The following is a 110,195-nucleotide window of genomic DNA, read 5'->3' as shown; positions in this document are numbered from 1 at the left end:
CTGTACAAATACATTACGCGTAGCGCGTGCAATACAATAGCACCGCCGTTGTTTGGTAACAAAATTCCGCGCCCTCTTCCATTATCTTTCTGTGCATGTGAATAATCCTCGCGCACAACATAGCAGACGATCGATAATATTTCAGCCAATCAGCGCGTTATATGAAAGATTTTCTTTGCGCGACTGTACGATTGTCTGCGAGGGGGTGTTCTTGCATGTTGTAAATCAACAAACTAAACCATCCATTAAACTGTAGTCTTGTACGGGTTAATGAACAGGACCATTTTCCTGGTAATGAGACACATCTTAGGAATGGCTAGTATCAGCACAAAAGTAAGGCCCCCCTCGCGTGGGTGGACTGGTGGACTGGACTGGGGCCAGAGTGAATCAGTCAACCCACGGACTTATATGGTAAACCAATCATAATTTGCCGTCTTGCCCTTTACTCCAAGACCCAAGTGGACCATTAATTTAGTGAACAATTCCTAATAGGGCAATAGACCCGGCCGATAAATATGATTGATTATAAGAAATGTAAACCCCGTAGAATCTGGGAATCAGATAGAGAACATCATTCACAGCCAACCGAATTGCGATTAAACCAAATCAGCTCAAGTACATGTATACAAATTTACCCCTTTCTGTCTTTCTATATAAGCCTTGTCCATACTCCTGCCGAGCGGGTTATAGTATGACCAACGAGATATGAATAAATCGAACCCACAATTCACCCACCGTCCCCAAACATTATATGGAATAACCCTTCAACCACTGTTGGTTTGTTAAAAAAAAAAAGATGGGCATTATTAAACTGCAGGACCTCGGAATATTCACGTGACTAGGAAATGGCGCGAAAGTATAGGGCCACCTGTCATTTGGGTCCAATGTCCAAAAGTCAAAGGCGACGGAAACCGTTGGAATGTATTGTGTTTGATTTGTGGTGTTTGTAAAAAAAGGGGTGTAGAGGTTTTTTTTTTTTTTTTTACTTTTATCTCAGGAAAATAAGGAACTCGTAATTATGGACTTAGGAATTTTCAGTGCTGGTGGGGGAGCATGTTTTTGTACAAGGGCGGATCCGGAGGCGGGGGCAACGGGGCCACCCCCCCCCCAAAAAAAAAAAGAACCAATTTTTTCTTTGAGTGACGCCGCAATAAAGGCAGGCACTGCGTACCTCAAAACAAATCTTTTCCTCAAAACAAATTGGTTAAAATGGTTAGAAATTGCCTCAGATCGCACCACAGAGCATCTAGAATGCAAACAAATTTCGGGGCCCTTAAGCGGGCCCGAACCCCACGCCGTAATTTGTTGGACCCACTTTAGGGGGGACACAATTTCTCCCCCACCCAAAAAATATTGTGTTCTGGATCCGCCCTTGGTTTTTCAAGGGGTACCAAGGGCGGACCAAACAACATTTCCAAAAATCTGTAGGCCACCGCAAGTGCTGCAGTTTCATAAAAAAAAAAGCCATCAAGATTACTCTTCGTTTTAATCCCCCCACAAATTTACTTTTGTGAAAGACACTTTCAAACCCCAAGACAACGACTACCGGAAATAAACTGTTTAATTAAAGTGGTAATTGGCAACTGCGATCAAGTTAAAAGTCAAACCATGGTCAAACAAAGGCACACATAATGGAACACTAATTACAAACTACATGTAATTTAATAACCTTGCTATGTTTACATTTAAGCCTTCATTATAGCAACAACTTTCTACAGTTGTGAAATGCATTCTAACCTAGTCCATCTAAATCTAAAATGATCAGCTTGTATAATTTTAACATCTACAGATAAACGTATTGTACGAGTATACAGGGGTGTGTTAAAATCACAAACATGGGGGGGGGGGGGAGTCTGAACAGATAGGTATGCAACGGAAGCGGAGGGCATTATGTTATCAGAATAAACCACATTTAGTTAATCTTAGTCGGTCAGCGTCTGTCATGACCTATTATAGCTGCCGGGTTATGTTGACTAGTAAAAATAATGATTTAAATTATAGATTCATAAAATAGACCTCAACCCATGGCAGACGATGACGTCTGATAGTGGAAAACAGACAAAATACGATTCGATTGTTCAAACAAAATGAGAGTCCCAACAGAAGATGCCAGATTTGAGAAAAGAAAATAAGCGTGCTCTCAACAAATTTCCCCCTTTTTTTTCTTTAAATATGAAACCCAAGGTTACAAACGTTTACAATTTCGCAAGTATAATGAACGAGATTGAATAAACTATAGCTATCTGTATATTTCTACACCTTTTTCATTTTAACCTTAGCCACAAGTCGAACAGGGTGGAAAGCCAATTTCATAAGCTTGGCTTACCAGTCATTATGATGTTTGTAAGCAACATTTTTTTAAGTATAAAATATATTTTGGGGGGTTTGGGTTTCGTGTTTTTTTACTCACCCTGCATGAACAAGATTTAATAAACTTATAGCTAGCTGAATATTTCTACAGCTTTTCATTTAAACCTTAGCCACAAGTCGTATTTGTTTTGATAGATACTAAACAAATTAATTATTTAAAGGGCAAAACTGAATAATACATGTACATGTATATTCAAACTCTATGTACACCTGTATTATACTCATGTGATTATACATGTATTGACAAAGGAAGTGAAATTGAACTTTTGTACATTGTTTCGCTTGTTAAAAACACTGACCTCATAATTAGCACGTTTGTGACTAGCGGTAAGAACCCTCTCCCGTTAAAAGAATACAATTTTTAAAATCTGACCACGGATAGTATAGAATCCTGCACTTCATGTTTCCAAAAGCATGTTATAAAACTTATATTATGTACAAAATGTATGTGAAGGAGATCTGAAATTGAAACAACGTACATTTACTGCGTTTTAGTGGTTTAACAAAGGAGAGAGGCAGTGATTTGTGGTAAGATATCACTTCATTGAAAGAAATGCATGACCAATTGAAAATCTGACCATGGATATTTAAAATCTACACTCTTCTTTCTAAAAACATGTCAAACCCTCACAACTATAGAGTATGCCAGCGGACAGCATTTAAAGCATTTTGAAAAGTATTTTTGCTTGACCCATGGTCTTTCCCTATAATGAATCTCCAACCTTGCAAGCATGTAGACCTCAGACATAATTAATGAGGGCACACTTTGTTCACATGTGCGCTTGCCTATGGGAGATTGGTTGATCATCTCGGCCCCGCCAGCTGGAGCGCTTCCATAATAGGAAAGTCCAATTATAAACTGACAAATCGTGATGTCATTGGCCATGTTCAGACACCGTGTTAGCTAAAACGGTAAAAGTTAAAAAGGTCGCTCACCACGGGAGGCCCGTCGTAAAAAAAAACTACCGAGCGTCCAGACATCGTTTTAAGTATAGCAAGTTCAACTAGAAGCAGTTTATCTCAGTTTCTAAGGTCACGTAGAACTTCCGCCTCCGTAAAAACCGCGCGCTAAAAAGAGCCTTCACTCTTCCATTTTTACATTCCGCTACACGTGGTCTAAGCCTCTCACCGTCGTGATGTGTGATGCCATGCCGTGTTTGACATCGCAGCCTCGGCCGGTCATGTAGCGTGGCACACGGTAAACATGACGACAGTCACTAGTCCACCGCGTCGATTTCCCGATTTTTTTGGAAGTCATCGTACATCGGCCTTATGCCTACACCATTTGTGATTACATTTTGGGGGCTAGTTTCTGTGCCTTTCGTGGTGAAAAATGAAAAGAAAAATATGTCTTAATTAGGTATACTGCGGAGTTATCAAGATTATTGTTCATTTGGGATATCGGTGGGAACCATATGGGGCCATATTAAATTACTAGAGCGTTGACTCGGTGATGCCGGGCACATCCATCATCATTTAATATAGCTATGGTGTGGACGTATCTTTGCGTTTCGGATCCTTAACGCTGTCGCGTCTTGTCTTACGGCCTTCCTTTGAGAAGGAAAATGAAAATAAGTGTCTACTTTCTGATACCGTAAACTTGTCAACGCTCCACGAAACACGCTTGAGGTTCACCTCTATCTTCCTCCCTAATGCAGACAATGCAGGCCTTGGATCGACTGGATGAGGTTGGCTGGTAAGCTCCAGCCCTTGATTGTCATCGGGAGATACACCTGATTGGAAATTTTCATTTCCAGGTTTTCCATCTGAAGACGGAGCTGACTGCTGGCGAACGAGTGACAAATAGCGTGCGACCTCTGTACCAATGAGGTCCTCGTTTATGTCCCTCTGATCTTCGTCAGGCGGCGAAACAGGAGCGTCCATGTTGACAAGTGGGGCTGCTGGGCTGTAATGATCATTACGAAAAGCGGTTACATCTTGCACGAAATTCGGATCGTTCATAACCAATTCCACTGCTTCAGGAGTCATCCTCTGCTCCAGCTTCTGCCTAAAGTCATTGGCATAATTATAAGTAGGTGGGAAAGCTGAGGTGTTAGTTTCCACGCCAGTGTCATCACCACAGGAAGAGACGTTGTACGTCCCGATTGACGGCGTATTTACTTGGGATAGCTGGACGTGACTGAGATCTTCAAAGTTTGACCAGGTTACAGGCTGAGCATTCATCTCACCTGTCTCTGTTACGTTTGACCAGGTAGCAGGTACAACACTCGTTTGGTCAGGTGAATGGTTAATATTTGAGTAGGTAACAGGTTCACCAGATATATTGAAATGTGCCTCGTTCAGGTTTAGAGGGGTGACAAGAACGTTCCTTTGGTTTGATGCTTCGTTTAAATTCTGTGCTAGATAAGGCTGTTGTTGATATGGCTCAGGCCATGAACACTCATCACCGTCTATATCATGCATCTCCATTTTATCCGCACCGGGCACAATGTTCTCTATGGCCTCGGAGTCAGGGTCTGCGACTAATTCTGCGGGTGATGCCTTCCCGACTTTGTAAGAATTGCCAGTGAATGCCAGATCGCAGGTTGAATCATTCAAGGAGCTGTTAGTACCGTCTGGGATGAAGTCACTGTCTTTGTTAAAGCGACGGATTTTAGTAGGCTCCAAATTAAATGAACCTTCTCCATCTTTAACAGCCCGCTTTCGGATTGGTTTGTTATATTGCTCTGCTCGTAAAACCACTCTGGTGTCTTTTGCAAAGCTTGTACTTTTAGGCGGGGATGCCTGAGAAGCATTGGGTAGTGATTGGTGAGGCTCTGATGTTATCCCGAAACCTAGCATCGCGTTGTTCGTCCTTTCAATTTGCAACGATCGCAGCTTCTCTTCCCTCTGGCGTGTTTCTTCTCTCAACTGCTCTAGAGTGGATTCTCTCCCAATCGGGAGGCATCTTGCAGACTCATTTCTTGAAGTGCCTGGTTGTTCTAACTCCAAATGACTCGTTCCGGTCGTTGATGCTGCTACTGAGCTGCTGTCATCGATTCCATCGGAAGTTTCAGCGATGCAGTTTTTTGAGGACGAGTTGAACCTCTCAATGGAGGAAGACTGTTTACGAGTTTCACCGACTGATGAGGTTGGTGGGGGTCTTGGCTGCACGGCAGTTTTGGAACTGGCACCCAGTGAGGTGGAGTGTCTCTCCCGTTTGTCTGATCTTCTCCGTCGGTGTTTGCTCTTCTCCCGACCCGTGTCCTGTCTCGATGTCCCTGTTGATCTGACAGGTGGCACGGTGCCGGCGTTTGGCGATGGACTGGTTGTCAGTTCTCTGAGTGTCAGAGAAACAACTGCATACGGCAGGCAGTGTCTTGGCGGCTTACGTAAACGTGACTGCTCGTCAAACTCAAACAGGTAGATCTGAAACATGATGAAGATTGATACGATTGGTTGCTTTCAATCTTCGGATCCAAAATTGCTGAATTCACAAAACCCAATGTCCCGTCAACCCCTGGATCGTCTGAAATGCTCCGGTGTCTTTGAGCCATCTAACCCATTGCGACCGCATGCAGCTATAAGGCAGTGCATGCTGGGCAGTACTTACCAAATCTGGAAGATTTTGCCTGAATCATAAAGTTAAGGAAATGACGAAACTCATCAAAATGAGCAAAACAGGTTTTCTTCAGGTCCCTTCAAAACCTCAACTGAGCCCAAACTCACCGACAAAATGCAGCTCAGTCCTCGTTAATGAAGAACGGTTCGTGTTAGTTTTAATAACCTGTGTTTTGACTTAACGCAATGAAGCCGCCATTAGAGCTAAGGTCAGCGGTTATATGGCCACTTTAGGATGAGTCTAACAAAAAAGACCGAGAATTATGTACCTGTGATTTACTCAGCTGCTTGCTGGTTGGTTCACGAGAGTCTGGCATGCCGGCAGAAATGAAATGATCCACTTCTCTCGATGGTTCCGAAAATGGAATTTCCCGTGAAGATCTTGCAGGGACTACCCTGCCATGACCTTTCGCGACCTGTCAAAAGAAAATTCAAGAATTAAAATACATTGAAATTGATATTTTTTTTAGGAATACCCTAAATAAGTCTCAGCTCAGAGAAAATGAGCAGATCCCTAGCACATGTCAAGGTTGGTCAGTCTGTCTTGTCATAGGTATCTAATAATTCAAGACATCCAAAGTGATGCACCTTGTAGACGATGATACACGGCTGCTTGAAGTTCTTCTCTTCTGCCCACTGAAGAAGAACAGCTGGATAAAGGCAAGCGTTGATTCCTTGGCCCACTCTACCAAGTGGACAATCCAACTTCTGGTATCTGATGTCTCCATCGCAGATACGGTTGGCCTCGTACTGCCACTCCGTAAGTCCGAATGCGAAACACTCAGATTGCTTATTTGATCGCTCCCGTTCAAGTTGGAGTTTCTTGTCTTTGAACCTCCGCTGAGCACTGTCATCATTGACCTGTGTGACTGCGTGGAGCTTCCACCTCCTTTCCCAGTCCAGATGCCTGTACGGCAAGGGGTCAGCAAGGTGCTTGAGGACATCCTTGGCAAAGGTTGAATCCTTGTCCACTTCAACTCTGCACTCTGCAAAATGACAAAGAAACCCGCAAATCTTTATAAAGCGAGGTGTGTCGTGCAAGAACTGGGGCTCATCTCCTTCTGAGCCATTGTATATCCTTAGATTATAACTTGCGCCCAAAAGCGAAATAAAATTAAGCACTTTCAGGATCAGATACGTAGGCTGCAAAGTGCCGAAATGCAACTGGAGCCACTTGTCGTGTCCAAAAGGGTAGATATTGTGAACGCACTATTTGGACGGGAGCGACAGCGGGGGATAAAGACACCGGGGATAAAGACACCGAGCTTTGTCAAACGGGACGTCAAAACGTACGCAAGTGAAAGCGGATCGGTCATGCCACAGCACTGCAACAATCACAGCTTGCGGCGGGCCGGCATCCAACGTTGATCGTCAGGGATCTACACTTCACGCGCGACTTGCACGCGACCGATATCTGACTGTATAATCGTTCCTACGGATACGATCTCGCAGCGTCATGCCTTTCGCGATCGAGATGTCGAGCCGAATGGAGCACAACGAAACACACGGCAGCATTGACGCTAACGTAACTTCCAATTAGACTAACGTTGGGCTCCAATCACAGCCACGATTATACGCAGTCGAATTTTTGAAAGACAAACTTGCCGAGACCACTGGGAGGGACATTCACGCACTTCCGACGGCCCTTTGACGGTCATGCGAAGACGTCTTTTTATGCACACAGAAAAAAATGCCGTTCGTATAATGTCGCGCAATACGCGCGCAGTTCCCACCACTGCAGCTAGCTTCAGCCTTTTCGCAGGATAACCGTTCCGCCAAATTGAGTGAGAGATAAGGAAGTGTGATGTCACGTAATTCCGTCTTTTGATGAAAGGTAATATATTATGAAAAATCACCTTTTTCAGTGTGCCTCGTTCGACTGCCTGATCTGCTGCTGCTGGTCTCCATCTCTCTTACGTCCAACAATCTGTGGATAAAGGGTTCCAAAATAAACTGTTTTGGCACCTAAAGGTAGTGTATGAACACACCGGGGCTGGCCCGCTGCTGATCCAGAAGCTTTTTTGTAAGGGGAGGGGCGCATGTGCGGATCCAGCTTTCAGGAAGAAAACGGGGGGGTATCTACAGGTGGGGTGGGTTAAAAGTGAGGGCAGTGGGGATGTCCTTGAAAGCACGCCGAAGGCGTAATGAAGGCGCCTTGCTGGGGGAGGGGGTGTCCTGAGGCCTGCACTGGGAACATGTTTAAATCCAGAATGACAATTCTCCTGCACTCTTGAGAGAGTCAAAGTTAGGAACTGTTGCATTCAAAATGTTTTTATTTTTGGCATGCATGTTACAAGTTTCTTAATATTGGTCAGTGGCTGAAGGGGGGGGGGGGGAGAGAAGAGAAGAGAAAAGGGAAGTAGAGCTTAGATCTGATATTTGATTTGAAAAAGCAGTCGTTTTTACTCCTGCCCGTCTTTTGGGAAAGGAAGGGTAGGGGGTTCGTACGTGGCCCCTCAGAACCAGAGTCAAAGGGAAGCTGTTCAATTTGGCAAAAAAGAGAAACAATCTAGAAGATGGGTCTGTAAATGTAACTGTGCTAAAAAGTTAATTGCCGACGACTCATCCATTGTACGTGGTTGAACTACTAAAGACATCAAGGTATTGTCAGTTACCAGCCTGAAAGAGATGAAGCTCAACCAAACGTATTCATAAACAGTACATGCACGCAGCTAACATCTGTGACATGTAGACATAATCATCTAGGCAGTAGTTGTATCCGTCAGGCCCAACCCTTGCTGCAGGGATTTCTAATCGTGTTCCCTTTGGCGTGTAACGAGTCTAGCGGCCCTTTAAAACTTGGATTGTTTTTAGCAAGAACAGAATATGGAGGAGCCTGCATCAAACCAGTTCATCAACTGTATTCCAACAAACAAATGTGAATAACAACAGCTGAAATCACAAAGGTTGTTTATATCCTGTTGGCTCCTTTCTTAGATGTCAACAGAGTAAAACGGAGCATCGCAGGGGAAGCTTAAAGATAGATAGATATAATAAGCAAATTTCTTTCATCCTCATAATGACCCTCCAGCTCCAAGTGTCATTGTATACGATGCGTATATACACATCCCCTGTCAACAGGGGATGCCTCCAGAGTTGCTGGGGTTTGAAGCTTTTTGTCGTGCATTGTCCGATGACTTATCCTCTCAAGCTCGTCTTAGCTCCTCTGCCAGTACCCGAAAAAAATCTTCAGTGGATTCAACGAAAGCTGCCCTAACGTTGGTCCATTCAGCCTTGCAACGCGCGTCGTCCCTTGTGGTTGCCAATGGCGTAGCCAGGCATTTTTCAGTGTGGGGGGGGGGGGGGCTGGAACATTTCATGGGGGGGGGGGGCGTCATGTAGATCAATGATATTTTTTTTAGAAACACGACGTGCTTGTGGTTGCACCATAACGTTAAACGTCGGGCCTTCTGGTTGCACCGCACGTCGCGCCGTCGCATGCACTGCACCTCGTGCCGACGGGTTGCACCTCACGTCTGTGGTTGCATCCCACGTCGTTTTTGCCGATTCCCCTTTCGACCGGGGATCGATTGACCCATGTACAACTGCTGTTCACATGAAACCCTTCTCCGACACTCGGTCCTCGTGGATCTCACTTGAACATGTACTACTACATGTACCACCAAGATCTGCGCCCACGGCGGCTCAACGAGGGCTAGCGGCCGGCGCTTCGACGTGCACCGCGGTGGCGGCCCTCGTACTCGTCAGGGCCCCGCTACTCGTCGGGCCCTCGTACTCGTTGGGGCCCTGCTACTCGTCAGGGCGTACCACCTGGTGGTCCGCGCTCTCTGCCCCGACTGCTGGGTATGGGCGGCACGCTCCGCGCCATCCATTTCAGGGCTAGTTGATTCGGCAGGTGTGTTGTACTCCTTGGCGGATTCCGACTCAAGGCCACCATCCCGCTGTCTGTATCAACCAACGCCTTTTATGGGCTCTGATGAGCGTCGGCCACAATGCGGCACTGTAACACTGGGCCCCCGTGCATTCCGGGCCGGCCCAGCATCAAGCCGGCGGGTCGGCAGTCCCACACAAATGTAAAGCTTAAGAGTAGGTTGTGGCAAGGCTCGTATATAGTGGGTGCCCATGACGGCGGGCCGAGGCTGGTTTGGCGGACCGGGTTGAAATACGGACCAAGAATTCAGTCATCGGGTCCACGAGTCGGAGACCGCAGTGCGAGTTCCCGAGGCGCAGAGTGAAAGACGGCTTCGATCCGGCCGAAGTGGCCTTCCCATGCCACAAGCAACCCCCCCCCCCTCCGCAGGCGTGGCGGATGAAGATCAGGAACGCTACGACCCGAAAAATGGTGAACTTTGCCCGAGTAGGACGAAGCCAGACGAAACTTGGGTTGCACCGCACGCCGTGCCGACGGGTTGCATGCACCGAAAGTCGTGTCTACGTTAACACCGCGGGTCATGACGTGTTGCAACGAACGCCGTGTCGTGTTGCACAGGACGTGGTGTCGTATTGCACCGGCATCGTGCCGTGTTGCATGCACTGCACGTCGTGTCGTGTTGCACCGGACGTCCTATCGTTTATAGCACCGCATGCGTGTCTAGCTTGGCCCAATTTCACGGCGCTGCTAAGCACACGATTTTCTGCTAACAGAGTCTCCGTCTATTTCATGGATACCGCAAGCATAAGCACAGCAAAACGCATGCTTAGCTCAGAGGAATTTTTTTCTTAACTTAGTGACGTAACAATAGAAATCTCCATGCACGCGCGACCGTTAGCACACACACGCCGCGAAATAGTGCTTAATTTTTCTGCTATGCTAAACACAACTTTTCTGCTAACTGTTAAGCAGCGCCGTGAAATTTGGCCCTGTTGCACCGCACAGCGTCTTCTCGTGTTGTTTAACACGCCGTTTCTTGTTGAATGTACCGCTGCATGATGGTTGTTGGCGTCGCATAATTTCCCCGTTTAGTTTCAGTACGTCGTAATGGAGTCGTGTACTACACTGGTACACCGCAAGATTTGTAACGCAGTGCACCAGTCGTACAGTCATGCACGCATGCCGTGAAATTGTACCGAGTATCGAGTTTATTATCATTCGGGTTTTAACCGTAACCCGTAACAGGATTTCACTTTTTTGTGTTTTTGTGCCATATATATTTGTTTAATTGCATTTTTTTATGACATCTGTAAATGGTGGCTCTGCACTGTTGGATATCAAATTAATAAATGATAATAAAATGTCAGTTGATGAAATGGAATTACTTGTTAAGTTTGCCTAAATTTTTCTTAAGTGGCCTAGGCGCACACAGATTTTCATTAAAATATTATATCAGGTGCACTATTTGTTCAGGTCCAGTTTCAAAATTAATGAAACCATCTATTTCTTGATCGATGAAATTGGTGCAAAATTAATGGAAGCGCCGAATTGTGGGGCTGTAAATCATGTGATGTATGTGTTCGGAGATGCAAATTGCATACAAGGATTACGTTAATTTTTGGGCTGAGGACCTGTAGTTAAAGATAAACGAAATGTGAAATAGACACAGCTCTAAAAAAAAAGCAAAACATCTTGCGGTATGAACATACGGGCAAACTTATACGACTCGTTTAGTAAGTCAGTGATTAAAGGGTATCGATCCTCATTAAGACATTTCAAATTTGGTCCAAATTAACATGAAATAAAAGTTACATACCAGTCCTCGTCTCCGGATGAAACGGTTATGTCCAAAGAACCGACCCAAAATGAGCAATGAAACAGTTCAGAATCTGTGAAACAGTTCTCACTACGGTGACTAGTGACTCGATATCCTGACTCGCAAAAACAATCGAAGTGAATTGTACTTTCGCCGCAAGTGTTTTCCGTCGTCTCGGTCCAAGGGCAAGTTGAAGGAGTTTGATTCGCTTTAGTCCGAGGCTGTGTCCTGTCTCTATGGCTTATAATATACACGTAGTTCTACATATGCATGTACATGTACTGTACATGTACATTCTCTGCCTATAGTAGCAACAACTTGAACACCGCGGTGATGCGGTGCGTTAGGTGCGTGCGGTGCGTGCTCCCCACCGGCAAGACGGCTTCAACTCTCGAGGTGCTGTAGGTGTACTCCGTTCTAGTAACTGGGGAAGTGCGGCCCGCGCGTCTGTTTTTATACACCGGGTCACAGCTCCGATATGCGCGCTGCCCGGAGACCATCAACCAACCATCGACGCTCATTGCAAAAGTAGACGAAAAAAATCGCGCCAAAGAATGTCGCTTTTTATAATCACCCCTGTAAGTGTAAAGTCTTCAGAAAAAAAGCCTTTCGGTTGTACAGAACCTTCAACTTTTTACAACTTGAAAATGTATCAAGAAGAAAACTCCACAACTTTAAGGTGTTGCGACATTGCAGGGAAACCCAGAGCACGCAATACCGGCCTTGATCGGAAAACCATAGAGCTAGGACCTATGGGTAAACAAACTTTGGTGCCCCCCGGGTTCAAATTTGCGGAGACATAACATAGGCTTAATAGTTATTTTACTTTGGGGCAAAAATTTAAAGAGCAGTCAGCCGAGAAAATTGAAGCCGAAGAATGTCGGTGTTTATGACCCTAAGCCCTGCCCTCGACTCCCGAATTACCGCACGTAATTACTTTTGCACATGTAGAAGTTTTCAGGGGGGAAAGAGGTTTTTGGTTGGAATAAAACATATACAAGTTGAAAATGTATCAGAAAAAACCCCAATAGAATTTATTAAACAGCAAGGAGATATTATGGAACACGCATTGCGACATCGGGGGAAAACCCAAAGTACGCAACAACCCTCGACGACCCCGGGCCGAGGGCCCACATTCAATCAAACAAACTTTGATGAATTGTGCAGAGTGATATACTGCAGCCACATAATAGGGCATACAAACCAGCCAGTCTAGACTTTTTTAAATACCCCAAACAATGGCATTTAGTGGGATTCAACCTCATGCACGCGATTATGTTAAAGGATTCTCTTTTTTATTTCCGAAAAAACCCTTCGTGTACATGTGCATATAATTATGTCAAATTCCAACAAACATCTGTCATGAAATACATTTATTTACAAACTTGGTTATCGGTGGGGTTTATTGGTTTGCATGAACTTTTGATTATTATAAGCCATATTCGTTAATATTTGTACAAAGTCAATTCAACACTAAATTAGTACAAAAAGCTATTATCAAGTACATTTACTATTCAATATTGAAAGGTACGACTGTGAGAAACTTATCACGTGAATGGATCGTCATTTTAAGAAATGGATTTTTAATTCGGCAACAAATTTATGACAATTTCCAAGGCCTAGTAACTGCAATAATGTCATAAAGTGCTGATGGTTTAGGTACAGTTTGTGTTGAATTAAGTTGATTTGGAGGATTATGCTTGAAACGTGGTTGGCTGCTCGCCCATTACATTAATCAGTCAGTCAGGTTTTTAGCGTCATAAAAATACTCTGCCTCATGAGTTAAATATTAATTACTTCAATAAAGGCCCGTCTTTTCTTCAAAAGTTAAGTTTTAATTCATTGTTCTTGTGTGCTCAAGATATTTCGACTCTCCACAAGAAAAGTCAACCCAGACAAATATAAAATAAACCTTGCGCATAATGTCAAGATAGCATTCCCACTAACAAATATTCTGAACATTTACACATCTGTTTTTATTAAACTTAGAGAAATCTGGAGCTCAGCAACCTTAAAGAAATAAATCTAACTTGACAAGAAAAAAAAACACCAACCATCAACAATAAAATATCAACTCCCATTTTTACAAAAGGTAAGACTTAAATGCAAACAAAGGTATTTAACTGTCTTGAAGTGTTTCCCTAAATTGCAGTGGGGTAAAACTAAACGTTTAGTTGCTTAGCTTTTGAACAAAATTCATGGAAGAACTTTAAATACATAAAAACTCCATCGAAAAGTACCTCCTCCCTTATCTACAAAACCCCTCCCCCGATTCATGCCCCCTGACTCTATATACAGAATAAAAGTAACGTGAACTACACATTGGTATTTGCTTAAGGCCTAAACAGCTCTATCTTTGCCATCTGGTAGATGGTGTCACAGAAGGCGATGTAGTTCATGTCATCCTTCCCGCCCACCTTCACGTCAAATTTCTTGTACAGCACTTGGAATTCCGTCTCGTTGACTAGTGAGCCCAGCTCTAGCTCGCTCAGGACGCGACGGAACTGAGATTGGGACACGGTGCCGTTGTGCACGCGGTCGTAGTCCTCAAACAGCGTGTACATCTGCATGTTGGACTTCCTAACCTGAGGATTTTAAGAATTCAAAGTAAAAATAAAATAAAGTGATCAGATGAACCACAGAGAGAAACTGACTGAGTTCACTTTTCACGAACATAAGGTTGAATAAAGTACAAACCTGGCTGGAACTAGCCAAAGTGTTTGGTTTATCAGAATTTTGTATTAAGAGGAACATCAGTCCCATTCATTGTGCAAATAAATGCACAGTCGGAACCAATTAGGCTATACGTTTGCTAGAACCACAATTTGTATTAACAGTACTTAACGAGAGTCAACTGTAAGTAGGGAGGGATATGAACCTCTTAGAGGAGGACTCTGCTAACGACAGAGGTCTTAAATCTCCTGAAACTTAAGTTGGAGACAAATCCTAAATTACTTTTTTAAAACAAGAACCAGTCAGTACCTGCTCGGCAAGTCTAGCCAGTGTCCTCTGCAGGATGATCTCAGAGTCTTTGTCTAAGATGTTCTGGTCGACCTCCACCGGGGGCTTGAACTGGATCGGCTTGACCTGGGGGGCTTTCTCAAGGTGCTTCAGGGTGAAGATACTCTCAATTTCATCACAGAACGGAACGTATTCCACGTAGGCTGGGTCACGTGGGTACTCATAACTATAGAAAAGAATTCAATGGCATTTGCATTTCTGTTATTGTTGGATGTCGTCCAGATGATTTGGGTTAAGTAAAACACTTATGACTTTCGATAAAATGGAGTGTTAAAGTGATGTCAAATTTAAATAAGGTTTTACCCTTCGGTTATGTAATATCAGCACAATTTACTCAGAGCGTTTATAGAGCTTGTCAGAAAAAAAAATCAAGATGAAGTGAAAGAAGGGGCTTTGCACTCACACTTGTTGAAGGATGTCGACTTCCGAGGCCTGCAACTCCAGATGAGCCAGGTCCAGGGCTCGGCGGAATGTCGTCTTGAGCGTGCGGCCAGTCCGGAGTTTGTCGTAATCACGGATGAATTCCAACACTCTGATCCTCTCTCGACTGACCTGGGGGTCAAATTAATGAAACAAAACGACTATTTGATTATTCATTTTTGGTGGGGAAATTACGGTTTCCTCAAAAGGGAAAACTGCTACTTATGTTTATAGCGTATTTCTGAGCCAAAAATGATCCTTTAAATATGTAAATTCCCAGACATTTTTTTTTCACGGAAAGGAAAAAGAATGAAAAGTTGTGTGCAATTTATAAAACAACATCTTAAAAACAGCATCAAAAAATCTCAAAAGCCAGACTCAGTTTGCTCAATTTGAAACCAGACAGAAAATCAAAGAGGGAGAGAGTTGTGTGTACCTTAATTTTGATTTTCTTCATGATCTCCTCAAAGTCTGAGAGCGGATTCTTCTCCAGAGAGACATGTTTAGAGTTGACCAGCCTCAGATCCTCCAGACGCTGGGTGTACTTCATCTCCTGCTTGTCGCGGGGCTGTAGGTCCTCAAGGAAACGGAGGTAGTTGAAGCCCATTGCGTTGGCGTACTTGAGCTCCAGGAGTTCCATCTCGGTCTCGGAGGCATTGAGACCCAGGAAGGTCAGGCACTGGCGGAACTGCTGCTTGGTGACCACGCCCATGTTGTGCAGATCGTAGTCCTGAAAACCAGAGAAGTAACAAAATTGATAAATGGAAGTAATCAGAAATGTGTTTGTGCCCTTGGGCAAGACACTTAACTACAATTGTCTCTCTCCACCAAGGAGTATGTACCTGTGAGGGTAGAGGACCGAATGTGCGCTGATATCAGCTGCCGCGTTGCCTCGTGGCCTGATGAACGGGGCAATAATTCTAAAGCCCTTTGAGATGCTATTTTAGCATTACAATTTAATATTGGGTTATGATCTTCTTCCAACATATTATGTAAACACTGTATGCTCAGTGTTGTCCAGAGTGATCGTGAGAAAAAAATTTACAAACTACTCAGCTGGAACTTGAACCATTATTGACATCACCTCGACGGAATAATTCCATCTTGTAAGAAATCCATGTACCTATCAATACAAGAATGCCACAAAATAGCATCCCGAAATTAAATTTATACAGTCGCCTCGTATAGAAAAAATCTTCACTGATGAGGACAATTTTATCCCTCTTTGATACAAATGAACAGACACTTTCTTAATTCATCATTATGTCATCTGCAGTAAGGACGCTCTGCGCCAGGGGTCTTACAACTTGCCACGGCAAAGAAAGAAGATTAAAGTGTTCATCAAGATTTCCCCCTTACCTGGAAGCACGGCTTGGAGTGAATGCGACGCTGATTGCTGCGTTGTCGCATGCGGTCCATAGCCTGATCAACGATAGCGGCTTGCTCCGGAGTGGACTGGGACCAGTCCATGGTGCCTTGCTTCTCTACCAGGAAGGACTCTAAAGGAGGGACTTGGCTGGTGGGGGTCTTCTCCAAATCAGGCTCCACTTGGGTAAAAACTATAGTGAGACATATTGATAAGAAAGTCAATTAGACACTCATGGACACTTTGCACCAGAAAGTTAAAACCGAGGCCAAACTGGCCAGCTACAACTAATTGAATAGGGTCTTTACACATAAGATGAACGACTTGCTTGTATATGCGGCCTCCGGCGCAAACTGGTTAAGCAATCCCACAAGATAAAAAAACGATTACTTACCCTAGCTCATCTTAGACATTTAAGCTACAAACTTTTTTTGTATTAAAGGAAAAGAAATTTCTGCTTACCACTTTCAATATCTTTTTCAAACTTCTTCCACTGGACGTGGAGTGGTTTCTGTGGATGAGTGTAGAGATCACACAGTGCCTTGGACTCCTCCCTGGTAAGGTTCTGTTGGCCCATGGCAGTTAGGCCCATGGTGAATTGACTACGAGGGATGGAGTGCTCACGGAGTGGGTCAAAGTCTTGAAAATACTCGCAGACCTGTCACGAAAAAAGGGAAATAATAATTACTGTAAATCATATAAGTTTTTTATGCAGCGTCATTTAATTGTTTTTAAAACTTGACATTCCTGGCTGAGGACCCCCTCGGTCACCACATGTGTAGCTCAGTTGTTAGAGCACAGGTGTGGCAGTACAGAGGTCTGAGGTTCAATTCCTGGCTAAGTCAATACTAATACATTTGTAACACCAATGCATGTGTGATTAATTTGACAACTGCTTCCGTGACTGCATGGATAGTTCAGTCAGTAGAACACCGGTGCAGCAATTGAGAGGTGTGAGGTCCAATCCCAGCCCAGTCCAGTCTTCGCTAACACAATTGCAATAGGGAATTCAGTGAGATAAGGAGGATGTTCTTACCCTGATTCTGTTGACTACAACATCGTGTCTGATTCTCTTCAACAGATCGGTGATGTTGACGTTACTGGTATCGATGGGTTTCTGGTCGTATGGTGTCCTGGGTCGTTCTTTCTGCGGTGGCTGATCAGAATCCATGGTAAAACCGACGTAGTCTGAGGACAAATTGGAAAATTCCCTTTCACATTCACGGGCTATTTTAGTTTTGGTTCAGGATTTCAATAACTGTACAATGAAAATAAATTGTTTCAGTGCTGTAAACGTAATGTTTTAAGATAGCTTGTAAACTTACTCCTTAATTAAACAGATACACGTGACTGATGTGGGAATCGAACCTGGGACCACGGGGATGTTGTTCATTTACCTTTATCGATGGCTTGGACGAGGGCTGGGTAGTTGATGTCTCCCCTTGGCTCCTCAAACTTACGGCAGAGGAGTTTGAAATCCTCTGATTCCACATTGATGCTGAGGAAGTGCAGGATGCGGCGGAACTGTGACGGAGTGATGTTACGTGTGTAGGCTTTGCTCTGAAAATATCAAAAAAGGTAATTGAAAAGGAAACAGTCAACTCTCCGACAATTCTGAAATCTCACAGTTCTGTTGTTATGTTGTAAGTACTTGGCTGGATCTTGTGATGAGAATTACTCCAATTGGAAAGTTAAAATTGGGAGTCTGGTTTGTTTTCTTAATCATGCATAATTTTGGGATTTCTTTTTTGGGGGGAGTGGGGGAAGTTCAGTTATTTATTTGTGAGGAAATTATTTAGAATTTTTTTTTGAAGTTTGTTTTAAGCAAATGCGTCAATTGGGTGTGAGAGTTGCTGAGTGAGGCAGCTAGACAAAGAGCTCTGGATATAAGAGGGGTCGAGGGTTAGGCCCCCAAACCCCTTTCTCTATCCTGCATACACATGATGGAAATTTACTTTCATCCTTGGTTGAACTGTCTTATAAAGTCAAACTCACCCGATCATAATCCTTGAAGTGAGGGAAGCACATGAGCCTGCGTCTCTGGACGGTGGAGGCCAACTCGCTGAGTATCTCAGCCACTCGAGCCTCTTCCTGCTGGGTGAGGGGGTTGAGTGAGCGTGACAGGTGGCCCTGAGGGGGGCGATAGACGCGAGTCTCTGGCTTCTTGTCAAGGTGGGGCTCGTTAAATGCTGTGGACGAAAGAAAAGGCCAGAATAGAGAAATAGGCAAGATCATAGGATTACCTGATTGTAACACACTTGGGTAAAACTGGAAACACATATTTTATTTTGGTTTTACCATTTTCCATGAGGTGGCAGAATTCCTTGTAGCGCACCCGGCCGTCGGGCTGCTTGTAGTAGTCGGCCAGGCGCTGCACCTCCCCCTGGTAAGCCCCGCCTCTTTCCCGACGCACAGCATCAGGCCGCAGTGGAACTGGTTCTCCGTGATAATCCCGCTGCGCAACTTGTCGTGGTCGCAGAAGAACTCGGTGGTACGGATGCCGTGTTTGTGGACGGCGATCTGAATGCGCTTGAAGATCTCTCTCAGTTCGTCGTCGGCTTTTTCCTAAAATTTCAATTAAAAAAATATAGACTTGATGTTGATGGTAACACAGTCAAACACCCTTCACTCTTTTGTATTTGCTGGCATTTCCCCACTCCTAATAGTGCCCTCTTATTGTTTCTGAAAAAAGACGCCAGAAACTAAGTCACCAATCAGAGACGCCAAGGTGAAGGTCATGAAATTGATGTCTGAATGAGCATTTTTATCACAAACGAATGTCTATTCCATAAACTTTATCTTTCTTCCGTCCCAATCAAATTGTGCACAATCATTTCAGAGTAATCTGTAAAACTGCAAGTGACACATTCCCCTTTTTGATAGATCAACAAAATCAGCTTACCCTTCTAGGGATATTGTAGTTGTTCTCAGGCAACGGATCAAACAGGTTCTCCTCCAGTCTTTCCTTGGCGGCCTCCACGTCGTTGTGGAAGTTGAGATAATTGCAGAGGTTGGAGGAGGTTGGGTCCAGGTAACGCCGCCGAAGGAGGTCCACTTCACCATCGTCAAGGCCGGGAGGTCTGGGGAAACTCCTGGCAAACTGAGGAATAAACCCATCCAAAAAATAATATTAAGCTAAAAATTTCATGTTGAGAGGGTGAAATATGACACAAAAACAGCTCAGACTAAAATTAACTTTGCAAAATCAATTATGAAATGCTACATGCAATTAGAATAGTGCACAAAATATGTACGAACAAATGTAAGTTTGTAAATTTCTGACATTTATACCCTCTGAATATTTATGTAGCTCTGTAAAACAATATTTTTTTTCAAAAATGCTCCACAATTATTACCCCTATTACGTTATTAAGGCCCTGACTATTAGTTTAATGCAGACTTTAAGATCAATGCAACCTGGGCCCACTTTCATAGCGTTGCTAAGCAGACGATTTTCTGCTAACACAGTCTCTGTTTATTTAAGCCAACAAAAGGCACGCTCCCTGCCAAGGAAACATTTGCTGAACTTAGTGACGTAACGATAGAAATCTCTATGCGCACGTGACCGTTAGCACATCTACACCATGAAACAGTGCTTAAAATTGGCACAATTTTCTGCTATAGTAAGCACAACTTTTCTGCTTACTGTTAAGCAGCGCAATGAAATTGGCCCCGTTCTCCACCAGGTAGCCATCTACTCTCAGACCAGAAGAAAGCAATTGTGGTAAAGTGTCTTGCCTAAGAACACCAACACCATGATCCACTGTTAAAAAAAACCCCACAATTTGTTTTCCTACCTGGCTGTCAGTAACAGTACCGATGTGATGTCTGTCAAAGTCGGTATAACTTGAGCTAATGTTGATGCCGTGGTATTTGTAGTAGGGAGCAATTCTTTCAAGGATGGTGTTGGCCTTCTGGATGGAAGCTGGGCTGATTGGACGGACGGAACGAGTCGTTCCCAGACTGGAGTGACCAAAATAAATAAACAAATATCATGTTATTATCTCTAATAATTTATGTAGACTAATTTTCGCGAACACAAGTTGCCTGGAAATACAAACTCAGCTAAAACTTCTATTGATTTTTCCAATAATTATGAACAAATTTATATCCAGAGGTTAAGTGGAGAAAAAATACTTACAATTCTTCTGGTGCGATTGTCTGTGTTTTTGGTTCAATTTTCAGATTGTTGGGCTGGAAAGCTGCGACACAGGAAAATAACAGGAAAAAAGGGTAAAAAAATTGCAGAGATTTCTTAATACAATGTACTTAAAAAAATATTACGATAACCAACTCATAAACTGCAAATGTTCTTCATTGCAAGTCATTATTAATTCTGTCAAAGACTACAATTTGCACTTCAAATGCCCTGTACTTGATGTACTTACTGCATTCGATGACGTCAGCAAATCTCTTGTAGTTCACCATGCCGTCCTTTTCCTTGAACTCCACAATCAACAATTCCTCCTCTGCTTCGGCAAGAATCGTCGAGAAACTCTGATCCAGACATCTCTTAAACTGGGATGCTAATAAGAAGTAAAACAAACAAATTAAACAATTTAGCAGGCAATTTCAACTGCCACACGATAATGGGATACTGCATTCTTTCTTAAAATATTGATATTATACTTTTAGGGAGCACTTTAATAATTCCCAACAAAGTGGACACTCACCTGTCACACATCCACTTCGGAGGTTGTCAAAATCCTTGAAGAACTCGGCAACTCGCACCCTCTTCGAAAGCATAAACTTCCGAATGCGGTCTTCAATCATCGCTACCACTGGCTTGGGCATGGTGGTGGTAGTTGTGAGGGTACGTTAGGGCAGAAACTATGTAAGAGATAGACAGGAAGAACAAATTATCCAAATTGCAATGAACGTACTTTATATTCTCTTCATGGCTAGGTCAAGTAAAGTTGGGCCTGCTGTAACGTTAGGCCTACTTAAAATAAATATGAATGTTGGACAACTCGACCGTTTGCCAAGTCAACTCAGGACAACTCAAATGTTGAGACAACTCGACCAGTGCGACAATTGGACCATTTACCAAGTCGTGAGTTAAGACAAGTCGACTTTTCTTACCATCAATGACACACACAGACGGTCATCATGGTCATGTTGTCACCGGTCGAGTGGTCCCAACGCGACCCGAGGCAAGTTGGCAAACGGTCGGGTTGTCCGATCCCCCCAAAACAATGAATAACATGAAGCCAAAAAAAATGTTTCACTTCTTCTTTTCATCATGCTCATGTCATCATGATTATTATTTAAAACAAAAGCACACAATTATTGAATTAAAACTAACGTAGGCCCACACACAATCACATTAAAAGCGTTAGGCCTAAATTTGTTTTGAAAACTTTCTTTAAAAAATTGGACAGGAAAATGCACACTAAATAAATCACTATTTAATAACAATATAACAATAGTATGAATGACCAACTCAGCTGTTCATTACAAAAGCAAATGTTAAAACGAAGAAAGAAATACTCACTTTTTTCCGTGGGATCAATTCCAAAATAAAGACGAAACGAAAACTTCGGACCTCTTGCAGTTGCATTCAATGACATCTATTTATCCGGCCGGAGAATTGACATGTGCGTATCCAAGCAACAACATTTTTGTGAACAATTGAGGGCGCTATTGCAAAATAACTGTTCTAAAAAAAAATGAGAGCGACCGTAAGAGGGCGCTATTTCAACGAACAAACATCAAAAAATTTGCGCAGACTGTACCACTAGTTGTATTTTGCGATGAACAGATAATAACCAGCTAATGTTTGGAGTTACTAAAAACCAGAGCAGGAAATGAACAACTTAAAGTCTCGTCAGAATTGATCGATTATGACGAGATTGCGAATGATTTTGACTTTTAATAGTTGACATCAATTAATACTTCCAGTGAATACAAAATAGGCCTTATATTAACTAATATCAGCACATTTTTCAGATTAATAGGCCTATTTGTCTTGCAAATTTCCCACTAGCATCGTGATTGCTCTGTTTTGTTCACAGTTTCTTTCCCAAAGCTTTGCTACATAACAGTTGTTTTGTGACAGTGCCACAGAAAGCTGGATACAAAATGATGGATGCCATAATTATATAGGCATTATGACAAACGCATCCAGACACTCATGGATGATAGTCTAGAGTATTTTTCATCCTCCTAATCGTCCTAATGACGCCCGCAACTGGAAATGTAATAGTCCAAGACGTGACCATGGTTAACGGGTTTATTGGGCCGTCCTCCACTGTAACATCCAGGCCCCCCCCCCCGCCCGGAACTAACTTCGCCGCTAAAGGTAAGTGTCAAGTTCAATCAGGCCGGCAAACTTGAAAATGACTTCACCACATTGTAGTTACAGACAGCACACATCAAATCCAATTACTATAGTTATTTATTTAAATAGCACCAAACTGAAAATGTAAAAAAAAAAACCAACGAACAAACCAACACCCCTCTAAAAAAACAGCCCAATTTCCAATATCCCAATACATTGTCTATCACAACTGAGGTATTACTAGAAATAGATTCCCCCCCCCCAAAAAAAAAAGTTTACGAGTGTTCCATATTAAGGTATTGAAATTGAGGTCTTGAAAGTTTTTTTATGCTGTTATGAATTTTCTCATTTTTATCTTGTTAACCTTAATAAAACGTACAATTAAATTCAACCAGTTCCCGGGATTTCAGTAAGAACAAAAAGAACAAATACCTGCAACCACAGAAAAGGTGAGTTTGGTCTAATTAAGCTATGAATATACTGATTATCGGTAAATACAGAAAAATAATACAGAAAAATAATGAAAAATAAAGGTGCAGCATTTCTTCTCGTAAATCAACCCTTAACACCTTTTAGGCCAAAAAAAAAAGTCTCCGGTTTCTGGTATGCGCGCGCGTCGCCGTAGCCATGCGCGTCGGCAAAATGAAAAAGGTTTTTTTTCAATAAAAGATGATGTCTCAAAACCGCCAAACTCACTGGTTTAACTGGAATCCTGCTGCTGCACAATTTTAACGTGTTTTTAGATTGGGTTATGGTCGAGAATAAGCTTTATGTGGCCTCTCTGGACTCCCATATATTTGCACTAAGTTTAGTCGGGCACCATTTGCAGTCATCAGCCGACATTTGAAGCAAAACAATCAGTTAAAAAAAAAAAAAAGCCGCGTCACCGCACCACTTTTTGGGCAAGCTCCATACCAGAAACCGGAGACTTTTTTTTTGGCCTTACCTTAAACTTTTTAATCCGACTATTCTTTACCATTAGCTAGTGAAATTATATGAATACATAGATTCGATCATGCATATATTTTTTTCATGCCTGGAACTAAAGAAAATAATCAAGAAATGGTACTGCTTAATATTGTGCAAGACTTCGTTCCAAACAAGTAATTTATTCAAAGTACATACCAGACACCAGGACTGAAAATGTCAATCACTTGTGTCTTGCGAAAACTAAATCCTTTTGGCAAAAACTTTCCAAACCAAAACTCTGTGTTTGCGATAATGTGCTTTGTTTCGTCTTGGATCGAGCCAAAGTATTGAGCAGTCTTTCATTACAGAGCATGCGCAGTTGCATGGATGCAAATTCCTCACGGTTTTAAACCCAGCACGTTAAACACGGTTCCATTTAGGTTAGGTACCGGACTCGTCCTACACTGTGACGACTTCGTTGATGATACAGCAAGCGAGGCGCGCGCCGGCGTGTCCCGTGGTCAGACTATCGGAGTAACCACCCCTGCCAAGATCGTCTGTATCCTTGTGCAACTGAAAACAAAAAACCGGCGGGAATATTGCACAAAACATCACGAAATCCACAATCGGACGCAAAATGTAACATTTGAAGGCAACCTTATTATTTTGGTCGAATCCTGAGCCCAAATTTCATGCATAATTGGCATGATTATCCCCTTTCATGGAGTGTGATCTTGTTGGACATAACTTTACTTTAGACCATAGCCTATGTCAGAAGCATAGGCCTAACCAACACTTCAGCTATGTTCTCCAAAATTAAGCTTAAAAAAAGATAGAATCATCTTTCATAAAACTTTTAGAAAACTAAGACTTTATCTCTCGAAGTCTAAAAGCCCTAAAGCAACTTCTTTACTTGGTGTCCCCACTGGCGTAAAGGTGCGGAAGGTCATTGCCATAGCAACGCCACGCATGCCTGCTGGGGACCAAGGAGGAAAGGTCACAGAGGCCAACTGGGTGAGTTGACATGTTTACCAGCTAAAATGCGTGAGATGTTTGCTGAATACTCTCAATATCATCTCACTCGACGGTTCTTGGAGTATAAACTTTATTTACCAAAAGCAAAAGTTCAAATTTTCACGCCTCAAGAATCTAAATTGCCACAGAGGTCCAAGACATCATAGGCCTAACCCACCAAATATTACGCATTTCTGACTCTTTCAACGAAATAAACACTTCCAATGCAACTCCCAATCATTACAGGTCTGTTCCAGACTTTCCGTATTTTTTTTCCAAAAGAGGTTCTAATTGGAAATGGAAAACCCCAACTGTCGAACTCACCACTATGGCCCTGCCGATGATGGTATTAGTGCCGAGGAGAGACGCCACGTCATCGGTGAATTCAGTGTAGACCGAACCATCGCTGTTCCGTTCCACATTCCCAAAGTCTCCAACATGCCTGAGTTTTTTTAACCCAAATAAAAGGAAAATACGTAATGAAATAAACGGTAAAGTGTCGAGGAATGGGTACACCTTCGAAAGTACTAGTTTGTGCAACGTTAAGGTCACGTCGTAAGTTTGGACCGTGAAGTCAAGTTGGATTGCTTGCTTCTTTTCATGTGAGCATGACACTTCATAATCCACGGACGACGTCATAAAGCCATCGCAAAATCATCCTATAAATCCTCTCTTAGTTTACAAACATCGAACCCATTTTGTACAGTTGGCCCCTAGTTCCGCAAATTATACATCCTCTGTTGGCAACAAATTTTGCTAACGATGGCACTTTTAATTGCACTACATTGAGGTATATTTTGTTAATTTGTAAGTTATCCACTAGCTGAATAGTATTTTATATGGAGTTTTATTAGTTGCATAATTCTAGAAAGTTATCAAAAAACTTATTTCACGAAACGTGCATTGTATACCTTTCTACGTCTTGGGGCCCACCGTGTTGCTTGCCCGATGGGTTGAAATGCCCACCAGTCGATCCACATCCGTTGGTCAGATCGCCGAACTGATGCACGTGGAAGCCGTGAAGATCGGCGCTGGACACATCCAGACCAGTCAGACTCACAGATACAGACAAACTCCCGCCAGTTTTCTACAGAAATTCAGTCAATTATATTCATGACCCAAGTTATTAGAGCTGATAGCCTGAGCAACAGAAGACTGTGCTTACAATTTTTAATTCGGTTATTCATAGATAGATTTCCTTCTATATAACTTGAATAAATTAACTGGAACAGCTCTGAATCTTGTGATATACATAGTGTACACCCTACTTGAGTTGTAGGGAACTAACAAGCAGAAAACACAAGTCATTATATATAGCCTATGTTAAAACTTTAACGATAACTCCTTTAGATTTCCATCACAATATACATACCAGTTGCTTGAATGTGACAGCGCCTTGTACATTGTTTGCTGCCTTTATGTCGTCAGACAGATCAGGGTTATTCTGCAAATCACATCTAGCTCGGATATAAGGGTCCTTTAGAAACGCAAAATGACGGAGAAAGTTGAATGATGGGAACACCAGAGCACAGCAGAGCGATTTTATCAAGCAGGCAAAAATTGTCATTCGACAAAAATTTCTTGTGACGGTTCTCAGCCAGTGTCATATGCAATTTGGACTCCGATCCTATGAAATCTGGTCTTTTACCCTATTATTAGTTAAACCATCACACTTGACCTGTCCCCCTTAATTATCTCACAAATGAACTGTCTCTTTTAATTAAGTCCTAAATTCACACCTGTGCACCGGTTTCCTGAGCACTGTTTGCTTAATTAACAATAACTATTGCAAATTCTGCCGCTCCATTTTAGTAGTGGAGGGGGACTGTTGAGCACAAGTTGACCTTTTCTAAAGAAATATGTAAAGGTCACATAAATATGTAAATATGTAAATATGTAAATATGTATATATATAAATATGAATTAATGGGGTTATGAAATTCCGGGCACAGTTTGACCTAATGAATGGATGGGATGAATAGGGAATAGGTGTGGGTATAAGGAACCGGGTACAGTTTGACCAATTCTGTGGGAAAGATTGCATAAGGTATGGAAAAATATTACAATTTTAGGAGAATATGTATCTACATGTAATTGCAACTAAGTGGTGCAATGTGAACGAACAGCTGGGTCGGATCTTTAATCCCCCAAGAATAGACGGGAGAGGGCTCGTGCCAAGTCAGCGCATTAGTATTGTTACGAAGTTAATCCGAGGATACAAAAAAGTAATTGGATTTCCGAATGCTCGACAGCAGAAAGCAGTGATAGATGGCAAAAATGAATTTTGCGTTGATCAGACTGAAACGAGTACGATTGTCTATTTGAAGAATTATTTTAAAGTCAGTTTTATTGGGTTTATGGGTATTGTGCACGTTGCGTTTTCCAAGTTATAAACAAACACTCACCGCAGCATACTTGCAGGGTACAGCCTGTGTCGGCCAGGGGGGTATATGATAAATCCACGATCCATAATCCATGCGTCTGTACGGAGACCGGTGGTCGATCACCCCTCGATGATCGTACCGATCATGGAGCAAATAAATAACTCCGTCCGTGCGCCTATATTCCTCTTGTTAATCGATACAATACCAATGGCACTCTTCTACACTGCCACCAGAATCATCCAAGTAAAAATATATGTCTGTGCGCGGTGATCGTAGAAAAGGGAAGGTTTTGGCATTAGCCAGAGCAAGTGCTAGTACACATGCACACTACTGTACACACGCCGTCCGATCAGATAGCGCTCAAGTTTTCTTAATCCGTGACGGCTAAATTATCGATTAGGCTCTATTGCAGAGGCGCGTACAATAAGGAATGGATTCAGTGGTTTAAAGCCATAACAAAACGTGTGGGCGTGTGGTTTTTAAAGGGAACTACGGCCTGGAAAGTGCCCGATTGAGTGTATAGGAATAACACAACCATCATTGTGCATTTTGTAATATTTAGGACTAGAACGACCCCCAAACCAAGCTATAGACTATCCATAGTTAAAAATTCAATCGTAACGTGGTCGTCTTTCTAAGGATGTGTGAGAACCACTTTTTTTTGGGGGGGGAGGTGTTGAGGGGTGGGGGGATTGGCGTTCGACGGGAAAAATGGTGCCCCTTTAACGCTGTCTGGACAGGAATGCACCGAACCCTAGTTTGTACCTCCGTGCCGGATTTGTTTACAAAATCAAGGATGACTGGGTTTTATCTACGACCATTTTACGGGGATTATTTAGAGGGCGTGTCCAAGCACTAATTTTATGACTGAGAGTAGGCTTTTACGACTGATAAGACAACACAAACAAAGAAAAATACAACTGCAAAAAGTATATACGTTATGACATTATTGCTTTATTGACTTTATTATTGCTTTATTAAAACACTCGTGTTTTTATTTGTCTGTCCCAATGTATTTCTTCGCAATTATATCGTCATTGTAATGTGACTAGTCTTTAATCGTCACTGTCTTCCTCGCTGACGTCTTCTTCATCTTGATGGAACAATCCGTCAAATTTCATCTGGTGTTTAGGCATAATTCTGCCGAGAGCCTTTTGTACGCTAATGCCCTTATATATTTTTTCATCGAGATTGTCCACAATATCTTGATGAGTATCGTTATCTTTCAGATGTAGGTAACTTGACAGAAAATCCTTGTACTTGTCAAAAAAGATTTGCTTGACTGCCCAGAGGGTCTTCCTATCGGCCTTTTCCTTGGCCTGATCTTCACCCATACCCTCGTTGATGTACTTTTCATGTTTTTCGCTCCAGATTTCACGAGTCGCTTCTTTGGACTCTTCCAACCAGTCTTGGAATGTAGCATTGTCTTCTAATTCAGAACTAGACTCATCTTCATCGTCATCTTCTACCTCCGAGTCCGTTTCCGAGCCCGATTCATCCACGTCAGGATGATCAGATTGAATAACCTCAATTTCAGAATCATCGTTAACCCCATTCATTTCAGATTCATCTTCATCATGAGCATTTTCGGTATGTCGCCAGAGATTATATCTCCGTCCAAAGCTTTTATCACACTGGTTACTACGGCATAGAGTAGGATGAGCACGGTAAAGAGTAGGATGAGCACGGAAAAGAGTAGGATGAGCAGGGAAAAGAGTAGGAGGAGCAGGGAAAAGAGTAGGATGAGCACGGTAAAGAGTAGGATGAGCAGGGAAAAGAGTAGGATGAGCAGGGAAAAGAGTAGGATGAGCACGGTTAAGAGTAGGATGAGCAGGGAAAAGAGTAGGATGAGCACGGTAAAGAGTAGGATGAGCACGGAAAAGAGTAGGATGAGCAGGGAAAAGAGTAGGATGAGCACAGTAAAGAGTAGGATGAGCACAGTAAAGAGTAGGATGAGCAGGGAAAAGAGTTGGATGAGCACGGAATTAAGAGCGCACAGGCACGCAGAGAGCATGCGCAGGGGGGGGGGGGAATGTGGAAATGAGCTCAAGCAGACAGGTCTCGGCACAATATATATTAAACCAATTCATCCGTTTCTTGTCATTCGTGAATCAGCCTTTAAAACTTCAACATGAATACTTTTTCTGCGGTCAAACCCCATGCTTGTAACCAGTGTGATAAAAGCTTTGGACGGAGATATAATCTCTGGCGACATACCGAAAACGCTCATGATGAAGATGAATCTGAAATGAATGGGGTTAACGATGATTCTGAAATTGAGGTTATTCAATCTGATCATCCTGACGTGGATGAATCGGGCTCGGAAACGGACTCGGAGGTAGAAGATGACGATGAAGATGAGTCTAGTTCTGAATTAGAAGACAATGCTACATTCCAAGACTGGTTGGAAGAGTCCAAAGAAGCGACTCGTGAAATCTGGAGCGAAAAACATGAAAAGTACATCAACGAGGGTATGGGTGAAGATCAGGCCAAGGAAAAGGCCGATAGGAAGACCCTCTGGGCAGTCAAGCAAATCTTTTTTGACAAGTACAAGGATTTTCTGTCAAGTTACCTACATCTGAAAGATAACGATACTCATCAAGATATTGTGGACAATCTCGATGAAAAAATATATAAGGGCATTAGCGTACAAAAGGCTCTCGGCAGAATTATGCCTAAACACCAGATGAAATTTGACGGATTGTTCCATCAAGATGAAGAAGACGTCAGCGAGGAAGACAGTGACGATTAAAGACTAGTCAACATTACAATGACGATATAATTGCGAAGAAATACATTGGGACAGACAAATAAAAACACGAGTGTTTTAATAAAGCAATAATAAAGTCAATAAAGCAATAATGTCATAACGTATATACTTTTTGCAGTTGTATTTTTCTTTGTTTGTGTTGTCTTACTCTCAGTCATAAAATTAGTGCTTGGACACGCCCTCTAAATAATCCCCGTAAAATGGTCGTAGATAAAACCCAGTCATCCTTGATTTTGTAAACAAATCCGGCACGGAGGTACAACTAGGGTTCGGTGCATTCCTGTCCAGACAGCGTTAAAGGGGCACCATTTTTCCCGTCGAACGCCAATCCCCCCACCCCCTCAACACCCCCCCCCAAAAGTGGTTCTCACACATCCTTAGAAAGACGACCACGTTACGATTGAATTTTTAACTATGGATAGGCTATAGCTTGGTTTGGGGGTCGTTCTAGTCCTAAATATTACAAAATGCACAATGATGGTTGTGTTATTCCTATACACTCAATCGGGCACTTTCCAGGCCGTAGTTCCCTTTAAAAACCACATGCCCACACGTTTTGTTATGGCTTTAAACCACTGAATCCATTCCTTATTGTACGCGCCTCTGCAATAGAGCCTAATCGATAATTTAGCCGTCACGGATTAAGAAAACTTGAGCGCTATCTGATCGGACGGCGTGTGTACAGTAGTGTGCTATGTGTACTAGCACTTGCTCTGGCTAATGCCAAAACCTTCCCTTTTCTACGATCACCGCGCACAGACATATATTTTTACTTGGATGGTTCTGGTGGCAGTGTAGAAGAGTGCCATTGGTATTGTATCGATTAACAAGAGGAATATAGGCGCACGGACGGAGTTATTTATTTGCTCCATGATCGGTACGATCATCGAGGGGTGATCATCGACCACCGGTCTCCGTACAGACGCATGGATTATGGATCGTGGATTTATCATATACCCCCCTGGCCGACACAGGCTGTACCCTGCAAGTATGCTGCGGTGAGTGTTTGTTTATAACTTGGAAAACGCAACGTGCACAATACCCATAAACCCAATAAAAATGACTTTAAAATAATTCTTCAAATAGACAATCGTACTCGTTTCAGTCTGATCAACGCAAAATTCATTTTTGCCATCTATCACTGCTTTCTGCTTTCGAGCCTTCGGAAATCCAATTACTTTTTGTATCATCGGATTAACTTCGTAACAATACTAATGCGCTGACTTGGCACGAGCCCTCTCCCGTCTATTCTTGGGGGATTAAAGATCCGACCCAGCTGTTCGTTCACATTGCACCACTTAGTTGCAATTACATGTAGATACATATTCTCCTAAAATTGTAATATTTTTCCATACCTTATGCAATCTTTCCCATAGAATTGGTCAAACTGTACCCGGTTCCTTATACCCACACCTATTCCCTATTCATCCCATCCATTCATTAGGTCAAACTGTGCCCGGAATTTCATAACCCCATTCATTCATATTTATATATTTACATATTTACATATTTACATATTTATGTGACCTTTACATATTTCTTTAGAAAAGGTCAACTTGTGCTCAACAGTCCCCCTCCACTACTCATTTTGCTCAGGGTACAAAGTTGAAGTTATCTGTCAGTAAAATGCTACCGATACATCGATTATCCAAAAGTTTGCAACGGACATTTTAACACGAGGTATCACACAATGATGCATGCATGCATATAGGGCTAGTAATTATTGAAGCCAATTAAAACAAAAAGTTCTAAACTTCCCGAGTGCCACAATATTGTGAAGCATCTTACCTGCAGTGCTCGGTCATGTTGTAAAGCATGCAGGAGATTCAAGTATTCGCGACGAGAGGCACCAGCTGAAATATAAACGGCAAACATTCAGCAAATGGGCGTAAAAATGGGGGCGGGGCTGTGTTGTATTCGAGTCCCTGCAAGTTCCTGAAGTCCATCGCAAGTCAAGTCACTATAGCTATTCAATTTCAAATGAACTGTTACAAAAATATTCCTTTGTCATTGTTCATCCAGTTACTTGTTTATATAGCCCTAATAGTCCTGAATCCTCCAATTTAAATATAATTTTGCACACCCCCTAGGGAGTTTTAATTTATTTCTTATTTTGGTAAGGTAATCCACTGGTCTCCCATGGGGCCCAGCAAGGATGTCAATGTGAAGAAACTACACTTTTAGACGTGGGAGGAAAACCCCAGAAGAATATTCGGAGGAAAACCAGCAGTACCACCAGGCAGGGACTCAAAACCCAATCCACATGGCCCAGGCAGGAATTAAACCCAGGTCACAGCGGTACGTGGAAAGCGAGGAAGGTACCGCTACACCAACCTGACTTGTGACTGGCCTTATGAAAGGCTTGTGAAAGGACTTATGAGTAATGACTTGCGATTGTCGGCAACATCATGCATATCAAACAAACTTCAAAATGAAACAAGTGTATCGAGTGTTAGAAATTAATTGCAGGCACAGGTGTTTAGAAACAATGCACCGTCGGAGTTGCACATGAGGTCTAACAACACAACATATGTTTCCTCGTGGACTCATTTTTCAAACTGTATTATGTTGGCCCCTACGGTGGCCGGGAAAGAATGTAGTATAGGCCCTATCCACATATCCCAATTCTGGTTGTATACAAAGTCTTTGGAGAGTGAGTGCATTTTCAAAGTATTTTCTAACAATATTGGAAATGTTTCTCAGTCCAAGATTCATGTCTTCAACATTTTTGCAATGACTGACCTTTATTGAGATAATATATGATGAAAAAAGTTGCGTCAGGATGCAACATTCTTTCCATTACTCATTCATTGACAACTCAAAAGTACATGATGTATACATGGAGGTGTACTACTACTAGGCCCGCCTACTCCTGTTTTTATTAAATTCAGAAAGCAAACAACACAAACATATGCAAAAGGTGTGGAACTTACCTGCATTCTGTACAAGAGAAACACAGAGGCAGCTTGCCAGCAGTAGCGCCACACCATACACGCCCATCTTCAGCTTATCCGAAGGCCAGGAATATAGGAGAGACGTGCTATCGCATGCACAACTAACAGTATTCTAGTGGAGAACAGCCATGATAGCGGGACAGATGCATATAATAGCTATATCTAGCTACACATAATGGCTTATAAGCTGGAATAACACACGTCAATGCAGAAACACAAACAAGCCTCACCCTGAACTCTGCCCTCGCACTACGTCAAATATGCGGGTGTTTAGAACACCTGCCTGCATTATATAGACTGGTATCTTACGTTCCAATATAATTTGGCGCGGTAAGGTAACCACTAGCATTTAAAACAGATTTTTTGTTTTGTTTTAACTAGCGTCATGCCATTTACATTAAGCCACAAAAGAGGGGGTGGCGTAAGGGGGGGGGGGGGCACTGAAGGAAAATGATATAATTTTTTTTTTAATTCAAGATTTTAAACGGGGGGGGGGGGGGGGGGGCACGGACACCCCTTCCCCCATAGTTACGCCACTGCAAATGGTGAGTGGTTGGCACTTTTTGTTCTACATTTATCAAACGAAATTAAATCAAAATGAAATGTTATTGTTCGATTCCATTCTTTTAGAGAAATGCCGAAATCAGGAGGTAAATTAAGTAGCTGCGCCCGCGATCATTCCAGCGTAAAGTTTGCTCCTTTGATAACCGAGTGCCAGTATCGTGTAAACGCACCGACCCTCTTCTTCAGATCAGCTGTCATATCCTTTCCTTCTGTCATCATGCACCCATCATTTTCTTCCACACTTTTTTCCCCAAAATGTTTCTTCCAACGGAGAATGTATAGCCTTATTTGCAACGGCCATCTTAATAGAGAGCATCTCTTATTTCAGTTCAGTAACAATGCGCAACTCATGCACCCCAGCCAAAGAAAGGCACTGCACTCTAAGATGGCTGCTACGCACAAGGTGTATTAGACGGTTGAAAATACATGGTTCTCCAAGTCACATGGGACTTCCGTTTATAGGGGCGGATCTGGTTGTCAGGAAGAAACGGGGGGGGGGGTGTTGAGTAAGTGTGTGTTGAAGACACTCCCTGCTAGGGGGTCCGGGGCATCCCACCGCCCCCCCCCCCCGAAAAATTGAAATCTACGATATTTTTTCTCCTGCATTCTAAGGCAATTTGAGAATAAATTTAGAGAATAAATTCAGGAACTTCAGCACTCCATTTATTATTTTTAGCCCCATTTGATTAGTTTCATAACATTAGTCACCGGCTGAACGGGGGGGGGGGGGGGGGAACTCCCTCCCGTGGTTATCCCAATTTTGGAAAAGTTTGAATGCTGGAAGTTTACCTTCTATGCCCACTGTATAAGGATTTAAGCATGATGAGACATTGCCTACAAGTATCATCTCGATTGCAACGATAGGAACTCACGTGCCACTTCACAGGCTAAATAATTCCCCCCCCCCCAAAAAAAAGGGCGCGAGCAGCATCACACCATTTTTCCTGCTTCAAAAATGTGCTGTAACTAATCCGGACAACTATCGCACACATGAACAAGTCAGAACGACGCACCAAAGCAAGTCTGTTTTTGCCTCCAACTTTTCTTGTAAAAAGAATTCCATGAAAGATCCACTTTTATATACAATACAAAATATCGGAATTTTATCGAACAAGCACCAGGTTTTGTATTTAACTTTAAAACACCCGGTGGTTCTTTAAAATAAGGCACTTTAAAAACGGCCAAATTTTAAATTTTAAATAAGACTTTTCTTAAAAGAAAATCAAATTTCGTTAAAAGAAGTTATACTTCTTATTGAAAAATTGCAGCTGTTCATGTGACTTTTACGTTAAGTGGCAGTGCACTTTAAAACTAAGATTGTCTTAAGAAAAGTTGTTTTAAAAACGCACTTGCACATTAAGACTTTTATACACTGGATAAAAAGAACACTTTAACAAGTTCACATAAATAAGTTAGATTTAAAAACCTTTGGCAACTTTTAACTGCATAAGGAATGCTCACTTTATTAAACCCTTTAACCATTTTATAATTAAAAAAATTCAACAAATAAGACATCAAAGAAGACTAACATCACATCGTTAAAAGCAACATCTACAATATTGGAGATCACAAAAAATGAGTACACTTTAAAATGAAAAAGGAGAAATCACTTGTGCTTCCTGTACAGCTCCTTGTCATCTTCACGTTGTGCGTCAGTCTCGCGAGATTTCGGGGTGGGTAACTTTGACACACTTCATGTCCATACATGAAGTGAGGACAACTAAAAATGCAACCAACCAATCAGAGAACAAGTTGGGTATGGCCCCGCCCACACAAATCAGCGTATTAAAGGGACTCATCAATGAAACAGAACACAATTTACACACCGAAGGAGAATAACAGTAAACTGGAGGTCGTAACTCACATCTCGTGATTTTAGTTGTCATTTTCTGAATACTACAGCTCTAACAGCTAACCACGTTTTTTTTTATTATCTTCTTGGATCACACTAAGAATATCCATAACACCAATTTACAACATCTCAATGTTTTTCTGTGGTTGTTGCTTTTTGCCCCAATCCTTAATTAACTCTCAATGTTGCAGCAACACACACTGAAACTTTGCTCCAAGTAGCAAAGGAAAAATGTGAAAAGAAATTTCCCATAACGAGTTAGAAATATCTCCCCCCCCCCCAAAAAAAAGGCCTTACTTAGTCTGCAAAATCCGACATTTTCACAGGGCAGAATTTTTGTTGTTGAGCTTTTGAAAAAAAAGGAAAGATTTTCAAGTTCAAAATATATCGCAAACCAATTGTCAGATCGGGACACGTGTACAATCTGAATATGCCCCCCCCCCAAAAAAAAACCCAATTACTGTAGGATAAGCAAGAGGTTTAAATGAATGTCAAACTCTACTTATTTGCAGTGCAATGTGGTGATTTGTGTCTCATCTCATGAAGTGGCTGAAGAAAATACTTTCAAGATTTGTGATAACATACATTTTTTTGTCACGAAAAGGCAAGACGTCTTGTGGAAAACTTTTTTTGGGGTGTAGTTTGCAATGCCACATACTCGACATAACGCAAGTGTCATCTTTGTCCATCCACGTGTATCATATGAAGTCAGTGTGAAATTAAAATGTTCCAAATCGAACACTGGATTCTGTGAAAGCCAGCACAAGGATCCAATGCTTGATACAACTCTTTCTGTATGATTCTGTTTTTTGGGGTTGAACATTTCTCATTTTCATTTCTTAATTGAAATCTTCCATGTACAAACATGCATGTAACCTAACATGTATTATCACACATGCCCGATTGTGAAAGACCAGCATCATGTACAATGTATTTCTCATTTTCCCAGCACTAATTATTTCCAGGGCAGACCAATAAACAAGGTTGAATCCAACAGAACCCAACAAAAGCCGAGCACGGACCCTTCTGAGTCAAACAAAATCAAACAGGTAAGGGCCAAGCCTGTTGAATCGAACAGAATTCAGCAACGGACAGGCGTGGAACAGACTGAATCCAACAAAAACAACAAGTATCCAAGAGTTTACCCAACAGAACCCAACAACAGCAAAGCACAGACTGTGCTTATTTCAACAGGATCCAGAGTGTGCAGCCAGCCAAATCCAACAAAATCAGACAGCCAATTGAATCCTACAGAATCCATCAAATGAATGTGTTTCTTTTGTCAGATCTTGTCAGACTCAGAAGCAAGGTTAGTTCTGTACATCAGCAAAACCTGAACCCCATCAAATCCCGCAGACGCCATCAAATGAAGACGATCCTTCAGTCAGATCTTGTCAGACTCGGGAGCAACGCTAGGCATGTACGTGTACATGGTTTCAAAAGAGAACAAAGGTTAAAGGGTCAGCAACTCGGTACAATTAATTATCACCAAAATCATCGAAGCTACAACCACCTTCCTAGAATTTCAGGCCCCCAGGATTTCCCGTCAAAAATATCGTATCTGAAATAAAAACGGAAAAAATATGGAAGCATTACAAGATAGCTAGTTTGTTCAAATAGTACAAAGTCTACTTATGGTCAATTCAACATTTACACAATGTATCATAAAAGTTTTGCACTAGGTTAGGGTATTTTTGTCCCACTATTAATAAGGGGTACCCAAGAGCAGTGGTCTGCAATATTCCAACAGATAGATGTGTTTTACAGGCATCTTATTTGTTCATGTATTAATCAACATGCATTTAAGCAAGTGTAAAGTCAGACAACCTGGTGGTCTCAAACTTTAAAACTGTAACTAAGTTGATCTCAAAAACACACACTCTTAAACTTACAGAAATAAAGATGTGTGCTGCAAATGCACATCAGGCGTCAGAATTAAAAAAAAGAAGAAGCTTTTCAGACCATGTTTCTGCTTCATTTCTTTTTGCTGAACTTGAAAGCCTACTGATATGAGGCCTTGCTTTGCATGAACAACAGAACTAACACTTGAAACTCGTTTCAGATCAGAAAACCTTTCGTAAAAACTCGCAGACAATATGACCTTACTCCAAACTGGCATTTAGTCATGTGGTGTGTCATTAAACAAAATTAAAATACATAAAAACTGTTTGAACTAAGACACTGACAAATTGGAAAACTACCAATATACGGCTGGATAGCCCAGTTGGTAGAGCAGCAAAACGGTAATCTGGAGGTCACAGGTTCAAACCCCGCTCCAGTTAATTTCTTAGTTCAAATTATATGAAAACAAACCTTTATTTGCTCAACTCGACTTCCTCAGTATGGCTGGTAGGCATTTTGCTGGTTACCGCCCGTCTGTGCCTTGCCGTAGTTGGATGCTTCTAAACACAGATCAAACAACAGTCAAGTACATGTACATTATTTTGGGGTGTTTGAGCAAAAGGTATCGTTCAAAATACACTTTGTTATACCATGGTATTAGATCGGGAATTTTCATTGTCTGTTCACGTAACATTCTTCAGAGGTTAATGATTGACGAACTAATGGTCTCTACAGAGTATGTCACCTCATGTTTATAAAATTCTGCATGTAAAGAGGCATAGATGGGTAAAAAGGCTTGCCCAGGGGCACAACATATTGAAAGCAGCTGCATTCAAACCCCAGCTCTCAGATTTTGAGTCAAAAGTCATTACTGACCAATCACAAGAGATTACTCGCACGTTAATATTCATGAGTCTAATAATACATAATAAACTTCGCCAGACCACGATCCCCCATTACTAACCAATTACATTCAAGAACTGACTCATAAATATTCATGACGTTTAATAATAATATTGCACTGTAAATTCTAAGGATGTGCAATATATGTACTGCACAAACCTTGTCCGTAGTTGGAGCCGTAGTTATACTGCTGCTGCTGTGCACCCCCGTAGCTGCTTGTGTCATATCCCCCCTGGTACCCGGCCTGGTAACCGGCCCCGTTGGCATATTGGCCCGATGCATCCTGGTTCTGGCCGTAGTTCTGGTAATTATAGTTGTATCCCTGGTAGCCCTGCAAGACAAAAAAAAGGGGGGGGGGGAAAAACGATTAATAAATGAAGAATATATTAAATAAAAACACTTCTTGAATTTTTTTTTTCTATAAAAGCATGTGTTTGTTTCCCATTGGTCACAAGTACATGTGTACTGCAAAGCAATTTACTCCTATCTGCAGTTTAAGTTACTAAATTTCAAAACAGAAGGTATTGAATGTTTCACTCTATTCAGCCGATGGTCGTCGGCTCAAATCCTGTCAAAGTCAACTTCTTCATTCAGCCTGATATTTAAACTGATACTTGTTCTCACATTGATTATAATGTATTTCAAAAACAGAATAGATCGACAAAACACTGAAACAGTTTGCATTGCTGACCAAAATATCGTTCTCGTTCACTTCAAATATTTAACCCTAACTCCCTAGGCCTTTTTGCTAGGATGTAGCCTCAATCCTGCAAAATCCTCAAATTGGCCTCATGGAAAAAAAGCATATAGCCTCAATCCTGCAAATTCCTCCATTATTTCTTGAATATGGTCCGTGGAGAGGTGACCACTGCCTGAATCCAGCAAAATCCTCCAGCTATGACTGTCAATAGGCCGAGGCAGAGGCAGTGACATCCTGGAGCAGTGGGGAGGATTTCAAGTATAATCAAGGACTACATTTATGCTAGGCTGAGCATAAACAACACAAGGTCCGGCCCAAGACCTTGACACAGTGCGTCCTCCGAAATCAGCAACGCACTTTTGCCATGTAACCTCCATCCTGCAAATTTCTCCAATTTGCAAATAGGATTTTGGAGGATTTGGGATGGTTAGGGTAAATTGAATAAAGAGCCAAATATCCGAATTCTGAATTAACTGAACTTTGTCAGCCCTAAAAAGGTCAGAGGTGACTCACCGGATACTGTTGTTGGTCGTATTGCTGGTTGTATCCAGATTGGTCGTACCCGCCTTGATAGTAGCCGCTGCCCCCACCTTGCTGGTACCCTCCCTGGTTGTACCCACCCCTCCCACCTTGGTTGTATCCTTCATAGTTGTTGTAAGGGCCGCCCCCTTGGTAGCCCTCTTGCTGTTGACCGTAACCGCCACCTCCAACTAAACGACCAATCAGACAAAAAATGACAGCTTCGTTTATTAAAGGGTGACCTCCTGCAGCTGCATTTTCAAAAGAGTGATCATCAATATGTTTGCAGTTAAGGATATGATATATGTCCCAGGCAAGCAACTGGGAAGTAAGCTAAAACAGAGAGGAAATTCCAATTCCAAGCTTTACACAATTTTATACAGTTTTTTTCCAATTTTTAATGGCATAAGTGGAAAATGAGGAAATCAGCTGATCCGAGGAAAAGGTGCATCACTGATTTCTCTAAATGAAAACTGGAAAGATTTGTTATGTGCACAAATAATTTTTTTTTTATAATGTATGTTGCCCTGAGAGTAATTTTCCACCTGTCTGCTGTACTTGCCAATCCCCCCCCCCTGTCTCATGGAGTATTTTGGAAGGATGACAAAGCCGATCAACTACACTCCAAGTTGAGCACACTAGGTGCCTCTGCAACATGACTGGCTGGCGTGCGGGTGGGGGGGCATAAATTTGCATGATTAGATACATCAGACGTTGGACTGGAGACAGAGAGGGCTCCATTGGACAAGGGATGATACTTAGACAAGGTTTTGGAGGATTCAGGTATCTTGGCTTGGGAAAAGGCCCGGGGTGTTTGAGTTCGGTAGGATCTTTAAGCCGGCCTCCAAGTTGTTAAGAATTGTGTAACTAGTTAGAGTCTTTTTTTCTTACATCCGCCCCTCCGTCCGTTTCCTCTGAACCCTCCTCGCCCTCTGAAGCCACCTTCCCTGAACTTGTCTGTCTGTGGCAGGACGGGCTTCACCTCTACGCGGCATTTCTCTGTACCGTTTTCCAGCTCGTGGTGCTTGACTATGGCGATTGTGTCCACCGTGGTCTCATCCTCAAATTGGATGAAGGCGAAGCCGCGACGCCTCTGGGTTTGGTGGTTGATGATGATCTTTGTTTCAATAATCTATAAGAACGGCATAAGAAAGTCAACTTGGTATGAAAAAAGAAGTGAATGTAAATGTTGTGCATCTTTACTAACAGCTTGGCAACTTTCTGACAAAACGAGACACAAATCAGTGACTTACTTCGCCAAACGCACCGAAGTACGCATTGAGTATTTCCTCTGATATGAAGTTTGGGATGCCGCCCACAAAGAGTTTCTTGGATCTTGGTTGGCCGTGCCTGACTGCTTTCTTGACCTCAATTGCCTTGCCGTCCACTGTGTGTTCCTCTGCCAAAACCTAAATTAGAAAAGTAAATAATATCAGAATCACCATTTCCAGATTATTGAAAAAAAGAAAAGTTTTTTCAACAAGAAAATATGGGTCAAACTCAAAGCACGTGGTCTAGTAAACCAACTTTTGGTTTGTTTTAGTTTCCTTTAAAAAAAAAATATTCGGCACATCACAACCTAATTTCTTTACATGGGGCTTAATATTCCAATATTGTGGAAAAACAAAGGCTGTTACGAAGGTTTAAACAGAGTTCGACCTTGGTGGTAGCGGTCGCCAAACAGCCAAGGCTTGTCAAAACCATTCCCTAATGTAGCCGGCCGGGCGAGTAAATAACTTCGTTTATGACATCCTGGTGCAAAATTCAAAAAAATTCTATTGAGGCCTTGTGAAAAGACCTGTGGACTAAATGACAATCTGTTTCACGAGTCCGGCTGGCTCATGAAAAAAAAGGTTATGGCCGAACCCTGGTTTAAAACTCCTTCTTTTAATTAAAGTACTTCGCCCAGTATTTTGCCCAAGTACTTTTGGAAGCTGTCAAAACCTTACAGCAGGAGGGTTTGATGTGACATAGTTTTTTTTTCAGCTGTGGGGTAGTGAAGGAAAGGAAGGTCTTGGGAGGGCGACCAGTAGGGGATCAATGCACAGGGTTGGCTGTTGGTGGAAGACCCATCGGATTAAACATTTGATAAAAACTCCTACCTTTTTGGCAATTTCCGGACTTCCAAAAAGAACAAAGCCAAACCCTCTGGACCTGACATTTTGCTCATTTGTGTCTCTCAGATTTCCCATTTGTTCTTGTGTGTATTTCACGTTGACGTCCACCACTTCGCCGAACTGAGAGAAGTAAGCATGTAAACTCTCTGCAAGAAATATCAGACGCAATACCAAGTTTCACATACAATACCTCTAATCATATTTTATACACCGAGAGATAACTACATACTTATTTTGGTTTTCCAGCCCCCCCCCCCCCCCAGTGTCCAACCAAAATGTTGGGCGAGTTTAATAGGGTTAACCCTAACCCCCTAGGCCCTTGTTGCTTACAACCATCCTCAATCCTCCAAAATCCTCCAAAATTTTCCAAAATTTTGCAACTCCGCCTAAATTTTTCAAAATTGTCAGACAGTCCTGCCTCAAAATGCATTCATCCTCAATCCTCCAAAATCCTCCTCATCCCAAAACTTTGCACTCGTGTTTAAATGAAGGATAACCAACGCCAAATCCTTCAAAATCATCAGACAGTCCTGCCTCAAAATGCATTCATCCTCAATCCTCCAAAATCCTCTTGTGCTTCAATCACCATTCATCCTCAATCCTCCAAAATCCTCATGTGCTTCAATCACCATTCATCCTCAATCCTCCAGAATCCTCATTTGATTCAATCACCATTCATCCTCAATCCTCTAGAATCCTCCAAAACCGCCAGGAGGATTTTGGAGGAGTGAGGTGGGTTAGGGTTAAGGGATTTAAGTTCACTGATCATGGACAGAAAAGTCCATTCTTTCACATAGTTCTCATTAACTTGAGGGCCTCCATTGAAAGCAAAGCCTTACACTGATCGGAGTTTACCATCATTAAAGATGACGTAAAAAAAAAAGTCTCTTAGTCTTAGTACTCTTACCATTTGTGGTGCAGCTGTTTAGACCCCCAACAAATATTTTCCTGCAAGAACAAAAACAAAAGATGGTAATACTATTTAATTATAGGCTTACACCTCACTCTACTTCAGGTTTTTAGAATTGCCCACAGATACAAGTCCTTCAATGAGCATTGCCAGTCAGGATGCTTAATACAGGCATGCAACTGGGAATTTAGAAAAACGAGGAGACTCCAAACCCCACAAGACTTTGTACAGTATTTTCCAATTTGTAATGACATTCATGAGAAGTAAAAAACGAGGAAATCAGCGGATCCCAGGAAAAGTTGCATGCCTGTTGATACATGCCTCAAGAAAAAATAGGCCTACAAAAAGTAAACTGAACATTAGGTTATTTAATTAGACCACATATACGTCTACGTACGCAAGCATTGAACAACGTTGTCATGGCTGTCAAAAACAATGAATACATTGACATTGTAAATGACTAAATGGGCACGATTGCAGAATTACCCGCCACTGGACTTTGACTTAGACTTTTATTCCGATCATCCCCATTCATTTTACGTTGTATGTACTGATTCAACCCCTTGGGCGATGGTTTTTAAAAAGAGAAAATAGCGCCCTCTGCTAACCGTCCCTGACTCAATCCCACTCCGTATATATCCACGTATCTGTTGAATTTTAGAGGGTGATCTTTGAGTGGCGGGTATTCTGTAATTTTGCTGCAGCCGAACTGCACTGACCAGGCCTGGTTGTGTAAACATGGTAAATCCACTGCTAGTCTGCTAGTTTAGTGTTGCTTGGGTAATTTTTTTGACATTGGACACAATAATATGGGAAGGGAAAACACATTGACATTCTTCACAAGTTCACGTTCTTGCCTTTTTCCTGAATTTAAAAACACTTTTCGTACTTATTCGTGGAAAAAAGTGGTGAAAACTGAAATAGGCCTACTGAAAAATCTCCTTTTTTGATGTAACAATACATGCACAGCATAATAAATTCGCACACATCCTTCCAAGTAATAACCCGACCACATTGTCACACATTTCCCCTAGCATTAATGGTAATGAAACCGAGTTGAGCGTCCCTGCATGCACGCGCCGCCGTTGTACCCGCGTATTGTTGTGCTTGTTGTGCGCCATGTGGCCCATTCGAATGATAAACCCAACCACCTACACTAGACCCACTTGTTCCCCCCAATTCACAAAACTTACGCAGGATCATCTTTGCCCTTCGATGCGAATATGCTTTCCCCTGGTTTAGCAGATGTCGTTGTCTCATTATCTGTGGTTCCTGGAGGCGGAATGGCAGCTTGTCCACCGTTTTGCTCACTGGTTTGTTCTTCAGTCACGGGGTCCGCCATGATGTTCGGAAAATAACTAAGCTTGGTACCCAGCGCCTCGCGTGCATGAAGCCTGTACTATAGAATGGGAAGAACCGGGTACCAATGAGGTACATACAATGCATGCGCCACCACGACGCGACGACTTATTCGATCACGCACTTTGTGTTTTCAAACTTCGGTTTCTTTACCAGCTGAGGCTTTCGTAAATTTGCAGGCTCCTGACTCAGTGTGGGGGACTCAGTCTCAATACAGGTTCATTTTCTGAATCAAGACCATTTTTTCCCCTAGTATGAGTGAAAAGTTTAGAATATTTGCATATTATTAGAAAAAATAAGGCTTCAAAATTATTCTAAAATCAGGGACGAAGCCGAAACGTGAACGAACATTTAGAAAACCGTTACCCAAACATACTATAGTATGGTGGCCTTGAAAGGCCATGCATAATACACATTGATGACAATTTCTTTTTTTAAGGGAAATTTTAGCTGTTCTTGTCGGAAACATATTGTCCGCAAAATATCACGTAATTCCCTGTCGGCAAATAAACAAAGCATGCTTCCTCTTTTTTATTCTTTTTGTGTGTGTGTGTGTTAATGCAACCTACACATAACAGAATAAGTGTCGGTTCTCTCAATGTTTGTCATCCTGGTAGCATCAGCAAATCCGCGTAGTTGAAAATCATTTTACTAAATCACAAAAATAAACCATTTGATGTTGGCCCTTAAACACTGTCCAACAAGTTCATAAATTAAAGATGATGAATTGAAGGATCCCGTTGTATGCCACTACTCGTGGCTTTATCGTCATCAACCGTCAAACGCCGGATGCGGATGACGATGAAAATATACTTGGAGATCAACGATGCGGGGAATGCCAGGCCGTCTCCACGGCAACGAGATGCTGCCACTGACGCGCACGAGGATGCCCTGGTGTTTCCATGATGATGATCACACAGCGATGTCGGTTCGGAGGATCATTGTTGCTGATACCAATGTTATTTCTACTATGCATCCAGCCAGTTGGCACCTGTTGTGTTGGCATGGTAACCATTTTCGTTCAAGAAGGGAAGTCAGCATGTACTGGTGCCCTTGTTTGTTTTTGTGCAAGATAAACAAATAAATTTGGATGACCTCAACATGTCAATAACATTTACATTTAGTTCAGTTCTCTAGATTTTACCTTAAATTTACAAAAATGATGATGAATTTAAAAGACAGACAACAAAGATGAACATATAGCTCACAAAAGAGAGGAACAAACCAACAAACAGACATAAAAATCTGCTGTCTAGGGTTCTTGAAAGTGACCGATTGGCCTTCTTTGAAATACAATGTAAAGAACTGCATGTGTTATTCACTGCATTACACAAAAGAGTCCTTTCTCTATGACCACAGTAAGTAAAGCACCGCAGTGGCGTACGTAGCACGGTCATTTTTATTGGGGGGTGGGGGGGGGGGGGGGGGTGGGGTGGGGGTTAACCTTTTTATGAAAAGGGCACTTGTACATCCGTGCTGAAATGTAGACACGTTTTTTTCCCCCCGTTGGCCTCCACTTTGGAGGGGGGGGGGGGCTGGTACCATCTGTCGATAGGGGCGCTGTTCAAAACCAACGATTATGCACACAAACGGACAATATATGGTGCTTTTAACGGCGATACATGCGCGAAATTAACAAAACAGGCACCCGCAACGGCTGATGGAACCAAAAAGGCCACCACTTACTTTTAAAAAGGGCACTTGTTTCGGAAAAAAGGGCTGCGCTGGTGAAAAAAAGGGCATTGAATAAAAAAGGGCAGTCTGTACAAAATATTGTACAGCTGGCTACACCTATGCACCGAATGCATTGTTAAGTAAATCACATATTAATGTTTTACTATATCACGTTTTATGAGTAGACAGATGCATCGATCCCATGGATGTCGTTTCCAAGGTTACCAGCAGCCGCGGGGAACCAGTACTATATTAATGATTAAAAGGCACCGCTGTGAAATCGCTCAAGCTGTTTTCATCGTGCATGCCTGTGCGCCAGACACATGGGTTAACCATTAACCCACTCCGCACTTTGACCGTTATATTTGCAGTAAACCAACCCACAAGGGGCTTAGAAATATGGATTACAGCCATTTGTGTCATCAAACACGACATGTAAATTTATGACAACTGGAGATAGCGGGGATATACGGTGTTGCGTATCACGAGATGTGCATGGCGATATCGACAGGTCGACCCCAGAATCCGGTTCACTTGGAAACGCTGCGCCCGTGTCTCACTGTTCCTGCCCGATATCACTGTCGTGGTGTTGGCAATACTACACTCACTTGTTTTTTTAGGGCAAAGCTCGACTTCGGGGTAAATTTCCCGACAGGAATATCCCCCGTTGAACATCAGAACAACTCGATCAGGTGAGGATGTTTTTCTTGTCGAATTTAACTACTGTAGGCCTATACTAAAGTCATGTTTATGTCGTGGTGAAACATTTTGACTCAATGTACAGTCAAACACCTACAACGTCCTTGTGACTTTACGAATTATATTGTTATAACAGGTACCTTTCATTAACAGTGTTGAAAAACAAAGGAAACAAAGAAAAACAAAGACTCGGGACCACAATTTTACTTGTTATAAGCAGGACCTTGTATTAACAGTGCTCTTCTCAGGGTTTGACTGTATTATGCTGTTTTGTGTAAGGCTTATGGCAACATATTTGGTATTTTATTGTTTTCATTTAATTTTCTACAAATTATGTTTAAACGATATATTAATGGCTATAATCTATGGAGATTTGGTGGTGGTGTTTGTTTTTTTGCGCGGAATGGCCAAAGCAAGGCTTCACGTACAAAACAATGACTCATTCGCGCCGTTATGTTAAAGTCGATCCTTTCAAAACAGCGGAGGTTTTCGGTCTCTCTTTCAATCGACCGTGCAGAGGCCATGGCCTACACTATGTTAACATGATGGAGATGTCAGCTTGTAACTTATGCGGGATCGCAGGTTCGAGTCCACCCATGTCGATGTAAGATGATCATTGCCTGCACAAACGGCACGTGACGTTTTTAGAATGCCACAAATTGCAGAAATTCAATTGATGTTAATTTTAAGGCATAAAGGATCATTTGCATATCCCAAAAGTAACCCACCGAATTATTGTCAAAAGCTTATTGGATTAAATATATCACGGTACTGGCACTAAACACCTCGTGAAACTATTTCGTCTCGCTTGATGTCATTTATAGAAGAAATCAAGAAATGTATACTCAGTGATTCCAAGGATCAATTGACTGATTTTTGGAAATAAAAAGTGTGCAATTGACGAATGGTGTTTCGTGATCAAAGGTTATGCATGGTTTTTCACTGTTTTCTCCAAATGTGTACTTTCCACTGAGCTGATACTTTAACAGGTCAGGTTCTGAACCGTTGAGTCATCTTTGGATTTTGAGAGGTGTTATTAATGGAAACGAACAAAAATGCACGAAAAGCAAATGATATCCTATAAGTCTTTAATGAAATGAAAGCAAGTGACAGAATACTTTAAAATCACTCTTGTTTGGGAAGGTGGTGAGGCATATCACAGTAAATATTTGTAAGCAATAATTACCATATTTTGTTTTCATTTGTTTCAAAGCCTTTGTAGGAATGCATGACTCTTTATTTACCAACTAACACACGTATCATAATTGTACCAACGAAGATGGAGTTTATACCTTTAAAATAGTTATAGGTGTGAACGACACAAAGTTCAAACTTCCGAGAAACCTAATGCTGATCGGGAAGTGAATCACGGAAGGAACATAGTGAGCGCATGATAATAAATGCCATGCTTTTGTTTATCGGAATAACAAGAATTAAATGACAGATTTAGGTTTGGGGACGGTGTTTGAAATAACCTGTTTATCGACCAGTAATCACTGAAGCCTGTGTTTTATACAAAGATTTCGTGCACTCTCAAGCTTAGATTTGTGAAGAAAAAAATTGTTAAACACAGAAAAAAAATTCAGAATATTTCGACTTAAACCGAGCACATAATTGTCACAATCGTAAATGTGTGCTTCTGAACGCTATGGGAAAACAATTGAAAAGAATGACGCACATGCATTGACCTTTACCACTCCTTTCAAAATTGAAACCAGTATCGTTGTTAATATCAAAACTGAAAAGTATATAGCATAAGCTTGAAAGTGCAGTTCGAAACTTTAACTTCTGTTTACGTTTCTCTCTAGTTATTTTAATTTAAAGGGACTTTAGCTTTCAGAACCATGAATTTATCCACATTAGAAGAGAGAGAGAGAGAATTGTTTTTTTCATTTTATAAAATTTGAAGGTTTGTGAGTTTTCTAGGTTTCTGTCGGAACCTCACAAACTCACAAAAGAGATTTGTTACAACGGTACTGCCATAAACTATATCTTATGAAAAATGTTTATTTCTTGCAATTCACGCCGTATCATTCAATGAGAAGCTAAGAAACAAAAAAATAATTCAATTTTGTTATCATTTTACATAGGCTTTTACAAGTGACTGAGTTGAATAACTGTTAATAGCCGGTGCATGACGTGCACAGCTCTGTCATGTAAAGGGCGTGTATAACCCAAAGTCCATTTTCGTCGTCGAAATTGTTCACGCATTACGAAGTCAAATTGTAGTATTTGCACACACGAATGCCGTGTGCTCTTGAATTTGTGCATAAAGTAGTATATAGGCTTCAGGTTATGGCGTGTTAGCTGTCAGTGGTGTGTCAACAAGATTAAACAAACACTTTATGACAAGGAAAGGGTGTGAGGATAAAAAATAAAGTTTGTTCCTCGTTCGCTCAGAATCACTGATGATTATTATTTAGTTTTGTGAATGAATGGAGAATTACAGGCTAGGCCTAAAGAAACCCGTGGAGAGAATTGAAGAAAATTGAGAATGTTACTTTTATTGGAGGAAAACCACAGATATTCTATAGGGAAGAGAATCAGAGATCGATCAAAAAGACAGGTTTCAAGACATCAAGTGTGGATAAAGTGCTGTACCTCCGATTTCAAACTTCTGTAGCAAAACAGGTCACCACGACGATGGGACGTGCTACTAAGACAGAACCTTTTCCAGGGGAATTAGAGCGCCCACCCCCGTACAACATCAACCAAGAGATGAGGTACCCAGAGATGAGAGACCAAGGCTACTACATGCAGCAGTCGGGTCCTAGCGCTCCCCAGCAACCCCAACAGCCTTATCGCAGACCACAACAGCCACCGGTAGGTATGGGTTTTGTGGATAATTACGCCCTCAACGGTGATAAAAGTGAGTTTGAGGACACTTGAGCCCCAAACTCCGGTGTGTTCCTTGATCCTATATGCGAAAACGCAACACTGTTAATACTACACACACCGTGCCATACTTAAGTGATCCAACTATCAACAAGACTAGGTTGCTAAATACGCATAATACCTCAAATTATAAAGCTTATTCGCTTACTACATGCGTTATAGCAAAAATATTACACAACAATGTATTGAATACTCCATACCATACAGAGCAATAATTGATATCACATAAACTATTTCTCATCAAACAGCCGCAGGCACAGCCACAGTACGAACAAAATCGCCAACCGCAACGGCAGCAGCAGCAGCAACGCCCAAAGCAACAACAACCACCAAAGCAACAACAACCAAAGCAGCAACAACAACCAAAATCACGCCAGCAGCAGCAGAGAGGACAGCAGCAGGCCAAGAAGCAGTCGTTCCGGCGGTTCCGGCGCGCTCCGCCGGGCGTAGAGGTCAGTCCCTGCATCAAGTACACCGTCTTCTTCCTTAACTTGCTCTTCTGGTTGCTGGGCGTGTTCCTGCTTGGGTTCGGCATCTGGGGCGTGGTCTCCAAGGCGCTGGCCAGCGTGGAAGCCATCGCGGAGGTAGGTCTGAGTTTTGCTTTGATCGATTTTTTCTCCCCCCCCTCCCTCCAGATTCGGTTAATAAGAGGTGTATTGTGCGAAGAAGTAAATTGCTGGTTAATAATTATTCGCATCTAAAAGAGTGCCAATGCCTCGTGGTCTGTAGCGCAGGACTCAAGATCTGCTGTAATTTTGCTGATTGGGTTCATGTGCGGCCAATCCGCCCCTAGGTCGTTCGTCAAATTTCGGCATTTGATGCAGCTCCAGTTTTACTATTGTAAGATCCGTCCGGATCGTGTTGTTTTCTGTCACAGCCGGGTGTCGAACCATTACTTCCAAGCCAATGTTTTGGACTCTTCCTACAAATACACTACAAAGTGGTTCCATGGCCAGAGAGGTAGCCAGAGCAAGAAAAGGAGCCGATCCAGTGACGAATCCCAAGTTTGAGAAATGGCCCTACAGGCTAAAGCCACACTCTTTCATGCTCTTGTCCTCTCACAGGTAGCCGGCATCGGTTTTGATCCTATGTACGGCTTCATCATCGTCGGCGCCGTCATCTTCTTGCTGGCGACCAGCGGCTGTATCGGCGCCCTTCGTGAAAACACGTGCATGCTCAAGTTTTTCGCGTACTCGCTGATCCTCATCTTGCTGGCTGAGATTACTATCGGGGTGCTGGCTTACTTCTATCAAGACAAAGTCTTTGGTATTCTGGAAGACTGGATCGATGGCTCCATTAAAAATTACTACGGTGAGTTAATGGTATCAGCACATGTTTTTGTTTCATTTTTGTTAGCTGCGGGATAGCAGCTTAACAAATCTATTTGTTAAATCATTAACACTCTCCGTTAGTTAGTTAGTTAGTAACAAACGTTGACATTGTCTATTGCTCCTATTTTTTGATCGATTTCAACCAAACTTTGTCAAAAGTATCAGTAGCCCAGCCCCAGCATGTCACATGACCAAACTGTGGTCAAAGGTCATCATGGGGTCACTGGGGTCAAAAATCTGATTTAATTTTTACTCAAAACACTACTCCTTCCAGAAATTACATGGCACAATCACGTGACTCATGCATGAACACGAATTCGATGGCCTGCAGCTTCCGAGACATTTCCGATCGAGGTTGTTATTAAATCTGTCATGAAGCCTTACTTTTCACTTCTTTTTTCATTCCACTACAACACACTCACTGAATCATGATCGTAATACGTTTTAAAAGACAGATTAAACAAAAGTATGATCTGCCCTTCCGTGAAGAAATGTTGTTCCTGACATGCATTGTCTGTCAAGGCGGACAAATGATGAATCTTTCAGAACCAACTTTTCTCCCTCATTCATATGGCAATATGCCTACTGGTCGATTTCATTGTTAAAAACTCTTTGGTTTTAGCTCAGTGGATGCAATTTTGGTTTTTACATTTGCCAGAAACTATAATTGAAACACGACTGTAAAACTAATGGAAATACAACTGACCTTTTGGTCTCAAATCTTGTCTGATTGTTTTGCAGATGATCCCGACACGCAGTTTATAATGGACGGACTGCAGGAGTCGCTACAGTGTTGTGGATCGACAGGACCTGACGATTGGGAGAAAAACATGTAAGAATATTTAAGTTTTGAAGACACTGCCCTTTAGTAATGCTCCTTCATTTTGTTTTTGTAAGTAAGTGGCTTATTTGCTAGTGTGTTTTTCTTTGCTTGTTTGCCTGTCTGCTCATTTGTGAGGCCCGTGTGTCATATGTCCTCCGATGTCTGTCCTGTACAGTTATTTGCTTGTGGTCAGAATACCTTAAATGTTTCGAATTGCGTTAACAAAAGGAGTAAAACTCCCCGACTCGTTGATCAAAAGCGATACAGTTCTACTGGGAGATGTCGACTTTTGCCCATTATTCAATGTGTTGCAAAGATGGCGTCTATAGCCTAAGTCACTGAGGCTTATTTGAAGCAATGTAGAAACCTTATTCTCTTCTTAAACTTAATGAATGTAAAAACGTAAGTTTTGAATTTTACTATCACTATATACTTACATGTAAGCGAAGGCCTACTTCGACAACCTTAGATTCACGTCTGTTAGCTTGTGTCCTCCAAAATAACGCCATATTTCGAGGTATGACCATTGATCTCCATATGGAGATCAATGGGTATGACTGACACAATACGAGGGCGCTATTTGGTTTGGGTAAAGTCGCGCCCTCCTGTGTCGGCCATAACTCCAAATAAATGCTAATTAAAGCGCCCTCATTCAATCAAAACATGGCCTATTACTTTATGTTTCAGATACTTTGCCTGCGACTCGCCGGCCCGTTCCAAGTGCAGCGTGCCTTACTCCTGCTGCCAGCCGGATCCTGCCGCGGACGTCGCCAACTACCAGTGCGGCTTCGGTGCTCTAGAGGAACGGAACCCGGGCGATCCGCGACCGGACATCTACTACACCGGCTGCGTGGAAGGAATGAAGAACTGGTTCGTCAATAACGCCATCGTGCTGGGCGTGGCTGGCGGGGTGCTGATTATCCTGGAGTGTCTGTCCATTTGCCTGGCCAAGTCGCTGGTCAACGACATCGAGTGTGTGAAGTCCTACTGGTAGTCCGGAGCGGATAACCAACTTTTGGATTGTTTTCCCACCAAATTCCAGTCACTATGGCGCAAACACTGCAAAAAACTGCTGGGTTGATTCAACTGTTTCTTAGACAAATTCACTGTTCAATGCAAATCAACGAGACATTGTTTCCACGCTTTTAATGTTTGAAAATAAATCCAAAAAATGAAGTTTGCCTACTACAGACGATAAGCACAAAATACAAAAGGTAAATTTTACAGAGTATGCAAATATTGGAAGCATGGAGGCATTGACATTGCAACAGTGTCAAAATTAGCACAAGTTTCTAATTTGTCAAACCGCGCCGTTTGCCGAATTTGTATAATCCATAATTTTTAATGTGACAACCACGGAGTCGTGATGACGCCTGGGGCGCTTTGGGTCCAGGACTAGCATGGTTGGGGCCACTTTGCACAGACATGGATCAACTGCGACAATAGAGGGCACTGTTCAAAAAAAAAACCACCCAAAAACCCAATAGGTTCGCAGTTACTGCATAAAGTCAAGTATTAGCCTATTTGATTTATGGCCGACACAATATGAGGGCGCTATTACTTGGTTTGAGTAAATACAAAAAGAATTTACCCAAATCAAACAGCGCCCTCATATTACGTGAGCCATACCTCGAATAGCCTTAAACGGGACACCGCAGATTTGACCGAAGGACTGTGACCGACTAGCCTATAGGCCTTTCTTTTGTTTGTAAACATTGGCGCCATTTTGTATGGGCTGCCATAAGCGCATAAATAGAAGCCGTGGTTGGCAACATATTTTTCAAAAAAAAAGTCCTCATAACGCCGTCAACACATAGTAAAAAGGCATGTGTAGGAGTTATTTTGTAGCTTTGTTGAAAATGTTGTATTTTCTAGTATCAAATAATATTTTGGTGATCTGTCATGACTCTTTTTCATTTTTGCAGTGTTGGACCTTCCATAGTTTTGCAGGCCGTGGTTGGCAAAAATGCCTACTAAGCGCAGAAAGGTCTATTGTGGCCTACGATTTACAATTGTAATGAGTCCTATTGCGAACACTATCATTATAATGATCTGCTTTTCATAATTATAGGCATATTTCCGTCATAAAAGATAATCAGTTTTGACACAAGTCTGTAACCTCCAAAATACAAGGCATTATGTAAATGTACCAAAATGCCGGCACTACTCCAGGAATTTTATTTTTACAACTTGTCTGACAGAAACATCAATTTCAATAAAATTAATCATGTTATTTCCCGGATAGCAAAATGTACATAAAATAGAAGCAATCACTAAAAATGATTAAGTAATATGGTGCTAAATGATTGTAAGTTATAACTTCTTCTTTTTAAATTATGCCATTATTTTCTGATCAATTTTAATTGCTACCGCAAATTCTTTCGTGATCTTGGAAAGATTTATATGTATAAAGAACATATATTTTTTATTTTAATTTAGCTGCAGGGCAGCAATGAACATCTTATGTTAGTTAACAGATGACTCTCCACAGTAATGTAAACACACGTAAATCCATTATTGTGTAGATTTTGGCAAAAATAATTCCATCTGGTCATATTTACAAATAAATCTTTCGTGAAAATAAATCTTCGTGTACACTGAATTTCAATAATAAATATACATAAATTCTATTTACATACATATTTCAATCTTATGGCGTTTGTTCGGCTATTAAATCTTCCTTTAAAACATGTGCAAAAAATATATGCCTTTCTAAATTGCATAAACACGTAATCTGGAAATGGTTTGCATTTACGCTAATTATTGGGATTGATTTGGTAAAAAATACCATTCGCCTCGCTTTGAAAAAAATGCATTTTGGCCAAAAATGATACGATATTTTATCCAGAAGTTAAAATTATTAATCAGAACAAGATTATAGTATTCACATTAATATTTATCGCTTAAAATAAAATTGCAGAGCTGGTCGCGATTTTTAATGTCGTGTAAGGAGCGATACTTGTCTCTAAGCAACTAAAAAAAAGGATTACACTTCGGATTCTATACCCTGATCATCCAAATCTGTCATGTGAAGTGAATCTTCTTCTTGTTTCTCTGGATCCCAGAGTCCGTCGGTCGATCGTTCGGATCCAGGCCGGGATGGTGTCACTTTGTGTGACGAGTACAATTTACTTAGGGACACCAATCCGATTGCAACAGCCGTCACCAGCCCGATGCTGCCTAGGACACTGGCGATGATGATTGCATCACGGCTGAGAATCGGTTCCTCTGTACCGGTTACTGGTGACGGTAACCTGCTCTGCAGTGTCGATATCGCGCCCGATGTCGATGCCCCGGCTGGTGTTGACATCCCGCTCGGTGCCGATATCATGCTTGGTGTGGATACCCCGTTCGGAGTTGACACCCCGCTAAGTGTCGACATCAAGCTCAGCGTCGATGCCTTGCTCGGTGTCGTTACCCCACTTGGTAAAGATACCATGCTTTGTGTCGACCTAACGCTCGATATCGACATCGAGCTCGGTGTCGATTCTAGAACCGTGGTATCGTATGATTGAGTCGTCCCATTTGTAGATGCCGTGGAATCGATTCCAGTCGGTGTGGTTGTCGGTGGAGCGAGTGTGGTAGGTCCTGGGATGAATCTGCGCACGGCGACCAGCGCGATGTTGGACCGCGGAGATGCCAGACCGGCCTCGTCCCGAACCACCACGGCAAAGGCTAAGGGCGACACGTCGCCGACAACGGGCACGATGACGGTAAATTCCTCAGTCGCTCCGGACGATTGAGGATCGGTTAGGTTTCCGCTGAGAATGTCTGACTGTCGAACGGTGACGGCGTCAGATCCCGTCAGAATCGAGTCCACGTCAACTCCTCTTGTCACTTCGTACGACGCAGCTGCAGACAGACGAGTGAAGTTTGTAATAAGTTACAGGATCGGTAGATGGAAACAGCTTGTTTTTTTTTCAAGGTGTTTGCCAAAAACTGGCTTCGGCGCGCGTCTTCATGCGCGTCTTCTCGGTCACACGCGCATGCTCAATGCTTTTTATTCTATATCTATGGCTCAATGCTGTCAAATGAACGCGCGTGTCAAATTATACAAGTACGCACTGGACCTGAGCCATTTTTGCGGGGGGGGGGGTGGGTTCGTTTAGAAATTAGTATGGGACAAATTAAAAAGCGTGAAGCTTGATTAGTACCCATCTGGTAAAAAAAAAACAAGCCTACCTTCTCCGTTATCGAAGTCGTCCCCAGTGGCGGTCCAGGCAAGAATGACCGTCCTATCTGGAAATGACGAATCGACCACCCGTAAATCCGTCACTTTGGCGGGGGGAAACACGTCCGTGCCGGGCACGTCAAAGACCCTGCTGGAGCCCGCAGAGACTACGCGCTGAAAGATCGGCGCTGGATTTTAAACATAAATAACACAAAAAAAAAACTGATTAAAACCGAAATGAATTTAAAGAATGTAGACTTTGTTAAAATATATTTGAATTTGATGGTTTCATTAAAAATAATTCATATTGAATTGTTTTAGTATCTTTGCATGATATATAGTTAGGCCTAGCGCTACGTAGTTTGTTCACATTATTTTGACGATTTTATGTTTATGACTAAAATGGGACTGCATACCTATAAACTCTGCCCTGTTATGTCGTTCCTCATTACACATCTACCTATCTAAATATAATATGCAAGGAACTTACCTTGTGAATTCAAATTCCTGCCAGCAACTCCAAAAGAGAATGGAAATCCGGCGACTGTTGCATGTCCACTATTCTCGACGCGAACCTCCACGCTGTATAAACCGTCCACAGTATACTTCGTGAAATAGCCGGAGTAAATACCATCGTTGCTGATTATATCAGCCCCTGCAGAATAATCGATGTTGGTACAGAATTAAACAACTTTTCATGTATTTAGACCGAAAGAATAGTGATAAATTAACAGATGTGATTGAAAATTGGGAAATTATTTACTATGGACTCTGAGGAGAAATCGTAGTTTGTCAAACAATCCTCCCATCTCAGAAACGATGCATTGGTGTCTGATGCTGAAAAGCCACATTCGAACCCCGATATACTTTACCTGTTCCGGTATCGACTAATTGAATCTCGACAGGATCCATCTGGCCTGGTATCGACACCGAGGCCATGACAGTAGCATTGACCACCACCTGGCTGTACCCCTGACGCACTTCGGCGAAGATTGCTAACGGCACCTCGGTCTCTGATATGTTCTTAGTGAGCTCGCTGATTGATGACGACACGGAAATGGGCGGCACGTCATCATCTCTGGGGTATGACGTCAGCGAAACCTGGACGCTGGTTGGTAGAGATGGATCGGTGTTTTGAATGTCTATCGTCCACGGACCTTCCTATAGACAAATTAAATCATTAGAAAAAAAATTATAGCATTATCTTTGACCTTCTACGATCAATAATACTAAAGGAACTTTATCGGTTATATCCGATGTGATATGAAATTGCCTTAAGCGAGATATGAACCTAAGACCACCACGGTCTACAAACTGGGCATTTCAGCCCTATCTTCCGACAGTTTCATACATAAAATCGGAAATGTTGTTGTCGGAAAACCTGGATATAGAAGGTTTCTTTAACTGGGCGGATACAACTTAACTTACCTTAGCTTTTCCTGTCACGCTATAAACAACGAATCCGTAAGTAGTATTGATCATGTAGCCTGGGTACGAGGATGTCAATAAAGCTCCATCCGGGTCACTTAGCGTAATATTCGGTGTGTCTGAAAAGACAAAGAAAGTTATAAAATAATATCGTTAAGTTTTTTTTAATGGCACTAACAGGATACCGTACAATGTTTTAACATGTCACAGAGAGGCTACTGGACAAGTCGTATAGTCTCAGCATTATAATAAAAAAAGAGCCGGTGTCATATGAAAATCAGACTCCTATGAAAATCGGTCTCCTATACCCTTTGATTGGTTAAACCCTCTCACATGACCGGTCACTCAACTAATTACCTTCGCTTAGGCACGCGCAATACTGCATGAGTCCGTATTTCACAGAAACCTAAATTCACGCTACACCGGTACAGGCTATGAGTTTGGAAATGTGAATACATCATTGCAACAGTGATAGCAAAAGTAAGAGAACGTCCATTAAAAGAAATCAACACCTTATAAAATGTCTACATTTTTACCTGTTTGTACCCAGGTGATGGTGAACTTTGTTTTCTTTCTGATGGTGGCGTCGATGTAAGTGACAGCGCTTCGCGACTCTCCCACCGGAACAGTGACAGACGCGCTCCAAATCTAAAAATTTGAAAAACCGAACCTCATTGTCAATTATCAAGAATATTCACAAGTGATCACTGTGCAATATAAATAACAAACCTCGATGATTAACCCAAAGTCTCTAATCGGCTAGCATAGCCTCGCTTTGGCAATCCCTAGCAAAGAAAGGAAAGTCATCCTGCGACACTTACTTGGAGCTGTTTGTCGGAGTTGCTGACGTCACTGTTATCCACGGATCTCGTTAACGCTTCGTTCAGTGAGTTTCCTGATCCTGAGTCATTTGGGGCATAATAAAATCGCCCGCCTGAAAAAAAAAAAAAAAAAAAAACTTTGTAGTGCACAATGTCTAGTTCTATGCCATTGGTTCAAAATTTTACCGCATCGGGTAAGTCTTTCCATGCACTTGGACTCAAGCCTACAATCCCGCCAAAACTCGCTCAGCCCCCAACCACTGATTAATGTTGTCTCTCATTGCGCAGTCTGTACTCAAGCGCGAGATGACAACTTTGACCGGGAGGAGCAGGGGACTGCATGGGGGACAATCCCGGCCAAATGGTCCCGGTCCCCGCTCCCCCGGTCACTGTTGTCATCTCGCGCTTAAGCACAGACCGAGCAATGAGAGACACCATCGGCTGGGGGCCATGAGTTGCAGGGGCCCAGCGAGTTTTGGCTTGTAGGTTGTTGTAGTTTCCATATTCAGATAAAAAATGCAGAAAGCAACGCAAATAGGACCCAAACTGCAACGCAGACATAATAGAAACATTTCATCCGCAAATAAATGTCACCGACAACTCAGACAGACGCAAACTATCTCGCAGTTGCCCAAAGTTCCGCGCACTAGGCTTTACACAGACGTAGAAGGCCGAATTAAGCCCATTCATTAGCGTTACAGGGTAACCCTATACGACAGCACTGCCCAGCTCACGGGGAGTTATTCAGTCAGTCAGTCAGTCAGTGTGATAAAGGTTACTGTGTTGGCCCTCTCAGACCGCCATAACACTACCTGTTAGTTGAGACACCTCTGCGAGTTGCGGGTCCGCGCTCGACGTCACTGCCACTGTATCCACGATAATTTTGGACTTTATCATCATTTCCTTGATATGTTCGATATATAAAAATTGGTTCTCCTTGAATCCATTGACTAGAAGGATGCGGTCATTAGCCGTGGCACTGTCGCCCAACTGTAAAAACTGCAAAATGAAAAACGAAAAAAAGTTTGCAAAATGGAAAACATCCCTGCTAATAGCTTAGTGATTAGTCATTCAGAAAAAGTAACAATCACAACATGTGGAAGATTATTTTACAAGCAAAAACGAACGAAAGCCCAAGGTTAAAAATTGAAGAACAATGCCGCATTTTGTTATTAGTACATATTTTGCAAAGTAGAGCAATATAGTTCCCTCAAATAATGCCTTGCTTTTTTACAACTTATAATAATATAATTATGCATTGTATCCTTACCTCAATTGCTCTAGATAGGCCGGTACCTATAGACGTTTGACCAGTTGTTGATGTTGGTAGAGCATTTAAAAGAGTTTGGCGGTCATTGTCACTCTGCACTTGTACCATGACAATCTTATTGATAGGCGTTGCTTGGCCGTTGTACCATGTCAGACCCAGCCACACGCCCGATGGTACTGTCCAGATGAAGGCTGCAGCGGCGTTTATCATTCGCTGGTGTGTCTCGCCCTGCGTGCAAAACAAAGACAAGGATTGTTTTGTAGTTCACAAAAATTAGAAACCAAACTGTTTTGACCTGCATTGAAGCTGTGCAATTATTCATGTCACTGTTTAGATCACACCCAAGGAGCCGTAGGCTTAAGTTCATTGTTGCATAACATTACATAACAATCAAATGTCACGGTTGTTAGTCTTTCAAAAATGAAGTAGAAATAAAGCAAAGATCCTTGCTTGAAGAGTGGTAATATTTTGTTTTCAAATCAAGTTCCAACAGCTCAGCTCAGCCCAGCCGATGGAATGTATACCTCCGTGTACAAACAGGTTTCGCACATGAAATGTTCAAACTACCATAGCTCAGAGACAAAATATGCAATTGCAATGATTTTTTTCGTCACTGATGCTTTAATAAGGGCCAGTACTTTAATAGCTACTTATCAAACAATACATTTTTTTAAAATAGGTGAAAATTGCTGTCAAAGTGGATTTAATATTTTGAACCACCCTGTATGTTCCAACGTGCAGCAGGCTATTAATGTTGTTTTGTGTGCGTGCATGGAATTCACGCTTAACCTACCGCTATATACGAAGATCTTTCTAAGACCAGCATAACCCTCCTCGGCCCACGTCGGACGATTTGAAATGCGGGCTCAAGATCATCAGCCAAAAGCTCTCGTGGCAGGTTGTTACCATCTAGAAAAGAATTCCAGAAATATAAGATGTTTAGGCTCAAGCTAAAAGCCGACAACGTCGGCGCACTTTTTCTATAATCACACACACAAAATTGAATTAAAAATAAGTTGAAATATTGAACTCGCTGGGGGCATTAAAGCGTGTTCCTTCTCATATTTCTCATCTTTGGCGATGATTCCAAGACAACTAATACCTTTAAGGTCGCTGTGTTCTCTCATCACAGCCCAGTTGCTTCGCTGGTCACATAGTCGGTTATGTCGGCTGGGTGCCTCGCGATTGTGGAAGTTCGTAGGATTCCCCGGATCAGAGTCACAGAAGTCCACGATCTTTCAGGTGACGAACAAAAGTAACAAGTGATATAAACATTCGTTGAAGTTTCGCCCTATTAGACTTATTAATGTACAAAAATTAACCCTTACTGAGGCGGCACCATGTGCGCAGGTGGTACGCTCGCTCTCAATGCTCATTATTTTGACCAATAGGGATTTCAAATTACACGCGCGCCACATTCAGCACGCGTCCGCCATGCGCGTGACACGCGTTGTGTGATGCAGCCGCAGTAATGGTGTAAAATAGGCTTTTAACGGCATCATCGTCGATTACGAAAAACGTGCTTACGTTGTTATATCTGCCCCGCCCGTACATGACCGACCCCGTGGCATTCTCCTGCGTCTCGGTAGGGATGAACATACACCCAAACTCGTAACCATCTTCAGTATTCCCATAGCACGGCCGGTAGTCGATCCCATCGGATTCTACCACCATTGGCGTACCAGTTATGTCGTATGAGCACCTGAAAACAAGCACCGACAGAAAAAAGAAAAACGTGAGACGCGGACCTCGTGAGGAATATTTATATAAATTTCTTGTGACTGTTTCTTTGCATGATAGCACATACATTTTGTTAAGAGGTACTTTCTGCGTAACGGCTCTATGGGCATCGGCCCTACTTTACAAGGCCCATTGTTCTTTCTTGACTTTTGCAAAAGGTGCTACTTCTGGGAGAAATATCTTATTTCAGAAAGCAACTGAGATTAAAAAGAAAAGTAGTAAAGTCCCGGTATTCTAAACATCTGTCTATGCACTGCAGGGTACGTGTATTAATGAACATGCATGGAATCGTCTTCATTCGGGTATTACATACAACTATATCTGACAATAAACGTACACATTAATAAATAAACATGCCGAAAATGTGAACAATTAAAGACGCATTCCCTGTGCGATTTTCGAGTTTCACTTCAGAAATAATTAAGCTTTTTTTCAATTGCTATTTACCTAGCACTTTACAAGTTTGAAACATTTAACACAAAAAAATCCGCCAACATTTAGTTTTCGAAATATTTCTTCACAAAATTTGGATTATTGGCTGCCAAATAATAATGTGGCTGTCGCAAGGCGGGTTATTGTTCACAAAATGAAAGCACTTATTTCAGAGGATTGCAGATGCCCAAAATCGGAATAAAGTAGTTTTTTCGTTAAAACAAAACATGCGAATTGAAAAATCGTTGACAGAAAAAAAATCCCATTTTTTAAGAGCATGGGGCAGGCTTTGCATCTTTCAGCCATGATTAAACAAAATTTCATCTAAATATTGCTGACCTGACTCCTTCAAACTGGTTTGTGACACTCGAGTGGTGAAATTGGTTGTCTTCATCGTCCGAGAATTCGTCAAACAAGCCCCAGCGATAGTGGCCCCACTCGTACAACAACACATGACCTGAATCGAAATGGCAGTTTGGTTCATTTTTTCTTCATTTCAATTATCGACTAGTTTGCATTTTACCGATGAACCATGGAAGAAGCAAAATGCCCTGATGAAAAAGATCTAATAAGTTTCAAATGTTGACAAAAGCGTCCGGCTCCTTAATATTGAACATAAATCTTAATCACGTTCAATGAAAAAAAATATATTTTGGAATAAATATCAGATAGAGTGCAGTCAATGTTATGAAAAAGGTGGACATTTTGGCTAAGGTTAAGCAAGAAGTTTAGAAATAAATAGTCTTTTTTTGTCAGTTTTTCAGTCACATGTTTTTTAGAATGTTGTTTTCTTCAGTAATTCATTAGTAAGGAAAACAGTTTTGTAAAGAATTCTTTGGCAGGTTTTACCGAAGTTCAAATCCGCTTACCGAGGGAAGCATATGTGTTAGTTGTGTTCGGATCCAACAGAAAGGCGTCCACGAAGTTAATGCTCAACCCTTCCTGGCCGCAACCTCGGTCTCGCCGGGTGTAAGGAGGAGTCGAGGGGTGTGGTCCGTCGGATGACGTCACGATGACGTCAGGGTCCTCCAGCGTGGCCTCAGAGTGGGATAGGTAGCCGGAGTTGTTCGCAGGCCACGTCTGCGGAACCAGAATGGTGACGTTGCGGAAGAACAGACGGCGGTTTGTGGCCCGGTTGAGATGGATCGATGCTTCCTTGAACATCTCCTTTATGAGCAAAAAGAGAAAAAGACGGTGACATGCATGCTGGACAGAATGTGGTTTGCGCAGAGGAGGGTGGGGTAAATAAAAGAGAGGCTTAATATTTTGCAAAAACCTCGACGAGTTTCGTTTTCGTATAACTTCATATGGCAAATGCACGCCGTGTCAGCGCATGCTCAATCATCGTTGAAACCACCGTGCGCTGGCAGAACATTCGTGGGGCCGGAGAGCTGTGTGCACGGTACACCATCCGACCGCCCTGCGCTGGCAAGACAGGTTGGTTCTTCGGTCACCTGAACAATGAACTTCCCTTTTTTCAAAGAGATTTTCCAATAGCAAAAAACGCAGCCATACTGAAGACAAATCTACTATATACACCATACCACATCTGCCTCAAAGTTTATCAATTTTCCACTATTAATAAATTAGTGCCAGGACCTCTCTAAAAAGAAGAACCAAATATGATTTCACCAGTTTTATAACATCTTTATATTACATTGTCAGCCTGACGAAACGATCATTTCAATGCGTAATGTTATGTACTTTTTGTTGTTGTAAACAGAGGTTCGTGTCGGTAAAGAATTATTCGAACTTACTTGAATTTTATCGATCAATTCGTCACTTTGGGAAACGTCGGGTTGTATAGCCACGACAACGTTGGTATACCCGTTGTCCTCTATGGTAATGGCTGATGACGCGGGTACGTGCAGGTCTAGGACGGCATAACACGCCAACATACGCAGCAACAGGTGTTTACTCGTCATTGCGCCGGAATGGTGTCCAACCCGAACAGAAGACTAAATGTTCTTGTTCTGAACATTCTTTCTAACTGGTGGGACTCCGTCTCGTGCCGGGCTTTAAATCTCCACCGAACCATTCCATGCTTGTCAATGACGCGGTGTTTACGTGCGAGCACAGCCCGACATGTTCATCAAACGAACGACACGACTATAAAATTGACCTTTTGAAAGCAAATAAGTGAACTTCAATTCTTCTTTATTTAGTGTTCTGGTCTGCAGCCCGTTTATGGGTTAATTGACATGGATACTTACAAGGGGTGGAACAAGAGGTAGAAATGATAGTAAACTGCCAAAAAAATGATATCACCTTATAGGTTTTTTTTGCTGTAGCTTTTAATATTAGGCCAGGCTTGTGAGAAAAAAATGTTAGTTGGTTTCGAGTTATTTTGTTCTGTTGTAGTGACGCTGGAAAAAAATACCACTTCTTATCAAGCCGCTATCTTGTGTGGCATAATAGATTTTTTTTTATAATTGTCAAGGCGAATGAAACTAGGAGATGGATAAATATTTAGACAGGGTCTTCATAGCGACTACTTAAGAGGGAGGGTTATTAATCTTTGCATTTCAGTGACAGTTCCACCTTTGTTAAATTGAAGCACCGAAGACATTTTAAAGTGTTGAACAATTTGCTTGAAAACAGCCAAACTTCACTTGGCATTTAAAGTCTTATTCGTTCAGCCGAAAATTTAACCAAAATGACCTCATTTCTTGTCGGGAAATTAGGTTTAGAAATCAACGTGAATAGTCCACAAAGACATCACTAGATTGCTGTGTGTTCCTTTGCGTTAGTTTCCAGCAAGTTCTGAAGAAATATTGAGAAAGCAGTTAGTATTTTGAATATTTTTTTTATGGGCGTAGAAAGCTGGTAACCCCATTCTTAATCGGAAGGAATCACATAATTATCAGGGGGATCTATATTTTACACCTGCTTCTCAAATAGCCCTGACAAGACGAAATTGATCGTTGACAGATTATTTTGTTGTCCATCGTCTATAGATTGACACCAACTTACTACCACTTTGTACCTGATACATGTACATCGAGCTAATACCGGGTGTCATTATACATGTACATCCGTCATAGAATAGCGGTGGACGGTACCCAATCGGCCCTAAACCCGCGCCAAGTTGGGGAAACTTGACGCCAATCCCGGCCATCAATTTTTGAAACCGAGTTGGACAAGCCTCGAAAAATCACACCACTCGGTGACTCCGGGGTTTTCTTTTTTTGCTGGCGTGAAACACAGGTGAGCGACAATTGGCGCATTTTCTGAGAGTTCAGACACTTGACCTTTGAACCCAGAGACGAGTCTTGCGCAGTAGATAACCTGTGACCCCCTGTGCAAACGCACTGACGCTGCACAACAATGTTGTCAATTTTCGGCTTTTAAATTGCAGAGATGATAAAGATAAGTCGGCAAGTGGTTGGCTGCGTGATGACTCCTCACAAAAGAAACACATTGATACTTTTCTTTTAATGGCCAGTTATTTTTGTTGGCATGCAAATTCAATTTGTGTAGGCCTACTGATCAGGATCCAAATTACAGCATCTTCTGTTATTCTGTTGTTCATGTTACAATCTGTAACACAGAGAATTGTTGTGTGTTTTAAAGCTAAACGGGACTCTCCTGGCATTTGCACATAATTATTATGAGTAAAAATGTGAAAAAATGTACTGAACTGTGGCCGTAACCCGAGTGATGGGTGGTGGTGGGGAAAGAAGAAGACCACTGGTTCGCTGCACCATTTGAATGATAGAATAGTGCGTAAACCGTTTGCAACTGTACCCACAATGCATTTCGGACTCCGGAAAGGTTTACTAATTCGTTGTTTTTTGTATAGCAATGCCAAACTACATCATACAGTTATTGAATGGCGTGAAAACAGATGGAAAAAGAGCAAATATACGGCACGTATGTACACCTACGACAAACAAAATTCACCCTACACCAACTCTTTTATTGATATGGCAGGGTGATGCTGCACAGCCCATGCCCGCTCTCCAAGCGCTCGCCGGTTGCTAGACACCAGTGGAGAGGCCCCGTAGAGTGCCATTGTCTGCATGAAGATGGCGGGCACCAGGTATGAAAACATGGCACGGCGGTGTTTGTGTGGTGACGTTTCATCAGGCTCCGCGATTAAACTATGAGATATACGCGCAATCTGACACGCGCCATTCAAAGTTCAATCAACAAAAATAATACAGTTTGATACTTGTAGGTATGCATGTGTGTTGGCAAGCATGGACATTGGCTAGTCATGGGTGTGTATGTTAGAATTTTGAAAACTGGGTTGCAAACTTGGATTAAGCCGTGCTTGTTTGAATTCTTCTCTCAATAAAACTGAAAATTCCAACATTGCCATTTTATTTCACTTCAAACCAGGCAAAAAAAAACCCTGCACAACTGTCCTAAATCGTTTTTTTCTCGAATGTATAGTTGAAATGCGCCCCCTGTTGGCGAATACCAAAAACAGGGTCTGAACGTCACTACTTTATGACAGGCTGAATCGGAAAAACCAGTACGAATCCATGACTTCGTCAGGAAAACTAACAAACCTTGTCAAAAGTTAAATATCTGTTTCACTGTTCATATCAAAAACATTAAAATTGTATCGATGTGTACAAGTTATCATACTGAAGTACTCTTCCTTAAATTATTTTCCTTTTTATTGCTTCAATTATTATATCTAAAAAAAACCACCGATGCGTCGTTTAAAAAAATGTATATTAATGCCATGATCTATTGTGCCTCTCGCATGAAGTGAGTAGTCTACTAGGAATGATTCACAGTTAAAACAACAACAAAACTGTTTCGAAAGTATTAGTTAAACAACAATCAGATTATTTTTCTTTTCGTTCTTTACATTATGATGATAAGCATGTATATAACAGTCAACGAGTGAAGACTGTTATGTGGGGGTGACTCCGAACGATTGATAGCTCCGATTATAGAAGCCACCAGTAATTTTGACATTCGTCTTGACCAAATTCAATTGGCCTTTACTATTAAAATGCAATTTTTAAATACAATTTATTGATTTCGGTCAGCTGCAATTCACCTAAGCGACTTTGCATATTTCTCCGTTATGAACATTTCATCTAAATATTTATCTAGACTATGTACACAAGTTAAAAACCTTACTATATCAAGTACCAATTCACCTTCCAAAAAAGACTCCAAATATGAGAGCAAAAATATATATTTTTACGCCGGTGAGGCGTTTCAAAATAGATTCCACTGCATCTGCACTTCGGTTCTTTGATCAGTTGGAAAGTTATTATTCCACCAAATTATACACAAATATTTAATATAATTTAGATACACCCAAAAAAAATTCAAATTCACCGAAATTGTTATAAATTTTTTACCGAAATTGTTTCAAATTCACCAATTTTTTTTGAAGTTTTACCAAATCATGTTTACTTCTTTTCTGACAAGCATGTTGAACTTCAGGCCTAACCTTTTCATTATTGGCCTTAAATCTCCGCCTATGCAAACGTCGGGTTATATGTTCCCCTAACATCTCCCTTCCCCACTTCCCCGTCGTAGGATTGCTTCACATTTTTGTCCTTGGACTTCGAAAACTTAAACGCCGCTATCCCTACAACGATCAGCACAAGCACTGCGGCGACGCTGCCGATGACAATCAGTGCAATCTGCCAGCTCAGCCCCTCGGGTTGGTGTGGCGTAGTGCCAGCAGGTTGCGGTGGCCGGGTTGCCGGGGGTGGCGTGGTAGCAGGCGGTGGCTTGGTGGTTGGCGGCTGGGGTACGTACTCCCTGAGCACGGCCTGTGCCGCGTTAGAAAACCCAGACGGGTTCCCGGCGTCGTCGAAGGCGCGCAGGACGAACGTGTACGAGACCACGCTGGCTCCCTTAGGTACGGGTACCAGGACCAGTAACTCTTCCCGACTGCCGAACTCCTGAGGCGCCGAGGGATCCCCTTCGAGCACGTGACTGGAGTTGAGGATCAGATGCGACTCCGGAGTCGGGTCGCTCTGCCAGGCCGGAACGGACTCGGCACGGATCACTTCGTAACGGGAGGCTGCGAAAGAACACGTTTTTATCATTTGCATTTCTCCGAAGTCCGATAATTTGACCAGGGTTTGGGTAATTCAGCTATTCTAGGATGAACAAGGTTTTTGGGTTGTGTGCATCCGTACATCGCGTAACAAAATAGAAAGAGATAACGCCTAATGTTTTTCTAATAACGCTGTAAACACTGACCGGTGATCAAGCGCTGAAATGTGAGGTTATCAGAGCCATGAGGACCAGAATGAACCTTTTTGCAAACGGTAAAGGAATTAACAGCCCTTCCCAACTTGTCATTCTTTAATCAGCGTCGAAATCGGAGTAATGTCAGCGAAGCAGGCCATCTTGAGCAGTGATACCTTTAGCAACAGGTGTACGCAATCTCGTCCACGTAACGACCCCCGTAGTTTGAAATGTTCGGTCCTTAAGAATTACAAAGCAAATATTTCAGACAAAGATGGGATATATATACCTGCTCCGTTGTCAAGATCATCTCCAGGAGCTGTCCAAACCAACGCCACAGTCTTATCCTGGAATGAGGTTTCCTTGACTCTGAGATCAAGAACGTCTCCCGGAGGGAACAGGTCAGCACCTGGAGCGAAGCCCGGAGGTACGGCGTCTACACGGCTTGAGCCGCCCGATGTACCACGACTGAACGCCGGGGCAGGCGTTCCTGTCGGCTCCGCTGGTGGGGCACCGGGAAGAGGGATCCTAATACCACCTGTGAAGGAGAAATAAGAAAGAGTGAAACAAATCAAGAAGTGTCCAAGCCAGATGAACTCTTTAGCGAATGAGCTGTCACTTACCAATCTCCGGTAGGTCATAGATCTTGTCGAGGGGCACAATCGGACGGGCTTTTGAGTAAGGATTGGACTCCAAAATGATGGCCTCTCCGCCGTTGTTGTTCACGTCTATCCGTATCCCGTAGTACCCGATGCCGGTAAATTCAGTGAAGGATCTCGAGTACACGCCGTCATTCTTGGTGATATCCGCACCTGTTGAAAATACACATAGATTTCATTTATAACACAACAACCACAAGAGCTACGAATCTATACTACATGTAGAGCCCTACCGGTAGGAATTTGGTACCGTTCAATTCCCTCAATGTTTGATGACGAATATTAAAAAGCATAGTTTCATAAGTAAAGTCTGTCACGAGCTAACTTGGTCCATCAGGTAGGTGTTTATCTCCGGTTTGCAGTAGCATGAAACGACTGATCATATTTCTACTTTCCCTGGATGGGATGCTATATAGTACATCGCAGGTTCTCCCCAGGTATATGCCGGTACATATTTCCACTCCTGTGGAGAGAGCCAAGTTTGGATGAAGTGGCTTGCCCAAGGACGCAACATAATTGCTAGCGGCTGGATTCGACTCTGACCTTCTGATCATGAGTCACAAACCCTAACCACTAGGCCATACTCCCCCAAGTTTTATAAGTATCAACTTGGTATATAGCGTCTGAATGTGTTGGACTGGGACACAGTGTGTTCATAGCATCTCCACAAATTTGACCCTGAGAAGAAACTTAATTTAGGAAAAGATCACAAATACCTGCACCATTATCGAGTAGCTCAAGTCTGATTGGTTCAAAGCTGCCTGGTCTTTCGATGGTTGCCGTGACATTGGCGTTGATCATGGGTTTGAAGCCCTGACGAACCTCGGCATACGCCACCAACGGCTCGCCTTGTTCAAAGGCAGTGATGGAGCCGCTCAGCTCTGACGTCACGATGATGGGGTCTACGTCATCACTTGCTGGGTAGGACGAGACAGCAATGGCGACCTCTTGTTCATGCCTGCTGAGTACTGTGTAATCCCAGAGTCCCTCCTGTTGATGACGTCATTGTCATACAAACCAACATTAGATAATGCCATAACCTCGCTTTCAATACATACCTGGTTGCAACAATTGATGGAATAGGAATCGAACCCACAGTCATAGAAGGTGGTTTCCCACCATGCTTGCAATTTCTGAAATTTGTCTTCTGGAACGCGTGGGTGGAGTATAGGGCAAACAGCGCCATCTATAGTCCCTAAGCGGAGACGGCAATCGCCTTGAATTGAACTTTGACCCTCACCTCGGCCTGTCCTTCGATCTTCACTATGATTGTCTTGAAGTTCGGTTCCTCGCCGAAGCCGTCGTAGGAGGAGTCAATAATCGTCCCATTCGGCCGCTGGAGGGTCACCTCAATTGCTAAAAGAAAACAAAACAAATATCCATTGATACAATTACTAATAGAATCCAGTTTAAAGGTAAAAATTAACTCAAAGGTGTTGTAGAATTTCTATTTTGTTAACAACAATTTTCAGACAGGACCGTTGCTGATTTGAAATAAACCACCGTACGTCGTCTGTATTTTGGAAAGGTATTGGCGCCCTCTTGGTCTGTTTTTCCTAGTCAGTTCTGAGAATGAATGCTCAAAGGTTTCAACATTCCAAACTTACATGGGTTGTCTTTTTCCGTCCAAGAAAAGCTGAACTCGGTCTTCCTGCCCACAGTGCTGTCCATGAACACTCCACCTGTTCGTGTCTCGTCTGCCTCCAGAGACCACGACGTGCCCAACAGCTTTACGTACGGTCATGCACAAGCAATATGAAAGAACAGTCATTTCTTAAATTAATATTTTTAGAAGCCTTTATATTTATACATTGGTCAGGTCATCCTGAATAAAGCCAATGTTCTAATTATTTGATCAGTTAGAATTACAGCCATACTCACATAGGTACATTTAACTAATCACATTCGATCTACATGTATTTTGCGGAATCGTCTATTTTGCTGGTACTAAGTGGTGGGGTTGACACTGGTTTTGTCGTTCATTCCCTTCATGATTCTTCGTGTATTTCAGAAGTGTAACGAATAAAGAAGTAATACATTTACAAACTCGTGCTTGCCTACCTGTACACGTTTATCGGAATCTATGACATCACCGCGCTCCATGGTTGCTGCGAATGCCTCGTAGAGTGTGTTGGATCCAGGCTCGTTCGAGTAGAAGAATGTTTTACCGCCTTCGAAGGTCGAGCGAAATGATTATTATACAATCGACAGTACACGAACTCAAAGAATTATCCTACCTTAATTTTTCATCACAAAACTGTAAATCCTCAACCCTTATCAGTACAAAAAGTATACAAAGAAGAGAAAGTTGACCGACTATCGTCAGATACTTTGTCTGTCTTCTCTCATCTCATCTCATTTCAGATCCTCGGCTAATTTAAGCCAACAAAAGTTACTAGCTTAAGTAAAATTTACGATTCAAAATATCATGCCACTGGTTGTGATAACACTTCTGAGCTACTTACCCGTAGCTTTGGAAATATCAGGAAGCAGAACAGATGCCTGTTGGCCAAATGCCAGCGTGTCAACGATGACACCCGAGGCTATGACGTCACCCATGACGTCAGCAACGAAGGGCCTATGCGTTTCTTCCCCATCACTGACCAGTAAGATGATACCTCCCTGGGTACCATCTTCATGGTCAGATAAAACCTGGAGGACAGAAAAGTGAGGAACAACTTCAATCGAGAAGTGCACGATTGCATGGAGATTTCAAAGCTTACTTACAAACTCTGCAACTTAGGTTTAAGTTCTTAAACTGGAGGCTTTGGTTCGTTCAGCCTACCTCGATGGCCTTCAAAAGCCCTTGGCCTATGGCGGTCCATCCCTCAGCTTTCGGAGGCAGTGCTGCCGTGAGACCAAGGCGAGCTTCGGTTCCGTTCACTTCCACTAGGGTTTGCAGAATATTGGCATTGGAGTTAAACTCTATGATCCCCACAAAGCTCCCGTCCAACACGATGGACGACAGGTAGTTGTAAGCGGAGCTAGTCATCTTCGTAAACTTATTGTGACTCTGAATAGAAGATTTAAAAAAAAGAAACGATTTACTAGAACTCTAACATGAAAGTTCGATATGTGACTGTACTGCACCACTGCACTGTCGCAAACTGAAGACTCTGTACAGATCCGCAAGACATCCGATCTCGAATTTTCTTGCGAAAAATGTTGTTTTACTAAAAACTTCCCTTTCATGTTATGCTTGGTTTTTCGTTATGCCCCTTACCGGTTTTAAACATCATGTTTACAACTGCTCCATCATTATCCAACTATTATCCCCATTCACAAATACCTTTTTCTGTCAAAATCCATAAAAAAGTCACGAAAAGTTTACAAACTTCCAACGCTTTTGTTCTACCACTCCGTGTTAAATGACGTCCACTTTAAGTGTGACGTCATGGAGATAGACAACGCACGGGACGGGCTCTCAAAAAATTGACGAATTTGAGGGGTGCCTTTCTTTTGATAGTATTATAAAAAAAGGTCCCCAATTCATACAATGGCTTGGCACTGAGAACTTTGGTTTCAATTCCAATTTAAAATTCGTCTGTTTGAATAGGCAAAACTGTCTCATGTACATGCATTTAGGAATCTAGCATAAAACACTATACATCTTCAATCAGACAGTTTCCAGAGTCTGGCGAAAGTGGTATGTCGTTAATGATGAAAGCTTACGTCCATGCTGCCCGAGGTATCCAATAGCAGAACGACTCGGATATCCTTGTGCTGAACCACGGTAAATGTCGGCACCAAATCTTCCTCGCTGATATTACGCGGTGGATTGCTTCCCCCTGCAAAATATTAATAAAGATGAAACTAAAAGTCTCCTTAAATAGCGGTTATGATAAATACAGGGCGCCTTCAAGAGATCACGACATCCAATTGTTTTGCACGGCATCATGGGAAAAGTCATCATCCGCTAGTTGAAAAAAAGAAGATATATTGCAAGAGGTGACGAGGACTGGCATAATTTCTTACGCACGAAATTGGTATCATTTCTGTCAATACGTTTTGTTTACGAGGCTTCTTGATTATAAAGGCCGTGTCCAGATTTAACCTGGCTACGGCTTGTAATTACATACAAGTCTATGGTAGCGGCTGCAGCCACTTCCATAGTCACGTGTGTAATTTCAAACCATAGCCAATAGTTCGGACGCGGCATATGTATGTGATGATTGGCCGATGGTATAGACAATTATCATGTTGCAGCCATTTGATTTTTTTCCCATTCAAATCAATGTAACCAAAGAGAGGCTGGAGGGAAAAATAGTCTAGTTCCTTTTGCACAAAAACATTATCATTCAGTTCTGTTCTTGAGATACAGGGAACATGACTAAAATGGTGGAAGCATGATATAAGTCTATTATGCAGGCCAGGATGGCGACTCTCACGACGAAAAACGAAGTGGCCTGTTCCAGGCGTTTGGTGGCGCCCTGTTGGCCTGTATTGTGAATCTTTCCGGTCCCTCTTATCAATATACTTTTGCCCACCGTTAACTTAGGTATTCTTCGGCGAGTTCCAACAATATACCACGTGACCCACCTGCAAAATCGTCGTGATCCAGTATGACCTCCCAGTTGCTCTTGCTATTGCACAGCCGGTTGTGCTTGTTGGGCGCGTGTGGATTATGTTGCTTGTCCCGCTCCTCGGTGTCATTACAGAAATTGATTATCTGGTGGTGGAGATTGTTGATTTGGATTAAATCTAAAGTTGATATCGGTTTGTTTATTCTATACCTTTTCGTTAGGTTTCCCAATACAGGATGAGTAAAAAAAAACAAGCCCAAATGTCGGGACTATTGTTTTAGTGAAGTTTTGCATGTAGCCCTTTCAAAAGCTAGGATATGAAAGCCCAATTCATAAGCTTTTTTTAGTAAACAAGAATCATTGAAATCACTCATGTACTTTTCCAAGTAATAGAATTTTAAACAGAACCACCGTTTTAAAGTTCTTTCCACGGATCACAGAAAAGGCGTGCATTCTTTCAGCAAAACGAAAACAATTCAAACACATCCCGATGTGATTTGTTTTCAATTTGCTGAAAGAACGCACACCTTTTCTGTGATCCGAACTTGAAAAGTACATAAGTGATTTGAATGATTCTTGTACTAAAAGAAAGCTTATGATTTGGGCTTTTCCCTAGATTTGGAAAGTACTATACATGCAGATCTTCACTAAAACAATGGTCCCGAAATTTTGGGTTTCAGGTTTTTTTTACTCACCCTGTAGTTCGGCAGATAGGTAATGGGATTAATGTTCATTTGATGATAAAAGCATGCCGGGAAATTGGCACACAGTCAGAGTATGTCATGAGAAAGACATCTGGCTATAGGGCCATAGCAGATTTGTCCTTTGAAAAAAATATAGGTAGAATAACAAGCTATGCCAGCCATTTTTGAAAATTGCTTGTTATTTTACCTATATTTTGTTCAAAGGACACATCTGCGATGGCCGGCCCTATAGCCAAATATCTTCCTTAAGACATACTCTTACTGTGCACCGTGCCAAATTTCATCATCAAAGTGAACAACCCCAACCAAATAATTCCCTATCTGTCCCACTACTTTGAAAGACAATGTATCCTCCCCGGAAAATACAGTGTTCGCACCTCATGCACAGTGAGTATCGGGGTCCATACCCACAAGCTAAGCTTCTTATGGATTCCGCATCTCTATTAATTGTATTTATTATCTGCCTATCACCTTGTACTCATGTAAATTATGAGATGAAATAAAGTCGAGTTCAAGTTCAAGATGTTGCAGTCAAACTAACGGGTTCGAGAGGCGCGCTGTGTACGCGTAGAACGGTTGTATATCGGCAGCCATAATTATTTAAAAGACTGGGGTGAACTGGTCCGAAAGCGAAAATAGGAAAATACGGCGTATGGGCACACGTTGTCCGGTCTGTGTATGGAAATGAGGGGTGTTAACACCGCATTGATGTTGCAGTAAAGTCAAAGGTTGGAAACTCACAGGATCGAGTGACGTGCGGAACATGATGGAGGAAGTGACGTCACTCTGCCCCGACAGCACGAAGAAAATGCAGCCATCCTCGTACCCAATATTCGGACTGCCGGCACAGTCACGGTAGGAAAAGCTCTCGGGAAGGAAGATCAGCGGCCGGCCGACGTAGTCGTAGGAACATCTAGAGAAGACAGGGAACTAGGATGTCTAACCAGATACCCATGGTTGAATATTTTGAATGTTCCAATTCAAATTTATGTTGCTATTTAAATTGTAACCATACCACTTAAATAATTTTGCTGTACGTGGAAATGTGTCAATAAGCAGCTTCGGGTAGTAAAAATGTTCATAAAACCTACTGGTTTTCTCAACTTACGTCACTCCTTCGTATTGTTGTGTCACTTGCGAAAAGTAGTATTCTTGGTAATAATCGGGATCTCCCACAGCATCCGGGTACTCGTCGAATAACCCCCAACGAAGATGACCCCACTCATGCACGAGAATGCGCCCTGATATTTTAAAAACCATAAAAAAATCGAGATGATAACTCGTTTCCAAAGTCGGGGTACCTTTTCTTTAATTTTCCAGAATGACATAATGGGGGGGGGGGGGGGAACTGAAGGAAAACAGGGTTGTGTTAGTTGATTTTGATATTGGAAAAGAGGCGCTTGCAAAAAGTCAAAAATATTACAGTAGAAGATGTGTTATTTCTGGTAATGAAAAACAATTGTTCCACAAAATCAGCTCGGATGAAGATCGGACACCTGATGAGGCAACGTAATAAACAAAAAACAAAACATAAATATCACAAAGGATGTTTAGTGTTATTGGTGGGACGAAACCCCAGAAATGACATTCCAGGGGCAATCAACACAGTCCTGAAGGAAGTAAAGCATACGCCACCTGTCGGCTGAGGTGTGGTCGACTCCACCCGTCGGCCTGGGTGTGGTCGACTCCATTGTCAGAGATATGGAAGATAAGGAAAGTACCACGCACAAATGCAAACATTCAAGTGGTTTTAATAGTGACTAACCAAGGGGTCCGTAGAAAGTCTCCGTATTCGTATCAGTCAGGAAGGCGTCCATAAAGTGGATGTGAACGCCCTGCCGACCGCAACCCTCGTACTGCTTGGTGTACTGCAGCGGGGCCCAGCGCGGATTGGGCGGGGCCACGATGACGTCGGCACTGTCAAAGGTCAATCCGCCCGGGAGCTCGTACTCAGGACTACTGGCCCATGTCTTGGGTATGAGGATGGTGACATTTCGGAAGTAGGCCCGTTTCTGCGTGGCTTGGTAGAGGTACTTCGAGGCCTCTGTGAACATGTACTGTTTGCCAACAAATTAAAAAAATGTCCTTGAAAAAAAGCCTAAATCATGCGCGGTTTGTGCCGAAATACTGGTCGGTCAAATTAAGTAAAATTGGCGAGTATATTCATGGTTTCCATGACTCAAATTAAATTGACTAAGTAATCCATTATAGACCCGAGACTAAATAAATACAATTCTTGTTTTAAGAGGGGCGTAACTGCACGATTAGGCTTTGGGGCAGGCTCCTACTGGAACTTACTTCTTTAATGACGACACTTTATACTGCGACAATTTAAAAAAAAAAAAAAAAAAAAACAGGGATATTATTCCCCCCTTCAGAATTCAGAAAACTACAATCAGTAATGAAGAATTGAATTTTGTACAACTTTCCCCTAGCTAAATTCACAAAGGTGAATTAAATTTGCGACTCGGGAAACTAACCTTGATTCGGTCGATCAGTGCCTGGTCTTCGCTCACTCTATTGTGAATTGCCACAGTGATGCCGGAGTAACCATTGTCCACGAATTCAATGAATGAAGGTCGTGTCAACGAGTCTGCGCACTGGCTCACGGAGAGTACGATCAGTACCATGGTAACCCACTTGAATCCTGTTGCCATGGTGCCTGATTAAAAAAACAGGCAAACAAACATTCAGCATGAAAACACAGTTTAGCCATTATTGCATTTAATACCTGTTACAGGTTTCAAACGCCCATGTATAACATTTACCTTTTCACACCAGTGAACATAAAAAAAAAACCAATTGTTTTCAAAGTCAGGTATAGGTTGACCTATACCAGCTTTTATGGAGCGACTTTCATCAGCTTTTTGCAAGAGGGTGAAATTTAAACACCATACGAAAACAACAGTCACTTCAAAAACCCACCACTTTTGACTTGGCGTCCGCTCCGTGTCGATACAGCGCTGGAGACGGTATCGAAACTTCTGGAGGAATGCAGGATCACCCCTGATGTCATTGCACACATCCTCGATCGTTTGGCGCTACACACACGATCGAGGAGTCGTTTTGCGCAAGACACGATCGAGGAGGTGTGCAATGACATCAGGGGTGATCCTGCATTCATTCAGAAGCCTTTCGGCCGCAACCCGCGCCTTCCACCACCGTCTCCAGCGCTGTATCGACATTCTGAAATTGAGTGGTTTTTTTTTTCGTTGTGCGTTTAAATCTCACTTTCAAAGCTGATGAAACTTGTTCAATACAATTTGTCATGCCTTGTGTACATGATCTGAAATGTTGGTTCAATTCCATTAGTAAACAACAGAGTTATTTAGTATTAAATGTATGACATGTTCTTTTTTACTTTAGTAGTAGGCCTACCTCCTTCTAAAATTCAAGGTACAAAAATCGTGTAAATGCCTGTCTCCGAATTCATATTAAAATCAAACTTTGTCTGGGTGTCGCTTAAATATTTAAGCTGTTAACATACTCATGTAAGTGCTGCAATTACAGATGTTAGAGGCCCTCCTTGTTAATTGTTTTCATCGTATGTGGCATGTACATCACCACTATGTTCTTTTCAACTAGTACACGTATATACTTTTTTAACAGGAAAAAGTATATACCAGTGCCATAATCATATAGACACCTTCAATAATGCGTCGTACAAACACACGCCTGAGGCATACCTTTTTGCTACGACAATCTGCAGGAATTTGGCAATCCTTTATAATCACAAAATTTGCATATTGTTTATTAGACTTCTTCGTGGTCAATGACCCAAGATGCTTTTATTCGGGAAAGTTCATCTCGGGCAGGATACAGTTCATTAAACATAAACACGTTTATACGGTTACATCTGGCCCTTTCGTGTGCACCAGTCCGTGTTCACCGTACCACTGCACAGTTAGCTACACAGTATACATATACTCCATGGGCCAGCCAAATAATTTGTACCGTCGAAGTAAATAAAAGAAATTTTGAAGATGCTCATTTAAACAGCTGAAAACCACTCTAATGACTTTCCCGTATCTAATGACTTCTCAGTCGCATTAAAATACAAACCAGAAAGACACAGAACAATAATGACCAGCATGTGTCGCAAAATTCAACACAGAATAAGTGAGAGTTCATCCACTGGTCCATGCATGGACTGATCGTCTGTGAAAATACCACTCGCTCACTCGTGCATGCTCTATAACATGGTGTGCAGTGTAGGCGCTTGTACATAATACTCCTACACCACCCTTATTACAATAAAGCTACTTCGAGTCCTCAACGCTTATTGAATTACATAGTTTAAAAGTGATTTTTCATTTTGGAGGAGTAATTCAGGCCTGAAGCCCACTGGGTGACGGTGGTTTTTTTGGGGGGAAATGCAACCTGACGCCAATTTTTCTTCATATCAATGAAGGTCAGTTATTGCAAAAATAATGATAAAACATGAATCCGGGACTGAGAAACATTTCCAATTTTGTTAAGAAATACTTAGGGAAATGTCTTGACTCTCCATAGACTTTGTACACAACCGTTGAAGTGGCGTCAGGTTGCAACATTGTTTCTGGGCTTTTTAAACTAAAAACTGGGAATAATATTTTTTTCCGCATGCTCAGCTTATGAGTATGAAAACTCTATCGTTGTGATATCCTAGATGCATTGAACAATGACAATCGCTAACCAATTATGTGTATTCCTTACCCGTAAAAGTGCCCGGAATTGTTGGTCAAATACACCTCTCGATCTGTTGTGACGGTCAGCGTTTGCGGAGTCGATTCCTGCAAGTACGGGGTTGGGTACGTGCACAGCGGTGTGCAAAAGGCGCGGGCCGCCGGCCTCAATGCCAGCAATAATACTATACACAATCAAACTAATAAATGCTTGCCATTGATCCCCTTGACACCTGAACTCCTGGGAGGCGTTCCTTTTTGTATAAGCACAGCCAGGCGAGAATGGCATTTAAAACCGTGATAAAGGACCCAGCAGTTCTGAAACCCCGTCGTGAAACCTGAAATTCATGCGCTTTCATTTTTTTTTTTTTTTTTTTAGATACATGGACCTTATTCACGAGAGGAAGCCATTTTGGTCGTGTTCCCTGAATGAACGAGGAAGCCATTTTGGTCGTGTTCCCTGTATAAATTGTGAACTGTTGAATGGGATAGTCCCAGACTATTTAGGCCTCACTTTCAATCTGTTTTTTAAATGTGGCTGATAACATTAGGCATGGTTAATCACAAATTTTAAATCATTCATCAGAGTAAACTGGTATTAATTTGTAATTAACTTTATATCATTGCTTTCTTTCTCTTCGCAAGTTCCAAAAATGAAGAGTTTACCTCGCTTTCAATTTAATATGGCCGACTCGTGAATAAGGCCAATTGCATAGGCCTCATCCTCAAATGACAAATGAATAGTTGGGTGAACATCAAACACAAATCTGTCCTTAATAGTAATTAACCTCAATGAGTTTGGATGACGTCAATATATTTAGTGCTTTCTACTGACTTCCTAACTCGGTATTGTTGTATTTGGTCATTTAAATGGAAGAAACATGAGAAGATTTAAACGGTTTGTTAAAAACACAAATTGCTTATCATAGAAAAATGTTGGCATCGACGGGTTTGCCAAGATACGATTTAACGTGAGGCCGATATTGCTTGCGCTTGGTTCCTAGTATTTTTTTTTTGAAATATCAATAGGGCATATGCAAGCACGATGAATGATATCCGATAATTATCTCGTGTGCATTTTGCTGCATAAAAACACTACGCCTCGAACAATAGAAGCTGGACAATCGGCATTACAATTGTTCTAAGACAGCATTGTTGTGCATTGGACAACAGAAAAAGAAAGCGCCATATCAGTAAATTAATAAGTACAGTCTCTCTTTTTTGTTTACACCTACAGAATGATAATCATGTATATCACAGTCAGCTATAACGGGGGAGACTCAGAACGATTGATAACTCCAATTAGTAACCACCAGTAGTTTGCATATTCGTCTTGACCAAATTCAATTGGCCTTACTATAAAATGCAAGTCTAAAATACACATTATTGATTTAGGCTAGCTACAATTCACCTAAAAATATCTCCAAATTTCTCAATTCACCTAAAAATGTATCCACGTCTCTCTGTTCTTTCCATAGAGCTATATCAAATTACTAGAGCGCCAACTTCGTGTACAAAGTAATGCCTGCTGGGCGCATCCATGTTTGTGCACAAACATATGGAGACCTAGAAATTTTGTACGGCTATTTGCATATCTGCGTTTGTATTCCATACCGGTGCGTTATCGAAGCCCAAACGCCCAAAACCGAAACGCACGATTAGCAAATGAGCTTGTCATTTTGCTCTACGCAAATAGCGCAACGCGTGCGCGTATTCGCTGCAGATGCCTTAATTGCCGTCACATTTTTTTTTTAACCGTCAATGACGCGCTTAAGTTGTTTGCGTATATTCTACTTGCGCGTTGCATGTAGAGTACACTTTTAAATTCAATCCATCTGATTTCATTATGTTCTACAAACACGCACATGAATTCAAAATGTCTGCGCCCATGACGGCTTTAAAGCGTCTCCGCGCGCAGAATGACGAGTTAGCGCTCTAGTAATTTAATATAGCTCTTTACTATACCTCATACATATTCATGATCGAGAGCCGAACGTTCACTGGTCAATTCACCATCGCGTGCCAGATGTTATTCTTGCTGTTTACCAAACGCGCGCGCGAGGATTCACGCACATAGTAAATACGCATGCGTAGTAGACTGTCGCATGGGTTACCCGTGCGACAGTCTACTACGCATGCACTTTACAGAGCAATCGAGGAACTGTCGCACGGGTGCAGTACGCACGCGCGAACATCGCACAGGAGAGATGCATGGTTGCACGGTTCGCGTAAATGTCAATTTCCAGAGCTCAATGATGCCGTACTGGAGAAAATGTATAGACCGTGTAAAGATGTCTCTTGTACAAAAGAAAGTTGTACACATTGCAAACAACTGTATTTACAACTGTAGTAACTGTATTATATTGCAAACGAACCGAACTAGTAATTTAAGTTGAATCTTTTGATGAGCTGTACAAGTTTCCCCAAATTTTGTTTTAGGTGCATAATAACAAAACAAAATTCAGCAACTGAATATGTATGAGGTATAGTAAAACAAATATAACATGGTTTATTTCGGGTTGACAGTCGATATTAGCTCCCCTCGGTATTGGAAGTTGACAAACTAGTTCCCTCGGCTTCGCCTCGGGAACTAGTTTGTCAACTTCCAATACCTCGGGGAGCGAATATCGACTGTCCACCCTCAAACCATGTTATATTTGTATAATGGTTCTTTCGTTTAAATTCCCACCCAGACTATAGGCCTACACAAGTTAAACTAACTCACAATATCAAGTAACAATTCACCTTTAAAAAAGACTCTAACGTATGAGTGGAAACAATTCTTACTAAAGGAGTTATACAAATTAAGTAAGGCGTTTCAAAACTCACTTCATCGTCTGCAATTGTCTAAATGAAATCTCTGATACGATGGAAACATTATTACACCAAATGATACACTTACACACAAACCATGTTTTAGATGCACCTAATTAAAATATTTGAAACACAGAAAAGGTTTCACATTCACCAGAAATGTTTCAAATACACCAGAAATATTTCAAATACACATTTTTTTTGAATACACCAAAAATAATTCATATAAGTCCTACACCGGATTGGTTTCACTCTAACTATTACCATAAAACGAAAACTGATCAGTTAAAAAAGAAAGAAAAATTGTTTGTTGTTGTTTAATATGGATAAAATTGTAAAATCAAATGGAAGTATTTAATCGATGATTTTGATAATCGATGGGTTATAATGGGTTTTATCAGACAATCATGTTGTACTTAACCTTTTAACTATTGGCCTTAAATCTCTGCCACTGCATAAGTTGGGTTATATTCTCCTTCAATATCTCTCTTCTCCTCGTCCCCAGCGTCTGAATGCGCCACTTTTTTGTCTTTGAGGTTTGGGAACTTAAACGCCGCTACTCCTCCCCCGATCAGCAAGAGAACAACGGCGACGCTACCGATGACAATCAGAGCAATCTGCCAGCCCAACAGACCCTCGGGTTGAGCTGGCTTGGTGACAGGGGGTTGCGGGGGCTTGGTGGCAGGGGGTGGCCTGGTGGCAGGGGGTAGGGGTGGCGGGGTGGCAGGGGTTGGATTGGTTGTTGGGGGTTGGGGGACGTACTCCCTGAGCACGGCCTGTGCCGCGTTAGAAAACCCAGACGGGTTTCCGGCGTCGTCGAAGGCGCGCAGGACGAATGCGTACGAAACCAGGCTGGTTCCCTCGGGCACGGGTACCAGGACCAGCAACTCTTCCCGACTGCCGAACTCCTGAGGTGCCGAGAGGTTCCCTTCGAGCACGTGACTGGAGTTGAGGATCAGATGCGACTCCGGATCCGGGTCGCTCTGCCAGGCCAGAACGGACTCGGCACGGATCACTTCGTAACGGGAGGCTGCGAAAGAACACTTTTTTGTCATTTGCATTTCTCAGAAGTCCGATAATTTAAGCACTGCAGGGTCTGTTTTATGGCTATGCTCATCAAAGCAAAGAATCTCCGCTAACTGTAAATACGAAGTCTGCGTAAGGCTTCGGGTAATTCTCTAGTAAATAAGGAATTGTGGCTTTTGCGCATGCTTACATGCCCTTACTAAAGAGATAATGCCGAATTGCTGTAGGCGCTGGAAACACAGACTGTTGATCAAGCGCTGAAATCTGCGGTTATCAGAACCACGGAGTTTGGACCAGAATGAAACTTATTACAAACGCCCAATATTTTGTCATTTTTCAGTCAGCTTCTAAATCTTGTTAGTGTCTGCTAAACAGGCCATCATGACAGCGATACCTATAGCCTCATATTATGCATGTAGCAATCTAGCACTTCTTAACCAGCGACCCCACGGTTTGAAATGTTCGGCGCTCAAGAATTTTAAAACGAATCTTGAGACAAAGACGGGACATACCTGCTCCGTTGTCAAGATCATCTCCAGGTGCTGTCCAAACCAATCTCACAGTCTTATCCTGGAACGAGGTGTTTGTGACTCTGAGATCAAGAACGTCTCCTGGAGGGAACAAATCATCACCCGGCGAGAAGCCCGGAGGTGTATCAGGTACACGGCTTGAGCCGCCCGATGTGCCACGACTGAACGCCGGGGCGGGCGTTCCTGTTGGCTCTGCTGGTGGGGCACCGGGAGGTGGGATCTTAATACCACCTGTGGAGAAGGAGAAATAAAAAAAGAGTGAAAATAAATCAGAAAGTCTTCAAGCCAGATGAACATTTAGCGAATGAGCTGTCACTTACCAATCTCCGGTAGGTCATAGATCTTGTCGAGGGGCACGATCGGACGGGCTTTCGAGTAAGGATTGGACTCCAAAATGATGGCCTCTCCGCCGTTGTTGTTCACGTCTATCCGTATCCCGTAGTACCCGATGCCGGTAAATTCGGTGAAGGATCTCGAGTACACCCCGTCATTCTTGGTGATATCCGCACCTGTTGGAAATAATGGAAGCTTTCATTTATGACCACATGCATATAATCTGTACTTATAATTGACCGATGACCTAAAGACGTAATGGCTTTGTTTACATATACGATTTCCTATGGGAGCGAAGTCGGGACGCCCGACGAAGTAGGGACCGTCTACCCCATAGGAAAACGCACATGTTAACAACGCGTGACGTCATTAGGTCTCAGGCCTATTTGGTCCCGTCGATTCCGCCAATGCATGAGGACTTCTGGGTAGTTTTATAAGTAGCAACTTGGTAAAAAAAAATGTATAGTGTCTGATTGGGACACAGGTGTGTTCTTACAGAATCGCCAAGAAATTGGCTGAGGAAACACATAATTGTTAGGAAAGGATGACAGATACCTGCACCATTATCAAGTAGCTGAAGTCTGATTGGATCAAAAGCGCCTGGTCTGTCGACGATTGCCGTGACATTGGCGTAGATCATGGGTCTGAAACCCTGACGAACCTCGGCGTACGCCACCAACGGCTCGCCTCGCTCAAAGGCTGTGATGGAGCCGCTCAGCTCTGACGTCACGATGATGGGATCTACGTCATCGCTTGCTGGGTAGGACGAGACAGCAATGGCGACCTGTTGTTCATGCCTGCTGAGTACTGTGTAATCCCAGAGTCCCTCCTGTTGATGACGTCATTGTCAAGCAAACAAACAATTAAAAATCAATATTGTCATAGGCTCGCTAGGGTCGAAACAAAGGATGGAATGCGAATCGAACCCACGACCTTAATTCTGAACACTGTACGCTCAATCATTATAAGCTAAACCAATCTCTTAATATGTAAACATTATTTTGTGAAATTTCATCCATGTCAGCAATGCCCAAAATTCGGCTGGGTTTCCATTGAGGCCAAAAGAGGCCAAACCTTTTACTATAAGGTGCGCGCATGTGATGTGTCCGTCCCGGAACTCCGTACAAACATTCGCTGGTACCCATCATCTTTTCCAAGATGGAACATGTCAAGTGATACATTTTGTTTAAAGGTGATGGAATTCGTGTTCACGTGCACACGTTACGGGATTAGTTTCCCAAAATGCTTGGCGTTTCCTTCGCAAACCTCTGAGATTGATCATCTCGTGCACGTACATGGAGGAGGCTAAACAGCGCCATCTATAGTCCCCAAGCGGAGACGGCAATCACCTTGAATTGAACTTTGACCCTCACCTCGGCCTGTCCTTCGATCTTCACTATGATTGTCTTGAAGTTCGGTTCCTCGCCAAAGCCGTCGTAGGAGGAGTCAATTATCGTCCCATTCGGCCGCTGGAGGGTTACCTCAATCGCTGAAAGGAAGAAAAACCCAAACATCCATTGGAGAACGGAATCATAATAAGAAACGATGGTCTCCTGTGTGCGTTAACATGATGCTTTAACGAATTATTTCTGATAAGTACATTTTTTGTATGTCGCTGCTTGTGCTGTGAAAAATCACGAAAAGCACTAATGGAAGTGAGCATTGGCTCTTCTTTGAAGTAGGTTTCGATTTGTAAAAACGTACAGTGTTTTACATTTACGACGCGACCCATCGGGAGACTTAAGTGCCATGTTTTGAATTCGAAGTGGGATACAATAAAACAAAAATGCAGATTCGATCATAATCGTCAACAAAATATCACAAACAAAATATGTTTTGATTTCAAAATGTAAGTACAAGCGCTCTAAGAATGTAGTTTAAAGGTCAATATACTGAGCTAAAAGTTGCAGTAGAGTCTCTATTTTGTTAACAATTTTCAGACAGGACCAGGGGCGGATCTACCTTGCAAGAAACGAGTGGGGGTGATACAAGGGTGGAGGGGGTGGGGATAAGTATTGAAGTCTACGATACTTCTGCATTCTAAATCAATTTGATAATTAATGTATGAACATAAAGCATTCCATTTATTATTATTGGCCCAATTTGGTGTTTCATAACATTAGTCAGCTCCCTCTTGGTCTGTTTTCCTACCAGTTTTGAAAAATACTTACATGGGTTGCCTGCTTCTGTCCAAGAAAAGCTGAACTCGGTCTTCCTGCCCACAGTGCTGTCCATGAACACTCCACCTGTTCGTGTCTCGTCTGCCTCCAGAGACCACGACGTGCCCAACAGCTTTACGTACGGTCATCAAGAAAGGTAGAAACGCAATAAAAAAAATCAATCCTTAAATAGATATTAATATTTATTAATAAGAAGCCTTTATTATGTTACCCTGAAGAGAGTTAATGTTTTATTTATTGGTCAATTAGAATTTACAATTTATACACTCATATATACCGCGGGTACAACTAATCACATTCGATCCGTTTTACGGAATCTTCAATTGCTGATAAGGTTGACAGTGTTGTGTCCATTCCCATCTGATGATTAAAGAAACGTAAAGAATAGAAAATCAATAAATTTAACAATTTGTGCTTGCTTAATACCTGTAAAAGTTTATCAGCATCTCTGACGTCACCGCGCTCCATGGTAGCTGCGAATGCCTCGTACAATGTGTTGGATCCAGGCTCGTTCGAGTAGAAGAACGTTTTACCACCTTAATGTATAGTAGGGCGACATGATTATTATACAGCCGACAGTACACGAACTCAAATAATTGCCCTACTTTATAATTGTTCAAGACAACTCTAATTCCTCAACCCTTTAAAGAAAAGATGATTGCTCACCAACCGTCAATTCTTCGTCTGTCTTCTCTTATCTCATTTCAGATCTTCGGCTAATTTACGCCAAACAATTGATTAGCTTAAAATTTACGATGTAGTTCTAAGCTGTAGTTAAAGCTCGTCCAATCAAGTAATCAATACTTTCTTCGTCTTCACTTTACAAAAAATTGTGAACAACTGGGCAGGGAGCGGTACTGACAGCCCATAATAATAAGCAGTATTTACGCACCCGTTGCTTTGGAAATATTAGGAAGCAGAGCAGATGCATCTTGGGTAAAGGCCAGCGTGTCAACGATGACACCAGAGGCTATGACGTCATCCATGACGTCAGCAACCCAAGGCTCTTCCCTTTCTCTCCCATCACTAATCAACATGATGATGCCTCCTTTGGTACCATCTTCATGGTTCGAAAAAACCTGGAGGACAGAAAAAAAGGATGGTTGAATATGACTCCCTGCATGAAACTATAGATGGCGCTGTTTAGCACATCTTACCCATCTATCTATCTTAGCGAGGACTATCGTTAACCAAATCGTTAACCAAGCTAAACTTAACTTGAACGCAGGATGGTTGGATAACGTTGGTCGACTCCTTTGGAACAAGAGCGTAGCGCACACAGCGGCGTAGCTAGAGGGGGGAGGGGGGTGCATGCCCCCAACAAAAAAAATCGTCGCCCCCAGTCGCCGTCCCTCCCACCCACCACTGGAACTTTAGCAACCCCGAAGAAAATCACAGTCCTATGAGTTACCATGATTAGCGAGTTTAAATAAAGTGGCTTGCTCGCCTTTTATGTTAATGGTGAAAAAAAAACCCTATCTACCTTTCAGCACGGATGAAATTGGGTGTCTCTCCACTATAACATCCATGCAGCCCCCCCCCCCCTCGAAAAGTTTACGACTACAAAGAGATACATTGGATAATTCTTTTACAAATTGTACAAGTGAAGTTGTTACACTGGAAACTAGTTCGTTAAGCCTACCTCGACGGCCTTCAAAAGCCCTTTGCCTATGGCGGTACTTCCACCAGCATCGGGAGGCAGGGCTTGAATCAGATCCAGGCGAGTTTCCGTTCCGTTCACTTCCAGTAGATTTTGCAGAATATGGGCATTGGAGTTAAACTCCACGATCCCAACAAAGCTCCCATCCAACACGATGGACGACAAGTAGTTGTAACAAGAGCTAATCATCTTCGTAAATTTTTTGTCGGACTGAAGATTTAAAGAAGATTCGAACTCATGAACATGAATGTTCGATATGTGACTGTATACAGGGCGAGTTAAAAATGTCCCTTTGGAGTTTTTCTCTTCAGCCAATATTCGATCTGGGTATTGGCCACACTCTTTTAATACAAATTTCACAGATTTTTTATCCATGCATGCAAAAGATACAAGCCTTTATTTGTGACTACCCAAACCACTACCAGTACAATGTTCAGAATAGGCCTCTTAATTGCTGTGAACACAATGGCAAAAATGGGCCCAGGACAATAAAGGAACTAAATGGAGTGACAGAACAGGACATCAATAAAATGGAATTACGTTTATTGAACTTGAAAGTGAATTACAGTTAAGTTTCACATTTTTACTGTTCTGCTGTCACTCCGGCCGGAGTGGTATTTTATTCATTATTTAGACATTGAATGATGAAAGCTTACATTCATGCTGCCCGAGGTATCCAATAGCAGAACGACTCGGATATCCTTGTGCTGAACCAATCTGAATGTCGGCAATAAATCTTCCTCGCTGATTTCACGCGGTGGATTGCTGCCCCCTGCAAAATATTAAAAACAAAAAATATGGAAATAAAAGTCTCCTTGAATTAAATTGATTGAGCAGCAGCGATCAAGACAGCGCGATACGTAGGGGTTTAAGAAATTACTTTGTGCAGCCCATCATGGGAAAAGTCGACATTCTGTAGTAGTGAAAACACATATTCATATTGCAAGAGACGATGAGGACTAGTATTTCTTTTAGCTTTTGTTTCTGGATGAGTACGTTAGGAATATTGGTCGAAAGAAAGTACTATGCAGGCAGGCGACTCTTAAGACGAACATTTAAGCGGCCCATTCGAGGCGCTTGGTGGCGCTTGTTGGCCTATCGTGAATCACTCTGATCCCTCCTAGCAATAAACATTTGCCCACAGTTAACTGAAGTCTCTTTCGCGAGTTATAAACCCTTCCAACAGACACCGGGTCACAGAATGCACAATTCAGTCGTGAATTTCTATACGCTCGAGGACAATGCTTTTGTGTTTCCCTTTGTCCCTGTAATATTACACTCTCCCGTAGACTAAGTACATAACCGTATGTGTGTATGTCCTCTATCATACAAAGCCACACATAGTACATGTACATTTTGACATGAACACGTGGACAGTGGACAGGCACCGCATGCCAAACTAGGACATGAGGTTGTTCGTCCAGCGCTTGACGTATAGTACCACTCGACCCACCTGCAAAATCGTTGTGATCCCGTATGACTTCCCAGTTGCTCTTGCTATTGCACAGCCGGTTGTGCTTGTTGGGCGCGTCTGAATTATGCTGCTGATCCCGTTCCTCGGTGTCATCACAGAAATTGGTTATCTAGTGGTGGAGATTATTGACGAAGAGGAACAAAAATTTAAAGAAAAAGTGCCCTAAAAACATCAGTACCACTCACCAAAATATAGATACCGTATCGTTTTAATTTTACACAACATTTTTTCCAATGTCATATGGTGCAGCATTTTTGAAAATTTCGCCGAGTTCGAGAAGTTGAGATCGTTTTGTTACAATTCTAAAATAAAACCCATCAAATCAGGTTTTCCTCAGAAAGATTCATCTTCCCTGGACTAGCGTTATATGACACTCAAGTCAGAGGTTGGAGACTCACAGGATCGAGAGGGTACGTGCCGAACATGATGGAGGAAGTGACGTCACTCTGGTCCGTCAGCACGAAGAACACGCAGCCATCCTCGTACCCAACATACGGATTGCCGGCACAGTCACGGTAGGAAAAGCTCTCGGGAAGGAAGATCAGCGGCCGGCCGTTGTAATCATAGGAACATCTAGAGGAGACAGGGAACGAGGATTTTCAACCAGATAGCCATTGTTGAATATTTTGAACATTCTAATTCAAATTTCTATTTCTATTTAAATTTTTATCAGCCTCGACTCCATGGGCGCGTTAAGATCGCGCAAGGCATGATGGGAACCAAAATGGCGAAGCAAGATCGTACCCATGGAAACGAGGTTGAATTGTTACGACACCACAAAAATATTTATGTTGTATGTTTGAATGGACTTTTTTAAATTTTCAATCCAATCAGCTTTCTCCCCTCGAGTAGTAGAAATGTTCATAAACTTACTGCTGTCAACATACCTAACTCCTTCGAATTGTTGTGCAAGTGGCGAATAGTAGAATTCTTGGTAATAATCGGGATCTCCTACAGCATCCGGGTACTCGTCGAATAACCCCCAGCGAAGATGACCCCACTCATGCACGAGAGTACGCCCTGATATTTTTTAGGGAGAAAAAAAGGAAAATGGGTAACTCGTTTCCAAAGTCGGGGTACCTATTCGTTAAATCTTAAAGAAGGAACTTATGAAGGAAAACACGGCTGTTATTTGATTTGATAATGGAAATAAAGAGCTTGAAGAAAGTCTCAAAGATAACTATAATGTTATGTTATGTTATGTTATGTTTTATTCCACAAATAGGAACAACCCCCATAACCCCTGGGAAGGGTTACAACAGTAAAATTGAACATTAAATTATTTGGCAGGTGGGTTAACCAAGAATATGCTTGAAAATTACGTCATGCTTTGCCTCTCTTTAAGTTTTGTACATTGGAAAACAAATTTAGCTACTCATATAATAGTATGTTTATCTTCTATGATTTATGATTTATAATCAAAGAAGATTTTTTCTTATTTCTGGTACTGCAACAAGGGTTCCGCAAAATGTATATCAGCTCTCTAGCTCAGACGCCTGGGGAAACATAGTTCTGGGGAAAAATCTGGGGGGGGGGGAGATGTTAAGCGTAATTGGTGGGGAAAAAAAATCGAGAAATGTTATTCGAGGAAGAACCAACAGAGTCCTGCATTGAATGAAAATGATACTCCAACTATCAACCTGGGTGTGATCGACCCGCTCAGAGGGATAGAAGATGAGGAAAGTAGTACCACGCACAAATGCAATTATTCACGTGGTTTATAGTGACTTACCAAGGGGTCCGTAGTAAAGCTCCGTGTTCTCATCGGTCAGAAAGGCGTCCAGGAAGTGGATGTGAACCCCCTGCCGACCGCAACCCTCGTACTGCTTGGTGTACTGCAGCGGGGCCCAGCGCGTATTGGGCGGAGCCACGATGACGTCAGCATTGTCAAAGGTCAACCCGCCCGGGAGCTTGTACTCGGGACTGCTGGCCCATGTCTTGGGTATGAGGATGGTAACATTTCGGAAGTAGGCCCGTTTCTGCGTGGCTTGGTAGAGGTACTTCGAGGCCTCTGTGAACATGTACTGTGTGCCAACAGAATAAGAAATGTCACTTTCCGTCCTAAATAAGGTTTAAGCCTGTGCTGAAGAGTAGTAAAACTATTGGAATGTAGCATATAGTGTACTCAGTTTTCAATGTCTACACCGGCACCAGAACCATCGTATTTCTCAGGTTCTATAGTAGCTGTTTTAGCAGTGGTGTGGCTGCATGGGCTCGCATGATGCAGGATACTGCCACGAGCTCATGGCCCAAGTCCGCCTAACCATGGGCGTCGCCGGGATTTTTCTAGAAGGGGGCAAAACACATTATTTCCCAAAACCCTGTACTTTCTCTAGTATATTCTCAATTTCGAGGGTGGGTGGGGGAGGGGAACATTTGCCCACCCCACCCCATTGACACCCCGACGGACGCCGATCTTGTTAAATGTGCATGAAATTAACAGGAATGTAACTTCGCACCTCCTTGAGTTCTTCTTTTTTCTTCTTTTTTTTTTCTATATTTTTCTTTTTCGGGGGGGGGGGGGGCCTTGCCCTATCATGGCGACGCCCATGGGCCTGACTTGAATTTACTGCATAACAAAGACTAGCTTGACCACACTGATGGGATCAACTCTAAAAAAAAGTCATATTGTCCTATGCTGGAGTGCATTATCTATGAAGTGCTAAAAATTAAGTTAACTAGCCTGCACACATTTATAAAGGCAATTGGTTTTTGACTCGGGAAACTAACCTTGATTCGGTCAATCAGTGCCTGATCTTCACTCACTCTGTTGTGAATTGCCACGGTGATGCCGGAGTAACCATTGTCCACGAATTCAATGAATGAAGGTCGTGTCAACGAGTCTGCGCACTGGCTCACGGAGAATACGATCAGCACTATGGTAACCCACTTGATTCCTGCCATGGTGCCTGATAAAAAATAAAACACGCAATGACAAAAAAACACAGTTTTATTGCAAATTATCGCATATTGTTTTATGGTTTCATAAAGTCCAGGACATGTTACATTCACCTTTACCAAACACGCTCTAGAACATGGAAAATGAACGATATGTGTTCACAATCAGGAATAGACCACGTCACATTAGTTTACGAAATTTGAACTGCACGGATAGAACTTGAAATATAAGTGGTTTAAAAGTGTTCACATAAAATGGTTAATGTAACCGAACTAGTATGCAAAAGATGCATACATGTTAAATGGGTTCCTGTCTGTATGACGTCACAGGTAACATCGTCTATAGACCAACGTTTGAACTTATTGCATACTACGTAATTCGGTAACAAAGGTCGAAATTGTATAAAAGCCTGGTTCCGAATTCACATTAAAACCAAACATTTATTTTGGTTCCCTTTCAAATTTAAGCTGTCACCATGACCCCTTTATTTTCAAAGTGACAGTTGGCATAGGCCTGCTGTATTTTTATTCAATCATCAATACAATTATTGAATCACATATACTTCGGAAAGTAATTTTTAATTTTGAAGAGTAAATTTATGCCTGTAGCTAATTTTGTTGTGATAATAACAGTAATAATAATCTTTATAAAGTGCACGTATCCATCAATGTTGGTGCTCATGCAAGGCGCTACATCATTGTAACCCTGCTGATTGGGCCAAAGAAACATTCCAAATATCATCTCAGCTCCCTGGGGAGTATATACAGCTTGATGCTGCCATTTCGGCGCAAAGCAGCCAAAATAAATCACAATAACCATCTCTGCCCTCCCACAGGTGCTCACTTACTCCTGGGTGAGGAGAAGCAATGAGTGACAAAGTGCCTTACCCTGGGGTACACACCCGAACCCATCGTTGGGCCTTTTTGAAGCTAGAACTTGGACCTTTTCGTGACCTTTCACATGCTTGCGACGAAAGTCTTGCCATTTTAATCATCAAACGTCACATTGAAACTCGTTATAAGTTCCGTACAAAACACTTTAGGCCTGTCCACCCTATAATTATTAGAAGTTTTAGTTAATTCTGATAGTTATGGACATGGACAGGTTGAACGGACATTTAAACTTGAGGTGGTCGTTCGATACCCATGCCCAGACACTTCCTTTTCGTCGGGCCTGAGCTTTAAACTGATTCATGCATGCTCAGCTCACTGAGAAATTTTAGATAAATTAAAAAAAAAAAACAATCGCTGCTCAATTATTAATATTTCCTACCCGTAAAAGTGCCCGGAATTGTCGGTCAAATATACCTCTCTGTCGTGACAGTCAGCTTGTGCGGCGAGGAATCCTACGATAACAGAGTTTGGTATACGTGCGAAATGGTGTGCGACAAAGCTGTACTGCGAAGGCCGGCGTCAATATCATCGAAGCAATACAAGTTCAGAGTAAATAGCTTGCCACCGCCTCACTTGACATTTGAACCAGGATACCTGTTCTCTTCTGAGCACAGCCAGGTGAGAATGACGTTTAAAACTTTGCAAAATGACCCAGTAAAAACAAGCCCTCATGAAATTTAAAAATACATGCCTAGCAATATTTGGGTAGGCCTAAATGCCAAATGCGTCGTCAAGTGTTGGTTTCAGTTGTGCAAACATCAAACACAAACTTGTGACCTCAATGAGTTTGGATAAGTACAGTTTAGTGCTCATTCGTGACTTTCTCACTTGATATCGTTGTAAGACTATTGTATTTTGTCATTTGAATACGAAATATAAACATGAGATGATTTAAACATTGAGTTAAACACAAAAAACTGCTTAGCATGAAAACAATGGTAAGCATCAACAGGTTTACCAAGATACCATGTGACGTGAGGTCTGTACTCCCTGTGACTGATTCCTAGTATCTTTTTTATTTTCATTTAAATTGAATAATAACCACCAATTGTTGAGTGTATCTGCTGAATGATAAGTCGCGATAAAAATGATTGATACCCTAAAATAGAAGTTGGACAATCCGCATTACGGATTGCATTGTTTGTGCATTGGTCAATAGAACTGGAAAGTGCCATTGAACCATTGTATCCCGGAAACAACTGAGCACTTATATCGTGCGGGTTGTCAATCTTTCAAACTTAGGTACAGGTACAGGTGCTTAGCAGATGGTAGTCTTTCGCCAAGGACTATATGGTTTAGCCAATGATTAGACAAGAGCTAGCGCGGCAAAGTGACTAGAGTGGAGACCAGTTCAGCGCGCACGATCGAGTGCCGAAGCCACCGTCACTCGAAACTGTGGTCTTCACTCTAGTTGCTTTGCGTTTTCGCAAGCTAAGCCACGATGGCCTTAGCGAAAGGCTAAGCAGATGGGCACGTCGGAATTTACAGGCCAAACCAAAGATAATAATAAACTTTACAATTAAATGTCGCTATCTGTTGTTGACAGCCTCTGTTGTATGGGATATCTTCACAATGGATGCCAAACTGCATTGTCTTCCTTAAAAATTATTACAAAGTTTGCGCAATGTAAACGATAATGCACAACTGAAAGATATGTTTGATTAAATGGTTATTTATATGGCTATTGAGTAAAGACCAAAAAAGAGTCCGGGGCTACAATTAAGACAGTTTAATTATACATTGTATAAAACAATGTTAATAGCCACGATATACGAAATACAAGTACCAACATCTACAACTAATTTAGCGTCACATTATATATAAATTATATGATTTGAACTTTGCAGATATTTTCCCTATACCCATAGGCATAACGTTTACAAATAAGTCGTATTTGCCTTTGTGAAGTATGCAGGACACAAGAGGGCGCTTTTTTGAAAGAGAAAACTCCAAAATCACCCTGCCACATGTATTGTGTTCGCCGTACTCAAAAAGGGCTAACGCTTTTTTACATATTTACATATGTATATACTGGTATATGAATCATATTGTTTTAAAAAAAGCTTTACATTATTGAGATACTGGTATTTCAGACACATGTGTATATGTTGAAGTTGCAACAAACGTCTAGATAACTCTTTGCCCCTCTAATGAGACCTGGGCCATCTTTCAACTCCATGTTTTAGTCAGCTTCAGTGTCGTTGCCGGATCGTGGCCCCTGTGAACAAGAAAAAGATAATATTGTGACTATTGAGTGGTTGTTATCCCCATGAGAAAATGGTGATCAGTTAAATAATTAAAACAAATCCTTATTTACCTTAAATTAGAGGTATACAACTGTAAATGATTGAATTAATTTCGATGATACCATACCAAGAACATTATACCTTCTTGTTGTTAGCATTGTTGTTTCCGAAAATGTTAGCATTCTTTCCGAAAGGTGCAGCCACGGGGGGCTCGATCTGATGGGCGCCTTCCTTGGACGGGGTAGGACCCTGCTCCCTGCGTAACTCCGTAAACTCCATATTCAGGTCACCGACAAACTTAGCGAGCTCTGCCTTGTCCTCCTTCAGTCTCTGGAGGCTGTTCAGAAGAGAACGTTTCTCCTCTTGGAACCCACGAATGACGTCGTTCAACTCAGCCTCCTGGCGTTCCTTCTCCTTTATCTCTTCCAACCGAGAGTTTGTCAACTCCTTGATTTCGGAACGCAGAGCAGCTACGTTGTCCTCAAGCTTTGAGGAGCTTTGCTCTAATTTTGCAGTCCCTTCGCCGAGCTCGCTCACCTGTCTCGACAGCTGGTCCCTCTCTTGGCGCACTCCGCGGAGATTGTCTTCAAGACATGATACGTCTGCCTGGAGTCGACTGTTGAGCTCTTTAAGATTCTCCCTTTCGTGGTCACGTTCCGTCAATTCGGCCGAGTGGAGGGTCTTCAGATGCTCAATCTCCTCTTGCAGTCTGGTCACAGCTTTCTTCAGCGTGGAAGATTCCGCGTGCAAAATGTCTGCCTCTTCGCGGAGCTGGTTTACTGTTTGTGTCAGTTCTTCTTCATTTTCATCAAGTTCGGAGACAGTTTCTTTCAGAGCTGTGTTCTCTTTTTGGAGCCTGCCAATATCGTCTGCCAGCTTCGCGTTCTGCTGGTCTCTCGTCCACAATTCTCCTATGTGGGTGCTTTTAATCTCCTCGATCCTAAACTGGAGTGCTACCAAATCATCTCTCGATTCTGAACACTCTTTCTCTAAACGAGCCTTGTCTTCGCCAAGCCGTTCGACATTATCGTTTAGGGTTCTGTTTTTTTCTTGAAGGTCGCTGATAGTCTTGTTCAGTTTGGCTTCCTTGGTGTTTTTGGCTACCATCTCCTTCGCGTGGCTTCCAGTAAGATTCTCTATCTCTACTTTGTGAGCTGCTATCGTGTACGATAGTGTTGATGGGTTCCCCTTTGGGCTTGTCTTTTTGCTAAGATCAGCCACTTTATTTTCGAGATCAGCTTTCTCTTGCTCCAAAGCCGGTACCTTGTCCGACAGGAATTTGTTCTCTTCTCGGAGATTTAGAATAGCATCTGTTAACTCTTCTTCTTTTTTATCTCTCGCAGTCAGTTCCTTCCCGTGCCTGATTTCGAGGTCGCCAATCTTATCGTGGAGCTCAGTCACTTTAAATTCGAGATCATCTTTCGTTTGGCTCAAAGTCTGTACCTTGTCTGTCAGGCATTTGGAATCTTCCTGGAGATTAAGAATAGTTTCAGTAAGTTGTTCTTCTTTCTTGTCCCTCGCCGCCAGTTCCTCACTGTGTTTAGCTCCTAGCTGTTCGATCTCATCTTGGAGTCCGCCTATGGTGCCATTCAGCTCAAGGATGGTGTTATTCAGGCCAGTCTCAAGCCGATCTCTCCTTCCGACCTCGGCCAGGTGGCTGCTGATGAGGTCTGCGATCTCGCCCCGGAGTTTAGCAATTGTGTCCCTCATCTTGGCCGCGTCCTTATCCCTTTCAGAGATCTCGACCTCCTGGGTCTGCTTTAGAGTGCCGGTCTCATCAAAGAGGGTGGCAGCGCGGTCTGTCAGGTGGCTTGAATGATCGAGGAGCTCCTCGGCCCGGACGTCTATAGGGCGTAAATCATCCAACTTTTGATGCACCGTCGAGGTCTTCTCATTGGTTACACCCAGAACGCTGTCCAGGTGTTTCAGTCGGTCCTGGACATTGAATCTGTAATGAATATTAACATCCTGCATTGACATCATTTCAAAGTCAGAGTTTTATGAAGCCATCACAAGTTAAGTACAAGTTATCTACCCTCATCTTGCCTCTAAATGCAAATTGTTTCAAGCCTCAAGCTGTGGAGTTACTGGTCTCTGATTTGTATAGGGTGGGGTTTTTAGGGTGACTAATTTTAGAGGGCCCTCAATGGGTTTTTAATACATTAAAAAAACAACTAAATTTTGCTTCTCCCCAAAATTTATGAGCGTGGAGGGGGACAAAAGGGGGGGGGGGCATGGGAAGGACCTCCAGTGGGGTTGGGGGAGGGGTTGCCCCCATGCCCCGTTAGTTAACAAACTCTTCATTTTTGACGACTTCCGTCATTTTGACGACTTCCATAGTAAATACTTACTTGAATGCCAGGATGTCGTTCCTCAGCGTCTGAAGGTCCCTCGGTCGAGCGTTCTCGTTATTCTGCGACTCCGTGGATAAGTTGGCCTGGATGTAGCGGTGACTCACGAGCTGAAGCACTCGCTGAGGAGTTAACACACGTTGAGGGTTATTCAAGCCGAAAAATATTGCATGCTGTCTGTTGTGTTTTTCGTCACACCCACCAACCTCAATTAGAAGGTTGTATCGAGGCGGGAACCTCTCCTTGCGTAGCAGGTGTTCTTAAATTTGAGGTGGGCATGCATTGTGGCTGCACGTGAGGCCTTCGCAAGTTTGGTGCCTACATATTACTTTATTAATTATTTCGTATGACTGAGATAGTTATGTCATGATAATTATGGACGTCATACTTACGTCATAATCGTCTATTTCTTTCCTGGAGTGGATTTCTTTCTGAAATTTTAAGGAAAGCGAACGTTTTATTCCACTTTATGCACTAACATACATTTTGTTTCAATTTCCCAAATGATGAAAGTTGGCAACATTGTTATAAGGATTAGAATGCTACGCTCGAAGATCCATTATCGACACAAATTAGAATATAAGGCTTCATATGATAGTAATTGTCTCTAATACTTTTCCATTCATCTATTAACTGACAATTCTATCGAAACGTACCCGGTTGACCGGTTTGCGCCTCAACCCGACGATGTACAAGTAGATACGATAGAGGGTCTTGAGAGATGGGATCAGGTTGAAGGGAGGCGGGAGTGTTCCCACGGGTCGCAGGTAGGAGGCCCAGACAGCGGCACGGTGAAACTTCCACTCCGTGTCAGCATTTTCCTTTCATAACAGAAGCAAGGTAGTCCTTACAAGTATGTCTTTATTTGTTTCTATGAGGATCCGAAAACTTTCTACAATCGAGTTTATAGAAACCTGTACAAGCTTTACATTCACTGTGTGGACTTCCGAACAAAAGATGTCCACATAAACCAGGTAGCAGCGACGTTGTGTGGACTTGCCCACGTCCACAATCCTCCTCTCTGGAAACAGGTTCAGAGGTATCTTTGGGTTATATTTATGTGTGGCAAAATGAAGAGAAACACTAAAGGGAATCAAAAAAAAATTGGGTTGAAAGAGTTTTCAAAGTGTGAGGAATTTTTTTTTTCACAGGTTTTTCTCAATTACAGGAAAACAAAGGAATGTCCGCACTAGGTATGTGACGTAAACATGGGTGTGGCTGATGGTGCATGTTTCCTTGGACATTCCATAATTTTACTTAAGCAAATTTGTAAGCATTGCTCGCTGTACCGTAAGTTTACAGTTACATTACCTAACTGCCCTTATTGACGAGAATTCTTTTTTTGGGGGGGGGGGGACTGCGAGCTGAAAACCATGATTTCATTTTCTTTCAAGGCACGATTGGAAGACGAAATACACGCCGTGAATAGTCACCAGTATATTTTTCATACCAAAGCTCTTAAAACACCATAGACAAAAACATAATCATTGATATACCTCTGTGCGATTGTACGTGTTGGACAGCATACCGATGAGGGCGTTCAACAGGACTAACACAGCCACAATCAGATAGCCGATGAACAGGAATGTGCCCACGCCCTCAGCGACCGAGTGCTTACCAGGCAGCTGAAATACATCGATCCCTATAAAACCGTAGAGCGACCAGTAGAGATCCTTCACGCTGGACAGGAACCTGTGGGGATTTCAAGAACACAACGAAGGTGGCGTATATGAAATCTGAACTCCGGTGAAAATGAATTCCACTTTTACCCTGTACTAAAATATCAGCCTAACTTGTGTCAGTGAGTTCTCACTGTACTATGGCCTATTCTGTGCGTCCGTTCTTATATGGTATTTTGAACATTATAAAGTCGAAAGGACGTCATTTTGTACCATTTCGTTAGCAGATTGCAAAGGTGACACATCTTGCCATTTAAGGGGTCTTTGCCCAGGGAAACAGATTCCATGTTGTACTACAGGAAGCCGAGATTTGAGGAATGTCTTTATTTTTCGAAACGTATCGGAGGTACATGTAAGGTTTGTTCAATACAAAATGTAAAGGCATACTCACGTAGAAAAACCCACGAGTAATTGGCAACTTGCCGGCTCCTCCCCCTGTTCGATGCAGGATCTTGTAGCTGACTGACCTGCTGAGTAGAAGTTCTGGAACAAACCGATGGCAAAGGCAATCCAAATAATCAGGAAGATGCCACAAAACTTGATGATGTCCCCTGTCATGTTACCTAGAGAGATGCGAAGCGGGCCCACGAAGTTACTAACGAGAAGAAGGTTCAGCATGCACAGGACTGCAACAGTGATGGTCACTCCGAACAAAGCACCAGCAACAATGCTGGGATCGAACGGACTCAGCCCAATGGTTTCTTCGAGTTCGTGCAAATGGTCTTGAAACGAGGACCCCACGTCCATTGACGGGCTACTCAAGGCGGTCTCGGTAGGGCCTCGGGGTCGGCAGCCAGACAACGCCTTTAACAGGATCCCATCTACGCCTCTGACTAACGAGTCATTCAGCTTTCCTCTGAGCTTGTTCACAGCTGATGTCACGTGATCCTGCAGATCATGCAGGTCTTGGTTGCTAAATGTATCTCGTACAGAGCGAGGCATTGGATTGTCATCAGGGGCCTGCAAGAATAAAATCCTCATTTTTTCAGATTTCTTTATTATTCAACTTCAGGCAGGGGCAGAATACTTTTGCCCAATTGGCCGCTGTTGAAAGCAGACGAGACCGGATTTTATCGGTCAATAGGTGGCGCCATTCTTAGTGGCTGAGAAACACACAATTCTGTTGCCAGGTAAATGATTTTGCCCGCAGAAAAAAACACCCTTCTTGCGACGCCCATGGCTGGAAAAGAGAGATTAACTTTTTTTTGCGAACCACAAGGTGGCGCTCCAACACATTCCCAATGTGTTTGACAATCTGCGAACTTACCTCACCGCCCCCGCTGAGCTGGAGGATAAAGACAGTAAAGTATAGCACCATGATTGCCAGTTCGTGTAGATTTACGCTGTCACCGACGTAATGGCCACATCCATACTTCGCTATCATCTTGATGTGTAACCAGGCTAAACCTAAAAGCCAAATGTAGAGGTCATCAAGTAATGTTATTGTTTTGACAATGCAAGCAGGGCTAAAAGACTAAACTCACCCAGTCAAACTGGACCTGAAAGTTTCATGCAGGTTAGGACATAATGTGTCAGTCAGTCAGTCAGTCTGTGACTCAGTCATTTAGAAGACAAAGGCTGGCCCTTCGGGTGCAGCCAAACAAAAAATGTAGGTGTTACTATGGAAAGTGACCACGTGAGATATCTCTCATAATATACTTTTGTAACCCGTGAGGAAATTACACAAACTCAACGAAATGCAGTAGTCACTGTGCATGTGGCGCTGGGTTTCTCTTTTACCACTCACCTATGACCCACACCAACATGAAGTTGTGAAGTAGCTCCACAGTGCGAGGGTGGGTGTGCTTATCGGCGACGGTACCTATGACGATGAAGAGTAAAAACGTGAAGCCAGATCCCGCCTTCATCATCATCATGACGTAACTGGAAATGAAAATGTCACGAAGCTCTTACTATTTACTAGCATTATTATTATCATTATTATTATTGTATTTATTTTAATTCTGGTAATGAAACCAACGATTCCTTAAAAGTACCCTAAGCACTTGTAGCTCGAAAGCCTGAAGAATCCTTTTGAGAGAAGTCAATGAAAAGAAATTACAGTTTTAGAGGTTGGAGGAAAAACCCAGAGGATTATTCTGAGGAAAACCCACGGAATCAGGCACGGACTGAAAACCCAATCCATATTGTCCCGGGCGGGACTCGAACCTGGGTCACAGCGGTGAAAGGCGAGGGAAGTACCACTACGCCAACCTGAGCATGAAAATAATTGCCTTGTCAAATTATATGCCAGAGTATCCCGAGAAATCGAGTCCATCACAAGTCCATCACAAATCCACTCACAAGTAATTCACGAGTCCAGTCACAAGTCCAGTCGCAAGAATCAATGGAAGAACAATAGCCTTTGTTCATTTGAATATAGCTTGTGACTTGACATTGGACTGGGGGACTTGTGATGGACTTGCAGGTGACGAGTCGATTACATCCCTGTTATAAGCTTAGCTAATATTTCTAAGATCAGTCACAAGTTTTCTGTATGATCATTTGGCTTGTAACCTGTTTTGTGCCTTGGAAATACCTGAGCCTTGATATGGACCTTTGTGGGTCAAGGAACGAGATTGTAAAAATCTGGATAGCCCATCGGCTGTTTGAAGTGAAGTCACCGTCCGCCATATTAATACCCCAAGAAAAAATAGATTTGCCAAAAAAATCATTGTAATTTCATTAACATGAACACGTTTTGCTCAACGATTTTTTTTCTTTCAAAATAATTTAAAGGGCAATAAAAAAAAAAAAAAACTTTCTGTTTAGAAAAAAAAATGCAGTTTTAAATACTTTTAGACGACCCAATTTTAACTTTTTTTGAACAATGGGAGTGGTTGAGGCTGGTTCCCTCTCCACATTTGAATGGAGGGATCGGGAACCAGTGTGTGGCTTCACCTTTTGCACAGCTCAGAATGGCCGACAAGCTATCCGGATATTTTACAGGGAGATATATTAAGTGAATTGTACCTATAAGAATATCCATATACTCACGGGAGCCGCGCGAATTGGACCACTCGCCGCGTGGGCACGAAAATGTAGAGGAGGCAGATGATGGGGTAGCCCAGCAAGACGAAGAGGATGAGGAGGACCTGGTAGAGCAAACCTCGCTCGTTCCAGTCCAGGAGATTCCTGTAGAACTGCACTATGATTGCCTTCTGGGAATGAGGGTGAGCTATGAACTGAAGATAGACAAGAAGGACACCAAATTTTGGGTGCTGATTGAAGCTACATGATATTGAAACCAAGCCAGAAAGGAGCCCTATATTCTACACGTTGCCGACAGCGAGTTCAGATTCTGCCAGTGTTATTGTGTGCTGGTTATGTGATTACATTCCCCAGAGAAGAATTTGTCCGCAACAATTTAATTTAAGTTTAAAGGTAGAGTAGATCATTTGCATCTATTCAAAAAGCAACTGGCCAAAGAGTATTGGTTTAAAGATAGTAGTGGCACTAAACTCCCTGTGAACTTATTCCTTCTGGCATGCTGGAACTCATCATTTTGTGGTATTCAACAATTATTCATCAAAACTAGTCAGGCAAAGACAAAAAAATAAGAAAGACATCCGACCTCTTTCTGCTGGTGTTTGATGGCTTCAAACAGTTTAGCCAATGGATGTTGCTTGCCTTCCACGTCACGGTACTTGTCTGTGTTGTGGTATCGGAACAGGGCCAGGATCTGATGAGAAGGCACAATGAGAACGTATTGAACGAAGGCTTGTGTGCAGCCAACCATAGTTTATCACAAACCATCACAAGTCATCGGATGTCATCACAATCATCATAAGGCAATCACAAGGTATTTGATATCAAGACAAAAGGCAAACTATTCAAATGACGTCATTGCTAAAGGCACTGTTATTGCTATTGTTCGTTCCATTCACTGTTCATTGACCTCGGATAATCTGATTGATTTGACAACTGAGATGTATAGATGATGTAAAGATCTCTAGTACACTCTAAATAGTCCCCGGACAGATTGCCTTGACTGTCATCAGGAGATGAGCGTCTCATGATAGTCGCAGAATGGCGACAGAAAAGCCGAGCTTGCACCCTGGCTTCTCTAAGAAGCCCCTCTCTCTTTTTTTATAACCATTGTCACAATTGGTGTACAGCTAACTCATCTCAATTTAAAAACCAAATAGGCCAATAAAATCCGGCAACTCACCTCTTCAGTAGAGCTAGACTCCCCCAGTAGCTCCCCAGCAAAGACCTCCACGCTGCGGGCCATCTGCTCGTACTCGGCCCCGAAGTCCTCCCACGTCTTGCTAAGCGTCTTCAATTTGGCGCTCATCTGGAAGGCGTGGCCGAAGATGTCTGTCTGGGTGGCCAGCATGTATGCGGGCTGGGAGAGGGCGCGGTAGATGTGGAGGGTAGAGATGGCCTGGGTCAGGGTCACGTCGCCTCCTTGAGACAGCGAGGGCTCGGTGATTCTGGCACCGAGATCAATGAGCAGCTGTTGGTGTAGGCCATGAGATGTATTCTTACTCTTGCGGTTGCCTTGAAAGTATTTTAGCCCTGAAGGCCAAAGTGCTCCGTTTTGATGTCAGAGTATATTTTTTTTGGATTCCCCATTAACTTTATGTTCGGTGTTTTCTTTTTCGGCTTTGGATGATCCGGAACTCAAAAAACATTATGTTTAAAGTGGAGTGGTATCTGAGCATTGCGATTGGTGAAAAATTGGTCTGGTCAAGATTCTTCATTGCTGTACAAAAAGAGTCATAATCAAGCCATCACGAGACGATGAGTCATCCAGTCTCGAGTCACGACAAGCCACTCAAATGAGCTATGATAAAGGGTTTTTGTTTAATAGCCGTTGTTATGTCATCATCTCTTTTTATGACACCGAACATTTCACCTTACTTGTGATTAAATCACTGATTTGATTTGTGACCAACTTAATTCTACCTAAATTACAACTCTGGTTGTTGTCTCATCAATCCTATCCCGTTTCTTTTTTACTGCGACCAACTTCGTCTCTCTCCCTTTCAGCTGTTTTCTTTTCACAATTTTGGTTTCATGAAAACTTCATTTCACGAACTCTTAATTTAAACTAACACGCATGATCTAAGTACCTTCACCGTGCTGAAGTTATTCCTCTGAGCAGCCAGAATCAGAGGCGTGACAGCAGGATGGAAATCATCATTGTCACTGGTACCCGTCAGAACGTCCTCTCGAATATCCTAAAAGATGAAGGAAAAAACTTGATTAGAATATGGAATATCCCCTTGTACAGCATGCGAGCAGATTCCGTGATTAACTATGCAAACAAATCTGTGTCTATTAAGCTTGACCTCGAGATTCTGACTATTCATCAGCGGACGCCTTCTTAACTGGTCTTCGGTATTAACCGTTGTTTTATTACAAAAACTTGGCATCCAAAGTGGCCAATCAACAGCTTAGTCCACAATTCTGATCGAAATGACGTCATGTTTCTAAACTCGACTCCGGATTGGATGGCGCGCGGGGTTGCATAAAATTCGCATATGTTAGAATATATCAGACGTTCTACCGTTGCTCGGTACACGTCCTAAGACTAAACGGGTCTATCAAAAAGGGGGTAATCGATGAAGTACGCGAGTTGGAATTTGAATGAAAGCTGGAATTCATTAACTGCCATTTCCTTTTTAGACTAACTACCTTCTTTTTACCCAGTATTACTGGCAAGCAGAACGTGGCAACCAAATAACTTAGACAAACAAGCAAGCATCCACGCAAACAAGTAGAGAAGACCATTATTATTGTTGTCAATGTTTCATTGTTTTCGTTTGAAGCAACAAAAGTGCTCAAAATCTAAAGATGGATGCTTAACAACTAACATGGTGAAGTGTTAGCTCTGTGAATGCTGTATCGTTTGAGAAAACACAATATTCTGGATCTCAATTTCAATTCAAAAGTTGCTGAGTCATGAAACAATCCCAAAATCAGCATTCGGGTCATGATTCTCATTCAGCCGACTGTTGCTGAATGATGTAACACACTGAATTCACGAACCGACGATTCTCGCCGATAATAACAACGCGCTTGCACCCATTCACGGATTCGCCCAATCACAAACCAGTTAACTGAAAACAGACATTTCCAAAAATGGGTCACTTGACGCATCTTTGGGAATGACCCTTTTTATTATTTTCTTCAAAATGACATGATGTCAGAAGGAATAATTTCACAGGGAGTTTAGTGTCATTACTATATCTTGAACCAAGTAAGCTTTTTTAACAATAATTTGTTCGGTTATATACTTTTTGGATACTTAGATGCAAATGGTTTACTCTACCTTCAAACATAAGAAACACAAAACAAAAGCTAAATGTTCACCAGAATATTTTTGGTCCCATAAGGCTGAGTCAAGTGCTCTCTTTGTAGCAATGTCACTGACTGTCACTTAATTGTGACTTAGACAGTTAAGCCCACCTTGGACAGAACTAGAACCCTTAGGACCCCCCAAACCTTAACCCAAATCCCTCAGACCCCATTGGTTTCGAGCCACTTTTACTAGGCTATTTTTTTTCTTTAATCAAATACATGAATCACAACCGCGTTAACCCAGTAAATTTATCACCATGAACATGTCAGTTCGAACAAAAATGGCCGAACTTGTCTGTAACTACATGCATACAGACGAAAAATGCATACAAAATGCCCGCATACTCAGTCAAGCTAACGTTCTTTACGAATCAACACAATTAATGTTCAAGGCCAAAGCACAATTCTTCTTCTGTTGTGGCTGTCTGCCGAAAAACCAGTAATCCTCAAACAGGAGTTTCTGCAAACAGCCACGTCACAAATGAAATGAACGTGCACTCTAAAAAGGCATTCAACTGAAATCACCTTTGTCAAATTCATGAACGCCTAAAATGGCATACTTCCCACAGCGCGGTCTTTAGAGCGAATTCGTTGAACCGAATTCAGTACATAAGGGCACCAGAATCTTTCGGAAGCGACATCGAGGTAACGCGCTATAGCAGATTGCTGGGCTTAAATTTGCATTTTGGGTTCCAACCAAAGATCTTTGGCGGAGCCAGGAGGGGTGTGCGCAGGGGCGGCGCAATAATAAAATTGTGCCCCTCTCGAGATGGAAAATTGGCCCCTAAAAATAAAAGTGCTCTTCCCGCGAATAAAATTGTCACTGAACTGGCCATCAAAAGCAACAGTGCTCCTCTCGCGATAACAAAAAATGGTCTTGCTAGATAACTATAGGTAAAAGAAACACAGGAGCAAGATTGAAAACGTATTCATAATTTGTTCCTTGTCATATAGGTTTATTGTGAAATGAACAGGACCATATTCTTTTCCTCCACTTTCACACTGACGGAAGGTGCCCCTTTTTCTGAGCATAGTGCCCCTTTTGGTGTTGCCCCCCCCCCAGTTTGAAAAGCGTTCCGCCGCCCCTGGGTGTGTGTGCGTGTTCATGGTGTAAATCGAGGACACACACGTGCACCATCATCGATGAATTGAGGACAGGAACCAAATCGAGGACGACCTCGATTAGAAAACGCGCACAAAACCAACGAGAGCTGTTGCAAAAAAGTTAAGAGTATAAGCAAAGGAAAAAGGAAGAGGAACAATAGAAAATCCTCCATTTACACCATAGACATGGGTGTGTTTGTGTGTGTGGGTGGGGGGGGGGGAGGAGGGGTGGTCATTGGGGGGATCAAACCCCGTCTTTGTTTTTGTTTTTTAGCCCCTCAGCAACCCCCTTCACTCCCTTCCTCCACTTTTCAGCAAACACTGTGGTTCCATTGGGGAAAAAAAGCATGTTTGAAATTCTTCCCCTGTTTGATTTCTTCATCTTCACTAGTCGTGTCATATATTGTGTCTTTGGACCATCCCATCCTCTAGTTTTAATCTAACAAAAATTATAGAAAATAAACAAACTGTTCATAGTTAAAGTCAAACACGTAGTACACAATACAATCACTGATACGACTTCATTGCTTGCCATTGCGGCAGCCAATCCGAGTATGAAGCCACTTATTCTCCAAGGTTCTTCTTGTAGGACCAGGGTTTATTAATTAAATGGACTATGAGAACGAGGTTGCATATTCAAAATATTCTCGATATGATTCTTTCTGGGTTAAGAGCATACCTATGTGATTTCATCCCGGGCTATCTTACTCAAAAAATGCAGGCGGGTCTAGAGTGAATTCGAAGGAGGGAGGGGGGCGTATATAGGAAGTTTTCGTATACTCACCTCATGAGCTTCAATGTAGCGGCAAATAGCCTTGATTGCGTCATCGAAGGCGACATCGATGCCACGGATGAGGGCGTCCCCTAGTGGTATGTCAAAACTCAGCAGTGCATTGATTATATCTGCGGGAAAAAATAGTATGGCGAGTTAAAACCGAATTCCAACTGCGTACGTGTGAATTCATGCTGATGTTAATCGGTCGTCCATCCTTAAAAACTCTCCAATCAGATTGAGATAACGCGCGTGTGGCGCAGAGTACGCGCGCGTATGCATTTGCAAATGAACGCGCACGTTTCTCATGTAGTTTGTAGGCGTAGGGTGGCAATGACGGCAATGTGTCCTTCAATAAGATTTATGCTTGCAGTTGTTGCCGCTGAGGGCGTACTTAGTCAATCCCCTTTGCCGTGTACTACACATGTATTTATTTTATTACTCTATTTTACCTCAGGTCAAATGCAATCAATACAGAAGCGTACAGCTGCCCACACCACGCATAGTGGCCTTTTGCCGAAATCTCTTTTTCAATACGACGAACACGATACACAATCGACAATGCTTCTTTTCACGATTCATCTCAAGGAAGACAATGCTATTACTGTTCGTTGCAGCTATAACTCAAGATGAAATATAAAGGTTTAGCTAGCTATTGATGGGAATTTTTGTTTTTTGTTTGCGTGTCGATGTCAAAGTTATTAAGCTTCTTTCTCTCAAAAAAAAGTCGGGGGTCACCTGCAGCTGGTTTCCAGACTTATTAACGACGCGAACTTTCAGGTCTTGTGTTCATTCAACAGTAGTTTCTTTTCTACCAACATTGCGATATAATCATGTACATGAACATGCTAAAAACATGTAAACTAGAGAATAGTAACATCAGATTCCACTGTTGTGAATTCCCCCTTGAGTGTTCACTTGTAAATCGTTCTAAAACATTCACAATTAAGTTAGGCGTCTTACCTGGCTGTGTTATAGGAAATCGCACATGTAAACAAAACGCGAGTTTAGGCCTATACAGGGAAGGTGCAAAAAGAAGCCAGAGGAAACCCACCTTTGACAGCGATTTTCACCTACTTGTGGAGCATATTTCAAAAATTAATTTTAATGGTATTAAAATATTGATCTCTAAACATAAGTGACGAAAAATGATTGCAAATCCATATTTTGTCGCCGAGATGTGGTAGTTTAAAAATGTCATGTGCCAAACCTGTTTGTCCAGGGACGGCTTTATTCCACCCGCTTGACTGAGCTCCGGAGCTTGATTTGAAGACAAAAAACACTTTACAGTACAGGTACACGTGGACTAGTGATTTTGGTGACTTGAACTCAAATTAGCATAACACTATTCTTGCGATTTTTTTTTAAGATTTGTTTTACCATGTATGGTCGAAGAGCTATATACTTCACTACATTATATAAACAAAAACCCAGTTCAAATAAGTTAAGTAAGTAGGTTAAAATTCCTGTCAAAAGTGGGTTTCCTTTATACTGGCTCCGTGCATTGCTGAGACCTAAATGCCCATTTATGACCTTTAGTTACCGGCCTAAGTAAACCGTTATATAACAAGTGGGGTAACAGTGCCAGTTGAATATGAATTGCATAACTTCTCATGACATGGATCAATTTCAGTAATCCTTTTTAAAATGAGTTCAAGAACGTGCTCGTTTAATATAGGCTTCGTTGGTGTGTCAAATTCAATTGCTTTTTAAGGGTGGAAAGTCATTATTAATCCAGGTCACTTTCTTTATTACTCACCCTGTATTCTCCAATGGAAATTATTTGGCAGTAGGCGACAAGGACTATTTTTTAATAGCCTTTTTGAAAGCATTGTTAAGTTGTATTCTCTTTAATACAGGAGGTCACCTTTGGTACATGTGTTCGTGTGGTATTGCACGTCAGCATAACTTTTGTCAGGGTTATATGACCCTCAGGATTTAGGTCGTACAGTGAAAGGAAACATCCAGCCGAAACTAAATGCTAAACAATGCTCGATTTTGTGGATTTTCCAGGGATAAATCTCAGGGATTTTCCTTCTATGTACGTCTATAAAACCGAATATGTCTCCACCTTGTTCTCAGCTCATTATAGAAGTTTTTCTGAGCTTGTGAAGTTACTGTAGTGCCTATCCATTCTGGAGAAAATGAAACCACAGTTGGCGTCATTACCAGAAAAATTAAGATAATTAACAGCAAGGGCGGGTCCGGGGGGAGGTGGCCGGGCCAACGGGGGCCATGCCCCCCCCCCCAAAAAAAAGAACCCAATTTTGGGTGTTTTTTTAAGTGACGTCGCAATAAAGGCAGGCCCGTCACTGCCTACACCACCATCTTTTCCCCAAAAAAAATTGGTTAAAGTGGTCAGAAAATCTAGGAGCCCCAAAACAAATAAAAATACACCGTATTTTTTTGAACCACTTTTTGGGGGACCAACATTTATTTTGTTGGCCCCTACCCCCCAATTGTGTTCTGGATCCGCCCGTTGATTAACAATATTCCTTTCTGCAAACTTACCGAGATAACCATCCGTAATGGCGTCAGCATAGAGGGTCAGGTTCTCTTCGTTCCTCCAGTCCCGTAGCCATCCCATCTCCTGCCATTCCGCCAGTAGCTCGCCTAGTTTCAGCCCGTTCCCTGTCTCGATCACCCCGCGCAGCTCGTCGTAGCGTGCGTTCTCTTTCTCGTAGTCCGACTCCCCGGACGAGGACGAGAACGCGGAGCGGTCCTCGTCCGCTGCTGCCGCCGGGAAATTGGTTGCGATCCCCGGTAGGCTCGTTTGCTCGTTCCTCGCTAGCAGGACCTCCTCCATCAACTCCTGGTCCACCATAAGCTGGGTTAGGGAATCCGTGTCCATCCTAACGGTTCGTATAACGGCTGAAAAGGAGAACTGAACACGCCTTTAGTGTGCGTGTTCCCAACTCAATTGAGCAGTTTCTGTACATAGCTAATATATTGGAACAACCTACGTGACTTGCGGAACCTAATTTCTAAAAGACGACTATTATTGTATTGGCCGACATACCTGCACCCTATTCAACATGACCGACACAAAATAATATTGTTTGGCTCACCTTTGACTGCCCTTTCCAATGTTATGCACCGCTGAAGTTTACAGCCTGTTTGTATTTTTTCCTTCTAAAAACAGGGCCTATTCTGCGAAGGGAATAGCCTAACAAACGGGTGTTTGTAATTGTGCGTGCGAGTTGTGCATAAAAAACGTAACTGCCTTCACCTGATTATTACGAAATGCAAATTTACTGTGCAAATAAATGCATGCTAATTTACTGCATGAGTCGAGTAGACGCAATTCAAGTCGCTGGAAGGGCAATGCGCATCGCGAGGTGGGAGGAGGCAAGGGAGAAGGGGCGCTTGCCGCCCCCCCCCCCTCCCCGGAAAAGCAACACACACAAAAGAGGAGTGAAGTCATATTGCTATTAATTTAATACACATTTAACAAAATGGGCGTACACAGGAGTGTCAATGTCCCCCCCCCCCCCCTCCCGCTCACCCTCGAAAAAAATGATAAATTGAGAGTATGCTTGTACAAGGATTTTGGGGGGATAATGTGCTTCCCCCCCCCCCCCCCGGGAAAAAATCATGGTGACGCCCAAGCGAAAGGTGTCAACAGATATTCACAGAACTCTTGTTATTCAGATTTTCGGTTCGCATTAGCTGAAGCCATTCTTCATTGCGTGGGATATATAGCGCGTTCCAAAATACTGGTACCCGCAACATTTTTTTACGAGGCTCTAGCGTCGCACGGAAACACGTACCTGTCATATGAAAATCCGACTCCTACGGCAATCGGACTCCTTTTCCCTATTTTTGTTTTTTTTGTCACACATGACAGTCACTCACCTCCTATATATAGGCCTATAAAAAAAGCTATTATCATACTTACGCATGCGCAATGCTACAATGATTCCATATTTCTTGGAGTCGGATATTCACGCTACACCGCCATTATTATTATATCATTTAAAGCTTGGAATTTTAACTTTATCCCTGGTAAGTATTGGTTTGATTTTCAAGAGGGTTTTGAAATTATTCGTGTTGAAATAAAGTAATTTCAAAAACAAACTCAACCGATTTCAAGGAAAATCACTCATGCGCATTTCTAATGTGGAAATGCTTTATTACGTTAATAATGATGTCACGATCTCGTTGCCTTTTACTTTCTGTGTTTTTTTTTTCGTAGACTTCACATTTGCGACGTCACTTAAAACAAATTGGGCTCGCATGGCCCCATAATGGTGGGAGCGTACTACTCAACACCATGGGAATGAGGTTGGCCAATAGGCGGCCAAGCGAGGATTAAAGAAGAGCGCCGAGTGACTTTTTACTTGCAGGCCCATCAGCGGTATAATCTTCATCACGGGAACAAGATTAATATTTTACAGGCAGGCCATTACACTATTTCGTTGACGTCGTAACTTCTTTTACTGTGGAGTATTCAG

General features: G+C 42.3%; 8 protein-coding genes, 1 long non-coding RNA gene and 1 pseudogene across 10 annotated transcripts; 1 reads left to right on the top strand and 9 right to left on the bottom strand.

Annotated features, from left to right (window-relative positions):
- Nucleotides 1-3,662: 3,662 nt before the first annotated feature.
- Nucleotides 3,663-12,288, bottom strand: LOC119731541. The gene is made up of 5 exons (XM_038204712.1): nucleotides 11,580-12,288; nucleotides 7,788-7,858; nucleotides 6,520-6,917; nucleotides 6,201-6,347; nucleotides 3,663-5,739 (listed from the first exon to the last, which is right to left on the bottom strand). The coding sequence occupies exons 2-5, from the start codon at nucleotides 7,837-7,839 to the stop codon at nucleotides 3,856-3,858; spliced, it is 2,481 nt and encodes an 826-aa protein (XP_038060640.1). The 5' UTR covers nucleotides 7,840-7,858; nucleotides 11,580-12,288; the 3' UTR covers nucleotides 3,663-3,855.
- Nucleotides 12,289-12,852: 564 nt separating this feature from the next.
- LOC119731948 lies at nucleotides 12,853-22,012 on the bottom strand (annotated as a pseudogene).
- A 1,730-nt stretch (nucleotides 22,013-23,742) lies between these two features.
- LOC119732426 (superoxide dismutase [Cu-Zn]-like) lies at nucleotides 23,743-32,924 on the bottom strand. Its single transcript, XM_038205937.1, has 6 exons — nucleotides 32,677-32,924; nucleotides 31,532-31,596; nucleotides 25,962-26,066; nucleotides 25,501-25,676; nucleotides 24,914-25,031; nucleotides 23,743-24,148 (listed from the first exon to the last, which is right to left on the bottom strand). The coding sequence occupies exons 1-6, from the start codon at nucleotides 32,741-32,743 to the stop codon at nucleotides 24,035-24,037; spliced, it is 645 nt and encodes a 214-aa protein (XP_038061865.1). The 5' UTR covers nucleotides 32,744-32,924; the 3' UTR covers nucleotides 23,743-24,034.
- Nucleotides 32,925-34,293: 1,369 nt separating this feature from the next.
- On the bottom strand, nucleotides 34,294-43,504 carry LOC119731749 (heterogeneous nuclear ribonucleoprotein D-like). Its single transcript, XM_038204989.1, has 9 exons — nucleotides 43,298-43,504; nucleotides 42,102-42,142; nucleotides 41,180-41,340; nucleotides 40,331-40,486; nucleotides 39,969-40,209; nucleotides 39,072-39,268; nucleotides 38,018-38,189; nucleotides 37,427-37,515; nucleotides 34,294-36,674 (listed from the first exon to the last, which is right to left on the bottom strand). The coding sequence occupies exons 1-8, from the start codon at nucleotides 43,444-43,446 to the stop codon at nucleotides 37,451-37,453; spliced, it is 1,182 nt and encodes a 393-aa protein (XP_038060917.1). The 5' UTR covers nucleotides 43,447-43,504; the 3' UTR covers nucleotides 34,294-36,674; nucleotides 37,427-37,450.
- Nucleotides 43,505-45,509: 2,005 nt separating this feature from the next.
- Nucleotides 45,510-52,342, top strand: LOC119731751 (tetraspanin-5-like). Its single transcript, XM_038204990.1, has 6 exons — nucleotides 45,510-45,829; nucleotides 48,460-48,659; nucleotides 48,980-49,315; nucleotides 49,796-50,042; nucleotides 50,804-50,894; nucleotides 51,573-52,342. Exons 2-6 carry the CDS (start codon nucleotides 48,480-48,482, stop codon nucleotides 51,877-51,879), a joined length of 1,161 nt encoding a protein of 386 aa, XP_038060918.1. The 5' UTR covers nucleotides 45,510-45,829; nucleotides 48,460-48,479; the 3' UTR covers nucleotides 51,880-52,342.
- LOC119731752 lies at nucleotides 50,768-51,576 on the bottom strand. The gene is made up of 2 exons (XR_005271490.1): nucleotides 51,323-51,576; nucleotides 50,768-50,872 (listed from the first exon to the last, which is right to left on the bottom strand). It is a non-coding gene; the product is annotated as an uncharacterized LOC119731752 (long non-coding RNA).
- Nucleotides 52,343-53,021: 679 nt separating the features above from the next.
- LOC119731811 (calcium-activated chloride channel regulator 2-like) lies at nucleotides 53,022-62,672 on the bottom strand. Its single transcript, XM_038205084.1, has 15 exons — nucleotides 62,505-62,672; nucleotides 61,617-61,914; nucleotides 61,087-61,204; nucleotides 60,103-60,277; nucleotides 59,678-59,810; nucleotides 59,369-59,484; nucleotides 58,576-58,803; nucleotides 58,118-58,304; nucleotides 57,306-57,418; nucleotides 57,021-57,132; nucleotides 56,485-56,603; nucleotides 55,929-56,217; nucleotides 55,547-55,711; nucleotides 55,068-55,244; nucleotides 53,022-54,737 (listed from the first exon to the last, which is right to left on the bottom strand). Exons 1-15 carry the CDS (start codon nucleotides 62,670-62,672, stop codon nucleotides 53,872-53,874), a joined length of 3,264 nt encoding a protein of 1,087 aa, XP_038061012.1. The 3' UTR covers nucleotides 53,022-53,871.
- Nucleotides 62,673-65,828: 3,156 nt separating this feature from the next.
- On the bottom strand, nucleotides 65,829-77,838 carry LOC119732073 (calcium-activated chloride channel regulator 1-like). Its single transcript, XM_038205444.1, has 16 exons — nucleotides 77,503-77,838; nucleotides 75,288-75,469; nucleotides 74,573-74,864; nucleotides 73,916-74,048; nucleotides 73,549-73,720; nucleotides 72,120-72,249; nucleotides 71,253-71,368; nucleotides 70,366-70,593; nucleotides 70,046-70,232; nucleotides 69,642-69,751; nucleotides 69,188-69,308; nucleotides 68,821-68,936; nucleotides 68,297-68,570; nucleotides 67,545-67,733; nucleotides 67,211-67,459; nucleotides 65,829-66,751 (listed from the first exon to the last, which is right to left on the bottom strand). Exons 2-16 carry the CDS (start codon nucleotides 75,462-75,464, stop codon nucleotides 66,198-66,200), a joined length of 3,048 nt encoding a protein of 1,015 aa, XP_038061372.1. The 5' UTR covers nucleotides 75,465-75,469; nucleotides 77,503-77,838; the 3' UTR covers nucleotides 65,829-66,197.
- Nucleotides 77,839-80,502: 2,664 nt separating this feature from the next.
- Nucleotides 80,503-91,988, bottom strand: LOC119732072 (calcium-activated chloride channel regulator 1-like). Of its 2 annotated transcripts, XM_038205441.1 has the most exons (16): nucleotides 91,660-91,988; nucleotides 90,219-90,397; nucleotides 89,221-89,512; nucleotides 88,376-88,508; nucleotides 87,887-88,061; nucleotides 87,468-87,597; nucleotides 86,671-86,786; nucleotides 85,997-86,224; nucleotides 85,247-85,433; nucleotides 84,781-84,890; nucleotides 84,346-84,466; nucleotides 83,548-83,663; nucleotides 82,730-83,003; nucleotides 82,162-82,350; nucleotides 81,824-82,072; nucleotides 80,503-81,315 (listed from the first exon to the last, which is right to left on the bottom strand). In XM_038205441.1, exons 2-16 carry the CDS (start codon nucleotides 90,390-90,392, stop codon nucleotides 80,723-80,725), a joined length of 3,087 nt encoding a protein of 1,028 aa, XP_038061369.1. In that variant the 5' UTR covers nucleotides 90,393-90,397; nucleotides 91,660-91,988; the 3' UTR covers nucleotides 80,503-80,722. The 2 variants fall into 2 exon arrangements, with proteins under 2 accessions (XP_038061369.1, XP_038061370.1); XM_038205442.1 differs by lacking the exon at nucleotides 91,660-91,988 and having other exon boundaries at nucleotides 90,219-90,577.
- A 1,006-nt stretch (nucleotides 91,989-92,994) lies between these two features.
- LOC119732071 lies at nucleotides 92,995-108,970 on the bottom strand. Its single transcript, XM_038205440.1, has 16 exons — nucleotides 108,810-108,970; nucleotides 108,253-108,635; nucleotides 105,754-105,872; nucleotides 102,635-102,742; nucleotides 101,728-102,015; nucleotides 101,131-101,238; nucleotides 100,554-100,741; nucleotides 99,304-99,440; nucleotides 98,824-98,963; nucleotides 97,948-98,516; nucleotides 97,374-97,569; nucleotides 96,534-96,698; nucleotides 96,270-96,308; nucleotides 95,878-95,999; nucleotides 93,668-95,474; nucleotides 92,995-93,498 (listed from the first exon to the last, which is right to left on the bottom strand). The coding sequence occupies exons 2-16, from the start codon at nucleotides 108,590-108,592 to the stop codon at nucleotides 93,463-93,465; spliced, it is 4,362 nt and encodes a 1,453-aa protein (XP_038061368.1). The 5' UTR covers nucleotides 108,593-108,635; nucleotides 108,810-108,970; the 3' UTR covers nucleotides 92,995-93,462.
- Between the last annotated feature and the right edge of the window lie 1,225 nt (nucleotides 108,971-110,195).

The sequence above is a fragment of the Patiria miniata genome, unplaced genomic scaffold (genome assembly GCF_015706575.1).
Source record: "Patiria miniata isolate m_02_andy unplaced genomic scaffold, ASM1570657v1 HiC_scaffold_24, whole genome shotgun sequence".
Taxonomy (NCBI): domain Eukaryota; kingdom Metazoa; phylum Echinodermata; class Asteroidea; order Valvatida; family Asterinidae; genus Patiria; species Patiria miniata.
The sequence above is the reverse complement of the archived record's forward strand: the minus strand, read 5'-3'. Positions and strand labels throughout refer to the sequence as shown.

Coding starts and splice junctions, on each gene's coding strand:
- LOC119731541 (XM_038204712.1), bottom strand. CDS start 7,839: ATGGAGACCAGCAGCAGCAGATCAGGCAGTCGAACGAGGCACACTGAA. Junction 6,918..7,787: donor AACGAGGCACACTGAAAAAG/GTGATTTTTCAT, acceptor GTCATTTTGCAG/AGTGCAGAGTTGAAGTGGAC. Junction 5,740..6,200: donor AGCAGCTGAGTAAATCACAG/GTACATAATTCT, acceptor ATCATGTTTCAG/ATCTACCTGTTTGAGTTTGA.
- LOC119732426 (XM_038205937.1), bottom strand. CDS start 32,743: ATGGGCGTGTATGGTGTGGCGCTACTGCTGGCAAGCTGCCTCTGTGTT. Junction 31,597..32,676: donor TTCTCTTGTACAGAATGCAG/GTAAGTTCCACA, acceptor TTTATATTTCAG/CTGGTGCCTCTCGTCGCGAA. Junction 24,149..24,913: donor TCATCGGCAGGGCCATAGTG/GTGAGTTCGACA, acceptor TTTTGTTTTCAG/TTGCACAAGGATACAGACGA.
- LOC119731749 (XM_038204989.1), bottom strand. CDS start 43,446: ATGGCGGACCCCGTGACTGAAGAACAAACCAGTGAGCAAAACGGTGGA. Junction 42,143..43,297: donor AAGGGCAAAGATGATCCTGC/GTAAGTTTTGTG, acceptor TTGTTCTTGCAG/GAAAATATTTGTTGGGGGTC. Junction 40,487..41,179: donor GTCCGGAAATTGCCAAAAAG/GTAGGAGTTTTT, acceptor TTTCTAATTTAG/GTTTTGGCAGAGGAACACAC.
- LOC119731751 (XM_038204990.1), top strand. CDS start 48,480: ATGGGACGTGCTACTAAGACAGAACCTTTTCCAGGGGAATTAGAGCGC. Junction 49,316..49,795: donor GCGTGGAAGCCATCGCGGAG/GTAGGTCTGAGT, acceptor GTCCTCTCACAG/GTAGCCGGCATCGGTTTTGA. Junction 50,043..50,803: donor CTCCATTAAAAATTACTACG/GTGAGTTAATGG, acceptor ATTGTTTTGCAG/ATGATCCCGACACGCAGTTT.
- LOC119731811 (XM_038205084.1), bottom strand. CDS start 62,672: ATGACGAGTAAACACCTGTTGCTGCGTATGTTGGCGTGTTATGCCGTC. Junction 61,205..61,616: donor TAACACATATGCTTCCCTCG/GTAAGCGGATTT, acceptor ATTTCGATTCAG/GTCATGTGTTGTTGTACGAG. Junction 57,419..58,117: donor AGAGGTGTCTCAACTAACAG/GTAGTGTTATGG, acceptor TTTTTTTTTCAG/GCGGGCGATTTTATTATGCC.
- LOC119732073 (XM_038205444.1), bottom strand. CDS start 75,464: ATGGCAACAGGATTCAAGTGGGTTACCATGGTACTGATCGTACTCTCC. Junction 69,309..69,641: donor ATTCCGATAAACGTGTACAG/GTAGGCAAGCAC, acceptor CCGTACGTAAAG/CTGTTGGGCACGTCGTGGTC. Junction 67,460..67,544: donor CTATGACCTACCGGAGATTG/GTAAGTGACAGC, acceptor TCTCCTTCACAG/GTGGTATTAGGATCCCTCTT.
- LOC119732072 (XM_038205441.1), bottom strand. CDS start 90,392: ATGGCAGGAATCAAGTGGGTTACCATAGTGCTGATCGTATTCTCCGTG. Junction 84,891..85,246: donor TAATATTTCCAAAGCAACGG/GTGCGTAAATAC, acceptor CTATACATTAAG/GTGGTAAAACGTTCTTCTAC. Junction 83,004..83,547: donor AGATCGAAGGACAGGCCGAG/GTGAGGGTCAAA, acceptor CGTCATCAACAG/GAGGGACTCTGGGATTACAC.
- LOC119732071 (XM_038205440.1), bottom strand. CDS start 108,592: ATGGACACGGATTCCCTAACCCAGCTTATGGTGGACCAGGAGTTGATG. Junction 102,016..102,634: donor ATAACTTCAGCACGGTGAAG/GTACTTAGATCA, acceptor CTACACCAACAG/CTGCTCATTGATCTCGGTGC. Junction 100,742..101,130: donor TCAAACACCAGCAGAAAGAG/GTCGGATGTCTT, acceptor GTCTATCTTCAG/TTCATAGCTCACCCTCATTC.